Source organism: Mirounga angustirostris, unplaced genomic scaffold, assembly GCF_029215605.1.
Source record: "Mirounga angustirostris isolate CCGP_5_RB_7025 unplaced genomic scaffold, mMirAng1.0.hap1 SCAF_4, whole genome shotgun sequence".
In the NCBI taxonomy this organism is placed as follows: Eukaryota; Metazoa; Chordata; class Mammalia; order Carnivora; family Phocidae; genus Mirounga; species Mirounga angustirostris.
This window is the reverse complement of record NW_026991712.1, coordinates 42,223,338-42,345,233: the sequence shown is the minus strand read 5'-3', so window position 1 is coordinate 42,345,233 and position 121,896 is coordinate 42,223,338. Positions and strand designations below refer to the sequence as shown.

Here is a 121,896-nt window from a genome sequence, read left to right as displayed (position 1 = left end):
ATGTGGAATTTAAGAAACAAGGCAGAGGATTATAGGGGAAGACAGGAAAAAATGAAACCAGAAAAGGAGACAAACCATAAGAGACTCTGAATCATAGGGAACAAACTGAGGGTTGCTGGAGGGGAGGAGAGTGGAGGGATGGGGTAACTGGGTGATGCACGTTGGGGAGGGTATGTGTTGTAATGAGCACTGGGTATTATATAAGACTGATGAATCACAGACCTGTACCCCTGAAACAAATAATACATTATATGTTAATTAATTGAATTTAAACTAAAAAAAAAAAAAAAAAAGCTTGCCTTCCTCATCCATAATGGGGATAATGGTATCTTTCTTACAGGATCTTATGAAGATGGAATAAAGTAGTAAGTATCTGCAATATAGTATGCGCTCAGTTAACGGCAATTACTAATATGTTATTTGTAACAGAAAAAAACACATTTGTAAGTATCTTATTAAAGCTTAAGGGAAAGGAAAGAGATAAATAATAAATTAATTGTAGAGCATTAATTATTACTGATTTAAGCTCTGTAAACTAGCATTGATAATATGTGTTTTGTGGTTATATTTCAGTAAATGTAAAAAATAGGTATGAGATTCCTCCTAACCTTACTTGCAGCTTTTATTTCTCTATAAGGTCTTGTTTTCCTCAGATGGGAATTCTACAATGAGGGTGTAGTGAACACAGATCCACCCTGTGAAGACCCAACACTCGTTCCCCAGCTGCTAGGCTTGGTGGTAGCTGAAGGTTCCTGGCTGAGTCCCTCCCCAAGTGATAGCTGCCCTTAGTCACAGGGAGCTTCCTTACCCAAGACCATGTCCCTCCCCCGGGGCCAGCCAGCCTCTGGTGCCCTTTGAGGAAGGTTTACAAAGACCCAGCTGTTCCAGATGAAGGGCTTCACACTGGGTTCTCGGAGACCTTTGCCGTGGCTTCACCATCGTTAACTTCTCCCTCGGCCTCATCCTTCTTCTTTTACTCCCCCACAGGAGATGGCCCGGGGAGCACGTCCCAGGCTCCACCGCTGAGTTTGTTTCCCGGCACCCAACCTGAGACAGAGGGTTCAGGAAAATACATTTTGCCATTAGACGCAGACCATGAAGACTCCAGAGAGGAAAGAGAGAAGAATGTGGGGAGCAGTAGGTGCCCAGCAGGCTGCAGGGGTCACTGACTGTAACTGAAAGCTGAAGGAATTGAGGTGGGCCAAGGGGAGCGTGGCAGAGGTGCGGGGTGCAGAGGATGGATTGCAGGGTGGTGTGGCCTGAGTGTGGGAGGTCCCAGCATCAGAAAAGGCCCCCAGACATTTACAAGTCTACAGGGGAAACACATACCTTCAGAGAAAGGCTACAGATCACCACCTGGCATGGGCATATTGGGGTGACGACATGCCGGCCCCAAGCAGGTTACCGCTATTCTAACACCTTGTTCAACAAAAGTGTTCTTCGTTACAAGTTTGTCCTCAACGCGACAGTAGGAATCAAAGTAGGAAGATGGAATTTATCTGATTCAAGTCCTCTTTACAGGCTTTTTCCCCTGGGCCAAAGCAATCCCATAGAGACACTTAGTCTCCCTTCAGCTTTCTCTTCTTCAGACAAGAAATAGAAGCTGTTTGTTTTGACCTCTACAGCTTGTCAAAGTACTCTTTTTATTCTAAACTTTTACATTATAGAGACAGGTTATAAGGAGTTTATAAACTCTGCAAACTCTGGCTTACAGCTGAAAGGGCATAAATGGGCTTTGCCACCAATTCTGTGCAATTTAAAAGGGCATATTTTACACTTTACTGTAAAAATACTCACCAGGTGTGCCATAAACATGAGTGTTTGGAAGTTTCCTGGCTGGGCCTTCATCATTTGGGGTTTATTGAGCATTTTATTATTTCTAGCTAATAGGAGAGTTGTGTTTCTGGTTGCACTTAGAGGGAGTGGTGAGTGTGAGAAAACCAGGTCACTTTGCCCAGAAGCTGAGGATCAGGGCTCGCCTGGCAGTTCCAAGTGTCCTCCTGTGAAGGATTTGAATGAAGGCTTTTGTTCTCCCTTTGGAGGGGGTGGGACATGTTTTCTTCCTTCTCCTCACCCCATCATAAGGGCTTTTAAGTTATTAAGAAATCATCAATGTCTGCATTATTCAGGAGCCATGACAGATCATTCTCCCACCGGGGGTAGGAAAGAGAGAAAAAGGAGTCTGCTTGGAACCACATTGTGTGCGTCTAAGAGGTGGGAGATCAGAGCCACCACACGGGCCACCATTCTGCCCTCCCCCCATTGTCGGTGCGTGGCAGCCAGGGCTCAGTCCTGGAGCCTGGAGATGGGTTCTACTGGCTGGTGCTGCATCTCGGGCACTTTGGGCCTGCCCTGTCTCTCCCCGCTCCGCGCACTGGCCTCAATCGGGAAAAAGAGCCAACATCACGGGTCACTCAGGAGCAAGTCCCCACCAGCTGAAATATGGGGAAACGTGTATTTCTAGGGATGCTGTAGCGAAGTACCACAAACTGGGTGCCTTAGAACAACAGAGGGGCACCTGGGTGGCTCAGTCATTAAGCGTCTGCCTTCAGCTCAGGTCATGATCCCAGGGTCCTGGGATCGAGCCCCACACCGGGCTCCCTGCTTGGTGGGAAGCCTGCTTCTCCCTCTCCCACTCCCCCTGCTTGTGTTCGCTCTCTCACTGTCAATCTCTCTCTGTCAAATAAATAAATAAAATCTTAAAAAAAAAAAAAAAAAGAGGAACAACAGAAATTTATCGTCTCGCAGCTCTGGAGGCCAGAAGTCTGGTATCAAGAAGTCTGCTGGGACATGCTCTCACCAGGGGCACTAGGGAAGGGTCTGCTCCAGGCCTCTCTCCTTATAGACTGCTAGTAGCCTTGGCTTACAGATGGCTGTCTTCTTCCTGTTCCTCTTCACGTTGTCTTACCTCTGTCTGTGTCCAAATTCCCCTTTTTAATAAGGGCACCCAGTCGTATCAGACGAGGACCCACACTAACAACCTCACTTTAACTTGATTCTCTCTTAAAAGACCCTATTTCCAAATAAGGTCACGTTCTGAGGGATTGGGATTTAGGACTTCAATATATTTGGGGGGGGGGGGGGCACAATTCAACCCATAGCAGCATGCTAACGTTTTGGTTCGGATAAGTGGCTGGCTGGCTTTCAATGGAGAAAATCCTATCCATATTGAGATAAGTCCGAGAGAGTCCAGGCAACATGGCCTGGCAGAGTGAAGAGCCCAAGGGTACAGCCCTTAGAACCAGACAAAACTGCCTGTAAATCACAACTTTGCCAGTTCCGGGTGAAGCCACCTTTCTCAGCCTCTGCTTTCTCGCCTGCAAATGAAGGCAAATTACTGTTGACATTCTCATAGGACTTCTGTGAAGGGGAAGTGGGAAAATATTAGGAAAGCATTGAGTTCAAAGTCTGGGCCCATGCTCAAGCTTCGATAAGCATACTAGCTATTTTCAGCCGTCAAGGTTTCTTCCTCCCTGTAGGAAAACAGTCAGGAGCACAGCCTGTGGTGAGTCCTTAAAGCTCTGTCTAAAATACAAAAAAGTAATCAAGGCATCCCTCCCAGCTCCCTACAGAGGCACCACAAACAATGACAAGCAAACTGGGTACATTTGGATCTTCCCTTTTAGACAATCTAGAAATCTATTGTTTCCAAGTTCTTCAAAGTTTGTATTTTCCAAAGAGAGAGGTCTTTTTCTCTTCCTTAAAAAAAAAAAAAAGTCATCGTCTGAGTCAATAGATTCCATGGGTCATGGAAGCAAATTACAAAGCTAATACAATGGATTTGAGAAATTGCTAATGTAATCAGATTTTGAACAAGCTTTGGAAATGGTCCCTATTTCGCCGCACCAAGGGTATTTTTCTAAACCGTTCATTGCTTTCAACAGCCCCATTATAAAACCAACTGAAAGTGAGAAAAGCAAATTCAGCAGCAACCTATCTTGTCAGGACAAAGAAACCTTCCTCACCAGGAAGCTGTTCTCAGAGAAATATTCAACACTGATAATCCTATTTGAATTTTGCCACTCAAAGAAGTCTCAGAAAGAGGGACTTGTGGAAGAAATTTGGGCGGGGGTGGGGGGTTTGGGGGTGAAAGGATGTAGAGAGTGGGGACAGGGGCGGGGGAGGGGGTCACCCAGAAAGCCTTCATTGCTTTCTACCTAGAGAAACAGAAAAGATTTCTGCACCTTTCATTGCAGGAAATAAAAATTATGTGATCCCACACCTCTGACTTTTAATATAATATTTAAACCTCATAATAAAATGTCTCTGAAGACTTTACCTGCTCAACCAGTAAAAGAGATACTAAAGTCTAGAAGTCCCTGAGGCCTTGCCTAGCACATAGTAAATACTGAATTGATGTAAACTTTTTATCATTTCATAGGTAAGGTGATCCATATGTCCTAGTTGCCCTGGAAAGTCCCAGTTTGTACTTGTGGCCTCAACAGAAATATTTATAATGTCTCCTTTCACTCTCAAAAGTGACCCAGTTTGGACAAAAAATTATATGGTCCACTCTATTGATAACCAACCTTGGGAAAGTCTGTGAATATCCTACCACATAGGTTTCTTTTTATTTTGGGAAAGAACATCTGAAATTGCATTTAGGATTTTATTGGGGGAAGGACTTACTTCCTTTGATATTAGACATAAGCATTTTCCCTTATGTAATATTAAACATATGGGTTTAGGTTTTTGTGGGGTTTTTTTATATATATAAATAAACTTCTTTTGAGCAGTTCTATCAATCTACAAATACAAATTATATGGTATTATATCAGTACCAGTCAATATTCAGAAACATACTTGAAAGCGCTCACTCAACTAAAAAACATATTCTTCCTAGGTTCACTAAATTGCTTTTATAAATCTTTTTAATTTGGAAATATATAAAGACTTTAAATTGGTATGAAAATGAAGCAGTAATCCAGGCTGGAAAAAACACCAGGCTGGGCATGTGGTGACTTCGGTTCTCTGCCCAGCTGCTAATTAGCCGTGGAATGCTAGAAAGCCGTCTTCCCCTCACTGGGTCCCAGTTTCCTCATCCATAAAATGAGAGAGTCAGATGAGATAATCTCTGAGGCTCCTTTCAGCTCTAAAATTCTATGATCTGATGAACCATCTCTTTTCAATTGATTAAAATGAGTGTTAAGAGATTTCCTAAAGTAAACAAGCCAGGCATGATTCCAATTTGTTTTGTTTTCCCATTTTTCTTTTCATTCAGTTCTCCATCTCAGCATTTGGGGGAGATACAAAGTAAGTTCTTCTGAATTGTCATTTAGAGATGACACCTGAAAGCGTCCCCATTTAAAATGCCTAACATGTTGCCATTTTTAACATGCTATCAAGGCAGTTAGACAGCAAATTCAAAAGGAAATAGTCTGTACAAAGTTGACTTAGTTTTACCCATGTAGAGATTCAACCACCTTTTAGTCTATTTTACAGCTTGGAACTTGGAAGGACAAAAGGGGAATGATAAAAAAAAAAAAAAAATCCTGGTATTCCTACCACCAACTAAGGGATAGGTCAGCCCAAACCAGCTTAATGTTACCGGTGAGCTAACCCCTCCGTGGACATTCACAATCTCTCAGCATCAAATGACCTCATTTGTTGGCTCAGTGGTTTAAAAGAAGCATTCTATTTCCCATGGTTGTACTTCAATATGCTCTAATCCATAGGGATTACCGTGGTAGAATGTTTCAACCCAGTGTAGCTTTCGGGCACAAGTAATTTTCATCAGAGCAAAACTCACAGTCAATTTATGGTCAACAAAGATATTAAAATCTTAAAGTTATATGGTAGATGCCCCAAATCAAACTATCTCAGTGACTTAGTTTAAAAAAAAAAAATTAGATTTTCTAAAGTATTTTAACACTGCAAAAACAAAAACAAAAACAAAAACCCTGCAACTCGAACCTTGATGGAATCAAAAAGGAATTTGCATTTTTGATTTTAGGTACAGCTGGTGGCCAATGTGTTTATCTTGGTAGGGAGAGGGGGCACGTGGGGGGATAAAAATAGTAGTTAAGATAAAAGAATGATCTCAGTATGGATTTTTTAAATAAATGAGAAAAAGTGGATGGCAGAATTGAAAAATCTGTATACTCTTCAGGAAGCAGGTACGAGAATAGAAGGAGCAACAGCATGCCTTCGGTGGAAGAGCAAAGTGAAGATATCATCAAAGCCTAACGCTCATTAGAAGTGGCCCCTCAGGGGCGCCTGGGTGGCTCAGTTGGTTAAGCGACTGCCTTCGGCTCAGGTCATGATCCTGGAGTCCCAGGATCGAGTCCCGCATCGGGCTCCCTGCTCGGCAGGGAGTCTGCTTCTCCCTCTGACCCTCCTCCCTCTCATGCTCTCTGTCTCTCATTCTCTCTGTCTCAAATAAATAAATAAAATCTTTAAAAAAAAAAAAAAGAAGTGGCCCCTCAGCTTTCCTTCTAATCTCAGGTTAAGAATTTAGGGCTCTTTTGAGAGTACTATTATGTGCCTATTGTGTCATGCAGAACTGGCTACACAATTTAAGGGGCCCAGAGCAAAATGAAAACGTGAGGCCTCTTGTTCACTAATTATGGAGAATTTCCAAATGGTGACAGCAGAGCATTAAGTCAAGGATAAGACCCTATGCAACTGCATGGGTCACATATTCATAAACCCAGCCCTGGTGCCAAATTATCCTCACCCACATTAGCTCCCGTCCTCTCCCTGGATTGCACAACAACCCCGCAGGTGTGTGCCTTTATCAAGGCTTTACAGGTGAGGCCACTGAAAGTGACAGAGGTGTTTCACTCAATCAACTTGCCAGAGCTCAGACCCCCTTCCAGGAGACCTAGTGCTTTCCACCATCCCAGCCACACTTAGGCTCCACAATATGCAAAGGTCAGTAAAGCACTCAATATTATTCCTGAACTTCTAGTCCTCCAAAGATCTGGACCTCAATCAGGTAAGTCTCCTAAGCATGCCATATCTGTTCTATTTGTGCTTTGCTCACAGATTTTGCCAGATAAGTATTAGCTAAATGGGTTTGTAGATAAACATGGCATTCATTACAATAATAATATACTTTGGTAGATCATTTTTACATTTTTAAAATCATTGTCACATACTTAATTTTTTTCCAAAATATTTTATTGCTGGGTATTTTAAGTTATTCTTATGACTTATAAATCCCTAGCAATCTGAGCCTGATATAGGACAAGAGAAATACCTACCCATATTCATTCAAAACTCTTTGCTAAGCACTGAGCTAACCACTAAAAATAAATATACATTTATGTACACATAAATGCAGTTCTTTCCCTTCGAGGCTTTACCGTCTAGTAAGATTTCCAGGATATTTTTTGAAGGTCAGTAAAAGGTATTTGGATGGAAAACTGTGGGACAAAACTTCAGAAGTATGAAGGACATCTGCAAAATTCCATGATTATTAAATGGCAAGAATGGCAAGGCACAGAGAAAGAATTCACCTGTGGAGTGGTAGGAGAGGAGAATGAAGAAGACGGGGACAGACCATCACAGGATCTTGAGTGCAAAGTCCAGGATGCTGGCTTTTTCCTAAAAGCTCTGAGGAATCATTCTAGGAGCCAAATGACATTCCCATGACAAAAGATATGGCTCTCAATCAGGAAACACTGAGGAATGCAAATCCTAGGCTTCGTAAATGAAAACTAGTCCCAATCTTCCCAGAGAATGAAAAGGACCAGACTTCATGGAATTCTTATAAAAATTGATTTCATACCTGAATACCCAGCCATAACCCCTGGTACGTTAATATTAGCCTCTCCACAAAGTTATAGGCAGACGATCATGATGGAGGTTCTTCAGGTCTCGAATGAAGGATCTAGACTCCGAAGCCAGAGCAACTTCTGTGGCCATTCTGAAGAATTTTAATGAACCTCTGAGCCACCTTCTATGAACTTAGTCCAAGTCCTCCCAATTTAATCTATTAGCTATTTCTTGACTCTAACCCCTCACTATCTTGCTATCACCACCCTAGTTTAGGACTTTGTCCTGGACATACCAACCTCGTCTGACCTCCAGCCTCAGTCTTCCTGTGCTCAAATTCACTGTGTGCCTAGCTGCCTGAATGACGTACATAAGGCACAAATCTGACCGGTTTCACTCCCTGCTTTAGAGCCTCCCCATCCTCTACTTGATGAAGTCTAAGCCCATTGCCATGGCATGTACGACCACTCATACCTAGCTCCTGGCCTGATTAACTCCCCCAAGCCCCCATCTGCGTTCGGGCGTGACATGGAACTCATTCTGACTCATCTTTAAAGAGCTGATTAGTTGCCATGTCTTCCAGAAAACCACCCTTTACTCCTTCAGCCCCAGGGACACCCCCTCCTCTCTGCTCCCATAACCACTCTTCACATATATCTTTGTAAATTATATCTCTATCATTTATGTATCTGTCTCCTCCTTGGGCTGTGAATTCTTTGAGGACACTAACATATCTTATTTATCCCAAGAGTTAACAGAGCGCTTATACCCACTGGTGTATACATGTATACACATCACAGCTTTCCATGTTGGGGGTCCCAAGATGGAAAGGAAGAACCTAGGTAGGATAGGTAGAAATAAATGTTAAATGGCCATAAGGGGCCATAGAAAAAAAATAACTTCCTTCCCCCACCCCCCCCACCCCCGCTGCAAAGATCTAGTACACTTCCTAATTAATAAATACATCCCAGTGACATGAATGGGAAAGGAAAAGGACGTGATCCTTATATTGGATCCCCACAGAATAGAGCTTCAAAATAACCACCACCCCCTCATGAACATCTAAGAGCATTAGGAGCTCTTCAATCCCCCTGGACAAGATAAGCCACATGAGGCAATTTTATTAAGACAAAATTGACAAGGTATCGGCAGCCCTAATGCTCTTTCCTTTTTGTCCCTAACTAAGTCGTTACAAGGCAACCGTCCATTCTGAGATGGTAAGAAAGTCTCACCTGAGATGGCAAGACAGCCAGCAAGGTAAACCTTTTCTTTAAATCTTTCTCAAGGATAGCTCAGGACTAATTTGAGGACGAGAAACGATTCGAGTGCCTTGTAAATTGCGATCCACATTGCAACTCCTAGCAGCCACAGTTCAGCACAGTTAGAAGTCAATTAAGGGAGGCCCAGGATTAAGACATCATGGAGACTGAATTATCTCACGCCAGCAGGAAAGAGTCGTTTCTTCAGTTCAGGTTCATGGTCTTTGGAGCAGAAGTGGTTTTGAAGAGGAAAGAAAACACAGGCAACTGTGGTCTGTTACTTTCTGCCAGACAAGGAAATAAAGAAGATTCCAACCTAAATATGTAGCCAGCTTTTCAATATTCTTTAACTAATGAATTTATTTTTTTTAAACACTTCGAGTACAAATTTCAGGCCTTTAGGTTCATTGGGAACAGCTAAAAATACCAAAACATGGAAAAAAACACAACATCCCACAGTTCCCTCCATATGTTTTATTTTCTTTCCCTGTTTATGGGATAAAATAGGTGAAATAAAAGTAAAAGTTTAATTACAAGAAATAAAGTGTCAGCAGTGAAGTTCACAGCCAATTTCTGTACTTGGAGTCATGTGGCATGTTTCCATGATATGATTGTAGGTTTTTGGTTGTGCAATAAAATAATTCCAACAATAAAACCATTAGTATGCAGGTGTTCTACAGTTTTCTTAGGGAGTTTTGCAGGAGCTGGCATGCATTTGATAAATGCACTCCCAAACCCCAAACTCGTATGCAGAGACATGTGGCTTCACACGGAAAAGGCTTTTGCACACCTGCAGTAATCAAGCAAAGACATAATGGGAGGCCAGGGGATTGGGGGACACATACCCTTCTGTCTTCAGATGAATATTGAAGTATTAATGAGGCCTCATACCCAGAAAGGCAGTATTGTCACTTGCTGACTTTGCCCACCCACATTTCTAGTAACTATCACGCTGGAGATTCATGGGTGATCTTTAAATAAGCATAAAGGGAACAGATCATGTTTTGACCTTGTTGCGAAATTAAAAGTCACACCATGGCTTTTAAAGTAACTCTGTTGTCCTTATAGTGAAGAGAGACTCAGTTAGATGGCCAACAGATATTTACTGAGCAAGTTTCTCATGATGAGCTCTTGCATGAGGCTTAAGAAATGAAGATGGCGTGAACTCACATCCAAGCCTTGCAGTGACTTTCCAAGCCAGCAGAATCCTTTTACCGGATCCTTCTATGCATCACCCACATTGAAAGCAGAATGAAGCAGAGCTGCCTGGTGGGCACAGGGGCAGGCCCTCGGCACAGCTCTGCAGACACCTGCTATTCTAAGGTGTGCACAGCCTGGGAACGCCCTCTCTAAACTCCAGCAAGAGAAAATGCATTGTGTATGTTACATAATAATTCCATTGAGGAAATTTTTCCATCTCTAGTTTTTAAATGGTAGCGGTATATTTTACCTTTCTCTTTCTCCCATTAGCCAACTACCTCCAAGACCCGACAGCAGCCCATATGAAGTCAATGTCCGTGAGGTCCTCCCCTGCCTCTCGGCTCATTCTCATAGCATCTCTGGATGGTCACTCCATGAGGAGCTAAAATTAGGTCACAGCAGCCTATCTAAGGCAACTCTGAGTGGAAAGATCCCAAGGTGAACCTAGGCCAGCATCTGTACGAATTGCTAACAGCCCAAGCCAGGAATACTTAATAGCAATGCCGGTTCAAAGGGAAGAGTCAGTAGGTTGTAAATGGGAAATAAAGCCAGAGGTCAGGATCCAGGAGGAAACAGGAGCAGAGCAGAATTAGATCAGGAAGGAAGCAGGATGATTCCAGGCAATTGTTCTGACTCTCACTGGCCTGCTTTCAACTCATCTGCTTTGGTTATTAGGCCTGGTAATGTCCATGGACATTAGTTCAAAGATTCAGTTTGGGCCAACACTCCCCACTTCCAAAAAATTTAGTTGTTTTCTTTATCTATTTATATCGTCACCTCTTTAAGCAGTGGATACTTCTTTACTACCCATTGAAAGTCTAACAAAAATGATGAAAAAATCTGGTTCCCCCTGATCCTGAAGACCAGGGGTTAAAGACCAAACCCCTACCCCTTGTCAGGGAAAAAAGGAGACAGAAGGGGAGCAGTGAGCCCTATGACATGCATAAGCTAGCCGAAACTTTTTCTTCTGGTATTCTTATACTTTTAAACTCTGTATTTCCAGAGGAATAATAGCTTCAAGCACATAAAAAGCATTCACATAGTATCAGTCTCTACCCAGCCCTGTGCTAAGGGCTTTGAAGTCATGAAAATCGTGAAATGCAGTTACTACCCTCAAGGTTTCTACAGTCTCAGTAGAAAAACAGAAAACTTCTACAGAAAGCCACAAAACTGGGTTTGGTAGGTAATGAACCCCCTCAAAGCTCTATGGCTCAAAATAATCATTTATTTTCTTTCAGTTCTGTGGGTTGAAGATTTGGGCTGGACTCCGCTGAGACACCTCATCTTTGCCCTAGATAGTGTCTGATGAGCCCACTCCTCTATCTGGGGCCTCAGCTGGCATAGCTGGCAAGTTTGGGGTGGCCAGGCCTCTCTCTCCACAGGACAGAGAGGGAAGGCTTATTCAGAATAGACTTGTTCCAAGAAAGCAAGTATGGCGGCAGCAAGGTCTCTGGAGGCTTAGATTCGGTTTGCACATTATCACTTCCTCCACGTGTTTTGGCTGAATGAAGTCATGAGCCAGCCACAATTCAAGATGTAGAGAAACCCACTCCATCTCTTCATGGGACGAGCTGCAAAGAATTTGTGGCCATATTTCATCTACCACAATCACCCACTAGCTATGATTATTTGTATTTCTCCTACATGTCAAACGAATTCACTCACTTCCAAGATTGCTGAAAAATATCATATAATTTTATCACAGACTCAGAGTCCAATATCTTAGGAAGTGTATCCAGATGTGGATGGTCTAGATGTGGATGACGTCTCTTAGGTACAGCTTCTTGCATATGGCTCCTCTTAATCCAGAAATTTGTGGACTCAACAGACACATTTATTTGCTCCCTCTCCCCATATACCCAGCATACAATGGTGAGATAGCAATAAGCTAATCATAATAAATATTTCCATTCAAAAACAGGAGAAATGGGAAATAAATAGAAGTCATTGGTCCATAGCAATTCAGGAATCCAGTCATGTACATATTACCATAAGAAACAGCCATTATTTGCAGATAAATAGCTTTTCTCATACTGCTTCCTGCTCAAAGACATTTTTTTAAAGATTTTATTCATTTATTTGAGAGAGCGAGAGAGCACAAGTGGGGAAAGGGAGAGGCAGAGGGAGAAGGAAAAGCAGACTCCCTGCTGAGCAAAAGTTCCAGTGCGGGGCTCGATCCCAGGACCCTGAGATCATGACCTGAGCCGAAAGCAGATGCTTAACCGACTGAGCCACCCAGGCGCCCTGAAAAACTATTGTATTTTCGAATTTAGAAAGTCTAGAGACCCTCTATATTTCCTCTACTTTCTGCCTGCAAACTGAATAGTTTTCTTTAGTTCATCCCTTTCTTCTCACATATTTTCAACACTCTGCCTGAAAATGTTCTTAATCAGATCCGTAACCTTATTAGTTACATTTCCTAACTTCTGAGTTACCACACGCAGTAGTTTTGCCAATGATTTTGAAACAAAACCAGCGCCACATGCTTTAGGTTTTTTTGTGATGGCAGCACCACCCTTCTCAGCACCAATTTCTGTTTAAGTTAAGCCCTTGCTGTACAACAAACTACCTCGAAAATTAGTGGCTGAACGCATATATTGGCTCATAGTCCTGTAGGTCAACAATTTGTATTGGACCCAATGGCATGATGATCTGGCTGCCATCATTGCTGAATATATAACCCATCAACAGTGGAGATCAACACGAAGCTCCTGATGTGGCACCATTTTCCGGCAAAACTGCCAGCCACCTCATAGCAGGTTGATTACCCCGGCCCACTTCCATGTGCTCTTCCACGCCTTTCCATCAGAGGCAGCCCTTTGTTCTCATGAAGTTGACACTCTGAATATGGATTGGCCTTCATTTCCCACAATACAAATGACAAAACTACCATCCATGAACTTGCAGAATGCCTTGTTTGCTCTCATACTACTCTACACAATATCACTCTTGACAAGAGAATTAATTTTTCAGCAAATGAAGTGGGTCCTGGGCTTATGCTCATGGAATTCACTGGATTTACCATGGTCCTCATCTTTCTGAGACTTGACAGAATGGTAGCAAGGCCTTTGAAGACACAGTTAGGGTTTCAGTGGAGTACCAACCCTTTTGTGACACCCTCCAGGATGCAGTAAGTGCCAGGTTAGTGACTCATATATCATATTGTTTCTTCCATAGATAGGATTCAGGAGCCCAAGAATCAAAAGATAGAAATAGAAGGACTCCTCTCATATTACCCCAACCTCTCCTAGTAAAATTTTTGCTTTCTATCCTCACAATTTTGGGCTCTGCTGGTTTAAAATTTTTTGTTGCTAAGGAGGAATGTTTCCAGGGGTGTGTGTGTGTGTGTGTGTGTGTGTGTGTGTGTGTGCATGTGTGCGCACACACAGGTTTCATTGAACTGGAAGCTGAGATGACCACCTGGCCACTTGGGCTCTTCACATCAGTAAACCAATCATCAAAGAAGGAGGTTCCCTTATTGGTTGGGGTGACTGAGTCTATAAAAAAAAAATTGGTTTGTTACCTGAAAGGTTTCCTTCCTCCCACCAACTAGTTCTGACACCACTGGGTGTCCTACAATCCAACTCAATCATGACACGATCCGAGGTAGTGTCAGATTCCACAGGTTTAAGGGCTCGGTCCCACAAGGCTGCTCCCATTTCAGATGCCATTTGCAAGGATTGGGTCCTCAGGTTACCCATGATCCTGTCCAACTCAATTATAAAGTTGGGGGTTCCCATCACCCCCGTCCTCAGTTTCAATAATTTACCAGGATGACTTGTAGAACTCAGGAAAATTGAATACTTACTATTACAGTTTGTTATAAATTTTATGAAAAAACAGCTAGATGAAAAGGCACATAAGGCAATGTTCAGAGGGATCCTGAATGCAGGAGCCTCTGCCCCGATGGAGTCGGGATGTGCTACCCTCCCTGTGCATGTATGTGTACCCCAACTCAGAAGCTCCCCAAATCCCATCATTTAAGGGTTTCTAACAAAGGTGTCATTACATATGCGTAACTGATTAAATTGTTGGCCATTGGTGATTAACTCAATCGCCATCCCCTCACCCCTCCCTAGAGGTTGAGGGGTGAGTCTGAAAGTTTCAACCCTCTAGTCACATGGTTGTTTCCTCTGATGACCAGCCCCTATCCTGAAGCTATGTAGGGGGCTACCAAGAGTCCCCTCATCAGAACAAATGACATCCTATCACCCTGATCCCTCAGGAAATCCCAAGGGTTTTAGAAGCTCTGGGCCAGGAACCAGAGACAAAGACCCAATATTTTTCTTATTCTACCACAGCACCACACAATGGGACCAGAGGCCTCTTACTACTCCCAGTGCTCTGTGACAAAGGAAATAGAAAACTGCATTGGGCCATTATAGGTGGGACAGCTAATAGCAGAGACCGTTGAGGAGTGACAGGCTAGGTCCCCCACCCACCATCAGACAAGAACCATGATGAGTTGAGGGACTTGCCTGGGGCAAAGGGAATATGGCAGGTCACAGAAAGGAAGAAGTTTTGTGTACCAACAACAAGTGTATGGCCAATTGCAGAAAAAAGGACTGTAGTGCTTACTAGTATTTCTTCCTTAATTTGGTATGAATATATACATTTTTTTCTTTTTCTTCTCTCTGATTTTCCTACCATCTGATATACGTTCATAATAGTGTATGCTACATATAATGTTACATATAATGTACATAATCATATATTACATATAATACCAAGTTACCAAGGTATTGGCTGTGCGGGATTGTTCTATCATCAGCTTGTTTAAGCTAAGAATGCTTTTTCCTGGAATCCCTCCCCTCTCTCTGATCCCAGGCTAGAGTTGGCCAAACAGGAACTGGAAGAGAAGCAGCTTGGGATAAGGACGTGGGTCTAGACAGCTCTGTCCCTTCCTCCTTCTCTTGGGAGTGAAGCTGCCCACCCAGAGCATACATTCTGCCTCTCCCACAAGCATGCATCTCTGCTGTGGGCTGCCTCAGCCTGTGGCAGGGTGGGTATGTCCTTCCAATTCTTGATTATGAGATCCGCTTGCCACGTTCTCCAGTCTTCTCAGAGTAAAGATGGCATTTGGGGCTTCATCTGTCCTGTTTCTGTATACTTCTCAACTGGTTCAGAACTCAGGTGGGGAAGAGAAGTGTTCATTAGTACACTCCCCTGAACCCCAGAATTTCTCAAGGAGACCTAAGAAAGCTTCCCACCAGATCTTAAAGGATGTCATGGGACTAGAACAAAAGAGAACCAACGAGGCAGGTGCAGGAAACCATGTGAGCAGAGAAAGAATGTAGTGGGCAGGAAAAGGAAGATTCATGTGAGGAATAAAACTAAATTTTCTAAGCAAATGAAAAATAATGAGGGATGCAGTTTGACAAGACACAGGACAGTGGGGCAGCTGGTGAAGGCCTTGAAGACCAAATTTAAGTTTTTCATAACTGTGACTTTAATTTTGTGCCAATTACTCTGCTTCTCCTAATATTAAATTTTCTGATCAGCTTCATTCCCAATTTAATGAAATATGCAACCGGCTCTTTTATAGATCTCTTTTACGGCTAATATAGGCTTCTTAATATCCAAATCAGAGAAACGACTTGCCAATAGTAATAGTGTCCCAAGCTCTCCAATTGCCTGTCTCTCTCAGCACCCTCACTGTCTCGGATTTTACTTGGAAATATATTTTGCTGTCTGGCAACATTACTAATCCTTACAGGAGTAGAACCCCTTTTCTATGCATTATATGTTATTTCAGCATGCTTTACTAGAAAGACAAGGAGAAAGAGGGTGGGATGATAGAAACATTTTACCCTGGCTCACGTATCCGTCAGGAATTTAACCGATGAATTGTATCTCAGTGTCTGAGCTCATCCATGTGTTATGAATCACACTGTTGGAAAATGTACCCATATTTCCCTTTGGTCCCTTTTCTCTCCTCCCCCACCCCTCCCCACATTTCAAATTCATTTTTGTTTCTGTTCCAGGGCTAATGAGACTGTGATCAATGCAGCTCTAGCTGACCCTGCCTTCAAGTCTTCAATCATAGCTTCTCTGTCTAATCCACTACCCTCTCCTCTTTGTCAACTGATGGATTTATTTAGTTAAGAAAACAAACAAACAAACAAAAAAAACCAATCATGCCTCAACTCCACAAACAGGCCTCTGGTTTGATTTTCTTCATTTTATGAAATCCAACCAACCGCAGATGCTAAAACTATGTCTTTACAGTGTCTGTCTCTGGGCTGATATTTTCTGCTTTTGTGAAGATGTTTGAAGGTCCTCCTCTTGCTCCTCAAGTCAATTCACGAACGGTGTGCTCTGCTGGGTCTCTTTCCTGAGGCTAAGGTTCTGAGATTCTATCCAGAAAGTTATACATCCCTAAGCGGTTCTTTGCATGAGTTCAGTGCTCACAGGCCTCCCCTTACTAAAAGGGGCTCCGAGTGAAGTCAGCACCCACCAAGCGTTGCTGGCAAGATCCTGGCAGCCCAGATACCCACAGATGAGCCTGATGATCCAGGACAGGGCAGGGGTGTTATGCCTGCAAACTTCAGAGGACCCCTGCAGGCTGCCCCCCGGAGCTGTGCCCATGTTACATTCAACCCCAATAGGCCTTTGTGTTTTCACAGTATTTGATAATTTGGACAAAACGCTTTTTACATATACCACTTCACTTGTTTCTTCCAACATTCCTAAAGGTAACTCTTTTCCTTAACTCTTTTTAGATATTTAGAGCCTGAGCTTCTGACAGTTAAGTTACTCACCTTAATTAACATTTTAACCCCATTTTAACCCCTTAATTAAGAGGATACCCTGTCATTTCTCCCACCCTTTATGTCCTTGCCTGAGGTCTTTCTTCTTTACAATAACTGACACCCAGGTACCTACAGTAGCCATCACCAAGATGATCCCAGATCTTTGGGCTGTCAATCTTCCCAGGTGACCTTGCTTCAGGTCTACTTCCCAAGGCTGGCTCTGCAATTCACAGAGAGAAAATGGAAGTTCCATCTTACTAGTCCAGTAAAATGAAATATTCTCCAAAGCAGCAGATCTCAATGAAATCGATCTTCTTTCTTTTGTCATCTGTATGCTCACTGCTTTGATAAATAATCATTTGCATTTGGAAAGAGGAAAAATCAAGTAAAGCATAATTGAAGTCTGATACCACTTGGGAAATATGGTCATAAATGTGAGAATGTTAAGATGGTGCAGGGGACCCTAAAAAAAATCATTCTTGTGGCAAGCACACTGTGTATTTTATCTGCAGATTCCCAGACGAGCTTCATGAGAGAAAACACGCTGGGGTCACAAGTCATGTGTATTTTCTGCAAAATGAAATGCATCTTCCATCTGAGGGTACTTTTTAGGAACAAAGCATTTGGAGAAATAGCTGTCTTGTAGCTGCTTTAATACTCAACCAGGAAGATAATCAAAATTTAATGACAAAATGCTGGATAAAGAACAATGGGGAGAATGAGGTTCTTTACTCTTTAAATAATCCATCTTGCATTGTTTTAATGCAACTGCAATTAGCCAGAGAAGAAAGTTTGGGACTATCTCGTCCCATTTTCAAAACTTACCAATAGCACATATTATATGCAAATAATGCTTGGTATCATTCTAAATACTTCCGTGTATTCTTTAGTTTTATTCCCCTTGAGGTGATGGGAAAGGGCGTTATTTTTGCAAGTGAGGAAGCTGAGGGAGGGAAATGTCCTGCCAGGGCTGACACAGCCGCTTAGTGACAGCATTGGATTGGAAGGCAAGTTTGCTGAACACCCATGTAGAAGAGCCAAGGTCACATCGCCCGTTATGTTAGTTCCATACTGGTCGTCAGCTTCCAGGCATTCCCGGAATCCATGAAAAGTGTATTTTCGATTGAGATCCTACTGATTAATTGTGCTCCTCGTTAGAGCCCAAGAATGCCATATTTAATTTTAAAAAAGGGAGGTTTACATGTAAATGCAGACAACGCCTTGCATAAAAGCCTCCTGCCTTGAATTTCTTGTAACACCTCTCTTTCAAAGACCTAAGGAAACTTTGCAGTCGCTTGCTAATCCTCCCAACAGGCCTGTGAAAGGCCCAGTGGGCAGTTTTAATTATGCCTGGTTTACAAATAGAAAAACTGAGACGCAGATGGTGAAAAATGAAGCTGAGTAAGGGGTTTTCCCAGAACCACCCAGCCTGGCCTGTCGGGCCCAGGCCACTGCCTGCCAGGCCTGCACCTTCTCCACTTGACCGCAGTTTCTGAGTAAGAGGCTTCAGGCAGCAGATGATCGTTGAAGGCTCTGGTGTGTCTCGACTGCAATACACAGATACTTGGAGAGGTCGTAAAATAAAGGGCTCTACGCATGGGGTTGTTGTGAGGGGTAAAGGGTATGTACGGAAAATGTTTGGCACCAAGGAGCTGACAGGTGGTCTGGGTGCAAGAAAGGGTAACAGGGAAATTGGTCTCTGCCTGAAAAGAAATGAAGCTGCTCATGTAGATACTTAATATTTATGAAAGAAAGGAAGGAAAAAAGAAAGAAGCGAGAGAGGGAGAAAGCTTTGTAAATGGGAAATCTGGCTTCCTACTCTTTTCCTGGGACTTGTTAGAGCTTGTAAAATGGTTTTATCTTCTGTAACATGAGGGTTTGGTGGTCGAAATATCATTTGAACATGTAAATTTTGGACGTGGCATTTCTTAACACTGTCCTTAATATAAGTCAATGTCCACCTCACTGTGCAGACTTCTTTGCTTACATTACCCATAGTTACTTCAGTCTAACCAATGAACTTTGTGCAGACACAGTCTATCTATGATGGCTTGTTTCAACTTTAGTAAAAGAACGGAACAACAAGCCCTTTGAAAAGTAACTAAGTAGGTTTGACTATATTGCAACAGTCCCTCACTCGCCTGTCATAAACCAATCCTTTTCTACTTTCTACTCCTTTTCTTCATTATCTCCCCGAACCAAACACCTTTCTCTCCGACATACCAACTGCAGCCACAGACATTGTGATGTAGGTAGGGCCTACAATTAAGATTCTGAAAACTTCTCTTGGCCAATTGAAAGAAAGATATTTAAAAATTCATGGAATTCACTGGCTGTTTGGCTTTCTTTATGGCTAAATTCAATCTTCCACCCCTCCATTCTAACACAGAGCCCCTGACCACTGAGGAAGCCTCGAAATGGTTGTCTGTCTTCAGGTTTGTCAGACTCAGTCGCCCTGCTCAATAGGATACTATTAGCAATGTCGACATTAAAAAGCAATGAGCAAACATGCTTTATTGCTTAAAAGGAGGGATTGCTAAATATGGAAAAATTGAACTGCTTTTAACCTTGCCTAGGTAGTGTATACAACTATTCTTTCAATGTTTAATCCCATTATTTAATGTGTGAAAATAAATAAGAATGGGCTGACAGACGTGGCAATATAATATCCTTTAATCTGCAGTTCACAGGGCATTTAAAAATAATAATTTTGAAAGGAGCATTTGAAAACATTTGATCTTAAAAATGCATATTTTGCTTATTCTAGTGTTTGTTGATTTGAAGGCTTTGAGGTCAGCCCAGTAAATATTCAGTTTGCTTGGCACAAACTGTGCAGGAATCTAATAGAAAGCAATATTGTTGAAAATGGATATCAATTGAAAACAGAGAGCAGTGTCAACTGTCCCCCACTGGGAACAGACAACAATAAAACCAGTCAAGCATTACACAGCCGAGCCTGCCAAATGTCATTAGAGTGGAGAAAAAAGGAAAGGAACATGGTAGGGAAAGAAGCACTTTGCTTTATTTTTTTTCCCTCCAATTTAAAAAGACAAAAAAATAGGGAGAAAAACAAGCCGGGGAGGGGTAGAAGGAGAACATTTGAAGAATAAGGACAATAAAATTGTCCTAAAATTGTCCAAGCCAGTGTCACCATTATCTTAGGCCTGATATATCCCTTCCCTCCTTCAAATGATTACGGTATAAAGATTTTCAAATATTTTCTCTGTCTCTTCAACTGATCATTTTCTCCCAATGACTGTCTAATCAGGTGCATTTGCAATCATCAAGTTCCCAATTTGTAAGCCAGCATTTGTCATGTCGTTCATAAAAATCATGTTTCTATCATCATTTAATGAATTGATCTGAGTTCATATTGAAAAGAAAAGGTTTTATAAATGTAAACTTTTTCACTGTTACCACCAGGCTTCAGTGGAGAGCCTTTCAGAAGGAATGGGCTGCAAAGAATATCTGTGGGTGAAAAGAAATGTTTACAGTAGCTCTAAAATCTGTTACATGCTAGGAATGTAGAAAATTAATCATTGGGCAATGGGCAGGGGGGACAGACACATCACCACCACCATCCCCACCTGAAGGCAGAACTGGGAGCCAGTGACTTAGCCCCAGAGCTTCTGCTCTATCTATGGCATTTTCATTGATGATTTGTAAATTTTCAAACAAAGAAAAATTGTCTCCTACAGACAATGGTCAAGCCTCTGAACAGCCAGCCAAGAGCTCCCCCTAGTGAGGTTGCACACATATCAGAATGAGCTTCCCACTTCTGTGCGTACACACACACACACACACACACACACAAGCGCGCGCACACAGTCTTAAACCTGACTCTTTAGTACAAAATGTTGTCCAGGTCCACATTCTTTTAAAGCAACATGAAAAAATATCCCCCAAACTCTCCTGACTGTTCCTCCTACTCATTGTTAAACCCCACACTCAGCAGTAAAGAGCCCAGTGAGGACTCCCTTAAGGAGAAACTGTCATTCTGATCATATCATTTGGAAATAGTAATAATCACATATTGGCTCCAAATCTGCATCCTCAAGTAGATGCTATCAATGTAGAAAGTCCTCGGGGGCAGCATATTACCATGTAATTAGCATAATAACTTTGTTGTGTAAACAAAATAAAAGACAGGCTTGAATCTAAGAAATATATCTTACACTGTACTGGTATCTACAGCTTCTGGAGAAAAATCTATTGTCCTTGCTGGTCTTCCGTTTTGTTGCCGCATTACTGGGATAAGCACCTACTGACCCGTGCAAGCAGCTTCCTATGTACGTGTGCAGCTTTAGCACACGTGCGTACACGTGCCCATGTATTTTATTGCAGAACAATATACAGAACACTCATCCTACTCATATTTAACGGAACTAATTTGCTATAACACCAGCATTGCATCTCCCAGACCAACCCTAATTCCTTCAAGTACATTTTGGCTTCCTCCAAAAAGATATTTTATTGGTTTTATGAGCCTTGCTAGGGCTCTGAAGGGAGAATAGGCATTCTTTGGGGGAAAGAAGGTAGCAAATGTAGAAATCAGACACGGAGATGAAAGGGGTTTAATGTCTTCCTAAAAATTCTTTGAGAGCCATATCAACGTTTTTAGTAAAATACAAATGACTGCCAGTTTATAATTAACAGCTGCTTGCGTTAAGTATCCAGTGCTTCCCGGCGCCTGGGTGGCTCAGTTGGTTAAGCAACTGCCTTCGGCTCAGGTCATGATCCTGGAGTCCCTGGATCGAGTCCCGCATCGGGCTCCCTGCTCAGCAGGGGGTCTGCTTCTCCCTCTGACCCTCCCCCCTCTCATGCTCTCTCTATCTCATTCTCTCTGTCTCAAATAAATAAATAAATCTTAAAAAAAAAAAAAGTATCCAGTGCTTCCTAGTTCCTACTAATTTTTTTTTCCCTTCTTAAACCATAGATCCACAAGACAACTGATCAGAGCTCTAAGATGCTAAAGGTGACTCTATCTCCCCGGGAGTCTAACTCTGGAATGCAATTTGTGGGATGTTTTATATATTGATGCTCAAGCCTTGAAATCCTCTGACATCAAAACAACACAGGGTACAGTATTTTTTGGGGGGGAGTGTTACTTTCATCATCAAGATTCTTGGAGTAAAAATATATACATATGTAAAAGTAAATTTAAATAAACCCCTGGCTTTCAGATACTACTACTTACCTCCCAGAAAGATGGTGACAATTAATGCTAAAGTCTTCGCAAAGCTTTGGTGGAACACTCTACCATATGAATAAAAACAGTAAAATTTTTGTTTTTGTTACAATATATTCTAGGGAATATTTTAACAAGCTTACCTAGTATACTCAGATCTTTGTTCTTTCCAGGACTCTTACACCACCTTCAAACAAAAAGAGACCAGGTAAGAGATTGGGGTGGGGTGACGGGAAATATTGCATAACTAAGCCACTCATATGGGACAAATGTGTCTGTCACCGATTTTACCACCACTCGCTCAAATGATTAGGGCCAAAACTTCACTCCTATAAAGCCCATATCAATGATGAACTGTTCGCTGTTGGACTGTGGGTATATAACTCAGCCTGCAAAACTGATTTTCTTCCCTTATAAAAGGGGGAATTATAATGTTCAACACCTCCCTGAATCAAAGGGAAACCACTATACAGAGAACTGAAATTAGACCTATTATGTTAATTAAAATTCTGCCAGCATCTCTGAAAGTGTAATTTGGCCCAATGTGTTTTAAAAAAACCAAAACATCATGAAAATTAGCTAATGAATATTGTGCAGTCACTTCCCTAACATAAAATAACTCAACCATTTAAATTGCACAAATTCCAAAATGGTCTAATTTACAATACGTCGTTGTTTGCTTGTTTGTTTTAGAAGTGCTTAACCTAATAACATGGTGAGATTGTATTTTTTTTTAATTCCAATCTTTTATGAAACAACAAGAGACTCATGGTTGAATTTTCCTATGAGTTTTGTTCCTACAACCCTAAATATTTAACTCTGACAATACTTACTCCTGCTTAAATTTATTATTCAGAATTTGATTCTTTCGGTTTTCACTAGGTTGAAAGTCAGGAGTCTTAGGCTTTTGAGCCAATGCTGACAGTTACCCATCATTTGACCTTGAGCGAGCCACTGTGACCTTGGACTCTTGGCTTCTTCATCTGTAAATTATGGGTAACAATATTGACCCCGCTAGCCTCATGGGGTCGCTGTGAGAATTAAATGAGATGACACAGGTGGTAAGTGTTTTAAATATTAGAAAGTGCTAGACAAATCTATGCACTGTTATTTTGAAAAGTAATATCTTAATCAGTCAATGAATATGTAATCATCTTTAAAACTTTCTCCAATTTCAATGGTTCTTTTCTTTTTCTTTCTTTTCTTTTTTTTTTTTAGAAAACCATGTATGTTGAGTTATTTATCTGCAGAGATTTATTTTTTAAAAACAATTCCTGGTACCATTGGAACCTTCGTTTGGTATCTACCTTTGTTCCAGTCAGTCTTTCCTCCTCAGAATTGTCCCCCAAATTGTATGAAGCACGGACCATATATATAACCATTGTGCTCCTTTGGTTTGGGTTCTCCTAGGCTAAAAAGTGTTGTCCAAGGGGTTTTCACTGAAGAATTTGTAGAGAGGGTTCCATCGCCACCAGATAAAAGCTCTGCCTCCCCTTGACTCCATCATAACACAAATGGAAGAATTAGCCCCCAGATGCATCCCTATGTTAAAAGTGCAACCACGCAGAATACTATTCAGCACTAAAAAGAAATGAATTACTGACATACACAACAACATGGATGAATCTCAAATACATTTATACTAAATAAAAAAGCTAGACTCAAAAAGCTGTATGTTGTATGATTCCATTTACATGACATTCCACAAAAGGCAAAATTATGGAACAGGAGACAGATCATCAGTTGCCAGGGGCTGAGGGTGGAAGGGAAGGGACTGACTACAAAAGGGCAGCAGGAAATTTCTGCAAGTGAGGGAACTGTGCTGTATTTTGGTTATGGCAGTGGTTACATGATGGCATGTCTGTCAAAGCTCATACTAAAAAGGAGGAATTTTACTATATGCAAACTATAGCTCAATAAATCTGACATTTAAAAAAAATTATGGAAAAGTCAACATGAGTTTGTTACCCTGCTTGGATTGTGACTCTTCCTGTAAAAGCAAATTGTATTTCCATGGCAATTCAAACTGTTTTCTCATAAGATGAAGTCATATTAAGATAATCAAGGTACTTAACCGACTATGTTTAAACTTTGAAATAAAATTTTCATTCCGTATCTATCACAACAGTGATTAATTACAAGAGTCCAAATAGTGTATTTGTCTTACAGTGATCACCGTTTCATTTTTATTGTTTTCCAATTGGGAAGAAAGAATTTCAAGTCTTAAGCTAGTTATATAGATTTTACCTCCCCTCCATCCTCATCTAGCCCTTAGAGAATTGTTTATAACCGTTTATAGGTGTAGCTCATAGGAATGGGAGTATGAACCCTCATATGCAGTTGTCAGTCAAAAAATTTAGCTGGTTACAAGAGGACCTCACTTAAATTGAATTCTGAGCAAAATAAGGACCTGGATATAGCTCATGAAAGGGCTGTAAAAGGAGATTTTAAAACAGAACAAGCAAACCTAGCTCAGAGAGTCTCTTTTTAAAATAGGGTCGGGAGGCCATTCAGGAGGAGGAATTTATGCATGTCCTCATCGGAGAGAGATGTGAACTTTTTAAAGACCTTTCAGCCAGCTTCAAGCCCTTATCCTGGACTTAACCTCCTCCTCACCAGGACACCTGACTCCCTGGCACTCTGCACTTTAAAAGGAGCCAATTCGATCTAACAAGTTTCAATCCTTCATTTGTATATAAACTCAACCAATCCCAGTGAGTTCTCCCTGAAGGAGAACTACCCTCAAAATCTTTGCCTATACATACACCTCTGCCCCCTCTCTGTCTTCCTCTGAACACAATTCATATTTCTACCTGAATCTGTGGCTCCTGATTTGCAATTCTAATTGCCCAAATAAATGCCTCTTTGCTTAAAATTTTCAGTGAATTCTCTCGGTTGACAGCGCCCCAAAAGGGCAAATAAAGCGAATGAATCAAAAAGAGCCCCTAGAATTCAGTGAAGAAGTGCAACCCATGTACTATATAGATGTGCTGTTAAATATTCGTACTGGAAATCTTTCTTTTGAAAGATCAGGGTGCAGCTTTCAGCTGCAATGATGTTATTTGCATATCAACCAAATTAAAGCATTTATAAAACAGGCAGAGGGGTCAGTAGGCAGCTCCTTCCCGGGACACGGTTGCTGCAGTGGCTTGGGGGGGAGGGGGAGGTGCATCTCTGGAGTGGGGAGGAGTTGTGAGCAAAGAATCTCACCTCTCCGTATCCCCATTCCATTCCTTCTGTTGTAAAATGCCATATAAAACAATGCCCGAACAATCTATGGCTGGAAACACAATTATTTGCAGGTGTCTCAAAGCCATTTCGACTCATTCACTCTTCCTTTCACCTCATTGACATTAGTTTAATCTGTGAAAATCAGATCACAATTATGCCAGACTTTTTACCTCATTAGTTTTCTATTGTCTGTTCTGAGGCACTGCATACATTTTTACCTCCAGGCGAGATTGGTTCTTGTCTGAACTCGCTTCTATCCCTTCCCCCTCTTCATTCTTACGAGTAAGAAACACGTTTAATCCAATAATTTAACTACTTCTGGAGCTAATCTGGAGAGATTTCACCTGCATTTTTTTTTTAAACTGGCAACTTTGGGCTATAGACATGTTTCTGGTTGTTATCCCAATCATGCATGAGATACATACATGAAACACCCAAACCTCCAGGATTTGCTCTCTAGACAAACAGCAATTCTCTGTAGATAGCAAATTATATTAAATACATATAATTCCATTTTTCCATTGTGTTAAATCACAGCAACGTCATTTTCTTGGTAAATTTGTGTCTCCTGTGTGCCTTTATTACTGTGCCTGGAAAAGCATTACCTAGAATTATTTAACTACATTTAGATTGGGGTTAAGGCACTCCCTTTGTACAGCCAGATCCATGGTATCAGACCAGGGACATCAGTGAGAGTATGGAGCTGTTTTCTGCAAACCCTTGAATTTAACCATTTAAGGTTACAGTGATTTTTTACTTCTCAGGATGCTATTCTATACACGTAAGTAGGTAAGATGTGGAAATTTCTTGTCAACTAATTATACAACAAGACAATGTGTCTCTTTCATATTTTGGCTACCACTCTGCTTACAAATGATTTTGATACATATTTGAGGCTCTCAAATCTAATTTTTTGATTTGGGGCTGAGGGACAGTTGCTTTAGCCCTCAGAAATTGGGGTCAATAAAGAAAACTGCTAAGAGTTATTTGCACAGGGGCGCCTGGGTGGCTCAGTCGTTAAGCGTCTGCCTTCAGTGGAGGTCATGGTCCCAGGCACCTGGGATCAAGCCCCACATCAGGCTCCCTGCTCCGCGGGAAGCCTGCTTCTCCCTCTCCCACTCCCCCTGCTTGTGTTCCCTCTCTCGCTGTGTCTCTCTCTGTCAAATAAATAAATAAAATCTTTAAAAAAAAAAAAAGTTATTTGAGCAGCTACATATTTCAGCATTAGCTCTGCTATGAACTTTTCAAGAAATCTAAGTTATATTTACAGAATGTCATGAACTGTTACATCCATTGTTTATTTCCTTATTGAATATCAGCAGAAATTATCTGCTATACCGAGAAGCGTCAGATCTCCTGACTAAACAACTTTTCTTCCTTTGGGGAAAAAATAGTAATAATAACCTTTGATTGTGTAAGAACATCATAATCCACATTGTCATTCCTGATTCAGCCCATGCCAAGAATACAGGACAATTTACATATGCTTTAATCAAATATTTGGGGGCTGGGGAATCTCACTGCGTATCTCTGGATCAAGATTATGTGACATGCCTTGGATTCCAGCCAGGTTTGAGGCTCTTCATTTTTAAAACAATAACCACCTGCTAAAAGAAGAAAGAAAGCCATTTCCTTCTTGACATTCGTTAGCTTAGGATCAGCAGAATCTTCCCGCTGCTCAGACTGAAATGTAATAGCTGCAAGGTTGAAAACTGAAATCTTGCACTAAGCACTTCGATGCTGCTGGCTTGTAATTTTTTTCTCTTCAAAAATTACATACACAAAGCAGTTTTAGACTCTGTAATCAGATATTTTGCCTCGTACTACTGTGTGATTTGGGATGTTTCTTTTTTTCTTTTCTTTCTTTTTTTTGAGAGAGAGAACCAGATCCGCACAATCCATGCTTTCAGAGAATGTGCGTATGCTACACAGGACACTAGCCCCTCACTGCTGTGTGGCATTTGTGGATCGTGACCAAGCTAAATGAGCAAGTTAACTTCCATGGGGCCCCAAGCCCGCAACTCGGGTTGACTCAATTCATTTTTACTTGCTTGTTGTCCAGCACTACAGTGGTCAGTAGATGCGTGCATCTCAGGGAGGGCGGGTCTTAGCAGGGGGAAGCAAGGAGCACAGAGAGGCCAAAACAAAAAGGACTTGATCTTAGCCTCCAAGGATCGCCATGTAGTGGGTCCAGACTTTGCAGGGGCATGAAATGCATCCAGCTTGGCCGAGATGCGGTGATTCACCCAAGTGTCCTCTGGTTTTTCTCCATGCTGAGCTGACAAAGGCATTATCATTTTATACTCTCACCAGTCCAAGTACCTATTGTGAGGAAGCACTTGAAAACTATCAGATTTGTAAAATTCATAAACAAGCAACAGAAAACCTTGCGAGAAAAGTGGTATGTTTTATTTGCAAAATGTACAGTTAAAATGGCATGGTTTTTGCATTGTTTATGCACCACCACTTTGGAACTGACACTTTCCCCTCAGAATGGGTTATCTTTTATAAATGCATGTGTGGTTAATATCTGTATTTTTAAAAAGCATGGTATAGTACATTGCTTTAGCATACTGTGGCATAAACTTTCCCTTATACAAATTCGAGTTTACAAATCCATTTTTTTCCAAGATCTTCAAAATGGAACAAGAACATCTTTAAGCAACTATCTCTATGTGTACTATTTTGTGCGTGTGTGCATGTGTGTGTGTATATGTGTATGTGTTATTCGGTGTCTTCAGACCTCAGACTTGTCCAAAAAATATCATCCACCCCTTATTTCTCAGCTTTCCACATCACATCTCATCCACCCACCCAGGATGAAAACTTTGAAATCATCTTGAAATCTTTGTCTTCTTCCATCTGTTTATATAATATCAGAGAATAAAGGACATAAGCAACTGAATTAGATCAAGAGATGCTTATGCTTTAACTACTTACCTTACAATGTGTAGAAAGCAATTACATGGTAAAGCAAAGTTAAGCTAAGATATGACTCTAAGTCCATATTTTAATAACCTTCTTGAAAATTCAAAAAACTTTTTGGCAGTCTTTTTGGCACATCTGATTAGAATGTCCCAGATTTTCCACCTTTACCTGGAGATAGAGATGGAGAAGCACTTAGACGAGGGGCCTGACAAATATCTGCCATTCGGCTTCCTTGTCTGGGGTGCTTACGTTATCAGCAGTCACCTTAACCCATACATTTTTTGTGAAGATCATCTGAAACCATTTGTCCACTATACCAGGGTTGGTTTAGCTAAAATTAGGTAATATTATCCATAAATACATTTAACTTCAAATGTGTGTAGAGGTAATTGAAAAGCACCTGAATACACTAAAAGCCAGAGGATGTGGGAAGGCACTGACAGCAAGCCCTTTGCTTCGTCATCGCCCCTTCCTGCCCATGAGCCTTCAGGCCTTGTATGCGAAATGTGACCATCTGATACGTGGATCCAGGCAAAGTGCTGGTGCCAATCTGCATATTAAACAGTGTGGGGCGCCCAGGGCCTCCATCAGTGAAGCATCTCTCTTTGGCTCAGGTCATGATCCCAGGGGCCTGGGATGGAGCCCCATGTTGGGCTCCCTGCTCAGCGGGGAGTCTGCTTCTCCCTCTCCCTCTGCTGTTCCCCCTGGTTTGCACTCTCTCTCTCTCTCAAATAAATAAATAAATAAATACCTTTTTAAAACAATTTTTTTAAAATAAACATTAGTGGAGCAGAACTTTTTTTTCCTTTGGGTTAAAAAAAAATAAACTCTATAGGTAGAAGTTCTAATCTCTTGTAGTATCTCAAATGGAGCATCTTCAACCTCTCCTCATTTATAAAAACTCCCATTTATGTACTCCACTTGAGGGATCATTACTGTATTAGTTAGGATTCTCCAGAGAAACAGAACCAATAGGATCTTTCTCTCAGTGCCCAACCCCCTCTCTCCAGAAATACAATCTAAAATATTAGATCTTCTATCTCTCCAGAGAGAGAGAGAGAGAGGGGCAAAGATGGATTTTAAGGGATTGGCTCATTGATTGTTGGGACGGGCAAGGACAAAATCTGTAGGACAAGCCAGCAGCCTGGTGATTCAGAGAAGAATTGGTATTGCAGTCTTGAGCTGAAGGCTAGGAACTCAGGCAGAACTTCTGTGTTACAAGTTGAAAGTATAATTTCTTCTTTGGAAACCTCAGTCTTTTCTCGTAAGCCCTTCAGCTGATTGGATGAGGCCCACCCACATCATGGAGAACAATCAGCTTTACCTAAAGTTAACAAATTGTAAATGTTAGTCACACCTTAAAGATACCCTTACAGCAACATCTGAACTGGTGTTTGATCAAACAACTGGTCACCACAGTCCAGCCAATGTGACACATAAAATTAACTATCACAATCTATTACCACACACTGTGCTCTGGTGAGGACCAGATGTGGAAGAGGAACCTCACCCCAGATAGTCAGATGAAATGACAGACTTCTTTCCTCTTCTCCCATCATCTCCCAGACCCAAAGGCCTCAGTGCAGAGAAGAGGGAAAGAAGAGAAAAGAGAAAACAACCCTCCATCCTGCTCTGGGTTCATGCTGGGAATTCTTCCCTGTCCTGAGAGAAGAGAGCTTTGAATCAAATCAGACCGAAACTGAGAAATCAGCATGACTGAATCTTAATTACTAAACTGAAACCGTTCATCACCGGAAGGGGATGAGAAACTTGTGGAATTGGATCAAGATGTCATTGAGACAAGTGTGAAGCAGGGAAGGGGAGTTCCACCCAGCACAATGGTAACCACATTAGAAAATACAAAACCATAGGGAAACGTTATGTGGAGAGTTCACAGGCATCCAGTTCTGTACCCACGCAAGGAGCGGAGAATGAAGACACCAGGAAGAAAACTGGGTCAGGGACATGGTGTGACAATGGGTGTAACACAGACCTTCCAGGTGGATCATGTGAACACACTTGCCAAGAGTTGACCTGATGTAATGGTGAGGTCATCAATGATCAGAAGACAGACCTCGAAGTCGGGCACATATCAGCTTGGAACTGGACTCTGCCACTGTGAGCATGTTGCTTCATCCTTTAGGCCTCAGTTTCCCCCACCATAAAATGGGAATGAGAGCAGTGCTTGTATTATAGGGCTGCTATGAGGGCTGAATAGTCATGCAGAGTGAGTGTTCCAGTAAATGGTAGCTGGAGTCATCATCACCATCATCCTCTTCATCAGCAGATGCTAGAAGTTTCTTTGGCTGCTAAAAGCAGAGCATCTGGTTGGGGCGCCTGGGTGGCTCAGTCAGTTAAGCGGCTGCCTTCAGCTCAGGTCATGATCCCGGTGTCCTGGGATCGAGCCCCACATCGGGCTCCCTGCTCGGCAGGAAGCCTGCTTCTCCCTCTCCCACTCCCCCTGCTTGTGTTCCCTCTCTCGCTGTGTCTCTCTCTGTCAAATAAATAAATAAAATCTTTTTAAAAAAATAAAAATAAAAGCAGAGCATCTGGTAAACTTCTGATTTACTCTGCTGAAAGTTTTATGTCTTGAAAGAAGATATTGGCTGCCACTTATAGAAACTCTGTATCGTAACAGGCACTCCACTGAATGCATTTCTCGTACAATTGCTGTAGTAACCTCACAAGGTAGATGCTGTCTGCATTTTACGGATCAGAAACATTACTAAGGCTTAGAGAGGTTAACCAACTTGCCCAAGGTCACACAGCTCATTAGAGGCAGAGCCTTGCTGTTCCTACCAGACCACACTGCCTCCTACTGAGTATGGACCTCATTCTGGAGAAGTTGCCGGTAGTGGAGGTGTTGAACACTAAAAGAAAGCAGTGGGGCTGACAGTAAGTTTGAATTCTAATAAAAAGAACTAAAAGCATAATCATAATTTAACATATCCTTGATTTTAGGTGAGCAGACTTCAACGTATCTTTGCTTTTAAGTGAGCAGATTTCAAAATGTCTGGGGTTAGGAGGATGAAGGATGGACATGTTGCTATGGACCTTACACTCTACAGATGGGAGTCTATAATCAAGCAAATTTCTGACAGCCAAGTGAAATACCGTCAAAGGGGAAAATAGGAGAGGAAGGTAATCCAAAGAAGCAGGTGTGGCTACAAAGGGATTTCTCGGATGAAGTTGGATTCTAAAGGATCTTGATCCAAATGTGTAAGTCACTGAATTATGAAGGAGCAGCACAAATCAGAAGGATTAGTGTTCACTTGGCCAAGTCCAGAACAAACAAGGACAACATAAGTGTCGTTAAACTTTTATGGAGCAAGAAATACAAAAGAAGGGATTGACTGACCCATTGCTTCGAGGAGGTGACAGAATGTTGAGGAAAAGGCAGAAAAAAAGCAGAATTACTCATCTCCAATTTTGTTTATTTTTCCCAAGAAAACTAATCTTCCAACTGCAGGTATTGAGGTGTTTATAGCAAGTGAAGATAACCTATACCTGCTTTCACCTGAAGACTCCAATCCCAGTTATACTTCATCCCCAATAACCTGCCGATAGAATTGCAGAATCATCGCTAATAATCTAAGAGAAATCAAAATTAGAAGAAGAAGAAGAGAACCAGTCAAGTAACTGTTTTCCCAAAATTCCAAATAAGTGTGTCAATGTATGTCCGGGTTTACCAGAAGCATCAAATGCTGCAGGTTGAGCTACCATCAGGAAGAAGGGCAGGGACAACAGAAATTATTGAGGGAAAAAAAGCTAAGTTAACACATCAATATTTATCCTTTCAAGGAAAAATAAAATAGATCATTTCGGGAGATGTAGGATCAAGAATGAGTAGATCTTGGCATCTTCAGCAAGATTACATGTACATGTACCTCGTTTTCAACTTCTTAGAAACTGAGCATTAATGCTGAACCAAAGCCAACATTCCTACAATGCTCTCCTCTCCCTTCTGCACCTGTGTCTGCCCTTTGGAACAAAGTGCTGACTGCGTGTCCATGCGCTGAATTCAGCCTGCAGGCTGGTCCTGCTTTGTCTGGGATCATTTGTTTGTTTGCTTGATTGTTTTTAAATGGGTCATATACTCCTTACAATCTCTTCCTGTCTTCCATCCATCATCCAATCATGAACACTACCTGCCTACAACGGTGGGCATCGCTTGAAACTGCAACCTTTCTCTGGGCCACATAAGGTAAATCTCCTTTTCTTCCTTTTATATCCCTTCACACCCTGAAAGCCTGATGAGGTTTTGAACAAGATTACATCAGAGACTGAGCCCTTCCGGAGGCCACTAAAGAGGCCTTCTGTCAGTCACTCTCAAAAGGTTTTATTCTAAGGGCTGAAGATCCTGTGACCCATTTCACCGACCCTTCCCACTGTCCAGAACTTAGTAGTGAAAAACAATTACAGAGGATCAAAATGTAAAAGTTGTAATAAATTTATTGCTAGCAACATAATTTAATTGCTCATTGTTTATTCCATAGAACACAAAATAATCTTACACATAAAATTTTCATTCTATCTCTGTCTCTGGGGACATTTTTAGTAAATGGGAATACTTGTCTTTCTGAATCATCATAAGCACAAAATAAGGTTAAGTGTATTTTAAATGCCCTATAAATTAAAAAGAGTTTGGTCATCTTACTATGCTGACTTTTTAACTCATACTTCAAGCATTTTAAGTAGCACAAATTTATAGGGAGCATATTGCCAATAAAGTATGACTATCTAAGAAATTTTCAATGGATTATGTATACGTTTTCTTTAAGAAAAATATACAGATTATTTAAGTTTGAACTACAATACCATTATGTTTTAAAGTCAAGTTATTAGAAAATTATAGGCCAAAAGTACTGTTGAAATAAATATGCAACCTACACATTCAGGTTAAACAAGCTGTAGCCAATTAAACAGATATGAAGAAACCAAGTTAATAATAACTAGTCATTAAAAACTAGAATAAAAACTGAGAGGAATAACCAACCTGACTGCACTGATAATAAAGGATTCTTTCTGAACTTAGAACATCCCAACTAGCCAGATGTATGCTTGCATAGAGGGATCTGGGTACTGTGGCTAGTGCTCAAGCATTCAGTGGAGTACAAGGAATTGCTACCCCCAACCCTGGGGAGGCATTCCTATGACTCTTTTAAAAATAGATTGTATTTATTTATTTGAGAGCGAGCGAGAGAGAGAGAGAGAGAGAGGGAATGAGTGAGAGAGAGCACGAGCCAGAGGGGGGCGGGTAAGGGCGGTGGGGAGGAACAGAGGGAGCAGACTCCTGAGCAGGGAACCTGATGTGAGACTCGATCCCAGGACCCTGGAATCATGACCTGAGCTGAAGTCAGACACTTAACTGACTAAGCCACCCAGGCATCCCCTATGACTTTATGTATACTAAATCTAGTAATCTTTGATAATTCACCAAGTCATATAAAGAAAGGCATTGAACCTGCATGTCATTTGTCTAGAGAACCAAGGCTGGCTGATGGAGTAACCATTACCTGAAACATTTTGGCAGAGAGAAGAGATCGCTCTGGAAAGTCCTGCACCAACAGCTCAAAGCTTGGTCCAGAAAGACACTCATCACCTCTGCTCACAACTCATTGGCCACCTCTGGGCACAGAGCCCTACCAACCACAGGAGGCCAAGAAATACCATACTATCACGTGCCCAGAAGACAGAGGTCTGGACAGAGTAAAGAGAATTCATTTTCACATCACTAAGAGGACCCTTTTAGTGGACCTTTGCAGTATGCTTTTAAGCAGACAGCTAAATTGGAGTTTTAATTTGTCTGCAACTGGCCTTATGTACTGTGCCTTTCTTCGGTAGCCATCAAGGATGATGATGACTTTTCTCACCATTTTCCTTTTGTGAAGGATCAAACAGCTAACAATTGTGGAGGGCTCACAATATGCCAGTCACTGCACCAAGCCTTTTATAACCACGAACTCAGTTTAAACCCACAACAACCTGAAGTTGCAGTTAGTCTTATTATTGCTATTTACAACAATTTCCACCGCAGCTAGAGATACGACCTTAATATTAAGAGTTGGAAGGCTGGAGTTTTTTTGGGTTTTTTGTTTGGTTGGGGTTTTTTTTTTTGTTTTTTTAACATTTTATTTATTTGAGAAGAGAGAGAGGGCACAGAGGGAGAGAGAGAGGGAGAAGCAGACTCCCTGCTGAGTGGGGAACCCAATGTGGGGCCCAATCCCAGGACCCTGAGATCATGACCCAAGCTGCAGGCAGACGCTTAACTGACTGAGCCACCCAGGCGCCCCAAGGCCAGAGTTTTGAGATGGAAGCCAGGTTGCAGGGAAATGGGGCTTGTAGAGGCCGTGAGAAAATAGGCAATGCAGTTGGGCTTCCAAGAAAGAGAAGCCAAGAGAAAGAATAGCATTTAGGAGAACAGAAGAGAAATCTGCTGATTTGGGGATGGTCAAGACTTAAGGAGAAGGAGCCACTGGAGCGGGAGAGGTGGAAAATGCAGAGATGACAGGGGTTGGGAGCAAAGTCCCCAAAGAGACAGAAGGATGGGACTTGGGGCAAAGTGGGCACCTCAGCTTTGGTCATCTCATGTATGTGTGGGCCAAATGGGTTTCCTTGGTTAAGAAATGCTTGCTCATGCTTTTACCCACTTTTTGTCGTTTTTTCTTATTGATTATAGCCATGTTAACTCAAAAGGCCCAAGGCACATTTTCCTTGAGAAGGAAAGATGGGAAAAGAAATGGAAAAACCCTGGAGCAAAAGAGCAGGAATCAGAGGAAATTCTGCTCCGTATTATAATGAATACAAAGGCAAGGAGTAAGGGAATGGGTAGCTTAATGAAAATAATGAAATTTTTTAACTGCTCTCAGGGATGGAAACGTCAAGCCACTCAGAGATGAGTGAAAGATCTGCTGAGCATCAAGTCCCAGATTGGACAACTGCTGGAAGAATTGTGTCATTTTCTCCATGAACCTCAATGAAGTTAGAAGAGAGGTGACTGGTTCCAGGCAGAGAGTAGGTGTTCAATAAATGCATATCAAATGAATGAATATATGAATGATTCTGAAGACTCAAGACGTATATACCTGCTGTTACTCCATTGATTTTGTCTGCAGACCAACTGATTGTCTTCAGCTGTTCTTCAATGAAGTCTGCCAACTCCTTATCCTCTCTCCATTCTACTACAGCTCCAAAATATGGACTTAGCCGGTCCTTTCATTCCTTCAGGTGGTACTAACTTAAGACCCAGAGGGGGCCATAACAGCGAACCAACTTAACTGAAGACTTGACTGAGGATAACACACAGGAATTGCAATTTGGAAAAGAGAGTTAAACCGACTATCAGATTATGACTGGCGCGGCTTCAGCGTGCAAACGTTCCCTACCTTGAAGGCATTCCCTTTCATCTGCACGTATGATTCTCAGACTTCGTTTAGAAAGTTTCCCGTGGAGCTTGGTAAGAATACATTTTCCTAGGGCCCACCCTACAGACTCTCACTCAGTAAGGGGTGGGGAGAGAGTTTCGGGAATCAGCATTTTAAACAAGCATCCCCGGGGAGTGGCATTCCTGCAAGTGACAGTTTAAGGCAAATGGGTCCACATTACTTAGACCCTACCCTCTTACCTCTGTTGTTCTCGATACAGCCTTTCCTCACAATTCCAGTCTACACAGACCTCGCCCTGAGCTAGCTTTCCCTGGCGCTCACTGTTTTTTTTTTTCTGAGAATTTCTTAAACTTTAATGCATGCAGATCACATTTCTAGCAATCTTTCAGTTAATGCTGATGCTGCTGGCCCACATTTCACATGGAGAGAATTAGGGTCACTATATCATACGTATTGACACCGCATTATAGGGATGATCTCCTGGTTTTTAATGTGAGTGAGTCTTGCCTCCCAACTTCACTGTAATTCCCAAACAGAGACGAAGTTCTGAACACCTTTGGGAACTCCTCACATCACTAAGGACTGAATGTACAGCTGGTGCTTTATAAACATGAGCTGAATTGAATAATTCAAAGTAAAATAGCAATAAACTCCCAGATTCCAGGTTGGGAATAAAGAATAAATGAAGGGGGGGGAAATCGGAGGGGGAGACGAACCATGAGAGACGATGGACTCTGAAAAACAAACAGGGTTCTAGAGGGGAGGGGGGTGGGAGGATGGGTTAGCCTGGTGGTGGGCATTGAGGAGGGCACATTCTGCATGGAGCACTGGGTGTTGTGCACAAACAGTGAATCATGGAACACTTCATCTAGAACTAATGATGTAATGTATGGGGATTAACATAACATAATAAAAAAAAAGAATAAATGGAGAACTCTAGCCTAAATTTTCATTATTATTGCTCCTAACCAGTACTTTCATACAACCACACAGAACAGCCAGAAAAAAAGGCATGCTCGATAGAACATTCAAGACCAATAATCTTAAATGTCTACATGAGAAATGCCATATGAAAAAAATACAGCTTTAATAACTTAGAAAGAAGATGTACTTTTCTGAAAGTTTCTGGAGCATCTTCTCAAAGGATTTATCAGCTGTATTAATTATAGTCTCCAGTTCATAGGCCCGCGACACTGTAGACAGATTGCTGCATTTGGTGACATGTGAATCAGGTCTCAGTCTCAGAATAAGCTGGATTTTTTTTTTTTCCTTTTAGAATCAGGGAATTATAGAGACTCAAAAGGGAATCCCAGATTTTCATGTGTAGCTGTGTACTGATTAAATGATACACTTGGCCTGAATCTGCTTTATGCTGCTGACTTTTAAATATTTTTATTCAGACATAAGTATAGAATTGGATAGTGACATTAATGCTAGGTCAACTGGGTAGGGCCTGCTAAAACCAAAGCAACGAAGACCCACAGGACTTTGTAAACAAGAAAGAACGGGAGACAACTTCTTGACCAGAAAGAAAATGTTTTCAGAAGAGGAGACACATTTTCACCACCCAGGAGTGTTCTGGCGTCCAATCAAAACACCAGAACATGATTTATTATTCCAAATTATATCCTAAAATCAGAGCATCAGCCAAAGCCATACTTCATACCAAACTATTTCCTTCCTTGGGCCTCCTTCTAAGAAGATACCTTAGAAATCAGAGGAGAAAATTGGAATATAATAACATGCCCCACACTTTGAAGACCATTTATGTCAAAATTCTAAGTATAGGAAGAAAAGCTAGATTTTGCTGCCAAAAAAAAAGTTCATTGCTACTTTATATATGAAATAAAATAGTTCAAATCTCTAGGAAACTATATTAGACATTACATGCCCTAATACAACAAAATGCATTGAGGCAAGATATTTTAAATCATTGTCACTAGTGAATGGATGATTTAATTTTAGCAATTGTTTATGGGGCATTGTGAGGAAATTAATCCATTATTTTGTCATAAAATACCTTGTTTCATAATATCAATTTTGCTATTAGGATTTAAAGCAAGAGTTTTCCTAAGGATATACATTTTTACATGACATTAAGGTCATTTGTATATATTATAATATAACCGTAACTGTGATAATTATTCTTTTGTGCAAAAATTTCAAGTAATCCTTCCAGCAGAACATTAAAAGATTATAATGTATGTGTGTGATTATGTGTGTGCGCGAGTGAGAGAGACTAATTCACTAATGATGCTAAGCCCATTAGGGTAGCTTGAGAATCTTGGGGTTTAGCAATTTGTTATGAACAGGCCATGTCTAGCACCCTGAGTGGAGGGTGGGGTACTATGGGACAAAGCAGAACTTGAGTGAGTTAGAATCTGCCTGCTTTTTATGTTAGAACTCTGAATGGATGGCATCAAAATCAATATGCATCTATTACTCCCAGAAAGAGACTTAGTTTGGAAAACCCAGTTATCCGTATGCCATTGGTAGTTTTCCAGTTATCTGGCTGCATTTCCAGCAGCGTTGCAGGCAGAAAGATAGCATGATAGGGGAATGGACAAATGATTAACACCCAAGTCTCCTGTAACAACCCCATGCTCATGCCCTGCTGATCAAACAGGAAGCTCATGGCAATGTCTTCTCACCAATATTGTTAGCAAATTCTAATGCAATCATAGCAGCAAGGTGCATGGTCTGCACAGGCCAAGTCACAATCTAAAGTTAATGTTGTTTTCCATTTAATCCAGAAAGCTTGATGTTTTAATGTAACCAACATATTATTTTAATTGATAAATGGCAACTATAGGGAGACATCTGGGATGGAGCGTGGTTAGAAAAAGAGGACTTTCTTGGAAGATCTATTTATATGCCTCTGATCAGTTGAATAAATTTAGTCACAAACATTGCAAAACAGAAGCCAATCTTGTGTATGGCACTTTGGATGAGTATGGTTTGCCCTGAACTGAATGTTTTTAGGGCATTAGAAGGCTCCCATCCATCCTAATCAACTTTGTGTAGACATGATTCAACAACCAGTGTTGGCTCCGATCAGCACAAGTGTCAGTCACAGAGCAGACTCTGGCCCACAGCCCTCTGTCCTCATTTCCTCAGGGCCGAATGTATGTGGTTCTCACAGGGCAATTCCCTCTCGCCCGCACGGCCAGCGCGCCTGCCCCTGACAGCCTTGCCCGGCTGTGGCACTGACCATATGGCTAGGCTCAACTTCACCTCTCTCTTAACAATGCCATCTCCCTGTCTCTCCAGCTCATACTGTCTTCATGGAGGGCATGTATTTATAGACTCTCCCTCGAACTACCCATTCTCACAAATGTATTTGTGATTCCAGTCACAGGAGGGGTTCCTTTGCATTCACACCCTCCCTGGGATGTATTACTGACCATCGCTGACAGTTTATTTCTGAAGGGAATTAATTCCAAACTCATATAAATATGGTTGCCTTTAATGTCTTGGATTAAATTCTATTCCATTAATTCCTTATATCATAACCTCCACTCTCAATATCTAAACACCTCCCAAAGGCCCCACGTCCTAATACAATCACATCGGGCATTAAGAATTCACATATGAATGTAAGGGTACATAAACATTCAGATCATAGCACCTATTAAGAAATGCACAGTTTTAGGAGAACTAAGCCATCAATGAAAAGCTAAAAAAAACTATTTTCAAATACCCAGCAAGTGGGGAAGAAACTTCTCAAACTCTGCTGGGCTCTTAATTCACTATTTCCAAGATGATCTGATCCAAGAGCCAGAGCCAATGACTCTGTGTGCAGCTGGGATGATATAAGTACCAGCAGCAGAAACCCAGCCCAGTGCCCCTACCTCTAGAGGGGCAAAGTTGGCTTGAACTGTAGCACAGAAGACACATGTAGAGTGTGTTAACGTGCAGCACCATGAGAAGAGTAAGATGACAAATTCCCCCCATGTGTTCCTTGCATATCCCATTTCCTGCACGTTCCTGGAAGTGCAAGTATTTGCTCAGATTACAATTATTCTTTTGGATTCCCATCAACATAGTACCGAAATAATAAGCATATCCGTTGTTTGAGAACACACTGTCCCTTGGGTTCCTGTGCCCCTTCCCAGTGGCCTTTTTTCAGGTCTAAGGCATGCCCCACCCACCTCAGAGGCTTTGCATATGCTGTTCCTTCAGCTTAAAATAATCTTCTCTTGGTCTTCCAGCTCAGACACCAGCCCCTCTGAGAGGCTTTCCTGGATCATCCCCATTCTGCTATTATTCTCTGTGTCTGGCTCTTTTCCTTCATGGCACGTATCCCAATTTATATAATCTATGTTCGTTTGTTTTCTTGTTCATTGCCTGTCTCCCACTCCCCCCTTTAACGTCCAAGCTCCACGGGGCAAGGGTCACGTCTCTGTTATCCACCAGTGTATACACAGCCCAGCACAGTACCGCACCCAAAGAAGGCACTTGACAAATTAACAGTTGAACAAATCAATGGAAAGTCTGCCTCTTTAGGAAAAGCCATTTACACTTTAAGAGAGCCATTTCACTTTAAGAGAGGAAGAAGATCTCTCAGAGCCTCGATGAAATCATCAGTTCATCAGAGAAGCCCCTTTTCTGCCTATCCCAGTTAGACCCTTCCAGAGACATATTCTCTAGGCTACCTCTGAGCTGGGAGCATACTTCATTTGGGGGCTTCACAGCCAGCTTACCATGTTTGTGTTCGTTACACAGTAAGTGCTGCTAAGTACACAGGCTGAGAATTCTCAGTGGTCTAAATGTTTTAAAATCCAGAGATGTTCCGTGTCATCCCCTGCCATTTCCTTCAGGTACAAGTCCTGTAGCTCTGATTCATGGAGCTCCCAGTCTTTGTGTGAAAGCAAGCAGCAGCAAGTAAGAACAGATGCAGGTCCTTTTCTGGGTGAGGAATTCGGCCAGGTGACTTGTCGATGTTTTCTGACGTAATTCTCACAACAACACTATGAAATGGGAAGTATCCCATTTTATGTACAGGGGCAACTGAGGCTTATCTAGAGAAAGTACCCACAAACAGGAGGAGCTGGAGTTCTTTCTGCTACACCACAGAGTGTGAAACAAGTGTGGACTAGCACACAGCAAAGACTTTCCGAGAGAAACGACAAGGACAAAACCTTCACTTAGGCTCAATTCCTTTGGCTATTATTCTGGTAGAATAATAAAGCAAAGTCCTTTTGATCAGGTACATTTCAGACTTGATAAATCCCATTTACATGATTCTGAGAATTTTTCATAGTTTCACACCTGAAATCAAGATGTGCTTTGTAAGTGGTTCAGTGTGTTAGTGTTTCCTCTTTCTCTCCAAAAGTTACGAATTTGATGATGTTACAATCCAGGGAGACTTGAAATCAAAGAAGCATGGTTTAACAGCTTTTCTGATAGAGCCAGGTAAAGGAGACCCACCAATTTTTCCATCAGTTCTTAATATTTAAAATAAAATTATCACCAATAGAGGACAGATGGCTCCTGACTTACAATGATTTGACTTAGAGTTTTTTAGCTTTACAATGGTGTGAAAGCAATATGCGTTCAGTAGAAACCATGCCTCCAGTTTTGAAATTTGACCTTTTCCTGGGCTAGTGCTGTGCGCGGTGTGGTCCACTCTCAGGAGGCTGGGTGGTGGCGGCCACAGCTCCCAGTCAGCCACACGGCCAGGATGGTAAACATCGGGCACACTTATAATCCTTCTGTACCCATACAACATTCTGTTTTTCACCTTAAGTACAGTATTCAATAAATTACAGTAGATAATCCACGCTTTAGCATAAAATAGGCTGTGTGAGATGATTTTGCCCAATTGTAGGCTAATGTAAGCATTCTGAGCACATTTGAGGTAGCCTAGGCTAGGCTATGATATTCGGTAGGTTGGGTGTATTAAATGCATTTTGACTTAACGATATTTTCAACTTAACAATGGGTCTATTGGGATGTAACACCATCCTAAGTTGAGGAAGATCTTGTATGGTGTAATTTTGTTTAATCATCATTAGGATGATATTATAGAGTGGGTAATTATGTTAGTCCTTATTTTATAAATGGTACAACTAACACTCAGAAAGGTTAATTAAGAAGCCCAAATTCGCACAGCTATTAAATGTCAAAACCGAGTTTCAAATACGAGTCTACGCTACTGCTGAGATCCACGTTCTTAATCACAGTGATACGCTGGTTCCTGGTCTAGCAGCACGGTGCTGGGGGCCTTCCACCTTCACAGCAGGACACAGGGCGATGGTGGTTAAGTTTCTAACAAGCTATCCATGAGCAGGACGGCCCCGTGGCCCTAAGCGGAAGATCATGGAGAGATAACACACCCTCCACCACAGCCCAAATGCTCCCTTACCCCCCACCCCCTGGTCATGCTCTCTATCTCAAATAAATAAATAAAATCTTAGAAAGAAAGAAAGAAAGGAAAGAAAGAAAGAAAGGAAGGAAGGAAGGAAGGAAGGAAGGAAGGAAGGAAGGAAGGAAGGAAGGAAAAGAAAAGAAAAGAAGAAAAGGAGAAAAGAAAAGAAAAGAAAAGAAAAGAAAAGAAAAAAGAGAAGAGAATGTAGGTTCTGAGTCTGACTGCTGGTCTGGAATCCCCGGCTCGGACTTGCCCATTGAGCCATGCGGGCAACTGCTAATGCTATCAGTCCCCTCAGTCTCCTCATCTATAAAAGGTTGGCTAATATTGAGTTCTACCCAATATTAATATTATCAGTTATTACAGTATTATCATAGGGATATTATGAGGAATTAATGATGTGCTTAGTATAATATAAGGCACAGAGCAATGGTAGGTATTATAGATAAATATTCAAATGGTACATTCAGTGTACCATGTTCAGTATTCTCCACTCACATATACAGTTGTCCTCATAAATTCCTAAATTAAAAGAACCCCTTTTTTTTAGGGTTTTTTTTAAAGATTTTTTTTATTTACTTGACAGAAAGAGAGCGAGCAGAAGCAAGGGGAGGGGCAGAGGCAGAGGGAGAAGCAGACTCCCTGCCAAGCAGGGAGCCCAATGTGGGGCTCAATCCCAGGACCCTGGGATCATGACCTGAGCTGAAAGCAGACGCTTAACCAACTGAGCCACCCAGGTGCCTCTAAAAGAACCCTTTCAAGTGTTCAGGAGAGATACCTGAACTGGATAGACCCAAATGGCCTTCACAGTCACTTTTCTGGAACCCACATTGGGTAGAACAAGTAAGTAACCCTCATAGATCGGATCTCCTTCTAGGCTAGATATGCGGACTCTAAACTTCCGAAAGATAGGTATTTGGTATTTCTCTAGCACAGAGGTCACAAATTAAGCCTACAGTAATGCAAGTGGGTCAAGTACAAGAAAAATAATATAGTATAAGGAAAACAATAAAGTTAATGCCAAGATCAGTAGCAAATGCACTAATCCTGAGAAGAGGGAGACAGTAGGACAAGATGGAACTGGGAGCCTGCCTCTAAGGGGTAGCCACTACTCAGCCCAACTAATTATTGTCCATGGAAATAGAGGCCCACCCACACCAAAATCTCCTATTTTTCAAGTGAAAGCAGAAATCTAAGTTTTCATATAAATCTCCTGATTTATAAATATCAGCAATGAAATTCAAATTATTGGGCACTTGGGTGGCTCAGTTGGTTGAGCACCTGCCTTTGGCCCAGGTCATGATCCCAGGGTCCTGGGATCAAGTCCCGCATCGGGTTCCCTGCTCAGTGGGGAGTCTGCTTCTCCCTCTGCCTCTGCCCCTTCCCCCTTCTTGTTCTCTCTCTCTTAAATAAATAAATAAAATCTTAAAAAAAGAAATTCAAATTATTTTTAAATATTTATTTTTTTGAGAGAGAGAGCACATGCACCCTGTGACTGTGGGGAGGGGCACAGGAGAGAATCTTCAAGCAGACTCCCCGCTTAGCAGGGAGCACAACACGGGGCTTGATCTCAAGACCCTGAGATCATGACCTGAGCTGAAACCAAAAGTCGGACACCTAACCAACTGAGCCACCCAGGCACCCCTCAAATTATTTTTAAAACTATCTGCAGGCCAAACAAATAAGACCAAGTTATATATATATATTTGCCAGACAGTAGGATATATATATATATATATATATATATATGCCTCTGGCTTGCATGTCCCACATGTGATCTAAGCAACTTCTGATCCAGCAGTAACTTTTCATTAACTGGGAATGGTTAATTCATTAACTGGGATGGTTCAGAAAGACTCTATGCACAATTTACTTCTATTAGTCCTTCATTCTCTATTAGTTTGCACATTCCTTCTGTAGCCCAGCACAATCTAGAAAGAAAAGAGATTTTGCATTTGGGAGTTCCCCATGCTTTCTATGACAAAACTGAGCTCAAGGGCAGCTTGCCCCAAGGAGCCTCCTGATGCCCATCCCACTAGACTGCACAGGAGGACAAGCCAGGGATGTCATCATACCCCTCAAGCAATCACTTCGGATGGGTTCTAAGAAAAAAATGTGCTGAGTTTTCCTTCTTTACCTCAAATTACCAAGAAGGTATGTGGAAGACATGAAACTTAGTGGGCACCCCCCTCAGGTGAAAGTGTAGCATCACCTCTGGCATGAAGGTGGGAAGAAGGGCTCGGAGGGGCGGGGATAAGTTTTCCTAATAGATGTGATCTTTATGGTATGGTTGCTCCAACTGGTTGAAGTGTTAAACATTTCCACTCAAACCAATATGGGTATCAGATAGACTCTAAATCTAAACCTAAATTACTATTTATCCATGTGTTGAATTAATTACACTGTAACTCCTTTCCTTGAACAGTGATTCATGATCTTCCAAGGCATGGCTTGCTTTCAAGTTTACTACCAGCACCCACTCTATTTCAGAGCCTATTTTGTTGATATCTGGGAGAGTCGCTACCAACAGCAGATAATCTGCCTAATTACACCTGTGTTGACTTCTCAACTCTGTTTATCCCTTTGTTTGGGTAAACCATTTGAAGTATAACTACTTCATCAGCTCTCGGCCAAAATGAATAGTAAGAGAAAATCATCCACCATTTTAAGAGAACCTAGAGGCAGGTTCTGGATTCAGATCTATAGTCAAACCTCTCTCAATAGATGTCTGAGCTTGGGCAAGTTACTTAACCCCTCCTGTGCAAGGAAGATAATAATGGTACTTACCTAGTAACCAGGTACTTAACTTAGTGAAAAGGATAAAATAATCTAATATTAAAAGAAACATCAGTGGTAATGGAGTAGTATTGCCTATGTCCGTATCAATTACTAAGGGTTTCCTAGGTGGCCAGTCAGCATGTGAAATATTTTATATATATCATTTAATCCTTACAACAGCCCTGTGAGTTAGGGATTACTGATGCCCATCTCAAGGGAAAAAATTGTGACTTGGAGAAATTTCCATTTTAACCATGGGAAGCTGAGGCTTAGCAGATTTGCCAGAGGAAGGTTGGCGTCTGAACCCAAGTAGCCGGCCTCCGGAGCCCATGTATCTCCATATGACAGGTGCATTCACTGAAGGACAATGATAGACAGAAATATGTCATTTCAGTTGGGAGGGGGTGCAGAGGGAGCAGTTTAAAATACCGAACCAATCAGTACACTAGAAATGAAGAGACCTGGCACCCAGACAGAGGGTAGGCAGTGAGAAATCAGAGCATGACGGGGCTGATGTACAGGGGCGTGGCTAGTGTTAAACATGGGATCCAAGGGAGGGATCAGACCACAGACTTGGAGCGTGATGAATCCAGGATGGCTTGCCAGAGCAGGGCAATTCTGGAGCTGAGGTTGGCAAGCTGGAGGACAGCGAGCAGTCCAATGTGATGGGAGTGATGGGGCCCCAGCTGTGGCTGATTATAAGAATGGAAAGTTCTACCATAGGTGCCCCCATTGCTGCCCCTTTGTTGTCTTCCCGGACATCAGGGAGCCAAAGGTTGGGATGTCCCCGGGAATGGGCAGACATTTTGGAAGGTGTCGCAGGAGACGCTGTATTTATCTTGCTCCCGAGGCAAGTGTGTGTGTGTGTGTGTGTGTGTCCCTGCCCCCCACCCCCCGCCCCCGCCCTCAGTCAGAGCATGGGCTCCACACTGTCACTTCCACACCCAAACTGAAAACCGATCCCTGCCATGGGGGATGTGAAATCCCTCAAATACTTGCAAACACTTTAAATATTGGCACACTTCTTACGTGAGGGGAGATTCCCTAGCTGAAGGATAAATAAAGGATAATTGTTAACAATTATTTTTTTTAAAGTCTCCCCTCTCACAGGGGGGGAGATCCTGCTAACATAGGAAGTGGTCCCAGATCCTGTTCTTTAAAAAAAAAAAAAGAAAAAGAAGACTAAGTATAAAATGGTACTTCAAAACCCCTGATTTACCTCTTTTAACTTAACACGTGAGTTAAGCAGGAGGCTGCAGGAGACCATGTTATTACTAAATTATGCTTTTATTTTCCTTTGATGTGCCTGATGCGGCTTGCTTGCACATATTGGGGTATTTAGTAAATGAACCCTGGGCCCTAGTTATTTATTTATTTACCAATTTCCGTGGCATTATCAAAAGCGAGGAGCAGCTGTGACTTCCCCAGTTCAAGCACGCAGCTGAATGTTTAAAAGGCCTGCCTTCGCCCAAGCTCCTACATACTGCAGAATTACATTCACTAATGTACGGCAAGCAGAGAAAGGGTGTCAGAGCAAAAGCTGGGCTTCCAGCTGTGGGAGGTATGTCCTCGAAAGCCTCTGGGCTTATTGTAGACTGCTTACTGATAAGCAAATGGAAAAAGCAGCTGATTGTGGCCATTAGGAGCCGTGGACCCATGGCTATCTCCTGAATAAGTCAGAGGAAAGAACAAAAAAGGGTTGCCACCTCCCCACTCCTGCCCAGAGTCTGTACCTTCTGAGTCCAGTGAGAACCCCTCAAATGAGCTCCTCTGAACTGGCCAAGGGCTGACATCCAGGAGGGAGGCACCAACAGGGGCGTGCTGATTGTTAGAATATGGACGCACTCTTTCCGGTTGACCCTTAACCTCTTCCCTGAGCCTCATGAGCACCTGTATGCTGGCCCACCCCTTCTCCCAGAACCGCCTGGAGCCCTTCACGACTAACGGGCACCTGGCACCATGGCCTTGGTACCACAGCATGCCTCTCTGATTGGCGTTGGGGCCATCCAGGTTTGTTAAACATTTTTATCACTAACCTCCTCATTGGTCTCGGTTAGGACTTCTTACAGGGATTGCAAGACAAATGTACCTTTTCCCAAATTCCTTTCAATAGCCGGCAGAATTGGTGAAAGGTTCCCGTGTGTTTAAGTTTTCCACACTGTATTAGTTGTCTATGGCTCTGTAATAAAAGACTCCAAAATCTAACGGCTGAAGACAACAACACGCATTATGTTGCAGTTTCTGTGAGTCGGGGCTCTGGGTGAGGCTTGCTGGATGCCCGGGATCCACCTTCCACAACACCACGCTCACTCATGGCACCAGCTGTGGTCGCCGTCTCCAAGCTCCCCTGGAGAAGAACTACTTCCAAGTTCACGTCGTCATCGGTGGGATTCTGTTGCTCACGGGCTTTTGGACAGAGGGCCTCAGCTCCTTCCTGGCTGTTGGCCAGAGGCCACCCTCCATTCCTTGCCACACAGGCCCCTTTATAGAGCAGCTCACAACACGGCAGCTGGCTTCATCAGAGGTGGGGCAGGGGAGAGATCATTTACTCCACCCCTCCCCACTCCAGTAGGAGACACATGATTTACTGTCCATAATAGGGACACCAAATAGTCTCCTACAAATTATATCCAACTTGCCAATGAATCAGATCCCAGATACAGTAGCAAAAATGCTTTGTAATTCCATTAATCCATCCAGAAAATTGTCACTTTCTCACTGGGCCAGGGACGTGAGAGTATTGGGGCTTTTTAACTTAGAACAGACAAGAAGCTGCCATCAGAGCTGATAATGGGAAAACAATGGGGTCACTCTTAGGAACACGCTTTTTTCTGCTATAAAGAGCTTATCATGGAACTTTCTTCTCCCTATTTATTCCACCCCACTCCTTCTTTCCCCCTTCCTAGCAAAACCCAAGCACACATTATCCATTTCATGCACTGCCCCATGCCTTCCCAGGGAGCGAGAAATTGGAAATGAAACACACTACATGCAGATTGGTTTTAATCACCTGGAACAGATGGTGCAGAAAGTGGCAGGTAAATGCAATTTCGAATTTCCTTCGGATGTTTCTTAAAATGCAGAAACAACAAAGAAATTAAATGGACTGTCTAATGTCAGTGTCAGTTCTGGCTTTGAACAGCCAGGCTTCACCATGTCTACACATAACCCTAATACTATCTAAATCTATTTTTCCACTTCTCTGTTAATTAACTAACATTCGATGGGCTAAACGGAAGAAGATATACATAGAAACAAAGCAAACACGTTTTACTCCTTGGCTCTGGGAGTATGGAAGGGAGCCCAGTAAATGCATGTGAGCCCAGCTCACCTGAGCTCTGCACTAGAACAGGTAATTGCAATAAATCATCCTTTGCCCCGTGATCCCAGCCTAGTGAAGATTAATGGCAGTAGACACTAAAGCTGCCAACTTGGAAGGTTTCCGTGGTGGTGGAGAGGAGGCTATGCGTAAGGAATGTGTGATAAAATGCTACGCTGGGACCATAATAAACGGGCTGGAAGGGAGCCGAGGTCCTCCTCTGTAATGCAGAGACATTAAGACCTGTCTGATTGTGATGACAGACAGGTATTTGACTGAGCACACTGGCAGCTATAAAAAAAATAGCTAAAAGCTAATGTCAAGATGTGATGTCGGCCTGCCACCTGCCATCAGGAGTAATTATGGCTCTGACCACACGCTCGTAGGGAGGGCAGAGGAAACAATATTGTATCTGCCTGCAACGAATCGGCTACGTTTGATTTGTGGCCCTGATGGCATGACTGGCCCCATTGTCACCCTCCTTGACGAAGCAACACAGCCAGACACTGGCAACTGTCCTCACTGAAGGGGACTTGCTTTCATTCACTCCAGTTAGGAGGAAGCCAGTGAAGAGAGGGAAAGATGGCCTGGAGAGATTGATTGATACTGTATCCTCAAAGAGAAGACCAAGTTGGACAGATAACTAGAGACACGAACATCAGTCCGGGAGCCCTTTCAGAAACGTGCGTTTCAAGAGACCTGCAAGGCACAGGCCAGACACGTTTCAGAAAGCTGCCTGCTGTGGACACAGAAACAAACCTTACCACGTGGATGTCAACATGCTCCCAGGCATGGAGAGAGTGACTGCCATCACAGAGGCTTTCAACCTTGGCGTGCTGGAGGAGAGCCAAGAAGAGGAGCTGAGAGCTGTGTAGGACGGGGTCCTCTGTGAATCCGCTAGGGCTGCCGTAACAAAGTACCACGCACTGGGTGGCCTAAGTCACGAAACTGTCTTATCCCACAGTTTTGGAGGCTAGAGGTCTGAAATCAAGGCGTTAGTGGGGTTGGCCCTTCTACAAGCTGTGAGGGAAGGCTCTGCTCCGGGCCCCTCTGCTCAGCCTATACATGACCACCTCCATGTATACATGGCATTCTCCCTGTATACTAGTCTCTCTTCAAATGTCCCCCTTTTTTAAGGGACATCGGTCATACTGGATTACAGCCCACTCTAATGACCTCATTCTAACTTGATTATCTCCACAAAGACCCTATCTTCAAATAAGGCCACATTTGAAGGCACTGGGGATTAGGACTTGAGTATATGAACGTGAGGGGGACACAGTCCAACCTGTAATAGACCCCTAGAGGAAGAATCCACCTAGCTAAGCAAATATGGGAATAAAAAATTCTCACCGGTCTGCAGGGAAATGACCAGGTGTTGCGGCTGAGGTCAGGTCAGTGAGATCTGGCGTGAGACAAAGACTACAGACACGTGGGCAGATGTGGGCATGACGTCTGTAAGTATGAGGATACAGGCAAGGCCAGGCATGAGGGGACACAAACCACTAGCAGAGCTCCAGGGAAAGCAGGCCACAGAATGAGGGGCCACCAACTGAGAAGACAGACTTTGGGTCCCTGATAGCATCAGTGGATAACCTAGAGCTGAGCTCTGAAGTAAAACAGAAAGACACAGGGATCTTTTTTGATGAAGATGAGAGCATTTTAATGCCTTTTGGTTTGGCCTGGCTCAGATCTTCTGCAGTCAATCTCTTAAAGGATAGGGTTGGTCATACAGACCCCAACCCTGCATGGGGGAGCACATCCTTAACTACCCAGAGTCTATAGGGTTCGTGCCTCTGGGGGTTGGGCATTTTACTAGGAGGACCTAATCCTCCATGAACTAGGTAGGAAGTTCCTTCAAAATCCTCACAATTCACTTCATGGAGGTATATGTCCTCTGGACCTTCAAGCAGAAGGCAGAAGACTGATACGTGGATTCTTGGCCAGATTTTGAGAGTACCATTATGAATTAGGGGTGATATCACCAAAGAAACATCTGACACTGTTACTCTAGGGATAATATAGATAAATTACAAGACGGGGGTAGGGAGAAGAGGAGAACAAAGAGGCCAACTTTCCAATGAAAGGACAGAAAATACAATCACCTCATAGGTCTATCTCCTCCCATCCCTAGTAACTAAATTTGAATAAAATATTAGATTTTCAGTTACTTTATCTGAAACATTGTGTTGATAACTCACTAGTAAAAAGGAGATATACATACAGATATCTCACCTTCAAGCTCTGACTTCTCAACAGTTTTCCAGGTAAGGAAATTATGTCAAAGCATTTGTTTTCAGAAAATGAATGGTCCAGTTTTCATTAACTTGTGATTTTTAACATGTCCTTTAGGACTTAAAAGTTTTAATGCTGTCTCTTCCCAAAGGTGTTTTTGGGGTTTGAAGATGACATTTGAGCTTAAATCATTTCAGCTGTTAAATATTAAAGAGAAATATACAATTTCTGCTTTTGATATAAAACATTCTTTTCAATAGTTCAAGTAACTAAAATGTCTAAATTTGAAACCTGGAAGCTTGCTTGTCTATGGTACTCCATGGAAAAGAAATTCTACTCAAGTTGGAAAGTATCAGAGTGGGCAATTTTATGACTGCAAGTATTACAAGGGGAACAACTGAGGATGTATCAAGAATTTCTCTAAATTTCATATATTTTCTACTCACAGATAGATTCAGGGTATGCATGTGACCTGCAACCAAGCTTTTATTTCTTTGAACAGGAAATTAAAAAAAGAAAACCTCTTGATATAAGTCCCCCAAATAAATTCTCATCTATGTTTTAATTCAACTACTGCTACTTTTTAATTTTTTTTAATTTTTATATAATTTTTTATTTAAATTCAATTAATTAACATATAATGTATTATTTGTTTCAGGGGTACAGGTCTGTGATTCATCAGTCTTATATAATACCCAATGCTCATTTCAATACGTACCCTCCCCAGTGTCCATCACCCAGTCACCCCATCCCTCCCCTCTCCCCCTCCAGCAACCCTCAGTTTGTTTCCTATGATTAAGAGTCTCTTATGATTTGTCTCCCTCTCTGGTTTCGTCTTGTTTCATTTTTTCCTCTTTTTCCCTATGATCCTCTGCCTTGTTTCTTAAATTCCATGTATCAGTGGGATCATATGATAATTGTCTTTCTCTGATTGACTTATTTTGCTTAGCGTAACACCCTCTAATTCCATCCATGTTGTTGCTAATGGCAAGATTTCACTTTTTATGGTTGTGTAGTATTCCATGGTGTGTGTGTGTGTGTGTTTCTTCTTTTCCATTCATCTATCGATGGACATCTGGGCTCTTTCCATAGTTTGTTTATTGTGGACATTGCTGTTATAAACATTGGGGTGCAGGTGCCCCTTCGGATCACTACCTTTGTATCTTTGGGGTAAATACCCAGTAGTGCAATTACTGAGTCATAGGGTAGCTCTATTTTCAACTTTTTGAGGAACCTCCATACTGTTTCCTGGAGTGGCTGCACCAGCTTGCATTCCCACCAACAGTGTAGGAGAGTTCCCCTTTCTCCACATCCTCGCCAACATCTGTCGTTTCCTGACTTATTAATTTTAGCCATTCTGACTGGTGTGAGGTAGTATCTCATTGAGGTTTTGATTTGGACTTCCCTGGTGCTGAGCGATGTTGAGCATTTTTTCATGTGTCTATTGGCCATTTGTATGTCTTCTTTGGAGAAATGTCTGTTCATGTCTTCTGCCCATTTCTTGATTGGATTATTTGTTCTTTGGGTGTATGGCTACTAACTTTTTTTTTTTTTTTACTGCTACTAACTTTTAATTGTTGTGTATTAAGCACCTTCTATGAACTTAATAAGCTTAGAAAGCATATTGATAAGCTTAATAAATACTGTTACATAACATCATTTCAAGTTTTCTTTACAATCACCCTACAAGATAGATAGTATTATTCCCAATTAGAAGATATGGAGTGAGGCTCAGAGAAGTCATATAGCCTGAGGGGGGCCTCACAGGGAAGCCACCTGTGCAGTCACAAAGGGCCCAACACTGAAAAGGACCCCATGCTCGGTTTAATGATCTGATGCCATTATATTAAAATATTTACCAAGTTTTGAAAAACCACTCATTTTGCACTGGGCCCCATAAATGATATAGCTGTACTTGACCAATGTCCCACAGGTCTTAGGGGATGAAATCAGGATTCAAAACCAAGTCAGCATGATGCCAGAACATGCCACCATTCTGTTTTTATCTTGCTGGATTACATTTTCTTATCATTATCCTTTTTCCAAGAAGGTCTTAACAGAGCGTGATTTTTTTTAGAAATAAAGACTTCATTCATATGCATAAAACAACTTCAGTATTGAGTTAAAAGTGTTACAACAAATTGTATTTTCTATAGATGCCCACAACAGTATCTCCTATTCCTCATGTTCTTCTGCAGCATGACCTTGCTATTTCCCCATCATGGAGTGGAATCTAATTCCCTTCCCCTTCCCCTAATTCCCTTCCCCTTAAACTTAGGTTGTCCTTTCTGACTTGCCTTTGACCAATATAAAGCAGCAAAGGTAGCAAAGGGCAAGATCAGAAAGAGACTTGCAGCTGCTCTCTCTTGGAATGCTTCTTTTGGGAGCCCAACACTCATGACTGCGAGAAGCTCAAGCCACATGTAGGTACTCCAGTGGACAATCCCAGCTAAACTCCCAGTCAATGGCCATCATCAACTGCCAAGTGAGTGAGTCAAGCTGGTCAAGCCTTTAGAGGGGAGAAACTCAAGAGCAAACCATCCAGTCGATGCTGTGTAGGATAGGGTCCTCTGTTAGTCACAGCCAACCTACAGAACTATGACAGAAAATACTAAGTTATCCTAAGCCACTACATTTAGGAATAGTTGGTACATACATTAGATAACCAGAACAAGTATTAAGACACTCAAATGATTTGATTCCTGATTTGCTGTTTTTAAACTTACTGAACTCTTTTGTCCTGACTCAAGAGTAACCAATCTGTGTACAACTGGTCAGGTGATGGAACAACAGAAGTTATTTTAACTCCTTCAAGCCAGTAAAGTTCCATTCAGATGTTACTAACCTAATACTACATTAATGTGTTTATAGCCAGCCTGCATTATGAAGGAGCAAATGCACTTCTAAAGGCTCCCAGTACAGTCTTCGCACAACACAATCTGGGAAGAAATGTTCTACCAGTAAAACAAGTTAAGTTCTAGTTCTCCAAAATTAACTTACCAACATCACCCATCTAAGAGCTGACCCTCACAATTTCTTTTTTTTTTTTTAAGATTTTATTTATTTATTTGAGAGAGAGAATGAGATAGAGCATGAGAGGGTGGAGGGTCAGAGGGAGAAGCAGACTCCCTGCTCAGCAGGGAGCCCGATGCGGGACTTGATCCCGGGACTCCAGGATCATGACCTGAGCCGAAGGCAGTCGCTTAACCAACTGAGCCACCCAGGCGCCCCACAATTTCATTTCTCTAGACTCATACTAAGAATTAAGATGTCTCGGTATCATAAGACCTCACTGATATGAGGAATTCTTAACCTCAGGAAACAAACTGAGGGTTGCTGGAGTGGGGGGCGGTGGGAGGGATGGGGTGGCTGGGTGATAGACATTGGGGAGGCTATGTGCTATGGTGAGCACTGTGAATTGTGCAAGACTGTTGAATCACAGATCTGTACCTCTGAAACAAATAATGCAATATATGTTAAAAAAAAAAAAAAAGAAGATAGCAGGAGTGGAAGAATGAAGGGGGGAAATCGGAGGGGGAGACAAACCATGAGAGACGATGAACTCTGAAATACAAACTGAGGGTTCTGGAGGGGAGGGGGATGGGAGGATGGGTTGGCCTGGTGATGGGTATTGAGGAAGGTACGTTCTGCATGGAGCACTGGGTGTCATGCACAAACAATGAATAATGGAACACTACATCAAAAACTAATGATGTAATGTACGGTGATTAACATAACAATAAAAATTTTTAAAAAAAGAATTAAGATGTCTCTTCAAACTCTAGTTAGTCTTCAAAAAAGCAACAATGTATGTGTCTACACAACTATATTCATGCATCTGTCCACCCTAAAGAGTGTTTCCATAGAGAAGCTAATAGCAGAAAACTGACCAATGGGTGATAAGGCACACAATCAATTATTAGGTATTAATATTATTTTTCCTCTGATGTTCTAGAATTGTCACTCAGCAAACAAGTAGCAAATCTGCAAAAGATATTAAAATAACCACTTCCTATCTTTCCTAACTCCACAAATTACCCTTTGAACCACACACACATGCACACATTTGTACACAAAAGAGTACTGTGTGCATGGTATCTGAGATAGGGTCAGGCTCAATGAAATATGTAGTGAAAAGTGAAAAACACAAAAATCATTAGTGCTTCAAAATGGGGGGGAAAAATCCTTAGAAAATAATCTGATCATTTACCAAAAAGTTTTCCTGATGTTCTATAACACAAAATAAATGAAACCAATCTGTAAACTCTGGTAAATTTTATCACCTCTCCTATGTCTTATGTCTGCCTACCCTGTTTCTCTCAATTATCAAAAGTTACACACTGGCCTTCTGGTAGAGCAAGCTATGTTTTGGTTATGTCTTGTGAGGTTATATTATGTTCTGTGTTGAAAAGTCATTAGAGCTCATCATTCTAGTCTATTCCTTCCCTCTGTAGCCACCTTTATAAAATATTCCCCTTAGAAGGTATCTAGCCTCTACCAAGCTAAATTATTTTCATATTTCACACATTCTCATTCCCTCTCTCACCCTCTCTCCCTCCCTCCTTCTCTCCCTTTCTCTCTCACACACAAACACAGACACACACACACACATGCACACTTCACAAAGAAGCTTTCAATGCACTTTCTGTACATTTCTAGTCTCTTACCGTCAATGGGAATTTATGTCTGGAATTAGGACCATTCACCATGAATTCACAAACAGCTTACACGTTCTCTAAGTCAGCAACTATCAGATCTGTTGCAGAAATCCTACCAGACATGATTTCTGGAGGACAGCCAAGAGGACTGAGAATCTGTTGCAAGTTAGCCAGACTGTTTCCATTGAGCACATCTGACTCTGCTAACATTTAAGATCATGTATCTCCCTAACCCAAAGCCTGTGACTTGCCAGCAGGAATAAATAGTACAGCACAGGCCCTGAGCCTGGGCCCAAGGGTGATGGTTTCTGAACAGAATCAAATCATGGACTTGGACTTTCCTTCCTCCTAAGGGATAAAGATGATTCAGGCTGAAGCAGCTGAGAAATATGGAAGTCATTAGCAGGCGAAACAGTACACAACAACCAAAGTATTAAGACCTCTCAGTAGACAAAATGACCAGCATTTCTGATCCCCTCCCAAGCTCCCCAAACTAAGAAACGCGGCTAAGAAGACTCTGAGCCATCCCCTGATCCAATTCTCCTATTCTGTAGGTCAGAAGGAGAGTACTCAAGATTACACAGTGACTTGCAACCCAGCAAAAACCAGACCCACACACTTCTTCCTCTTCTCCAGTGATTTTTCCACCACTAAATGCTGGTCCCCTCCCCCTTCTTGCTGCTTCCCAAAGCACCACTTCCTGGCCTTGCTCCCTGCCGTCTTGGATTCCACCCACAACCTAATTCCAGGGGAGAGAATGACCTTGTAATCTGGGTCTTCCATAGGTTCTCTGTGTTAAAATCGGGGCAAAAGGGGGCTATATTCTGTTTTTCCTCCTGTCTTCTGTTCTTCCCTGACCATTTTGCCTCATAATGCCATTTTAACATTAGTAAAGGCTGCTACAGTCCTATCAGCCTTCCAATTAATTGATGAGTACAGAAAGGAGGATTTATCAGCCCACCGATCTCTAGGGATCATCTGTTCTTCTTCCTGGAGTAGGATCTACCCCTCCCCAAAAAGTGACCCCCCAGACACGCATAGGGACAGTTCATTGGTTGCCACTATGACTGGAGTACACTGACAGCATTTTGTGGGTGGAACCAGGGATGCTGGGCTCCCAGCAATGCCCCAGATGGGTCCCTACAGCAAGTCCTCCAGCCCAAACTGTCAACAGCACTCCCCTCAGGCAACAGCGATCCATGGAGCCAGCTGGCTAAGGAAAAATCCCTTCTTCCTCTATGCTGCATACCTGGGTCACCCTGGGGAGGCAGGGGGGGAGTGAGGAAAGCATCAGACTCTGGGTAAAGAGCAAAGGTTCCCAACACAGCTGCCCCAGGGATAACCTGGACAAGTCATGTTTCTGAGTCTGTGTTTTCATCATAAAATAAGGAAAAAACATCTAATTCCTAGAGTGATCGTAAGGACTAAATGACAATGTACATAAAATTGTTAAACACCTCTTAGTGCAGAAATGGAGAGAACTTTATTCACCAGATTGCCAAAGACAGAAAAACAGTGAAGGAGAATGCCTGCTGCTTCATGGGGAAGCTGCAAGAAGGGTATCCCAGCGGAGGCTCAAATTTGGACTTTCAGAAGATCCAGGGAGTGTGTATGTATGATTTGGGTGTCTGGGGCTAGGTAGCAGTGGAAGGGGAAAGTGAGTTTGAGGGCCAACCCCCAGCAGGATACTAGCAAAATACTGTTATCTGTGCAATGGGCCCTGAAAACCTTTGGAAAAAGTACTAGAGAAACACGGCATTATGAGGTTAGATGTTTTGTGGAAACTTGCAGCGGGTAGATTTTGCCTCAAAACAGCTCAGAAACAGAACTGGTGTGGAGTCAGAAGGAGAAAGGTTGAGGTCAAGAAAGATATTAACCAGGATGTAGAGCTGGTGATCCCAACCCAGTTTATCTGAATTTCAAAGGTATAGAGAAATGGCAGGTTACAGTGGGATCAAGCAGATACTGAAAACAATTTTTTAAAATTTGAATTAAAGCTCAACTCTCCCATCCCCCACCCCTCTCTGCCACAGAGCCTCGAACTTATAATTGCAGTATTTATCAAGAACTTAACCATGGGAAAAAAAAGCAGGGACTAGAAAGAAGTTGACAATGCATTCATACCTTCAGGTATTGTGGGTTTAAAGCATGGGCTTTGGGGTCAAATATACCACACCTGCCTGCAATCCAGATCTCTCATTGTCTTGCAGCCTCATCTTGGGCCTGTCACTTTAACTCTAGATTCCCACTATGTTCATCTGTAAAATGGCAGCAAACCGTAGTGCCTACTTCAGAGGTACATGTTGAGAAGGACCTAAGAAAATCCATGTAAATGTGCACTATTGTTAATGGTATTACATGGGGCATGTGACTCAATAAATGTTCACTAAAGTAAATGGAACTCAAGTGAATTGAAACTTCTCTGTGTTTGTCCCTTTCCAGTTACTGCAGCTGCATACTGCAGTTACCTCGGATGGAATTAAATCAGAATAGATCAGGAGACCCAGAAGCCTGCTTTTGCAAGCCCATTGATTCCTCCAGTTTTTACTGCAATCCCAACACAGCGTTTCTGGGGACTAAGGAACAGGATCCCATTAACAGAATTTTTTGCAATCGTGTAAATTTACAGAACCATACTCTTCTCAAGCTACTGAAAACAGCCTCTTCCCTGAGAATTGAGACTCGCTGCTTCCAGAATCCTGCCAGTGTCTGCCATAACATGAGTTCTGCATTAATGTGTGTAAAAAGGAGACTGTAAATGGAGACTCTAGCTATTAAGATATTGATGCTGATGAACCTGCTCCCCAAAGTTTATGTGTAGAAATACTTCCGTCCTATTTTGAAGCAAGTATGACAGACAAGTCTGAGTGACATGATCCAACAGTTTATGGGATTCAGTATGTGATAATATGACCTTACAAGGCTCCTCCTTCCTCTAATGCACAGAATTGGGCCACTGTGCATGAATCCAGCCGTTCGATTATTTTATATGAACACAGACATGTTCTCTATGCATGATGAGAATAAAACACTGAAGGAAAGGCTTGGCATCTAATCAAATAATGTTCTTTCAGCCCATTTCTACTTACCTGGAGGCTCATCAATGGTGCTGTCCTAATGAGAACATCATTTGAGGGAGATGACTACTATCCTATAAACAAGGCACTAAAACGTCGCCCAGGCTTAGCCATGAGGCAACATCTTTAGACGATAGGCTCCATGAGAGTAGCTATAGACTATCCATTTTATTCCTTCCTGTATGCTCAGCAGCCAACACAGTGTCTGGAAAGTAGGAGGTACGCAATACATATTTTTTTAATAAATGCTTCCTGAGCTCCAGTCTAATCACTTTGAACCACACCCAGACAGGCAGCTTGGGCAGGAACATGGTCTCCTCACCAGGATTGTAGGGGAGCTGCTGTCTGATATCCTTGTTAAGGTGTTTAGTGTTTCAGCCTTTGGGAAAGGAAGAGCATGGACTATTTTTAAACCCCACTGGCAAGAACTCTTGACATCTTTGAAAGATGAAAAGAAAGTCGCCAAGCAGTGAAAAGCAGTCATTATGCCAGGCAGACACTCATTTTTCTGACCAGGGATCTTCATTTAATTTACCTCAGTGAAGACTGAGTAATTTGTGGAGAGGAACTTCATTCAGGCTTTCAGCTAAATTTCAGATAGAAAGGATGCTGCAGGCTAGGGAGGAGGCATGATGTGGAAAGTTGTGAAGAATCATCAACATGGTTTGTGCCCTTCGTTACTGAGAAAACTACCCCATAGATATCAGTAATAATAGGACATGGTAATGACAGGGGACATTTACATCTTTCATGTGTACCATCTTGCTTAATATTCACTAAGACACCATGAGCTAGATGCGATTGCCCTATTAGTTTGCAGTTGCAAAAACTCATCATTCAAAGAACATAAATGGCTCCATGGAGGTCTCACATGTGTTCAGTGATGGAATCAGAATTCAAATCCAGTCTGCCCGATTCCAAAAACTCTTGACAACTAGATGAATTTCGAGCTGAGTAATAGCTTAAGATTTGTCTCCACCTTCTTTCTGCAAATTTAGATGAAGATTTAGAAGACAAATAAGAGCAATCTGAATATTGCTGGGTCTATCTTTCTTTATTCATTTCTACCACATTGTTAGACTGTAAGGAGTTGCAACGACAATGACCTCCCAGGGCCTGGCTCGCAGTGGTGTCAGGGTAGATGGACCAGAGTGGGGTAGCCATGTTCAAAAAGTAAGAGTTTTCTTTCATCTGCCATTGTACAAACAGAGCTGTTAAGGCATTTGCCATTAGAAGACTTAGTCAAGTCACCCCCCTCTCTGAGCCTCTTCCAGGAGAAAGAGCATGAGCTTTGGATTCACACAGACCAAAGGACTCCCAGGAGCCCTTCCAAAACAGAGAGTAAGCTATAATTCTTTGGCCATTCCACCTACTACAGTGGAGTCATCCAGTGTTTCTATATTTACTCATATAGTGCAGAGGTGGTCTAGAACCTTGCTGCCCAATACAACAGCCACTAGCCACATGTGCTTATTTAAGTTTAAAACAAGTAAAATTAAAATTTCAGTTCCTTAGTTGCACTAGCCACTTTTCAAATGCTCAGTAGTGCACGTGGCTAATGGCTACTGTATTGGACAATGCAGATCTTGACCATTCCTGAAATATTCCAGTCATCACAGAAAATACTACTGGACAGTACTAGTCTAGATAAAAAGGAGAGCAAGCGCTTGCTGGTCAAATGACTGCTCTTTAAAGGAAAAGGGGCCACATGCTCCAATTTTAGTGTTAGTTTTAATGAGAGGTTTTTTCCTAATGGCTAGTCTGGGCTCATTCAATTCTAAGAGGAAAAATCCAATTCAAAAATAGCTTAAACAAAAGTAGAGAATTTACTTGTTCTTATATCTGAAAAATCTAGAATAGAGCTCAGCTGGATCCAGGGGTTCAAATCTCTCATTAAAACTATGTCTCTCATCTCTAAGCTCTACCCTCTTCTGTGCTGGCTTTCTTCATAGACTGCCTTTACTATATAGGGGCAAAGGTGACCCCCAGTGGACACAGGCTCATATCATTCTTAGTACCCACCATCTCAAATTTGTCCTTCTGTATCAGTCTCCGATTAGCTGGACTCTGATCCGTCCCCACGTTCAGTACTATGGAATATTCTATTGGTAAGGATTGGATGCCAGTTTCAGAGGAAGCGGGTAAAGGAGAAGGTCACACTTACCCCAATCACATGGACTAAGAATAAAAAGTGGGTGGTTCCTCCAAAGATGTCTGAAACAAGCAAGCACACACACACACACACACACACACACACACAACATAGCTACTACAGCTATCTACTCATACGGAGTCACAGATATTAGCAGTATTAGCACTAGTAGTAATAATCATGGGTAGCGATATGAAGGTGGAAGTTCCTCCAGGGGAGTTTTTGCTGAAAGACAGGGATATTTATTAAAGTGCTGCTATTCGTCACAGTTTATTGACTACTGTCTCAGCATCACAGGAGAAGAGGCATTATCTTCATGTATTTAAAAGATAATACGGGTCCAAACACACCTGGTACCAGTCCAGATTCTCTGATTCATGAGTTGTACGACCTTGGGCAAACTCTCATTTCTCAGTGCCTTACTTTTCTTATCTTAAAATGGGGGTAATAATGCCAATTTGATGAGGTTCTCTTTGAGGATAAATGGGATGGTCCATGAGCAGTGCTTAGCACAATGTGAAATGAATAGGAACCCCGCTATACCTGCGAGCGCTTATTGGCACCATTAGCGGTACAAGCCTCCAAGCCAGCACAGGGGAAGGCTCAGGAACAGTGAAAACACTCTGGGTTCCAGGAACTCGGAAAGCGAGCAGTCCCTGCAAACCCGTGGGTCCCAGCCGGACTTCACAGAGCGCACGGGACAGGTGCAGAGTGTCAAAGCAGGGGCACGCAGGCCGAGGGAAGGGGGCGCCGCGCTGCTCCCGGCAGCACCCCAGAAACTCACGTCTGTGTCTCTGAAGCCCCGGCTCCCACTAGGGAGTAGGAAGAGGGTGGAGGTGGGAGTTGCTCTTTAACCAGCATCTGCAGAAAAAGTTGAGAGGCAGCATGATTTTTGTTTTCTTAACATTAATAAAAAAGAGCCCCAGACCACAGAATGGGAGCAGCCAGGCAGGCAGGCGTGTCCCGATGCGGTCGCTGCACTGAGCTCTCCGCGCCCCCGCGGGGGGCTGGTGGCTGGTGCGGGTGAGCGCTTCCCACAGGGAGCCAGCCTGAGCGGACTGTCTGGCAGGGCTCGGTGCCTCTTCCAAATGCCTGTCTGTCCAGGGTGGGGAGGTGGAGGCCTCCGAACAGCTGCTGCGATGCTTTGTAAACAAGTGGGGGACACACTTCTTTAACCTGGAATCCTGCGGCTGAAAAATATGTTTACCTCTCCAAGGATTTGGTTGGAAATGCTTCAAAGAGTTCTGCTTGTCCCAGAAAAGCCGGAGCTCAGGAGGAAGTGATGGGCTTCATTTCTGAGAACAGTGCTGTCCTTGGGTGAGAAGAACAGTATTTCCCAGTGTGATAGTAAATAACTTTCTGACTCGGGCAAGAGCACAGGGCCAGATTGTCTCAGAGGTAGATGAAACGCAGTTTAGCTCGTGTGCAAAGTGCATGTGAAGAAAACGTTCCCATCCGAGGCGGGGGCCAGCAGCCCGCGGGAGGAAGGCACATGGGAAGACGTTTCCAGGGCGTGTTGTGATGACTGGATCGTTTCCAGAGACCACTGCCAAGGCGGGCCTCGGGGCAGCTGCAGCTTTAGAGAAGCTTTATCATCCCCCTGCGCCCTCCCCAACTGTGTGTGTGTGTGTGTGTGTGCGCGCGCGCGAAAGAGAGAGAGCGAGAGCAAGAGTGTGTGTGTGTGTGTGCGCGCGTGCACGCGCTCACGCACGCACCAGCCAAAAGCATTAATTAGCATGCTTTTATGTATTGGATCTTAAAAGCCATCAGAGCAGCTGTTGTCTAGAAGCCAGGGAAATAAATTCAAGTCACGGCTCTGTCGTTTGGCCATCCAACCTCTGCCAGGTCATCTCACCCCTGTGATCTCTGATTTCTTCATTTGTAAATGAAGACGATACTATCTGAACCAATTAACTCAGGGTTTTGACGAAGAGCCAAATTAAAATGAGATGATGTATAGGAAAATCTTCTGCAAACTCAAAAGCCCTGTTTTTCAAGGTACGGACCACAGACCGGCAGCACTGACTTCACCGGGAAGCTTGTTAGATAGAAATGCGGCCTCATGGGCTCCACCTCAGACCCACTGAATCAGAACCTGCATTTTAACATGATCCCCCAGGTAATTAATATGCACATTCAAGTTTGAGAAACACTACTCTAAAGTACTATAAAAATGGATTTACAGATCAGTCGCAAAGTTGAATAAAACCCATCCCACTCTTGGTTACCAAAAGTCCAGCCACTCAGCTGACTTCCTGAGCCAGTCCTCCTCCCTCAGTGGCTCAGACATTCTCAGAGAGCAGCAAACACTGTCATTTACCACTTCCTGGAGACATCCAGCACACCTTGTAATAGCGTGACGAACAGCATGCTTATACAAGATTTATTATTTTTTTTAAGTACCCTGGCTTGAAAAACCCTACAGGACAATCTGGCCTTCCATCACTGACTGGATTTACTACCCTCCCCAACCCCACTTTGGCCTCTCGATACCCCTCCCCACTTACTCCAATGCTGCCACAGTGGCCTCCCTGCCAGGCCCCTCCTGAAGGAGAGCCTTTGCATTGCCATTCCCTCTGCTTAGAATGCTGTTCCCTCCATTAGCCACAGAGCTCAGTCTTTGCTCAAATGTTACCTTCTTGAGGATGCCCTCCCCAACCCTTCTATTTGAAAGTACAACACCTCCTTTTACCCACATATATTTTTCTCCATGCCAGTTTCACTTTCTAGCACACTATATACTTTACTTATTTGTTATGCTTTGTTTTTATCCCCTTACCCCAAAATAGAATATAAGTTCATGAAAGCAGGGCTTTTCGTCTGTTTTAGTCACTGCTATATCCCAGCTCCTAGAACAGTCCTGGCACATGACTGCTTGCCATTTATTGAATGGATGAAAGAATATATAGAAAAATGGCTTTGACCATGGGCTCTGTAATCAGACAGACTGGGCTTGACCTTCAGCTCTGCCACCTTCAAGGCAAATAGTGCATGTTACCAGTTCTGGTACAGTGCCTGGCATACAGGGATTGGCTCTGTACATACTTTCATTATTAAAACATAATTATTATCATTAAATATAAACCTCATTCTCCTAAGAGACTGATTAACAAGCATCACTTATTTTAACAAATAATCAAACTTCCAAAGAATATGCCACATTGCCCAAACAGGGCTAAAGGACTGGGATTCATTTCTCAGCAGTCAATTCTTTCTGCATCAGTGAAAAGAAACAAAAAAATAAATAAAAATTTGCATGCATGAATATACTTCACCTAAAGAATAAAGCTTCCTATCTTCTTTTTAGGGGCAGATCAGGAAATATTGGTTTCTTTTATATTTTCAACTAAAATATAATGTCTGTCATTGGACAAGAGAAAACTTGGACTGAATCTCAAGGAATGATTTTCCAGTGTTATTAGCTTTTGGAACTGACCAGATGAGGAGGTGGCTCTCCCAACTGATGAGTCACTTAAACACACAGGAAAAGGAACTAGAAACTTTTTCCTACATGCTTAGACTCATTGCAAATATTTATAAAGTAAATGGCAAGTTTCTCATAATAGTTATCCCAGGTATTTTTCTTAGAGGTAAGAATTAAATATAAATAGACTATTTTAATTCTGTTGGCTCATTCTTTTGACCTTGAAGAACATTCATTTCTTTACCTGCAGTAAAATAACTATTTGTGTGTGTAAATCACCTCACCTCTTGGAACCTCAATTATGTTTGCTCTCAAATGGGGAGCCGAATTCGGTGACACCTGAGGTTCCTTCTGGCTCTAACAGCCAGAGACTCCGAGACTTAGAGCATCTCAATCTCCTTCATCCCCCAGCCAGCTGCATCCACACTAAGTCCTACTGGTCTGACTCTAAAATAGGTTTTAAATCTGCCCACCTTTACAGTGAGCTCCCTGATACTTGAGAGCTTCCTAATTGGTCCTCCTCTCTTGTATCTCTCCAACCTATACTCTCACAAAGTGGCCAGCATGGGCCTTTTGAAATAAAAATTTGATTCTGCTTAAACCCTTCAATAGTTTCCCTTTGCACTTTAAATCACATCTCAAATCCTGAGCATGGACAACAAGACGATGCACCATCTGGGAGCTCGTCCACCCACACCCCATTCCCCTGCCTCATTTTGTAACCCTCTCCCCTCTCCCTGCCATCAGCGCCACACAGGGTCTGCTCAGGTTCTCAGCTACATGCTGGGCGCTCACAGGAGCTGCTCATCTGCATGCCACTCAGCCTAACTCTTAGCCTTCCATCCCACAACAAACGTCTCTTCCTCAAAGAGGCCTTCTTGGATTCTTCGTTGTACTTTGTTTCCCTCTCGATTCTTTTATTTCATAACACTTATCATACCCTGCAGGTATGCATCCTTTTATGTGTCTCTTTGCTTCATGTCTGTATCTTGTTTTAAGCTCTAAGCTCCTCAAGGAGTAGGACCGTTTGATTTGTTCATATATTCAGCACCCAGGAGAGTTCTTGGCATACAGCTGGCAATAAACATTTGTGGAATAAATGAATGGAAGAATGAAGAGTATTATCAACTCCATCTATGAAGGGAGAGACAAGAATAGGACTGCTCTTTTCATTACCATCCTATAAAATCATTTAAAATGATACACACAAAGCAATTTGAATTCATAAAGAAATAATTTTTAAAATCAAGGCATTATTCTTAAAGTAATTGTTCATAGATTAACTCATCAGTAAGGTTTTACTAGAGAAAATACTGTAAAGTTCTGCTTAAATTTTTACAAAATAATACATTTATGGACCACATAATAAACTGAGTATCAAAAGATATGGATTCATATTTTAATGATTCAAACACTATGATCACAGCATTACTGAATCTGTGACTTTAACCAAATCACCTAGTAAATAACTATGTGCTTAATATCCATCTTGTGTAACTTGGTAAACAGTGATTGAGGATATATTACAAACATGCATATTTCCCGTTCATTGGCATTAACAGTGCTATCTGAAATGAATATACCAAAAAGGGAACTTGCAATTGCAGTAACTTTAAATATTTATTATGAGAAAGGAGTTAACTAATATTATAATTATTATCAAAAAACTGACCTAAAGTTCATTTTGCATAGTTTTGTTTTGTTTTTGTTTTTACCTTTTTTTATTCCCCTATGGCTAGGTTCTCTGAGTTTCTGGGGCAGTGAGTTAAATAATGCGTACATTGCAACATCTTATTACAGAAGGTTGGAAATGTGATATGACCAGTAGAAGGAAAGAAAACTAAGCAAAGGCTTGGAGACTGACGAAGGTGAGGAGGGAGTCATAATCCACTTGAAGTAACCTTGTCTAGACAGGAAGATGCAGCCATAGGAAGTGGCATGCCATCAGGATGAACGGGTAGGCCCATCTCCATGCCCCGGTCACCGAAAAATAGAGATAATCATCCCTGGTCATCACAACCAATGAGATATTGTGAGAATAAATTAGATACAGTTTTCCTTTGGAGGAAAAGCACTATATAATTTATGATATTGTTATTATAATCATTAGTCATCTTTGTCTAGATTTATGGAGTGACTCATCTTAAATTAAGCCTTTGGAACAATGAGAAGAGGGAAATTTATGAGACCTACAATGATTTTCTAGTCTCATAAAAGATTGTAGTACTTGATTCTTGAGATGTTGAAATATTTCTGCCTCTTAACAGGAGGCTAGAGGGACCATCCTTTGATTCATTATTTGATAAGTCTTTCAGGTCTCCCTCCTTTTTGCTCCTCTGGGACTAATAATTCAGCAAGCATTTTAACAGTTACCTTGGCTGTCAATAAATTATTTTAACTTACCTTTATAGTGTCTGCTATTTCTTTCCTTTTCCTATGAGAATTTAAAAATTGCTACTTTTTTATTCCCCATAATTTCTCTACATATTCACTTAACATTCTTGGAGCATATATAACAGCAAAGCAATGAGCTAGGTGTAGAGACATAAGGAAACAAGATTCTGTCCACCCCTCAAAGAGCTTGTAATCTAGTTGGGGAATATAACTAAGAGGACCAGATCTGGTGGATATTTTAAAGAAGAGTTATCAGGTCACAGGGACTGAATGGATAGAGAATGTGAAAGAGAGGGGAGAGTACAGGTTTTCTCTCCTGGCAGAAGGGATGGAGAATTGGGCAGATCTGAGGAGGGACACATCAGATCCATTTTAGGCACATTAGCTGAGATTGATAAGATGTCCAGCAAGAAGCTTGACCCATGCATCTGGAGCTTGAGAAAGAGGTCAAGACTGGAAACTCAGATTTGGATTTCATCCAAGGAAAAGTCCTGGGACTGGGTGACATTCTCAGTGAGAAAATGTGAAATGAGAAGGCAAGACAAGGGAGTCTGATGATTAAATAGAAAAGAGACAAGAGACAAGTAATTTTTGGAAGAGATATAAGGGATCAGAAGGGCTAATGAAGAGAAAATAAAGGACAGGAAAAGGTAGAAAATGGCAGACAGATGAGGGAGGAAGAGGAATCTTGATGACGAGCAGAATGGAAGAGTCACCCTTGAAAACAAACCTCCTTCTCTCTCTCCGAGCAGCACAATGAGGAACAGACACATGCAGATACACTCTGAGGTGGAATACAGGAGACTTAAAAGAGGAAGCACCTGTTGGCTAAATAATGGAAAGTTAAATGACAAAAGGTTATGAAGGGGCGCCTGGGTGGCTCAATTGGTTGAGCTTTTGGCTCAGGTCATGATCTCGTGGTCATGAGATCGAGTCCCGTGTCAGGCTCCGTGCTCAGTGCAGAGTCTGCTTGAATTTTTTTTTCTCTCTCTCTCTCCCTCTCCCTCTGCCCCTCCCCTGCTCTCTAAATAAATAAATAAAATCTAAGAAAAGAAAAGAAAAGGTTGTGGTGCTCAGAGAAAACAACAAGGTGTAGAGAAAGGAGCACAGACTTTGGCATTGGCCAGCCCTCGATCCAAACCCCAGCTCTTACACTGAAGCTCACTGAGACGTTGGACAGGTGCCTTTCTTGAATGGAGCCTCAGTTCTGTCTCCTGTAGAATTGGCAAGTAACAAAGAAACACTCCATGAGGTTGTTTCGAGCACTAAGAAAGAGCACGTGTGTGAAGCGCCCAGCTCTGCTCCGGGCTTCAGCGGGGAAGAATGGTCAGCACAAAATGGCCGAGAAATAGAACCAGGGTTCTCACACTTGAATGTGCAACCAAATCAGAAATCTCAGATGTCTAGGCCTCATCTGAAATTAGTAGGTCTGGGACGGGACTTTCAAAATCTGCATTTTCCAATGAGTTTCCAGGTAATGCTGATGCCCCTGGTGCAGGACCACTGAGGTAGAGAAATCCTCTGTGAGAGATCAAAGGGGTAAGAGACTTTGTTGGCACTGGAACACAGGTTCCAGAAGAAGAGGATCACATCTCTTGTTAGAGTTACTTTTCCATGAATGCACTCCATCATTTTGTCTCCAGAACCTCGACCACCCTGTCTTCAGAGCAAGCATTCATCCAACTGCGTGGCTGCAGCAGTAGGTGCAGGAGGTGAGTTGCCTGAAGAGGGAGATAAAGGAGAGTTCCCCCCCCACCCCCCATTCTCAGTGTTTCCCACAAGGGCTTTGAGCAAGGCCCCCGAGAAGGTGTCAGTAGTTGGGGGCCAGGCTGAGGCAACATGACTTTAAAAAAAAAGTAGAAACTGTCAAAGTTTATATATTATTTTAATTTTGTTCTGTCTTTTCAATATTGCATGGCCCGAGTGTTTAATATTTCACATTTCTCTCTTTTTTTTCATCTTAAATTACTTTTTATTTTTCTTATTCTTTTCCCTGGCCCAAAAGTACCTTTATTGCTAAAAATGGTAGTTTATAACCCTTTGCCATGGATCAGATTATCTCTGAGCAATTTCTTTTCCCTTTTTTGTTCCTAATTCCTTCCCATTGTATTATTCAGTTATTCCATTCTATTGCATCCATTATTCACTACTTTTTTTTTCAAAAATTGATTCTGCAGAAATCGAACACCCTCATTTTTCATTTCTTGGTTGGAGTTACTTTAGCAACTCAACTAGATTAAGGCTCCTAATGCACTAATGCTCTGCTGAGTGCACGTTGCCCAGCGTTTTTATAAGTTCTGAATATAAAGTCAAGTCAAACCCTATTCCTTTTCAAGATTCTCCTTTCATATATCGTTTAAGAAAATTGCTCAACCATCTAGCTTGCTTCCACTTAGTCCCTGACTCATTTCCTCACTGCTGAATGCCCCATCATCCTTCCGACATTTATATTTTCAGGCAAGGAAAGGAAAGTTAACCTGACATTTAGCTGCAGACTATCACTGAGACCGTGTTCTGCAGCGGGGGCCTGAGGACGCCAGGGGCATGAGGAGGACACTGGTTGGTACATTAGGCAGGCGTCAGCCCCTTTCTCTTCTTGGCATCCAGCACCAACTACAGCTCACCTGCAATCTTTCTCATCAACAAATTCTTATAATCATTCTCAGCTTCCTTTAACATATGGTGCTTAGTCTCTTGCTTTGTGCATAGTAAACACTCAAAACCGTGGATGGGTGAATAACTGAATGACAAATGAATGGAACGCAGACCCAACACAGCCCAGTCCTATCTACTTGTCTAGCGACTGTCTTACCATTATGCCCCTTTCCTAAGGGTATTGTATTCAGAATTCCTCCAGTTACCTAAACGTGCCATGCTCACTCATGCCTCCAAACTGTTGCACGGTTCACTCCCTTCCCACCCTGTTTTCTCCAACTAACACGGCATTCCTTCTTTCTCCAGAAAATCACTCCTGAGCCCCTGCCTGGATTGGGGGGGCCTCATATGTGTGCTGAAAACATCTCAGCTTCTTTGGTCTACAACAGTACTTACATTGTCTGCTTGTTTGTCCCACTCCTTTACTAGACTAAGGGCAATTTAAAAGCAGGGGCTTTGGGGCGCCTAGGTGGCACAGTCGGTTAAGCATCTGACTCTTTGCTTTGACTCAGGGTCCTAAAATCAAGCCCCGCATTGGGCTCCACGCTCAGCATGGAGTCCACTTGAGACTCTCTCTCCCTCTGCCCCTCAGCCCCCACACGCTCTCTCTTTCTCACACTCTCTCAAATAAATAAATAAATCTTTAAAAAAATAAATAAATAAAAGCAGGGGCCGTGTCTCATGCATAGTTACAATCCCAGCTCCCACCTTAATGCTCAAATGGTGGTGTTTGGAATGCATGAGGACATGCTGATATCCAGGTGAAAGGCAGGGATGGTTGAGACAGGGAAGTTGCCATGAGCATGAAGAGGAGGAGAAAGGTGTGAAATAGGACAAAATTTTTCAAATGGGACAGCTCATTAGATTCAGGGCAATGGGAGGGGAAAAGTAAAACATGGTGGCTGGGGGCTGGGAGGATGCCTCCTCAACTGCCACAAATGATTTCAGGTGCCTGTTACTTTAACAGAGGCCTAGGAATTTAATTTCCTACATAGAACACCAGTAGCTCTATACCATACAGCCTATTCATTAGGTGTTTTTAATACAGAAAAGTATTCTTTACTGGAACAAGACAATGAAGTAGTTAAGTTCACTTTGAGCAATTCCAAGTAATACAAAGTAATACGTAGGTAGTTTAAAGATAAAGTCATAGACCCCAAGAGGGACGACACATGGCGCCATTCACAACAGAACTTGTTTTCTCATTTCTTTACCCTCTTTCTTCCCAGCTGCAGTCCAGTCCAGTACTCCATTTTTAAGCTTCTTCCTTGCTGTTAAGCAGGTGAAATTACACCTGCCAACACTCCTGTCACGTTTTAAGCCTTCTAAAAACAACATCTCAACTCTTAAAATGTCAGGACTTAATTTCACCTTTTTGGAGTGATTAGGCCCTGCCCCCTGCCCCCATCTCTCGCTCTCTCCTTCTCCCTCTCTCTCTCCGGTTTCAGATTTGTTCCCACCCTCCGAGTTGTCTTTGCATGGACAGGAATGTACTCTATAGTGACACTGACCCGGATCCTGGTCCCTTCCCATTCTATTTTGGTGAGACTCCTGTGACTTAACACTGGTTCTTAACTGCAACGACATCTGATACAAGCTGGGGAAGAATTTAAAATCTATGGCTGTCCCATGATCCTTCTTTCTCCATCCCTATGTAAATCCCACCTTTCCTTCCAGATCTGGCATCCAATGTGCATCCCTCAGCTAACAAATGTCCTCTTAATTCTTAGAGCACACATTTTCTGTAACAACAGAAAAGAAATGCTTGTCTCATACATTTCCTGTGGATAGTTCCTCGGGAGACACTAGTCTTCCGCCCAGCAGTGCTTGGGCTCAGTAACTCCTGGTTACATTTTTTTTTTCTCTATTTCTTTGATGTAGTGTTCCATGATTCATTGTTTGCGTATAACACCCAGTGCTCCATGCAGTACGTGCCCTCTTTAATACCCATCACCAGGCTAACCCATCCCCCACCCCCCTCCCCTCTAGAACCCTCAGTTTCTTTCTCAGAGTCTATAGTCTCTTGTGGTTCGTCTCCCCCTCCGATTTCCCCCTCTTCATTTTTCCCTTCCTGCTATCTTCTTCTTCTTTTTTTTTAAACATATAACGTATTATTTGTTCCAGAGGTACAGGTCTGTGTTTTTAACAGTCTTACACAATTCACAGCGCTCACCATAGCACATACCCTCCCCAATGCCTATCACCCAGCCATGCCATCCCTCCCACCCCCCACCACCCCAGCAACCCTCAGTTTGTTTCCTGAGATTAAGAATTCCTCATATCACATTTAATGCACTTGCTCCGTGTTTCACGCGACACTCTCACGCTCTCTTTGGGGTAAATGTTCGGTGATGTTTCTGAGAACATTCCACAAGAAATAGAAGTTAGTCCCGCACATGACAGTGGCTTCCTACCATGTAGCCTCTGATTCTGGTCTGACCTCGCTGGAGAGCTAAATGGCCGGTGTTTTCTGAGAGATAGCACCATTACTCTTCACAGAAGCAGCCTGCACGCCCTCCCGGGAGCCCAGTCTGATCAGCAGGCACCAGCGCATGGGTGAGGAAAGCCTCAGGGTCGCCCCTTCTTCCCGCGGCCCTCGCCGCACACTCCCAGGCGGGAAGGAAGCAGGCCAGCCCGCCGCGGAGCCCGCAAGAGGGAAGGAGGCCCGGCCGGGCGGAGGGCGAGGACCCCGCGGCCTCCGCCCGCCCGCGCGCTGCCGGCCGAGCCAAGTGCAGGTGCGCGAGGGCTGGCGTCTGCGAGCATGATTACCCTCATCATGGAAGCTGCCAGACAACTTCAGCATATTCTGTGGCATGTAAACTGCCGAGAAAGAACGCTGTCAGCAGTGTCATTTCTAACGAGGGAGAAACAATATAGGAAGCAGGAAAAAAAAAAAAGATAAAACCCCACCCAGGGTACCCTAAATACCCTGGCAGGAGTCTGCATCTTTTCTCCCCCTGGACTCCCTATGGCCGCAAGGGGCCCCCAGAGGGGCCCTGCTGTACTCACTGACATTGGAGGCTGAGGGTTCGAAAAAGTGGAAACCATGAAATTGTCAAGGCCCGGAAATCTAGATAGGAGCTTCACAAGTCCGGCTATTTCCTGACCGCCTTCTTTCATTTTGCTCACAATGCTCACATACGTGTTTATCTGGACAGTGTCTGGGACCATACACAGTAATTGTTTTTCTTTTTCGGTTTGTTAGTTTTAATTCAGCTATTTTACGGTAAAAAAAAAAAAAGTTATCTTGGTTAAAGGAAATTTCTAGCCTTTGCAAATGTTTTGAGGTTGTGGAAACTGTTTTCTTAAATAAAACTGATAAAGTGGTAAGGATATATTATACACACACACACACACACACATATTGGCGACATACATATTGCCACGCGTATATTGCCACATAGATTGGCATGTGGCAAAGCATCAATAGCACAATGCATTCCGTGGTGCAGATGCTCCCTCTGGAAGCCCATCTATCCTGAAATCCTCACCAAACACCCCTCTCCCTCCCTGCCCGTCTTCATTGAAATCTGGCTTTTCCGTGAGGCTACCACAACCCCTGCTGCCTTTTTAAATGAGTGTGTTCCAGGGCGCCTGGGTGACTCAGGCAGACTTCAGCATCTGCCTTCAGCTCAGGTCATGATCCCAGGACCCTACGAGCCCCGCATCGGGCTCCCTGCTCCACGGGAAGCCTGCTTCTCCCTCTCCCACTCCCCCTGCTTGTGTTCCCTCTCTCGCTGTGTCTCTGTCAAATAAATAAATAAAATCTTAAAAAAATAAAATAAATGAATGTGTTCGTTCTCCTGCATTCCACATGCCTTAGAGCATGTCAGGATGTGGGCTTCATATCCTCCTTGTTCCCCAACTGTCTTTCACTCTCTGTCAGCGCAAGCATCCCATTTTAACAGCACTTCTGGAACAAGACACGTTTTCTGCTTATGTTCCTGCTTACATTGGGGCAGAACGGGAAACCTCCTCCTCTCCATAATTCTCATCCTTTGACAACTCTCAGTTATTCCAATTCTTGGATTTATGAATTTTGTTTCTCTTCCCTAAATATATTATTCTGTTCCTGATCTTATATTACTATTATGTTTATTCTGGTAACGAAAGCATGCCCCCCTTTAAAGAAATGCCACATTGTCTATGCAAAGCAGTTGTTTGTTTCTTGTACACAGCTTTCTGATTACTATTTGAATACAGTCAAAAAGAAATTGGATTTTTTGTGCATGCCTGATTCCCTTGCATGCATGCTTTTGTCAAAATTCTGACCCAGTAAATACAGACCTCCTCCACGTGGACCCCCAATTGATTAATTAAAGGAGAAATTCATTGCAAAATTGCCAGCAGCTGTTGGCTAGAACAGAGGCTGGGGAGGCATACACCAAACAGGCTAGCCGTGGAACAGGACCATTTCTAGAGGATGTGTCTGAATTTTTGTGGCAAGTGAGTCAATCTGAGCATTTTTTCATTCCATGGACTATTTAGAATATTTAATTTATTTTCAATTTAAAAACAACTCACACTAAACATCTTCCTTTCCTTCTTTCCTTCCCTCCTTCCTTCCTTCCCTCCTTCCTTCCTTCCTTCCTTCCTTCCTTCCTTCCTTCCTTCCTTCCTTCCTTCCTCTCTTTCTCTCCTTTTCTTTCTTTCTTTTGTTCTTTCTTTCTTTCTTTCTTTCTTCTTTCTTTCTTCTCTGGACCAAGGTAAAGAAATGCATACATAGCAAGACACATCGTTCACTACCAGAGCACTCTTGTTTGCATGGGAAAGCACACCCAGGAAGTGCAATTCACTTGGTACAAGACCGTGGTCAAGACCACTGAGGGGGAGAAAGCTAAAGCAGCTTCCCCTTGCAAGCCCTCTGAGTCATACAATCCCATATTCTGAATCCTGCCAACAGGGATGCAGGGCCATGAGGAATTTCAGATCCATCCCGAAGGACAGATAAAGTTGCCAACAAATATCAAGAGCAAGCAACGACAAAAATAAGGGTTTGGGCCATAGGTGTAATTAGAGATTGTGGGGAGGCAGAAGGGGAAGAAGTCAGCAGAGGAGAGGAACTACATGGGAGAAAGGGTTCAAAGTAAAACTCTCTAATAAGTCATGGCAGTGACAATTCCTAAAGGTACTTCCTGATTCCCTCACAAAAGCTAAAGTTGAAATTTTCTCCATCTGCACTCTACCTTGCCAGGAGCTCATAAATCTGGGCTCTGACCTCACCATGATGGAGAATTCGCCTGGGAGAACAGCCGCTGCGCACGGCACCAGGGGCCACCTGTGAGTCACAGCTTGTGGGAGGTTGGGGAACATCTGGCCAAGCTCATCTCCCGCCACCACCAACGGGTCTGACTCTATGTTACTTGAGTCTGTTTTAAATGTGCCTCTCTCTTCAACACAGCATCTTTGGAACATCAGGATGTTGCATAATGCCTGAGTGGAATCCAAGAACCAAGCCACACATGTAGAACTATGAGAAACCACATGTGGGAGAGAAAAATAACCTCAGCTTGAATATTATTTTTCTCCTCAAAGCAGTAAATGTGTTGGAGGCCACGTTGAATGTTTGATCCAGACTGAGAAAGGGTGTCGATGTCCGTGCTTATAACCGTGTGCACTAAAGGGACTTGAGGTATGTTTTCAAAGTAATCTTAATAGTTACCATTCATTGAGTGCCTACTAAGTATCAGACACCTTATAAACATTATCTCTTGATTATCCAATATGGCCACGAGAAGTTATTATTATGCTCATTTTTCTAATTAGAAAGCTAACTGCTGAAATAAGAAATGACTCATCAAGGTTCCACAACTGGTAAAGGGAAAAGGTAGGTCTGCACATAGTTTCTTTTGCCAAAGCCTACAGTCCTCCTCATTATGCTTTTTTCCCTATCCATCTAGAAATGCTTAAAGTAATTAGTGATGATTCCCTACAACTCCAATAAGTAGGCAGCTCATTGATCCTCTACCACAGTGGGTAGTAATTCACCAGACCTGCCCCAAATTTACCTCGATTTACTCTTAGGGAGTCCACTAAATCCTATAGAGAAGCCAGCTCACAACAGCACCTTCCAATGGGATCTTTCCTGCCTCCCTTCCTCTTCTTTTTCACTTTGTTCCAACCACAAGGGCTCAGGAATCATAGCTGCCAAGATGAGAGAGAATAAGCTAGTATGCAGAGGGGAAAAAAAAGAAGCCAGTCAAAACCCCTGCCTGGTGATAAGCGCTGGGCCTCCAGTCTCAAAGACAACCAGGCCCCAGTTACACATTTTGAGGGAAAGAGGTTAAATCAAGGTCAGAGGTGGGTTTTGTTTAATTGTTATAACACCAGAGTTGATATATTATGAATTTACTTGATACTGTGTTTGGGACTGAATGGGACTACAGGAACTTTTATTACCTACCTAAAAGTGACTAGAAATTACAAATACCAAAGTGAATAGAATGGAACATGAACACTCCACAAAAGATTTGAGACCCCTTTGGTCAATACTAAACATGATTCAATGTGAAAATATTCTAGTCCAAATAAGAGTGATTGGGATCTATTTTATCTCTTGGCCAAAGGTTCTTGATCCAAGGTCCATAGTGTCCTAAAAAGACCAAGCAACATTTTATGTATATATGTACACGTGCCTTTCTCTGGAGAAGGAATCCACAGCTTTTACCAGAGTCACAAAAAGATTAAAATTATTCCCAAATCAAGAACTTCTGGAAGCCCAGGACAATCTTAGACTCCAGCTTTAGATCTGGTTTATATCTCCTTCAGATGCAGCATTGGTCGGTACCCAGCCATTCCTATCATACATAGAGTGGACCCAAGAGGTGGGATACAGACAGAACCATGCTCCAGAAAGTCCTTTGGATGTGATTCCAGAAATATCTATGGTTTAGATGGGGAGAAGATAAACATTAGCTTTGAAATTTAGGATATAGTTTTCTAGGTTATAGAGACACCTTCTAAGAACTTGGTGGCTCATTGAAGTCACCGCTATTCTGACTATATTTTGACTCTTTTCAGTGAATGGTGATATGCATGTTTTCTGAACCTTTATGCATGTTTTGGCATAAAATGCAAATAACTCAACTGATTTGATTTCCTGATGCTCAATTCCTGGCTACTAACCTTCCAAGGCCTTAGCCCCTCTGTAGTGTCCACAGTTGGATTAGGTGATGCCTGTTCTGCCTGTTCTAGCTGCTTCTTAGAAGGCAAAGCTAGTCCAAAGTGTCAGGTTTTAATTGAGCTCATAGCCCTGCAATCCCCATCACCCAAATCATGGGTACCTTTCCCCCATTTGACAAGCTATCCCAATTGTGTCCCTAGCCATTACAGCATCAGCCAGCTAACAGTCACGGATAGTGAGTCATTAGCATCTCAAGCTAGAATTTAAGAAATGCTTTCACAGAAGAACATCACAGGATATCGTTAATTTGATACACAGCAAAGTAATTAGGAAAACATTAACTCTCTTTTAAGAATCAAGCACAAATAATAAAATTTAAATTGATCTATGGAAGAGATCAATTAGCTGCTAGAAATAGTACCTTACAGTCAGTTCTCAACTATCCATATTCATAAAAAAGTGGCAGAGATAATCGAACACGGCAGGTAATTTTTAAATAATTAGTATTTGGCTTTAGAACTCTTTATTTATTTATTTGCATCAAAGTTACCTCGCTAATAATGTTTTGCTTATATTAACATTTAAATGAGGCTGCAGCTCCCTAGCAAGCAGCGACTGATTGCACAGGAAGACAACACATATCTCTACACGGTGAGAGTAGGGGAACTCAAATGAGAGATTAAAATTTTATTCTGCATTAAACTTTCCAAACTCAAATAACTGAGAATGAGCTCTAATCCTCTTGAACATGACCCCTTCGGAAATTGCTCCCTGACCTTCCAGTTAAATACCCCTGTGTGTGCCCCTCCATACTCTGTAGTTCTTCACCACACCTACCATGCCAGTTGTAATTATTTGTTCAATCTCTGTTTTCCACACTGGTGCATGAACTCCAAGGAGGCAGAAGAGAGTCTGTCTTGTTCTACATTTTATCCCCAACACCTGGAAAGCTCATTGGTACATGGTAGGTGCCCAACAAATGTTCGCTTATTGAGTGAATAAAATCTGCATCATTCTTTCAAATTATCTATGAAAAATTAGAAAGATTTATTTAACATTTATACAGAATATGTAATCAGGTCCCCAAGAGAAAGCCTGATCTAGGGATGGGAGCTCCATGAGCTCAGGAACCCCACTGGTCTTATTCACTGCTGTGCACCAGCTGGGGGTGCAGTGCCTGATAGATTGTACATGCGCAGCAAGTACGATCAAGCCGGTGGTCCTACCACTGCCGCTCACCCAAACCACAGGTGCTTTTCCCCCACTTGAGAGGTTATCTCAATTGTGTCCTTAGCTGTTGCAGCATTGACCAGCTAACAGACACAGAAACTGTGTGGGATGATGAATTAGAATAACCAAGGAAAAGTTGCAAGGCTCTAACTGCATATTTTTTTCCCACCAAGTTGCAGAGAGACAAAAGGGAAACGTGACAGAATTTTAAAGAGGGCCGGTAAGTCAGAGAGTTAGCATAGCTTTGCCTACCTGGGAAAAACAAAACCTGGCGTTGCTCATGTTTGTTTCGGTGGTAAAATCATTAGTTCCTGTCTGTCTGTCTCTGTCTCTGTCTCTTTCCCTCCCTCCCTTCCTCCCCTCCTTTCCTTCCGCCTCCCCCTCCCCCTTCCTCTCCCCTTCCCTCTCCTCTTGTCTCTGTCTCTGTCTAAAGTTGGTCTCATCTCTATTCATCTACACTTTAGCTATCTTCCTGGGGCATATCAGGACTTCTGAATCTGTGCAGTCAATCTATCAAAGTATTCTTTTTTTAAACTCTTTTGTTATTCTTCCACCCTAATGTTTCCCTCATGTGGCGTTCTCAGAATGGTAACCTTGACATCAGAATAAAAGTCATCAGTAGTATGCATAGTTCTGCTCTGGAATCCAGCGGGGGACCTGAGAACAAGTCAATACAGGCCTTCCATAGTAAAATGAATGGGCAGGAAACTTCCATTCATCAAAACAACCTTGGAGACCACCTAGTGTAGTGTCCTCACTTTACAAAGGAAATCGAGGCCCAGAGGGCCAAAGTGACCATAACATTGCAGAACCCACAGGAGAGCCCAAGAGTCATCTGGCTGACAAGGGAGATATTTTCTATTTGTGGCCACACTCAAACTCAACAGACAGCTCCTTCCCCTCAGCATGTAGGTAGACAAAAGTCTACCCAATATTGAAAGGGTACAAAAAGGTAAAAGCTTTGACCTAGCTTCCTCCACTAGCAACCATCCTATGTATCCTTCCATAACCAAACTCCTAGAAACAGAATTTGGCACTTACTGATTTTATTTTTCCCCTCAATCTATGGCCCTCTACAAGGACAGCTATTCAGAATCTTCCCCTCCTTTCCCAGCTCTTGTCCAGCTGCTAGGAGATTTGCTCCAGATTCCAGAATTTAAGTTACTCCCTTCCTCCAGAATATATAGATTCACTTTTCCCCTTGGGGGATTTTCCAAAAGCCTAGGTAACAATCCTAACAACCTCTCAATTAAGTAAGATAGATAATATTTATTACTTTTAACCTAAAGGACACTTGTTTCAACAGGAATATAATCTCACATCTGTGCGGATGGGAGCCAGCTGACAGGGGACTCAACAGATTGATGGAGTCTTGACAAAATCACCTTCTTCTTCCTGACGTTTGAACAGCACCCTTTCCTGACATATAGAGCCAAGAAAAGTAAGTCAAAGCCTGGTGCCCTAGTGATGAGCTGACATGTGGATCCTGGGTTCATCCCGCAAGTAAGCAATTTCTTTATTCAGGTCAGTTTTCTGACTTTTGCATTAGAGGCAGGATATCAGTCAAAATGAATCCTGGCCAATTAGTCATGCTGTCCAAATCACGTGACATCCTCGCTCTATCAATTGCCATGGAGTTAGGACAGAGAGGACAGGTCAGCTATTGACTAGAAAAGTCTAGGCTTTGCTGGTGGTATTGTCACAATCTCCAGCATCCTAAGCGGGCATGGGAGACAAAGAACTATCTCAGCATGGGCTCCACCGGAAACAGAGCCTGGACAGGGGTGCCTAATTTGAAAGGCAGAGTCATGAGGCAGGGAGAGTTAATGAAAGGAGAAGTGTGACAAGGAAGGTTACAGAGCCATAGCGTGTCACTGCACTGGCCACTGCTGTACCATAAGCCTCAAAGACACACAGCTGGTCACTCAGCAGGTGCAGCTACTCAGTCACCTGGGATGTCTCCAGGCAGGCTGTGCATCGAAGCTGCTCAAAACAGTCCCTTCAAGGAGGAAGGAGGGAAAATGTCTCTGCGTGGCTACTTCCCCTCTCTTATCTCCCAGATTCATCACACAGGGACCTCTTTCAGCCGGATTCCGAGTCATATCACCCAGCTTCCTCAGAAGCTGCTGAAGAAGCCCATCCCACCCAGTACTGTAGTGTCCTACTGCATGTAAGCCTGAAGTGGCCAAGGGAGCCAGAGACCCCAGGAGTTCAGCTGCCCAGCCTCAGGCGGCAAAAACTGCACAGACCCATGAACGACCAACCAATATGTCTCGGTGGCAGCTGAGGGCCTGGCAAGCAGATGAGCTTTGAGAATCTGATGAGGTGTTTAAGATTATAGCATACAACAGAAGCTAGGATCACAACCACATCCAAAAGCACAGACGTGGATCCTCCTTCTTCAACTTTTGCCAAATATCTCCTTGTGCTGAGAGCCTGGACGAGGTCCCTAATGGCAAAAGTATAGTAGCTTTGCCAACCTAGGCATTACAAAATCTTACGTCAAATGATACGTTCCACTAGATGTAATAATGTTCACGTGCATGCTAAGCCCTAGAAACAGACCTTGTGATGGACGACAAAGGCCATCAATGAGCTCCGAAGCACCAAATCCAATGGGTACCCTTTAATGTTTACTTAACTTGACCTCTTTACAATATTTCACACAGCTGAACTTTGTTTCAATATGAAACGTTTTCCTTCCTTCGATGCCAAATGCAGATCTCTTCTAATTCTCCTCTTCCTTTTTAGTCTCCTTTGGTGGGTGTTTTCCTCTGCTAACTCTATAAAAACTGGTCTTCCTTGGGCATCCTTTCTCAGCCTGATGCTCTTTTTAGTCTACATGTTCTTCCTGGGGAACCTCATCTAAAACTGCTCCTCTGTTCTAAGGATTTCCACAGCTCCAGACTTGTGAGTAAGACCCGATCCTGGCCCTCGATGGGGAAAAAGACAAAAGACATCAATTATGATGACACTGTGTAGGAAAGGCTCTGCTAAAACGAGTTATGATAGCAGTGCACACGGAGAACCCTCAGCCTGAAGAATTTGCTTAAACCGATTCTGAAAGGATAAGAAAGGACTTATTCTGAAAGATGAAAAGAGGGAGAAAATTCCAGGAAAAAAAAATCTCACGGAACACAGGCCTAAGACAGCATGGGATCAGAGAATAAGCAATGAATCTGAAAGGCGAGCCGAAAAATCTATAGAGACATGACTAGAAAGGGAAGCAGGGGAAGGTCATCAAAGGCCTACACGACAGGCCATGGTGTCTGGACGTCATCCTGAGAGCAGGATCAAGGCAGGGTCAGCTTTCTGTTTTATAAATATTCCTTTGTGAAGACTGTGGTTTGGAGGAGATGCCAGGGGAGGAGAGAGGCCACCTGGGAGGTCGTTGCCGCACCCAAGCAAGACACCTGAAGCCATGAAGAGTTTGGCAGTAATGCTCTTTGTTTTCCCATCTAAAGGAACTTGCATGAGGTAAATCCCGAGCTAATTCCAATATTTTTGTCTATATACTTATGGAATAATGAATTGCTTTCTTGATGCTCAAACATTGACTTGATTTCTGGCAGGCAACTCTTCATTCAGGGTTCTCCAGCAACTCTGGGAAATAAAAACTATTTTGTAATCGTCTTTTTCTCTAGCATTTTTTTGTTCATTTAAAAAAAAAAAATGTTTGGGCGCCTGGGTGGCTCAGTTGGTTAAGCGACTGCCTTCAGCTCAGGTCATGATCCTGGAGTCCCGGGATCGAGTCCCGCATTGGGCTCCCTGCTCGGCGGGGAGTCTGCTTCTCCCTCTGACCCTCCCCCCTCTCATGTACTCTCTCTCTCATTCTCTCTCTCAAATAAATAAATAAAATCTTTAAAAAAAAAAATGTTTATCAACCAGTTACAGGAGAAAAGGTCCCCTATCAGTTACTGTGAGTCATAGAAAGAAGACACAAGTCCCCGGGAAGTGATAGTCCAGTGGGGCACAGTCAGAAAAAGGATCAGCTGTGAAGTGGGACAAGTGAAAGAGGGACCGAGAGAGAAGCTCGGGCAGTGTGACATGCATGACTGCAGGAGAAGGAGTAAGTGTTTGAGAGGTTTGAGTTAGCTTGAAATGACTAGGATCTCAGTTAGGCAGGGATGAGGGGACAGGTATCCCTGACAAAGTCCCAAGGCCCGACATCACTGTGGAACGGCTAAGTTTGGTCAAATTGGCAGGTGGACAATTCAGGAAGACCTTAAGACCCAGGTCGAGGCAACAGCAGAGTTGAGCTGTTGGAGCAAACATCTTCTGGGGCATCTGTGTGTCTCCATGAGGGCATTCCACAAAGCCATTTGTGGTGTACTGACTCAGCAGATTATCCCTACGACTGTTTGAACTAAAGCAAATTGAATCCATTTTCACATTGACAGCACTGTCTTATTATTAACCCAAAGAAGACGAGCGCTTCCTCACAAGTAGCCACTGTCAGAACAATTACCTTGGTGCAGCCTCAAACTTTTCCAGTCCCCTCATGGCTCCTTGTGGAAACAAAGCAGTTCAAGTGAGCCCACAGAGTTGTCTACATGTGTAGTTCTTTTCACTTAGAGGAAACTTTAGACTTTAGAAGCCAGAGCCACCATTTTCTGAAGGCTGTGTGAAGTCAAATTCCCTAATAGCACATCAAGATGTAATCTTAAAGCCATGAGGCCGAAAGCTAAAATGCACTAGTTAAGAGAACAAGTTAATAGGTTAAACTAACATCCTAAATTAAACTCAGTGAGGAGACCTAGAAATAAGTTCAAGAGGCTCATTCCCTTTAAGGGAACCCTGAGGAACCCTACCTGAAAGGTATAGCTACAGAGAAAAAAAGAGAGAGAAAGATAACAGAGAACTAGGGACCAAGAACAAAGTCTCTGACTTCAATAAGGGTCAAAACAATATACTCCAAACTGTTCCAGATAGAAAAAAATATTCTGTCCAAAATTAAATGATGTTATGTATAGTCATAGTTGTGCATCTTTATACAGTAACTTGGCAAGACAGAAAAATATTTTATCTCTTAACTTGGTGGTATAATCTATCTACTTCATCAAATGTTAAGGTGCAAAAGTCAGATTAATTCTTTCATTGTTAATTAATATCTATCCTGGGTTTGTGTCTGGTTTTCTTTTCATTTGTGTTTATTTTCAAGATTTCTTCATCTGTATACCATAATTATATGTTCTTATCAGAGATGAGTCCTTACTAATTTCAGCTTAGTCCTTACTCCCTTCTAATTCTTTCCTCTTCCTGTTTCTCACCTACCCTCCCCTTCCCAAGGCCAAAATGGTGGACAGAAGGCAAGTACAAAGGAAGCAGAAAGATACTGTGGTAAGCGTGTTGATAGAAATGGTTCCTATCTTTCCTCACCTCAAAACCCTGGCGCCTGTGTGGCTCAGTTCGTTAAGTATCCAATTCTTGATCTCAGCTCAGGTCTTGATCTCAGGGTCGTGAGTTCGAGCCCCGAGTTGGGCTCCATGCTAGATGTGGAGCCTACTTAAAAAAAAAGAAAAAAAACTAACAATACCTTCACAGTCTGGGATTTGGAATTTAGAACTACTTTCCCCACCTTTGTTGTCTCCTCCCAGTGGGTTATTATCATCTCATGTGAGTGCAGAAGGATAGAGAATGAGTAAGCTAGACCATGTCTCACATGGCACCCTGTTTTTACTTTGGTGTCTAAGAACCAAAGAAGTTCAAGGTTGCTATATAAGTTTTCCATCGTTGCTGTAACAAGTCACCACAAACTGGGTGGCTTAAAAAAATAAAAATCATTTTCTCACAGTTCTGCCAGCCAAAAGTTCAAAAATCAAAGCCACACTCCCTTGGAAGGCTCTAAGGAAGAATCCTTCCTTGTCTTTTCTGGCTTCTGATGGCTACTGGTATTTCTGGACTTCCTGGGCTTGTGGCTGCATTGTTCCAATCTCTTCTATGTCTAATCACTGTGCCAGCCTCTATGTCTTTTCTTCTATTGTCTCAAGTCTCCCTCTGCCTTTCTTTCATAAGGATATTTGTCACTGGATTTAGGTCCTACCCAGATAATCCAAGATGATCTCTTCATCTCAAGATCCATAACTTACTTACATCTGCAATTACCCTTTTTCCAAATAAGGTAATAACCACAGATCTCATGAATTAGGACATACACATATCTTTCTGGAAGCCACTACTCAAAGCATTACAATGTCCACATATAGAGGGGTAACTTTCTTGCTGGCTAAGAAGGCCCTGCCTCAGAGAGTCAAACACTCTCGCAAGCCAACCAGTGCCACAAATATTATCCCAAGACTGAGTCAGAACACTAGACTGGTTAAATGAGTGTCCAAGAAAAGCAAATGGCAGTCTGCTCCTATTGGAGAATTTAGACAAAGGCTGAGAATCATCAAAGCAGTGACTCTTTCAGCAGGAGATAGAAACAGTTGGAACACTAGGATTTAGGTACTTTGTTTACATGCCACTTGTCAACTATTTTAATACATACAGGCTATTGGTAGTGTGAAGTCTTTTGGAGAGAAATATGCTCAAAATGGTAATATTTTACCTCGAAAAATGATATAGAACCCTTTGCCTTCATGTTACATTGCATTTCAAAAGAAGGTAGACATTATGCTGTCTTGTACCAAATGCCCTCAAGATTTGTGGTTTTTTTTGAAACTGTAATATAAAACATCTTTTTCTCTGGCTCTAATGCAATTTCTTTGAGTGATGTGTAAACCTTACAACTGTTTGTAGCTCTGTGTCAGTATCCATTACTTTTGAAATGACCCCTACATTTCACATTCTATATAACATTTTCCTGTCTTCTCTGGGAATTGCAGAAGATCCTTCGTAGACACACTAATTGCTTGTGACACCCACAGTCCTTTTGAACACTGGCGTTTTCTTGGTGAACCAGTAAATACTCTGTTATTTGGAGAGGACATTGTTGCAAAACACTTTCCCTGAATCTTGCTTTCCACTTAAACATCATAATCACACAAGGCTGAGTTATAGCTTCGCTGCTGCCCATGCATATTGTACTCTTAGCGTTGCAGGACCTTCAGAAACAACTCTGTCCATCAAAGTACCAGTAGTGATTTCTTTTGTGGGTATATTAATCTCACAGAAAATAAGCATTACGATTTAGACAATAAAGCTTGCAAAGACCTGTCAAATCTGTATTTTTTAAATGCTTTACATTACATTCTTCCAAAACACACCCCACTGCATTGACCTTTAAGCACATTAACCTCTGCAGGGAAATTCCTTTAATCCATATTATATGCATAAAACCTCTAATTCAGCATTTAGTGAGGAAAATAGATTGTAGTTGGTGCTAAAATGTCAGTGAGTCACCCACATCTGACAGTAGATTTGCTGAATGACAAACAACAGCATTAAGCTTGTCTTAAAAGAAAATGGAGCATGGCTAAAAACACTGGTAGGTCCAAGGCAAATGTTCAAAAAATAGGCACATTCTAGTACACCAATATCTGACTTACAAAGATTCCTACATATAAATTGTAGGTTGCAGTTTTCTGGTTTTTCCTTATTCCTGGCCACAAGATAAATACCCTAATTTGCCCAACCTCTTCTCCTCGCTTTCCCATTTCTTGCCTTTCACTCCTCACAACTTGGTGGATTTTAGACATGTCTTCTTTTTTTTTTTAACCGAAATATATTTGACATGTAACATTGTGTAAGTTTAAGGTATTCAACATGTTGCTTTGATATATTTTGATATTGTAATATGATTGTCTTTGGAGCGTAGGCTAACACCCCTATCATCACATAATTATCATTTCTTTTTTGTGCTGGGAATAATTAACACCTAGTCTCCTAGCAAGTTTGATGTTTATGATACAATATTGTTGTCTATAATCACTGTGCTTGTGCATTAGATCTCTAGGACTTCTTTATCTACTAGTTCTTTCTGAAGCATCCACATGTCCTTATCGCCCTCAATCCTCTCCTTCTTCCAAGCTCTCCTTTAACTCTTCCACTGTGACTTCAGAAAATTTCCATGCCTTTTTTCTTTTCCTTACTTTGTTCCATTTATGAGTCAAATAAAATCACTGTAGTCACGACTGAGAAGCATTAAGTGTACTGTTCACAACATCGTAAAATCTAGAGAAAGGAAAGCCACACAGTTAGAAGTGAACTATGGCATAATAAGGGATCAGCATCTCGACCACTGAGCCCTTCAAAACACCCACAAAATCTTCTCTCTCTAATTTAGCATCATATGTCCCTCTGGTTTGACTGATCGGCTTCAAGGGCAGACATTCAAAGTAAATTCAAAACAGTTTCTTACCTATTTTTAATTTTTCTGTTTTATTCACTAGCATTGTACATACTGTTTTCTCTTTATTTTTTTTTTAATTTTAAATATATAGTCATTTGTTTCACTGTGCTAATAAGACGTTGTAAGCTTTCAAATTAGTTCCATCACATTTGGAACCTTTTTCCAAGCGATATACTGAGTCAAGATGCAAATGAATGCTTAAAGAGTGACCCACTGTACATCGATGACCATATTATTCAGTGTTTTCCCCATAGACAAACCTTATCTATTCAATGCTGCATCTAAAACTAAGAGTTGCTCATTTTTGTGTGTAGGTTTTTTGCCACCCAAAATTGAAAGAGTTAATCATTTCAAAGATTCAGAATTCTCTAAGCACCTTTCAATTTATTTTCCAAAGGCAAACCAAATGCTCCAAATCTGTTTAAAAGGGATAAAGAAGATGTAGTCCGTATATACAATGGAAATATTACTTAGCCATCAGAAAGGATAAATACCCAATATTTGCATCAACATGGATGGAACTGGAGGAGATTATGAGTGAGCTAAGTGAAATAAGTCAAGCAGAGAAAGACAATTATCATATGGTTTCACTTATTTGTGGAACATAAGGAATAGCATGGAGGACATTAGGAGAAGGAAGGGGAAAATGAAGGGGGGGATATCAGAGGGGGAGACAAACCATGAGAGACTATGGAATCATACTGAGAGTTTTAGAGGGGAGGGGGGTGGCGTATGGGTGAGCCCGGTGATGGGTATTAAGGAGGGCACGTACTGCATGCAGAGCACTGGGTGTTATACGAAAACAATGAATCATGGATCACTACATCACAAACTAATGATGTACTGTATGGTGACTAACATAACATAATAAAAAAAAATTATAAAAAGAAAAAAAAGGGTGATCCTTGGTCAGAAATCTGGGGATTTGGGAGGGGGCAATGTATGGTTCATTCGGTGAATCTAACATTCCCCATTTTACAGCACATGTGTATATTCAACATTTCTTCATTCACTTACTTGCCTCTTTGTTGTCTTTCCCACTAAGGAGTAAGCTCTGTAAGAGCGGGGATCTTGTCTGTCTCTTCTTCCCCAGTGTCCCGGTACCTAGACTGGCATAAAGTTGATACTCAAGAAACAACTTTTGAGCAAATAAAATATTTAATTAATCAGTTAATTATTTTGATAATTTAGGTTCTGGTTGGCTTTGCCTTTACTTATTTCATCATTTTAAAAAGAAAAAGAAGACTTGAGCATGTGTATGCTAGATTTAGAATCCTAGAAACTAGAGCTGGAAGGGAGCCTAGAAATTGTGTCATTTAAAATATTGATTTTATAGCTGAGGGAATAGGGTAATAGGGAAACAGGCTAAGTCATATGATGCCCAAGGCCCATCAGAGCTGGGTAATGGCCAAGTTCCTATCCCAGTCATTAAACCACTGGGCCTCTTTGGGGGACACAGAGCCTATCCTTCCCATAGTAGGAGCTGGTGTGATCTTATTGGCTCACCAGAATATATGTAGATCTCTATTTGCAAAATAAAACAAAAGGTGTGATAAAGGATTGTGTGACAGAAGCAGGATATTTCCCTGCATTGTTTTCATTTAGCCGACAAACATTTATGCACCGGGGACATGAGTGGCTTGTGGGAAAACCAGAACGAAGAGCACAAGCACCACCACGTGTACCAGCCTTGACCAGGTCCAGAGCTTAGACACAGCTGAGCTTGGGAGGGAACGTGGGGCAGGTTCCAGTAGACAAAGTTCAGAGTCATTGTTTCACTTCATCTTCACAACCACCCCATAAGGCAGCAAGGAAGACACTGTTCCAGTTGTACAAATGAGGAACCTAAAGGTGAAAGTAGTTGGCAAACTGCTCCAGGTCACACGGGTAGTTGGTGACAAGAGACAAAATGAAGTCCTCTTATCCCATGACAGTTCAATGTATTGTTTTCACTATGCAAATGTGTGTACTTTCTTGGTCTCAAATTCTTTTTTTTTTTTTTTTTCCTGAATTAGTTGGATTTAAACCTACCTCCTACCTCCTGTCCCCAGATCAGGATCTGAGCTCTTGGCTAAGATGTTTACACACTCTTTACTTTTGTCTGAAAAAATAATTATTATTTGCTCTCCTTAGTGCTCTACACAGGGAATGCATTTCTCTTCTTACAAGTCTTCAAATGGTTAACTGACAAATATAGTAAACCCTAGAAGAATGTGTAGCCTCAAGATTCTGTGGTTTCACGGTTTCCACTGCAGAATATATACTAAACTTTCCCCTTCTCTCTCCTCTCTGCTACCCATAAAAACATATATACACGGTGTGATTATATGGCACCCCCTTTCCACCTGAAATTGTTATCATCACAAGCACTCGTGGATTAGACTAAGGCAAATATAACAGAGGCCACTGGTGGGGCTGAAGTGGAAGATCATTGGGGGTACACCATAAGAAAAAATCTGAATAGGTGCTGTGGTGGGAAGAGAGGTAATGTACGATGGCTGGATCACAGAAGGGGGTCATTGGCAGAAAAGGAATATCCAAAAAGAAACCTTAGGAGATGCTAAAATAGGAGACAAGTTGCTGAGACTAGAACAAAGATAGAATAAATAGTGCAATTACCCCCAGTTGCCTCTGACCATCTCTGCAGCAAAATGCCAACCGGGTACTTCAGTTTTTGAAGAAACCAACTGGAGAATATTGGTGAAAAGGCGAATTGTGTCTTCAGTGCCTTTTTTAAGGGACCCAAGGCACAGACAGCTCTTCTCATGTGGCCATGACCATGGCCGGCTGCAGCAGCTTAGCAGGGCCACTACCAATAGAGGGTCCCTGTGTGGCAAGCCTCAGTCATCCCATCCTCCATCATTTGGCCCCCCTAGAGGCCTGGGTGCATCCTGCATGTCTAAGCTCCATTCACCCCTCTCCTTGTGCACAATCTCCCCCCACTGTCTACCCCTTAGATCTATGGTACACATATCCACTGCACCACAGTCCACTCTTGTAAGGACAAACTGTTTCCTTGAAAGCCAGCTCACAGGTTTAAGCAGAATTTTGAGTTCCCCAGATATGGTCCACCCAGAGCTAGGCACTGGGTGGGCACATCCCTTTGGCATCTCCCCACTGTCTCCTGTCCTCAGCAAGAACAACCAGATGTCCGTGAGTACTTGGGACCAAGGCAGGACCCTGACTACTTGGGTCTAGGGGTAACATTGAAACTTGGAGCCATATGGGTAAAAGAAGCCAGTAAGTTTTCAGGTTCAGAAATCCCGAAGTAGTTCTTCACAAAACCAGTAATTGTGGTTTGCAGGATTTCTGACACCAAAGCCCAGCTTCCTACTGATAAGATGAGGGGGTGGAAAAAACACAGAAATTGTGTAGGATACAGTTAACCTGTGAACAAGTACACATCTTTTAGACTTAGACATGAAATAGGGCATGAATGTATTCCCCAAATTAAAATGGATGTCTTAGACACTCATAGCCTAAACTAAATAATCCCCCCAGCTTTATTACCTTTTATATTAATTTGAAGAGAAACTTTCAACTTTGGATTGTAGAACAATTGTAAGGACAATGGATGCTTCCCTTGGCTCTTCCCTGGAGGTAAAAGCATAAAAGCATAGCTTTAAAAAGCCTATCTAGTTGTTTGTTAAGTGTGGGGAAATGGAGGTTAATTAATCTAGTTTTGGGAATGCTAGATAATATCTGTGTTCAGTCGCTTATACATTATGCTGTCCAATTAATTCTTCCCAAGGACGTTAACACAAGATTATTCAGCTCAAAACTTCTGGCTTGAAACTTTTCAAGGTCCTTGGGGTGACCATGAGAAAGAACACATTTAAGAAACTATCACCTTCTTTTAGTCTTTCATCCTAGTTGGATGCTGTGCTCTTCTCAAAGGTTAACGAGGTTGCAGAACCTTCAGGGAGTGTGGCCAGGACACCCATTTCAATTGCTCTCACGTGCTTCTCTTGTTTAATTCTCGGAAGCAAAGTCTGGAGCCTGTGTTCCAAGATGCCTGCCATTCAGCCCACCAGGGCTTCCTTCAGAAGCTGCCTGGGCCCAGAAACAGTCAGACGCCCTTGGAATCTTTAAACGCTTTTCTGACAGAAGGTTTGGCTATTTCTTCTCCCGGTGCTCATTTTAAAGTTAAGCACATGAACACACATTTTTTGAATCCCAAAGAAGACTTTTAATTGATTCCCTGAATATTTTAAGGTCTACTAATTCCATTGATGTTGCAAAACTGCAATTCATTCCAGATACTGTTCTAATCACATTCATTCACAGGCTTATTTTTCCCTGCCAGCTAATATTTTACCTTACATCAATAAATCTTCAGCTTTCTAGCAAAATTGTGTACAAAATAAAATGAATTGCCCCACCTCCTGATTGTTCCACAGGGGTTGGGTTACCCAACACCCCTCCCTCGGAGATGATAAACTAAAGAATGCATATGCTACTCATTTGTGACATGTAAAACTGGATTATTTCAAGTTTTCTTGCATAGTCGACCCATTTAATTTTTTCTTTTATCTTACATAAAGTGAGAAAGGAACATAACTGTCACTCAGATGTAGATGAAAGACCTGACAGTAGGTTAAAATAACTCATACACCAATGTCCTCTATGGGACATGACTTCTTTTCAGTAATGATGTTTAATTAGGATGTATCCATCCATGGTGTCTTTGTCCATTCTTGTGTACTGGCAATAGCTTATGAAAAAAAAAAAAATGGCCCATAATCAAATGTGCAGCATATGTCATTAAAACAGAAAACAGGTAAATGACCCACATGGCAAACTAACCGAGTCTCCTGGGATCATTTGCTAATGCTGTGTGTACTGGAAGAAGAGGAAGTGGGAAAGCCCATCCACAGAGCTCAGAGCTAGATCTCTCCAGATGAACTGGTAAATCTTCTGTCATTAAACAATAAGAGTCCAAGAGATATAGAATTATGGTTAAGAAACCGCATGGCCCTGGGGCACCTGGGTGGCTCAGATGGTTAAGCATCTGCCTTCGGCTCAGGGCATGATCTCCAGGTCCTGGGATCAAGCCCCATGTTGGGCTCCCAGATGAGCAGGGATTCTGCTTCTCCCCCACCCTCTGCCTCTCCCCCTGCTTGTACTCTCTCTGTCTCTCTCTCAAATGAATAAATAAAATCTTAAAAAATAAGAGAAGCCACATGGCCTTGACTTCTAGCAATGCTGCATATAAGCTGTGAGCTTGGGTAAGATAATTAACCTGTGTGAAAAGTACATTCTTCTTATATTGAATATAAAATAAAATTTTGCAGGTAAGGTGTTTAATACAGTACCTGGCATATAATAAGCCCTTTAAAAATGTAAGCTAAAAGAAAAAAAATAGTTGTGTTTTGCATTCAACTACCATCACTTCTCTTAAACTGGGTTTTATGTCATAATCATAAGCCAAAAATTTTTCTACAAGGCCCTAGAGACATTACTTGACTCCCACGTCACTACCTCATTATAAAAACATCACTACCCCTCTCATCATCCACTTCTACCCTCCCACACTCACTTAACTCCAGCCATACCAGCCTCCTGGTTGATCTTAGAACATGGTAGGTACAATACTGCCCAAGAGCCTTTCTAGGTACAATTTCCTATGCCTGGAAATACTCTACTACCAGATTTCTTCATGGCTTATCCTCACAATTCCTGTAGGTCTTTGCTCAAACCTCAGTTGTTTAAGGAGGTCTCCCCTAATTATCCTCATTTAAAATTCCACCCCTGCTTCCCAACATTCCATATCCCTGCCTTTTCTCTGAAATATTTATCACCACCTGACATACTATACATTTTAGTTGTTTATGTGTATGTTGACAGTCTCCTCAACAGGAACATAGGTTTTGTAAAGAGAAGGCCTATTTTTCTGTTTTTGAAAGTAAAAAAAGAAGAAAATAACAAACATGAAACACAGAAAGGCAAAATAGTAGTGCACAGAATTGAGATACAAGACAAAAAATTAGCATAAAACTTGAGAGAGGAGTAAATGGAGTTAAAGTATTTTAAGACCTTTTAACATCAAGAAAATGGATAAAAAGAATCAAACAATATTAGTCTCTGATAATTTAAAGATACATATTTTATACTTCAGGATAAGCCCTGAAAGAGTCGCAACTGTACAGCTACCAAGCTGATGTGATGGAGGAAGGGAGACAAGAATACATTATTAATAGGGGCGCCTGGGTGGCTCAGTCGTTAAGCGTCTGCCTTCGGCTCAGGTCATGATCCCAGGGTGCTGGGATCGAGCCCCGCATCGGGCTCCCTGCTCTGCGGGGAGCCTGCTTCTCCCTCTCCCCCTGCTTGTGTTCCCTCTCTCGCTGGTCTCTCTCTGTCAAATAAATAAATAAAATCTTTAAAAAAAAAAAAATACATTATTAATAAATTATCTATCAAAACACAAGGCAAGAAAGAACAAAAATAGGAGAATAAAGAAGGTTAGGTAAATTGAAAACATATAAAATGGGAGATTTAAACTCAAATGTGTCAGTGATTATAGCATATGCTCCTATTAAAAGACAAAAATGGTCATATTGAACTTTTAAAATTCACTATATGATGATTATAAATAATACATCTCAAAATAAGAAACAAAATTTGAAAATAAAAGGATAAGCCATCAAGCCATGAAGAGAACCATTAATGAATATTACTAAGTCAAAGAGGCCAATTCGAAAAGTTTACATATTGTATGATTCCAACTATATGACATTCCAAAAAAGGGACACCTATGGAGACAATAAAAAGTCAATGGTTGCTAGGAATGAGGGGGAGGGGAAGGAATGAATAGAACAGAGAGGATCTTTAGAGCAGTGAAAATAGTCTCTAGGATATTATAATGATAGATATATGCCCTTATACATTTATCCAATCCCATAGAGAGCATACCAAAAGTGAATCCTAAGGTAAACTACGGATTTGGGTAATGATGATTGTGTCAATGTAGGTTCATACTTGGTAATAAATGTACCATTCTGGTGAATGATATTGGTGATGGGGGAGGCTGTGCATGTGTGGAGACCGGGGGTACATGGGAAATCTCTGACCGTCCTCTTGATTTTGTTAAAACGGCTGCTCTAAAAATAAATTCTTTAAAAACATATACAATTAAATGTCCAAATCTTAAAAATAAATCTAAGAATTAGAAAAATCAGAATAGTCCTATAATTCTTAAATTTATTAAGTCAGTAAGTAAAAATTCCCACCAAAAGAACTCCAGATCCAGGTTTTATTGGTGAAGAAATAACTACAATTCTACATCAACTTTTCAGAGAAAATAAAAATAGTTCATTTTTATGAGACTAGCAAATGACAGCCTTTTTATGAGACTTGATGCCAAAACCTGACAAAACAATTATAAGAAAGGAACTGTGGACCAAGCTCACTCATTTACATATGATTCCAGTACTATACACAGATAGCAAGACTCAGTATTACAAAAATATTGGTTCTCCCTCAAGTTTTTTATATATTCAAAGAAATCATGTTTAAAACCCCAACATTTAGACTGAAACAGGAAGAAACTGACAACTTGAATAGGCCAATAACCAGTAACGAGATTGAAGCAGTGATCAAAAACCTCCCAAAAAACAAGAGTGCAGGGCCTGATGGATTCCCTGGGGAATTCTACCAAACATTCAAAGAAGAAATAATACCTATTCTCCTGAAGCTGTTTCAAAAAAAATAGAAACAGAAGGAAAGCTTCCAAACTCATTCTATGAGGCCAGCATTACCTTGATCCCCAAACCAGGCAAAGACCCCATCAAAAAGGAGAATTTCAGACTGATATCCCTGATGAATATGGATTCCAAAATCCTCAACAAAATCCTAGCTAATAGGATCCAACAATACATTAAAAGGATCATCCACCACGACCAAGTGGGATTTATCCCTGAGATGCAAGAGTGGTTCAACATTTGCAAATCAGTCAATGTGATAGAACACATTAATAAGAGGAGAGAGAAGAACCATATGGTCCTTTCAATTGATGCAGAAAAAGCATTTGACAAAATACAGCAGCCTTTCCTGATTAAAACTCTTTAGAGTATAGGGATAGAGGGAACATTCCTCAAGTTCATAAAATCCATCTATGAAAAACCCACAGTGAATATCATCCTCAATGGGGAAAAGCTGAGAGCCTTTCCCTTAAGATCAGGAACACATCAAGGATGCCCACTCTCGCCACTATTGCTCAACAGAGTACTAGAAGTCCTAGCAACAGCAATCAGACAACAAAAAAAAATAAAAGGTATTCAAATTGGTAAAGAAGTCAAACTCTCTCTTTTCACAGATGACATGATACTTCATGTGGAAAACCCAAAAGACTCCACCCCCAAATTACTAGAACTCATACAGCAATTCAGTAATGTGGCAGGATACAAAATCAATGCACAGAAATCGGTTGCTTTCTTATACACTAACAATGCAACTGTAGAAAGAGAAATTAGAGAAACAATTCCATTTACAATAGCACCAAAAACCATAAGATACCTCAGAATAAACCTAACCAAAGAGGTAAAGGATCTATACTCTAGGAACTACAGAACACTCATGAAAGAAACTGAAGAAGACACAAAAAGATGGAAAAACATTCCATGCTCATGGATCGGAAGAATAAACATTGGCAAAATGTCTATGCTACCCAGAGCAATCTATACCTTCAATGCCATCCTGATCAAAATTCCAATGACATTTTTCAAAGTGCTAGAACAAACAATCCTAAAATTTGTATGGAATCAGAAAAGACCCCGAATCACCAAGGAAATGTTGAAAAAGAAAAACAAGCTGGGGGCATCATGTTGCCCGATTTCAAGCTATATTTCAAAGCTGTGATCACCAAGACAGCATGGTACTGGCACAAAAACAGACATATAGAGCAATGGAACAGAATAGAGAGCCCAGATGTGGACCCTCAACTCTATGGTCAAATAATCTTTGACAAAGCAGGAAAAAACATGCAATGGAAAAAAGACAGTCTCTTCAATAAACGGTGCTGGGAAAATTGGACAGCCACATGCAGAAGAATGAAACTCGACCATTCTCTAACACCATTCACAAAGATAAACTCAAAGTGGATGAAAGACCTCAATGTGAGACAGGAATCCATCAAAATCCTAGAGGAGAACATAGGCAGGAACCTCTTTGACATTGGCCACAGCAACTTCTTTCAAGATACATCTCCAAACGCTAGTGAAACAAAAGCAAAAATGAACTTTTGGGACTTCATCAAGATAAAACCTTTCTGCACAGCAAAGGAAACAGTCAACAAAACCAAGAGGCAACCCACAGAATGGGAGAAGATATTTGCAAATGACACTCCAAGATCTATAAAAAACTTCTTAAACTCAACACCCAAAAGACAAATAATCAAGTCAAAAAATGGTCAGAAGACATGAACAGACACTTCTCCAAAGAAGACATACAAATGGCTAACAGACACATGAAAAAATGTTCATCATCATTAGCCATCAGGGAAATTCAAATCAAAACCACACTGAGATGCCACCTTACACCAGTTAGAAAGGCAAAAATTGACAAGGCAAGAAACAACAAATGTTGGGGAGGTTGTGGAGAAAGGGGAACCCTCTTACACTGTTGGTGGGAATGCAAGTTGGTACAGCCACTTTGGAAAACAGTGTGGAGGTGCCTCAGAAAATTGAAAATAGAGCTACCCTATGACCCAGCAATTGCACTACTGGGTATTTACCCCAAAGACACAGATGTAGTGAAAAGAAGGGCCATATGCACCCCAATGCTCATAGCAGCAATGTCCGCAATAGCCAAACTGTGGAAAGAGCAGAGATGCCCTTCAATGGATGAATGGATAAAGAAGATGTGCTCCATATATAAAATGGAATATTACTCAGCCATCAGAAAGGATGAATACCCAACTTTTACATCAACATGGATGGGACTGGAGGAGATTATGCTAAGTGAAATAAGTCAAGCAGAGAAAGTCAATTATCATATGGTTTCACTTATTTGTGGAACATAAGGAATAGCATGGAGGACATTAGGAGAAGGAAGGGAAAAATGAAGGGGGGGAATCAGAGGGAGAGATGAACCATGAGAGACTACGGACTCTGAGAAACAAACTGAGGGTTTTAGAGGGGAGGCGGGTGAGGGGATGGGTTAGCCTGGTGATGGGTATTAAGGCGGGCACGTATTGCATGGAGCACTGGGTGTTATATGCAAACAGTGAATCATGGATCACTACACCAAAAACTAATGATGTATTGTATGGTGACTAACATAACATAATAAAATAAAATTTAAAAAATTAAAAAAAAAATACCCACTATTTATTTCTAAAGAAACTGAAAAGCGTTTTCTCAAATTATATAAAAATGCAAGTGGCTGGGGCCCCTGGGTGGCTCAGTCAGTTAAGCATCTGCTGGCTCAGGTCATGATCCCAGGGTCGTGGGATTGAGCCTTGCATCAGGCTCCCTGCTCAGTGGGGAGCCTGTCATTTGCTCCCCCCTGCTTTCGCTCTCTCTCTCCCTCTAAAAAAAAAGAAAGAAAGAAAGAAAGAAAGAAAGAAAGAAAGAAAGAAAGAAAGAAAGAAAGAAAGAAAGAAAGGAAGGAAGGAAGGAAGGAAGGAAGAAAGAAAATGCAAGTGTTTAAGGATATGCAAGCTCTCTTGAAGAACAACATGAGAGAATTTGTTCCATTAGATAGCAAGACTTATTATAAAGTTATTATAATTTAGAAATGTGATGTTGGTAAAAGTATAACAAATAGGCCAATAGAATAAAATAGAAAGTCTAGAATTAGATCCACAAGTATATGGACACTTACTTTATGACAACACAACAATGCAATTTAGAGGTAAAAGGATAATCTTTTCAATAAATGAATCAGTTGGGTATTCTTATGGGAAAAAAAGAAACTTCACTCCTCCTTCCTGCCATGCATGAAAATCAATTTCCAATAAATAAAGACAAACAATGACTTTTTGGTATATGATATAGGAGAATACCTTCATTAGATTGAACTAAGGAAATATATTTTAAGCAACACATATACCACAAGGAAAGACAAATCACCACCAAGGGAAAATCTTTGAATTGGATTACATTAATACTAGGAATTTTTTCATCAAAAGATAACATTAAGAAAGTGAAAAGGCAAACTATAGATTAGGATAAAATGTTTGCTAAAATATATATAGCAATAGGCTTATGTCAAGAATATATAAAATGCTCTAAGAGCTCTTTACAGCCTGAAAGAAAAATGGGCAAGAGCCTTTGACAGACACTTCACAAAGAGAGTATCTAAATAAGGAAACATACTTAAGAGTCCTTTAGTAATCAGGAAAATACAAATTAAAGCCCCAATGATATACTACTATATAATTACTAGAATGCCTAAAAAAAAGTGCCATTACCATTATTTGCAATATATGGAGCAATGAGAATTCTTATACATGCTGATATGAATATGATTTGACAAAACATTCTGGCATTACATACTAGAGTTAAACATACATCAAACCCATGATGCTACAATCCCACTCCTAGGGTACGTACCCAATAGTAATGTATGCATAGCCACATTATTCAAAATAGCCAAAGAACCCAAAGGTCCACCAACAGAAGAATGGATAAATGAACTGTGATGTATTCATTCAATGAAATAATATATACCAATAAAAATGACCAATCTACAGTTACAATGAAACAATATGGACAGCCTTCACAAACACAATGAGTAAAAAAGTCAGACACAAAAATTGCATACTGTGTGTCTTAATCCACTCAGGCTGCTGTAACAGAGTATCATAGACTGGACAGCTTGTACAACAAACATTTATTTCCCACAGTTCTGGAGTCTGGGAAGGTGCTAGAACATTCAGTGTCCGGTGAGGGCCCTCTTCCTGGTTCACACAAATCAACCTTCTTGTCTATTCACATGGGGCAGGGGGGGCTGCAGGCAGCTCCCCAAGGTCTCTTTTATAAAGGCACTAATCCCATCATGAGGACTCCACCCTCATGACCTCATAACCTCCCATAGGCCCCACCTTCTAACACCATCACATTGGAGGTGTTAGGTGTCAACATATGAATCTGGGGGGAACACAAACATTCAGTCTATAGCACTGTGTAAATCAATTATACAAAGTTCAAAAGCGGGCGCCTGGGTGGCTCAGTTGGTTAAGCGACTGCCTTCGGCTCAGGTCATGGTCCTGGAGTCCCTGGATCAAGTCCCGCATCCGGCTCCCTGCTCAGCAGGGGGTTTGCTTCTGCCTCTGACCCTCCCCCCTCTCATGTGCTCTCTCTCTCTCATTCTCTCTGTCTCAAATAAATAAATAAAATCTTAAAGAAAAAAAAAGTTCAAAAGGAAGAAAAACTATAGTATGAAAAGGAAATGGAAGAAGGAAACAGGTAAGAAATGGAAGCGTCCAGGAAGAGGCTCTCTTGGGGGTTGGCAACAGTCTCTTTCTTGACCCAAGCAGTGATTACACAAACATTCCACTGGCAATTCCAGGGTATGAGCTGCACATATACGTCTGTGCCCCTTTCTTAAGTGTGCTTACTTCACATAAAAAGAAATTGAAATTTTGAAATAATATCCATAAAATTTTATTTCTAGGAATTTTATTTTCTAGCTATAATGCATAAAAAAAAGTTAGGTTCAAGCACCATTTATGAAAACAGAAGACTGAAAAACAGCTTAAGTGCTCATCAGTAGATGACTGGCTCAATAAATTATAACACACCCAGGAACACTATGGAAACTTTAAAAAAAATAAGGTGTCTCTATGTGTACTAATATGGGACAATCTCCAACATATATTTAAGCAAATCTTAAGCAGGAAATATAGAAGAGTGCAGAGATGCTATCATTTCATTGTGTGTAAAAATAAGGTAGAGCATACATGGATATGTGTTTATATATGCATATAATATTTCTAGAAGAATGAGTAAAATATAAAACCCAGTAACAGGGGTTGTCTCTGAAATGGGGAATTGGAACACCAGTGGTCGTGGATGGGAAAGAAACTTTCTTTTCAGTGTAACTATTGGGATCATGTTTTAATCACATATATGTTACCTTTTCAAAAGAATAAATTAAAAGGTGATGCATACTTACATACATATATATATGTAATAAGTTGAAATAATTTGATGAGCCCAGTTCCTAATTGTTGCATTTGGACATTGTATATATCGTAATGCCCTTTCTTTTGGGAACTGACATGGCCTGGAGTAGAGGCAGGGAAACAAGTACCCATGAGGCCAAAAGACAAGGGGCAAAGCAGAGACAGGTTCAAGAAGCCAGGGCAGGGGTACCTGGGTGGCTCAGTCGTTAAATGGTCTGCCTTCTGCTCAGGTCATGATCCCAAGGTCCTGGGATCGAGCCCCGCATCAGACTCCCTGCTCAGCAGGAAACCTGCTTCTCCCTCTCCCACTCCCCCTGGTTGTGTTCCCTCTCTCTCTGTCAAATAAATAAATAAAATCTTTAAAAAGAGAAGAAGAAGAAGAAGAAGCCAGGGCAAGTGTAGAAGGCACAGTCTGAACAGGGCCAGTGGCAGGGGTGATAAAGCCAAAGAAGAAGCCAAGATGTCCAAGTCACAGACACTAGACAGAAGCAAAGGCATAAGATGCAATAGACCTGCAGAAGGAAGACTGCCCAGGAGGGGAAAATCCTTTTGATAGTCACTGCTTGCTCTCAAGGGCCTGGTATTGCTGGCAAGGATGAGAAGATACCATGCTCTTTACTTATGTACCCATTTATTTGTATCGATCCAAAAATATGATCAGCCCCAGAATGAAATCTTTCCTCCACAATACCTGTTTATAGTGCTGTACACACAGTGGTCTTAAAAAGGAGCTGTTGATTCACCCCATTTCCTAAAACATAAAAACACTTTCTTCCAAGTGGTTTAGCAGGTTTTCATATTGTCAACCTGGCAGTGAACCTAGGCCACTGGCTGATGGGCAAATGAGGACATAAAAAGATACTAGCCTTTGATTTTCTTTGCTTTGTGTCCCTCATCTGGACATTCCATATTTCAATTGCATATTCCACACTATTTCTGTTAAACAGATTCATCCTGTTAACAACCATCATGTCAACATTTTACCTTTAAAATCTGTTGAAGGGATGTGGCTTTTGAAGAAAATATTCTGGGGTATCAGATGTCATACTAAGTGCTCGGTTGTATCAATCCCCAGGACCCTACAGACTCCCATGAGGACAGAAAAGCGTGTAAGGGAAGCAAACTGAACAGAGGGACAGTACCAAGGCCACAATACAAAGGAGATCCACTTTCCAAGTCATCTTCTGGCCAACAGGGTCCTTTTGCCATTTAACACATCTAGCTTCTGTATTGTGATGCCAAGTTTAGTCTTGGTGCAGTTTTCATAAATCATGTCCAAAATATGATTTCGGGAAAAAAATGCACCTTCTTATGAGCCCACTGTGTACTTGAAAGACCCAGTGCACAAATCATTTGCACCTGTACCATTTCCATCCAGTTCTAAGCTAATTTTTAAAAGGCTCTGAAAGCCTGCCAACAGCACATGTGCACAGAAGATAAAATGTAATAGCAATTAATCCAATCATCTCTGATTTAACGTTAATTTAACCCAGTGGATTATGCCTTGTTTTGTGTGCAACTGTGTTGATCCTGCTACATTTCAGAGAGCCCCCAAATCAATCAAGTCACAATCCCTAATTGCAGTCAAAATGGGGAATTCCACTCAGCAGGGCCCTTCTCTGGAGTATCTATTCCTCCCAAGGAAGAAAGGGAAGGCAAAGAAAGAGGCATCTCTAATAGCAGGCTGCTAACATCACAGCTGATGGTGTCAGGACTAGCTCTGAAGAGTGGCCTCGTGTTTGCTGGCATATTCAATTGCACTGGGGCTTCTTGCCAGAATGAACAGGAAAGGGCCGTCAGAGAAAAGCCAATAGAAAAGTATAGTTGCTGTTTAAACTAGAAACAAACAACAACATAAAAAAATCTGGGGGTACAATGCCTTCCTTTCTCCTTATTTGCAATATTGATTGAATGACTAGAGCAGTTAAAGACCTTTATTAGGATAGCTGTGATGGAAATCTAATACCATGCTACCCCCCTGAGTCTGATTTAACGGGTTACAGTGTAGATCTACATTCTTGGAACCAAGGCTAATGGGGGGAACATTTGAATTACCATGTACAAGGAACAGAGAAATTTTCAGGTTGCTAATTCCTTCTGTTTGGGTTTTATTGAGAATTGAAATAATGCAAAGTGTTGCCTGGGCTCAGGGGCGGCCCCAGAAGTTCAATTGTAGTTCAGCTTTAGTTAAGGATTAGTTAATAGATACTTCACATAAAGTGCTACCATGTTCTTTTTCATAATTTTTCTCTCCCCTCCTCCCTTCCTTTGCAGCTGAGAATAATTAACTGTTCTTTTGTGAGTGTCATTTGTTCTCAAGGAATTAAATGCCACCTTATTTCCCAGAACAAGAATTCAACTGTCATAATTATAGCTTCATTTCAGAAGCAAAAAAAAAAAAAAATCATAATTTATTACAGATTGTTCAGCATGTGAGATAGGTTTAAATGTCATTGGAAGTAAATTGTGGCATGTCATGAAGGGGTTTTAGCCACCACTGTAATTGATTTATAATTTCACATTTAAAATGAACAACATTCACCCATTGTTCTTGTATTATATAACTCTGACAGCAATCCCTTGAGAATGAAGCATTCAACTTGGTCAATACACAATAATAATAATAACAATAACAATGATATGCCAATTTTAAAGATAAGTAGTGAAATTAGCATAAGCACTAAGAACATATGTGTTAAAAATGGAAGCTCAATCTCTATAATATAAGGTAAAAATCTATTCTAGAAGGAATGCATTTTGATATTAGCATTGAACTCCATAAAATTAAATTACTCTCAGGGGTTTTAATGAAACTCATAAAATTAAGGACCATCAGAATTAAGGTTTAAACTGTTCTTTACCCAGAGTTATAAAGAAAGATACAATAATTGGAGAAGGTGGAGATGAATTTTTCCATTTCTAATTTCAAGCAGATTTAGAATCAATTCCACTTCGAATGGTAACTTATTAGGTTAGCAGTGTGACCCTAAGCTCCCAGGATTACATAGTGACCATAGGCGGTATGGTGGAAGGATTACGTAAATACTCGACAGACCGCTAAGTGCCTACACATCTATTTTATGCAAGATGAAGTGAGTCCTATGATGGTTCTCATTCTTCAAAATCACATCCATGGGTTTTCATCACTTGGATTTGGGTATAGAAACAAACACAAACTCACACGATGACAGGGACAAACTGTGCTGTTGAGAACCAAACTGCATGAGTCATGCTTTAGGCAAAATCAGAATCTTCCCAACCTACCCCCCATTCTGCAACCTATAGCCTTTTCCTTTCTGGGAAAGCCAGGACTTTATTCATTGTTTTTAAAAAGTCAATATGATAGTCTAGATACAGAAAAGCTTTTGAAAGGCAAATAATGGCATCCCAAGTTCCCCGCGTCCCAATCCCCAGAACCTGTGAATGTTGCATTATATGGCAAAGGGACTTTGCAGATGGGGTTAATTTAAGAATTTTTGAGATAGGGAGATGATCCTGGATTATCTGGGCAGGCCCTAAATGTAATCTCAAATGTCTTTACAATAGGCAGGTAGAGGAAGTCTTGACTACAGTAGAGGAGAAGACCATGTGATCACAGAAGCAGTCGGGAGCCAAGGAATGTCGGCAGCTTCTAGAACTGGAAGAAGAAAGACATAGAGTCTCCCGTGGAGCCTCCAGAAAGGACCTCTAGAAAGGCTGACACCTTGACGTTAGCCCCATAAGACTCATTTTCAGAAGTACAAGAGAACATATTTGTGCTGTATTAAGCCACAAAGTTTCTGATAATCTGTTACAGTGGCAACAGGAAACACACACAAGTTTGATCCACTACAAAGTCCACCCCAAGATTAAGTTATCTTTGTACTGAGGACAAACCAAGGGTCTGACCCCCACTCTGGCTTGGCATCGAGGCTGCCAGCTTCATCAGGACCTGGACTCCTCCTTTGCTGGCACTTAGGCAGTTCCTACAGCTGTCCTCTTTAGGGAACAGTAATCCAACAACTCGACAATGTTGCCGATTTTTTTTAACATTGAGCTTGATTTAAAAGTCACGTTTTGAGGAGTTGAATAAATGTAGTGCTTTAAAATGAACTGTGATATTATTTATGGCTTATAGAAGAGAGATTGCATTTATTTGAAAACATTAATTTATTAAGAGGTTTCTGAAATATATAGCTTGTGACTTTTCCAAACAGCATTCTCTTGATCAGGTAAAATGATTGCTTTGTAGTTGCCACTTACCATTCAATAAATGTTTGCAGGATGTCAAGGATTTACAGTGCAAATTTTAGACCCAGTTTTTGAAATAGTTATTTATTTGGTCTGCCATAATGAGAGGAAGAAGAAATAAGATACTTTAGATAAACTATGGGAATGATACATAAAACGGTTTTATCTGGGGTCTCCGGACAGTAATTTTTTATTACAAATGTGTTAAGAGAATTTTTTGTTCCTCTCTCTTTGATCCTCCACCAGGAAACACCTTCCAAGTTTTTCTCTAACAGTTTCCATCTTTCCCTGCCCTATCACTGGACTCGGGATGGCCACCACTGGACCTAAGTCATTAAAAATCTAGAAAAACTCAGTATCAGGGGTAAAAAGCAGACTCAGTCTAGCCACATTAACCGCACTGAAAGGTGAGCCTCAGGATCATCTTTCTAGCATCAGCCTATTATCCATTAATTCACTCAACAAACACCTTCATTTTATGCTGTGCAATGTCACTGAGACAGACAGAGGGTAGAACCAAGAAATCCTACCCAATACTACATAACTCTATTAGGTAATGACTGTCATTTACTGTGCACTTCCTATATGCCAGGGATGCTGGTAAATCACATTACATAACTTAACAAATATGTCCTGTGAGATAGTTATTATTACCGCCTACTTACAAATGAGGTAGTTGAGACTCAGGAGATGAGAAATTCACCCAAGTTTTGAAAAGTAGTAGTTCAGTGGCAATACTTTAGTTCAAATTCTAACTATACAAAACTCGGGGTCCTAACTTCCTTGATAGAATAAAACAATTTAGTTGCCAGAGGAAGAAGAGGAAAGGGCGTGGCACGAGAGCATGGACAACATCCTCTCAGTGATAGGGAAGACTGTGTGAGAGTAGAAGGACTTAATCGAGCCTGTGAGGACTGAGACGGAACTGAATTTATGCCGATGGTCCAGGGGGTCATCGCAGGCAGAAGGAACGACCACAGCAAAGACACTAAGGTGGGAATGCATGGAACACATGGAGGGGAAGGCTCAGGGTGGCCAGATGTGCAGGTCAGCCCCAGGAGCATCACTTGGTGCCAGATCGCAGCGATTGCTATGGCAGAAGAAGTGGAGAGCTAGCTTCAAGCAACTGGTCAAGATTAGCTGGGGAAACGGGACATACCTCTGTTGACCAGAGTTCTGCTGCAAGCAACCGATTAACATATTCAAGCTAATATCAGGCATTAACTATTGGACGGGGAAAATCCTAGGGGCTTTTAAATAATTAGTATCACACAAACTGCAACATAATTGATGTCAATAAAGAGTGATACTCCAAATAAGTCTTCTGTTATTTCTGGAGCAAACCACCTCTGCTCTTGATTCCAAAGAAAACAAGTGATGTGCTTTGGCCAGGAGCCAGGGTTGTGAGTCAGAAAACACCAATATCCCTGCCCTCCAGGAGTTACAGGACTACAGGGGAATGTGATAGGCTACATTGTTGCTCACAATATTTGCTGCCCCTCCTTCCCATCGGAATATAATATATCTCCACTTAGGACTACTTTGGCTACAGGTAGAAACAGTGTTTCTAGGCAGAAGCATTAAAGCCAAATGTGATCACACTTACATGTGGAATCTTAAACAAACAAACAAACAAAAATGAACTGAGACACAGGAAACAGAATACTGGTGGTTGCCCCAGGGGCAAGGGTTAGGGGAGAGGCAGCAAAATGGGTAAAGGTGGCCGAAAGACACAGACTTCCTAGTTATAAAATAAATAAGCCCTGGAGATGTAATATACAGCATGATGACTATAGATAATAATTCTGTATTGTATATTTGAAAGTTCTCATCACAAGAAAAAAATGTTTAACTGTGTGTGGTTTTGTTTTGTTTCACTTGACTTTGCTTTACATTTAGTGCTGAGTAAAACTGAGGCGTGACAACTGACTAATCAGCTGGGCTGAGCACACCAACTATCCTTCCCTCGTTCTCTCCTTTGCACCTGACCCTCAGTCCCCACACACTTTAAAGGTCTGTCGTCAAGGACCAGCGGAAGTGCTGCAAGGCAGTGAGTAAGCCACTCATTCACTCCGCGCACCGTCACTGAACACCTGCCCCGTGCAGGCTGCATGAGCACCAGAGACTCAGAGATGGAAAAAGAGTCCCCGAAGCTTCTCCACATCTAGTGAAAGCTCAGCCCGGAGCCACTCAATCCCAGTGGACTTACCTGGGTACTCTGGGCTAGCAAAGGGCACATGGCACATGAAAGAGAGAGATCTAGGGGACCCGGCCATGGGAGGATGGAGGAGTGGTTATCAGGAACTACTTCCTGGATGAAGTGAAATCTGAACTCGGAAGAAAAAGAGTTAACCAGACAAAGGGAGGTAGGAACCACCACTTGCAAAAGTGCAGAGCAGTGGGGCTTGGCTTCCAGAGAGCTGCCCTGTCTGGACAGACAGTGAGACAGGAGGGTGGGGCAAAGAGAAGGGAAGATTGAGAAAGGCCTTATAAGCCACATGAAGAAGTCTGGATTTTATCCCATAGCCAGTCAGAAAGCTGGGCTGCGGCATGGTCAGACTTGCATTTTGAAAAGATTTCCCTGGCAGCTCCAGGAAGGATGTGAGAGGGGCTGGCGGCTCTTGGATCAGGGAAGTTAGGTAGAAAGCTCTTTCTATAATCCAGGTGAGAAACTGAGAGGCTCTGAACTGAGACAGGACCTGTTTGCTGCCCTGAAATATGAAGGAAATAGAGATTCTCAAAGACATTTAAGGAGGAAATTAGCTCATAACTGGTGAACCGCAAGGCCAGCAAGGAAGCACCCAAGCTTTTCTGTTCCACTCTGCCTCAGTGAAGAGCTCTGAATTTTTTACATTCATATTGTAGCTTTTGCAATTAAGTTCCAAACTCACAACTTGATTAGTTATAAAATTATTCTCCTACTCTTTTCCTCTTTAGAGGCCCCTTTCTCCATTCACACTTGTAAATATGTTCCTAACAAATGTGTTCATTCATTCATTCATGCATCCCACAAATGTTTACTGACTACCCATTATGTAGAAGGCACTGTTCTAGGTGACGGGCAGATAAGAAAAACAAAACAAAGTCCTTGCCTCATGGAACTGGCAGCCTACATCATAAATATATAAATACATAAATAATTACAAAACGCAGAAATCTTTGAACGAACAGTAACAGAATGCCAAATCAAGAATAGCAGCTGTACATGTATACTCATAGAAATGTCCTGGAAGGCTCACCCAAAAAGTCAATCAGTTGAGATGTAGGCATTAATATATTTACATTTATTTTATATCAGTATCATTCTAGGAAAAAAGTTATTGGTACTTTTAGGCTGGTGCTATTACCCCAAAACACTAGCATTTAAAATACAAGGTCACATTCTCCAAAGAGCAAGCAAGGCCTCCAATTGAAGGGGCAGGAGTGGGAGGTTGGGAATAGGGAACTCTAGCCCTTTCCATCTCTGGGCTCACTGAGGCCATAAAGCCTCAGGGGATCTCTGCAAGGGGCTCACTGGAGCACTTACTTCGGTATTGACTGAGCATCTCAAACAGGTCTCGCAAGAGGTCATGGTGAGACTGGGTAAAGGTGATACACTTAGGGCTGAGTTCTGAAGTTAGACTGACTTGCACAACTGCGGCTCATTTTCCTGAAACAGAACCAAAATCCTTATTAAAGCTTTCTTTTTAAAATGTTACCAGTTAAAGAGAAATTCAGTGAGTTCTGCCTTAGTCCTGAGTTCTCTTTGTTGATAGCTAGAAGATCGAAGTTCCAGATCACTCACCCAACGGCGTCAGTGCCAGGCCTTTCTGCAGCAGCTTGTAGCTCCTGTCACCTAAAGGTAAAGAGTGTCGCTAGAGAGCTGAGCCCAGGTCCCACCGGGGGTCCCACTGGACTCACAGCTTTTCTGCAGATTGTGGAGTCTGCTGACAACTGGGCTCTGGCCACCAACCCACAACCAGTAGGACAGTGACCACCCTCAGCCACCGGCCAACAAGGTTGGATTTAAACCATTGACCCATAGGTAAAAGGCCCTCTACTTGATCTTGGCTCTTCCACACCACCGTTTCATCTGTCATCATTTCCCCAGGCCCAATAATTTGATAAAAAAGGATTTGATTAAGTACAAGATTTATGAGATTCCACACTGAGACAAATGGTAATTCAATAGAAGCCCGTTCTAGAAAGAGGGCTAGAGTATGAACAAAATTCTCTATTCCTTTATCTACATCTCTACATTCACACACACATACACACACACACACACGCATGTACACACATACCCACACATACCGTTTGGCAACTTGTCACTCAGAAAGACTAATGATAATTATTCACTTTGCACAGTTGGCAGATATAACAGGACACTACTTTGGCAGTGATCAAAAATCATCTTCTTTTATGGTTCCTAATCAAAAATTTATTTCCCATTGACTAACCCCAGGAAAAGGTTATCATCTACTTCAGTCTGTACTTATTTCACTACTAACAAGAGATCCTTTTCTCTCCCATCCTCGGCAATGCAGAATTACCATCATTCCCAAGACCTCTTTGGGTTCCTTGACCAGAAGAGGCATTTAGCTATGTCATCCATGATGTATTGCACATTTAATTGCACTATGCAGCTATTCAAAAAGCATTCAGAAGTAATCATTTAGCATTAATATCCCAGGGCAATCCAAGGTCACAGTACATTAAAAACTAATTCACAGTGGTTCAAGAATGCATTTTTCATATATGGAGTAACATAATTCTTTTATGATAAAAATGATAGTGGTGTTACAGAATGATGAGATACAAGATATTCTGAATATCCATCATTGGACCTACTGTACAAAGGGCAAAGTCAGACCTTTGTTCTTCTCATAACTCAACACACCACTAACCTGTATTAAACACTATTGACCATGTTAACCTTTTATATAACTGACCATGTTTTAAGGAGCAACAGCTCCTTATTTATTATCATAGACAATACAACCATTTAATACTTATTGTGATCATTTCACTCTCAAACTGTATTATCTTTTATTTTCTATGTCATTCTATAAGAAATTATAATATCCCCATGGGTAACTAAAGGTTTTTAAAATTACACACACACACAATTGTGTGTGTGTGTAACCTATCAATTGTCTTCCAGGAATGCTGTGGGAGACGAAATCATTATAACTTGCATCAAACATCTATCATGCTGAAACAATAGTGTCCTGAGGCAAGAGGCCCTCCATACAACATGGAATGGGCAGGCTCCATCCTCCAGAGCCTATCATCTCTCACACCCCATATACCATTCAGCAGGCAACATATCAGGAATTATTTCAGCGCTTCACAGGCAATATTGTCGTTTGTGAATATGCTAAGCTCTGCAGCCAAAGATACCAGATTACATTACCAACCCAGCGTGGGTTGTTTTTTTTTTCCCCTATTTCTTTATATTTCACCTCCCAAAATCCATCTTTCCAATCATTCCCTCTAGACTGGACCAAAAGTCATAAGTTTTGTCCTATTCAGAGGGTCATTCAAAAGGACCAACAAGTATTATCCTAACCTTGCAGTTAGGACACCATTCTAGAGCTGAGATTGGGCATACCTATAATGGAGATAAGATATCAAATCACAAAGCTCAAATAAAGTGTAAGCTTTGGCCAGTGATAACAGAAAACTGGAACAGGTACTACAGGACTAATGGTCAAAGAACAATACAGATGTTCAAGTGCTGAGTTCAGAAGCAATAACATCACTGGTCTCCACCTGTCCTTTCCGTCGGCCTCCAGGACACCCGCGCTATAGTTCCTAGAACGTGTGTTCATGATTCACCCCCTCAGCTGCCTTTCTCCAGACCCCTGAGACATTCCTTTTCCAGCACTGAAAGGGAAAGGAAGAGCCCTAAGGATATGATGAAATAAGAGACATGAATGAGATCTGGGAAACCATCCCAAAGGTGAGCAATGGGATAGATCATTTAAACTATTAGAAACCTCTATATTCAAACAATTTTTTAACACAAAAAGCCAACTTTGAGTAAATTAGGGAAACTACATGCAGTAGTTCTGACTGCATGTACTTTAAATAGGAAGGTCTCTACATCTGTATAACTATCAGCTTTCCTAGCTGCAGTCCATAAATCCACAGGCCAATGAAACCTGGGGGATTCCTCAAACACATAAACAAGGTGCTTGGGCCTCTTCCCCTCTTGGTGATGAAGACTGAAGCATTTCTCCCTCCCGTTCTTCCTTTTTTTCTTTCTCCCTTTTCTCTTCCTCTTACCTGATTCCTTACGAATGTACTTTGAGGACTAGAAGGATCATATCAAACTCAGAAAGGGAGAAGTCAGAAGAAATGTAATAAAATACAGTTAGTAACCCAAAAATTTCACAAAGGAGGCACTGCTACATTAGATCAGTCTCCACTGTTTCCAAGTAGCCGGCTTCTCCAACACAGGTCCTTGGGGTCAACTAGTAAGATTGACTGAAACACATAAATCCAACATTAGCACTGATTGGAGTCTGCATTTTAACATTTCTCATTTGAAGACTATCTTAAATGTGCATACCCTGACCCTTCCCACCCTCCTATCAACCCGCAGTCTTAGACAAATCTTATACAGAGTGTTAGCCATATACTGGCCTCCCTCAGAAGCAGAGCAAGGGAAGCAGGACTTCCTAATAAAATAAGTTCCTTATAAAATGAAATAACTTCAATAATTCCTTCAGGCACGTTTACTGTTATCCTCACCCCCTTCAATAGCATTATCAACATCAAAATCTCCATGTGTCTATATCCCTAGCAAATGATACAGAGAGAAGAAAGCTGGACAAAAGTTGTTAATGTCTGTCACTATCAAGCTTCCTGATAGTAGACAAGTCACTTCTTTTCACCATCTCTAAGATGAAAGTGTTGGATAAGCTAATTTCCCTTCTAGATTTAATTTTCTATAATTTTTTATTCTAATTTAAAACATTATCACTGGACAAAACCTACCCACTTGGACACAACTGATCATGGAAAAGTTGATTCAGACACTAGCATGTAAAAGCTAAGAGGGTAGTCTTACCTTAAATATGAAGGTACCTTAAATATGAAGAAACTGGCCTTCTAAACAGTTTAATTACTTGCCTGACCAAGGTCAGTAAGTTTATGAGCAGTGGGGTCAGTAATCAAATCCTGATAGGGTTGAACAGAGACTATGGGGTCAGATCTGGATTTTAATTTTGGTTTTACTACTTGCTGTGTGACCTCTGGCAAGTTGCTTAAGCTCTCTGAGCATTGATTATTACAAACGATAATAGTATGTTACATACATCTCAAGATTGTTATGACTTAACACGAGTGAATAATACCTAGTTAGTGCCTGACACATAGTAGGGGTGCAGAAGGGTTAGTTTCTTTTCTTAGCTACATCATGCTGCTCATGGTATGCCAAAGGGAAGGTAAGTATTATATCTAACTCTGAGTACTTGTTAGCAGCCATTGCTGTAGTGTCTGGCGGACTGGGGTTTAATCTCTGTGTCCTACTGCCCTCTTCTGGATCTCAAACATCAGATCGGCTTTTGAATTCAGTTTATTGGCTCCTAATTGAGCAAACCCTGGACATGACTCTATAATGCCTACTCCAGAGATGCAATGCAAGCAATTACTGGATGCAACAGGTGTACGTTTCCAGCAGAAAAGATAACATGATTACTAACTGCCGTAGTTGGTATGTCGAAGTTCTGATGAAGTGGCTTAAAGCACACTTCCTTTCATGTGCGTGCTAGGTAGTCTAACTCTGACAGTTCCAAGTTAGTCACAAACACTGGCCGAATGTGTGGAGAAACAGATACAAGTAATCCACACAACACTTTGAGATGGACTTGGAAGGGAATCCTGACCTAATTAAGGTTAGTCATAGCTCCTAGACGAACTGTTCTAGGAACTATTGGTTTTAGTGCCTATTTCTGCAAGCTTTTAAACCTTTATTTATTCACACAAATACAATCCATCTGTTTCTAATTCACTTACATCTTTTGTAACAAACTGTTGTTTTATACCAAGTTGATGTCCAAAAAGCCAAAGACATCCTTATAAGTGGTTCAAATGTTTAGAAGTTTTTCTCAGGTAAACATGGTGAAATGTATCAAATGCATTATAAAATATTTGAGGTCCAAGTAGTAGGCATATCAAAGAATAATTTACAGAGATTTGAAATATTGGAGAGTAACACTCATTTCAGGCCAACACTAAGATTCAAATTTCTACCTAAAAATGAACCAAAAAGAAATAATCTGTTGTGCTACTTGATGGTTTACCACAGCTATAAGTATATGAGTAACCCAAATTTTATTTTTGAGAAAAATGCAGGAACAACTACGGTACCTTATACTTTTCACACTCAAGATTAATTTTTAAGTTGGCTGTACTCTATATCATTACAACTTTAGAAAAAAATAATAACTCTTGACTTGGAATATGAATGGGTTAATGGGTTTGATGGATGGATGAATGGTTCAACAGAAGGGATATCCTTAGAATTTTTAAAATTCAGCATATTTGGGGGGTACCTGGGTGGCTCAGTCGGTTAAGCATCTGCCTTCGCCTCAGGTCATAATCTCAGGGTTCTGGAATCGAGCCCCACATCGGGCTCTCTGCTAAGCAGGGAACTTGCTTCTCCCCTCTCTCTGCCTGCCTCTCTGCCTACTTGTGATCTCTCTCTGTCAAATAAATAAATAAAATCTTTAAAAAAATTTTTTTCAGTATATTTTTTCCAATTGCTTCCATGATCTATGCATTCCAAACACAAATTATTTTTCTCTATTATTTCAAATATGTATTTTATGATCAATACCATCTAAATGGAGATATACATTGCTTTAAAAAGTAAGATATAGCAAAATATTAAGTCAAATTACATTTGAAATATGCTAAAGAGAAATTATAAACATTCTGAAAACAAATCCTTCTATAAAATGAAGAATGATTTTATGTGTCTAATCACAACCTTATTTATGTTTTATAAATCTCTGTTATCACACATTATATGTGTTTAAAGAGAATTTTGAATTCTGATGCCTCCAACTTTGCTTTTCTTTTTCAAAATCGCTTCGGCTATTTTGGGGCCTTCTGTGGTCCCCTACAAATTTTAGAATTATTTGTTCTAGCTCTGTGAAAAATGTTGGTGGTATTTTGAAAGGGAAAGCAAAACTGGAGGCATCACAATTCTGGACTTCGAGCTATATTTCGAAGTCGTAGTCATCAAGACAGTATGGTACTGACACAAAATCAGACACACAGGTAAATGGAACAGAATAGAAAACCCAGAAATGGGCCCACAACTCTATGGTCAACTAATCTTCAACAAAGCAGGAAAGATTATCCAATGGAAAAAAAAAATAGTCTCTTCAACAAACAGTATTGGGGAAACTAGACAGCAACATATGGAAGAATGAAACTGGACCAATTTCAGGGCACCTGGGTAGCTCAGTAGGTTAAGCATCTGCCTTCCACTCAGATCATGATCAGTCAGGCTCCTTGCTCAGTGGGGAGTCTGCTTCTCCCTCTCCCTCTGCCCCTCCCCCTGCTTATGCTCTCTCTCTCTCTCAAATAAATAAAATCTTTAAAAAAAGAAAAAGAAAAGAAACTGGACCACTTTCTTACACCATACACAAAAATAAATTCAAAATGGATGAAAGACCTGAATGTGAGACAGGAAACCACAAATCCTAGAGGAGAACTCAGCCAGCAACCTCTTTGACCTCGGCCATAACAACTTCTTCCTAGACATGTCATTTGAGACAAAGGAAACAGAAGCAAAGATGAACTACTGGGACCTCATCAAAATAAAAAGCTTCTGCACAGTGAAGGAAACAACCAACAAAACTAAAAGGCAGCCTACAAAATGGAAGAAGATATTTGGAAATGACATTTCTGATAAAGGGTTAGTATCCAAAATTTATTAAAAACTTACTCAAAACCCAAAAAACCCCAAATAATCCAGTTAAGAAATGGGCAGAAGACATGAATAGGCATTCTTCCAAAGAAGACATACAAATGGCTATGAGACACATGAAAAGATGCTCAACATCACACTTCATTAGGGAAATACAAATCAAAACTACAATGAGATACCACCTCACACCAGTCAGAATGGCTAAAATTAGCAAGTCAGGAAACAACAGATGTTGGCGAGGACATGGAAAAAGGGAAACCCTCTTACACTGTTGGTGGGAATGCAAACTGGTGCAGCCACTCTAGAAAACAGTATGGAGGTTCCTCAAAAAGTTAAAAATAGGGGCACCTGGGGGCACAGTCAGTTGAGTGGCCAACTCTTGGTTTTGGCTCAGGTGATCATCTCAGGGTTGTGAGATCAAGCCCCATGTGGGGCTCTGTGCTCAGCGGGGAGTCTGCTTAAGACTCTCTCTCCCTCTTCCCCTGCCTCTCTCCCTCCCTCCTGATTTCTCTCTCTCCCTCAAATAAATAATTTTTTTTAAAAAGTTAAAAATAGAACTACCCTACGACCCAGCAATTGCACCACCAGGTATCTACCCAAAGGATACAAAAATACTGATTTGAAGGGGCACATATATCCCAATGTTTATAGCAGCATCATCAACAATAGCCAAATTATGGAAAGAGCCCAAATGTCCATCAACTGATGAATGGATAAAGAAGATGTGGTATATATATACAATGGGATATTATTCAGACATAAAAAAAAAAAATGACATCTTGCCATTTGCAATGAAGTGAATGGAGCTAGAGTACTATGCTAAGCAACGTGAGTCAGTCAGAGAAAGACAAATACCATATGATTTCACTTATTTGCAGAATTTAAGAAACAAAACAGATGAACATAGGGAAAGGAAGAAAAAAAAGAGAGGGAGGCAAACCACAAGAGGCTATTAATGATAGAGAACAAACTGAGGGTTGCTGGAGGGGACATGGGTAAGGAATGGACTAAATGGATGATGGGTATTAAGGAGGGCCCTTGTTGGGGCGCCTGGGTGGCTCAGTCGTTAAGCGTCTGCCTTCGGTTCAGGTCATGATCCCAGGGTCCTGGGATCAAGCCCCACATCGGGTTCTCTGCTCAGAGGGAAGCCTGCTTCTCCCTCTCCCACTCCCCCTGCTTGTGTTCCCTCTCTCGCTGTGTTGCTCTCTGTCAAATAAATAAATAAAATCTTTAAAAAAAAAAAAAAGGAGGGCCCTTGTTGTGATGAGCACTGGGTGTTGTAAATAAGTGATGAATCACTAAATTCTACTCCTAAAACCAATACACTATATATCAACTAACTACAATTTAAATAAAAACTTGAAACATAAATAAATATATAAATATAAAAAAATAAAGAGGACTTTGCAGAGCAGTATTATTAGAAAACACTAAGACCTGCCCTTGTTTAGACTTGACATTCATAGATGAGAATTAACATTTCCAACACCACGTAGCAAAGAAGGGATGGAGTAGAAGCCAATCTCAGGACTGCAAGACACTACACATCCACTATGTACCCTTCGAAGTACATGCGTGCACACGCATGCACACACAGACACATGCATACAATTCATATACCCATCCAGCAAAAGCTAGTGGCCTATAATCAAGACCCATATCAAAAACCATCTTCTTAACAAATCCCAAATATGCTCCAACAGAATGAATGGCCCTTTTCTCTGTTACCAACCCACTTGTTCATTCTTCTCTCATTGCCTTTATTGCATTATAATTATTGTTTATATGGCAGTCACTTATCCAGACTACGAACTCAGCAAACGTATGGGCTCTGTGTCTTATTCAGATTCTTATCCCAAGCACCTAACCCGATGCCTAGAACATAGTAGATGCTCCAGTAAGTGTGGTTGCAAACAGGGTAACGTGTTTGAAATTCTCCAGTTGTTCTGTCTGTGTGCTGGATGCTAAATATCTGAGGCAGCTGACTTCTAAAACACGTCTCCACCAGCAAACAACAGCCATGTCACAGTGAAGTCAGTGGAAATGGTGAGCTTTCAGTCACAGACGGCATTCTGCCACAGACTGGGTGACAACTTGGTGGGACCTGACACATGAAACAGATAATCTGGCTAGATAACCTTGCGGGTTCCTTCCAAACATGACCTCCTGTGATTCTAATGCAGGATGCTCCTTTCTCATCTGCTCACTTACCTTCTGACTACTTTGTGAGAACTGCCGAGGCAATGACACTGAATTTTTTAATCCCTGAGATGTTCTGAAATACTAGGGAAGCTAAAATGTACTTGTAAGGTAGCTCCTGGCCCTATCGCTCACCCAGAAAACTGGGTTAGACTGTCTCCTCTCTCCCTTGACATCTCCTAAATTCTAAGGTTGCTCATCATTTTTTCACTGACTTCGACTTAGACTCTCTTTCACACTTCCCAGCTGGGGCTCTTTCTCTCTCACTTAAGCTGGCATTCTTTGGTCACACTGACTCTCCAACAAGTTTCACTCACAGCCGACACAGCACTACTACATATGAGGCACTGTGCTGGGCACTTCATATCTGTTATGTCATTCTACCTCTAAGAGGTGAATACACTGTGATTCCCACATTAAAGGATCCAGGAACTAAAACTGAGAAACATGCCCCATGCCTACCACTAAAAAGTAGGAGAGCTGCAATTCAAGCCCATGGCTCTCCTGTCCCACAGTGCATGCCCTTAACCACTAAGCCAGTGCTTCTCAAACTTTGTTGTGCACACAGATCATCTGTGGATCATGATTAAAAACAGATCCTGACTCAGTTGATCTGAACTGGGACCTAAAGTCCTACATTTCTAACAAGTTCCCAGGTGGATCTGCTGGCCCTCTGATGACTCTTTAGTAGCAAGGGATGATGCCATTTGCCCTTCCTAAATTCTTCCTTGCCTTCAGGCTTTGAAATACTAGTTCTTTTCGGTTCCCCAGCCTCCAGATTTGGCACACACCAAGGATATAACTTGAGGGCATGGTGGGTGGGTTAACCATTTCTGGTACATGCACTCCAGCCCATGCAACAGTTACTGACCACAGGGCTGACAAGCCCCATGACTGACCGCACGGAGCTGACAGGCAAGCAGCTTCAATCCACTTAAGGAATGGAGAGAAAGTGTTAGGACTCTTTCTTCTCTGACCTGAACCCACCAGAATTTAACTGTAACATATCAAAAGCAAACAAATAAATAATGCATTGATCTATCTTACAATATAGCATCCATAAATAGCTATTTTTAATGCACTTGATGCTAAAATGTAAGGTTTGGGTTTTTTTTTAAGCTAAACAAGCATACCAACACTGAAGGAAGATCAGCACAAGTAAATTTAATGACTTAATGTTGCACGATATAAAATCATTCCACTTGAATAACTTTTAATTAATTATAGTGCATATATGCCAATTATGTCTAATTTATTAAGAGAAGTTCAGGAGCACTGGATCCTGATATATAATACTGGTTGCCATGACACCCAGGCTTTACAAGGACATCTTAAGGATCATGATGCTAGTGTCAGGTGATAAGTTTGACCTTCCGGGGGTTTAATGATAGATGACTACCCCATTGGAAACACCTCAGGCACAAGGTTGAAGCATAAAGGTTTTACATATATTCAGCTCCTTATTTTATTGGAGTTTGTGCATAAGCAACCATAAAGAAATTACATCACTTAAATATAAGATTGTGCGTGTACGTGAGGTTATACACACACGTATACTTAGACACTTACATATTCATATATTATATGCACATATGTACATTTAATTAACTATTTCATTCATCATTCTATTCAATTAAAGAATGAATCCCGGGGGAGGGCAGAACAGGTGAAGCACAGGGATTTTTGAGGCAGTAAAACTATTCTCTATGATACACTAATAGTGAATACATGACATTATGCGTTTGCCAAAATCCACAGAACTGTGCAAAACAAAGAGTGAAACTTAATATAAACCATAGACTTTAGCTAATAATGTACTGGTATCAGTGCAGTAATTGTAACAGATAGACCTCACTGATACAAAATGTTAATAATAAGGAAACTCTATTTGGGGGCGGAAGGTTGTGTGTGTGTGAATCTCTATACCACCTGATACCTGATCAATTTTTCTGTAAATTAAAAACTGTCCTAAAAAATAAAGTTTATTAGTTGAACACACACACATACACACAAAGAACCACTAGAAATAAAGTTCATAAATTAAGGTGGCATAATTAAGAAATAAGTGTACTTCCAGGTAAGAAATTTAGACATGGTGAAGTAGAAAACATCTGTCTCATCTCTGCATCTATCACTCTGTGTCCCGTCTGTACTCCCCATACGCACATGCATGCACACACAGCACGCTCATGCAGCCCTGTGCTTGACCAGCACCTTCCGTCCTCCTCACCAGGTCCTAACAGGAGTCCATCCGTATTCCAGACCTCAGCTTACCCATCAAAACCTACCCAGCCGTGCCCCACCTCCCCAGAACTGCTCTTCTCACAGAGATGACTGAACAGAAAGAAGTATTCGAACAGCATCGTAGAAAACTCCCACCAGAGAAGGCCATGGCCCTGTGGCTTGGCTTCGTCAAAGATGCATGCCTTCAGCAGGCTCCCAAGAATTAATTTTAATGGCATGAAAAGTGTCTTTCAAATTCCAAGAACAAACCTAGAGAGGGGATATTTGGGGGCATGTGAGCCATTTGATAGCTTCAAACCCACCACAACCACCTGAGGAGCTGTTCTCTCTGCCTTTCAGTTAAAAAAAAAAAAAAAGGACGAAACATTTGCTTTCTGTGCCAAGTCTCAAACATGTCGATGAAGATTATCACATGAAGAGAAGACAGCCACTGCACATATGTGTTCTTTCATTATGGCTGTCCTGCCTTCATCGTTGTCATTCCCCTGCTCATTTTCCAAACCTATCAGTGCTCCTAGAAACAGTTCTTTTTTTTTTTAAGATTTTATTTATTTATTCATGAGAGAGAGAGAGGCAGAGGGAGAAGCAGGCTCCCAAGGAGCAGGGAGCCCGATGCGGGACTCGATCCCAGGACCCTGAGATCATGACCTGAGCCGAAGGCAGACGCTTAACCGTCTGAGCCACCCAGGCGCCCTGGAAACAGTTCTGGTTTTAGTCTCTGCCAGGATTGCTACTGGGGTTACTGGGATTGGAGAGACAGATGCAGGAGAAGGTTTGTAGCTGAAGAAGGAGAGAAAGAAGAAAAAGTAAAGAAGTAAGTTGTAGCTCTTCATGAGTTAATGAATAGCTCAACATGCTTCCTGTAAGGTCATCTTATCCTTTAAAAAAAAAATCATTCTCTCAGATGTTTTCTTTCCATTCACATTCCCTTTCCCTTGAGTCCCAGTTGACGGTCTCTGAGCTTTATAGGAAGCCTCGGTCCCAGGGTTGCACAGGACTACTCAAGGAGGCCTGCGAACTGCAATCCCTGAAAGAATGATCCTCTGTCTGCAATTATTGTTATAAATGTTCCTCTGGAACTCACTAGTGGCCGTATGGTCTTTAGTTTTATTTGAGAACATTCTTGGCTTGTTTTCTATTAAGGGCAAGGCAGGCAGAGAGCATAGTAAATGAAAAGATATTTCCAGCCGGGTTCTCAGTGAGATTTACTTTTCAGCAAATCAAGTACCCCTGGGAGTAAACTGCTCATCCTCTGAGATGTATTGCTATAGTTCCTATCATATCTGTCAATTCAGGAAAAGAGACAATTTGCTAAGTATCCTGTTTCCCTGGAAATTAATTCTTATGCGAACTGCTTCAACCACTTTGTTCTTTTGCCTCCTAGATCAAATATAGATTCTTGGCCTCCTCTTCAGAGCCACCCACCACTCCAGCTCCTCTTTCAGAGACTCTCTCACCCTCTTGACAGGCTGCGCTGTGGCCAGCCCTTCAGCTGCTTTCTGGCTTTCCTGCCTGTGCGTATGACAGCCTCAGACTCAACCACCTCACCATTAACTGAGTCCATCCTAGAAGATGACCCAAACTGATTAAACTAAAATGTTTATTCTTTCCTGGAACACCTCACCAACTCCTTCCTGTCTGCCTTAAGAGCAGGTAGACTGTTGTCCATTTTCTGTCCTTAGAATAGTCTTTGGTACTAAAAATGGACTACCAATGATATCTCCTCGAACTATCAATTTCTACCTGCTCCAGTCCTGCCCCACCCCACCCCCAGCAGCAAGTACTGAAGTCAGCAGGTTTAGCCTTTGCTGGCACCCAATGTTGGGGTTGTCTGAGCAACCATTTTTCCCTTTCTGGGTTCTAACCCTTTCAGAGCAGACAATAGTGGCCAGAGGAGAATCAAAATCCCTGATTGGATTTATTATTTCAAAAGCTGAATTGGAAAATGTTGCTAGGCTTCTCTCCTCCCTCCCTGAAAAGTGGGTCCTATCTTACCCTAAGCAGCCTGTGACTAACTGGAGAAACTGGAACAAAGTGAGTAGAAATCTAGTTCGGCCTGATGGAAATCTGTGCTTCTTGGTTGGTTTACCACTGGAGACTGGAAGCACAGGTTTCCATGATGCCTGGGCTCAGGCAGGTCCAGCAGATCAAAGTACAAAAAAAAAAAAAAAAAAAAAGCAGGAGGCAGATGCCATCTGCTTCATCTGTAAGATAATTTCACCCTAGAAGTCATGCTGTGGTCACAAACAATTCCCAAATCTTAGGACACCTAAGATTTAACCTAAGATTTGTTAATACTGAACGTGTTAATTTGAGGATCATCCAAGAAGAGATGCTTGGTTCGATTACACTGATCTAGAACTCAACAGAGAAATGACAGTTAGAGATAGATTTAGAATTCATCTCCCCACAGGACATAGTTGAGTGCACGAGATCAGTACAAGTATCTAGAATATAAAACAGGGAGGGCTGAGGAGGGACCCCCAGGGCAATACTTCCCTTGCGCTTTTTCACGTCAGTACACGTAGGTATTTGTGCAACCCACTGGGGCAAACAAACAAGACGGCACCAAGATCGATATCTTGCTCATGTTACATGGCCATGTTGGGTTAGCTGCAACTCAGCTCCTCACCATCTTCACTCCAGATTTGTTTATCTGGGACACTGTTAGTCAGATGGCAGAGGGAAAGGAACATAGCAAATCCCACCCTGGTGTTTAAAGCTGCCGCTCAGAGGTGATCCAATTCACCTCTGTGTAGTAAATAACTTGGTTTGCCCAAAGATGTAGGTATTTGGGGGCAATGACATGTGCAATCAATTAAACATGCTGATATAATGGAGCCCCAATGAAAACTCTGAACTCAAAGCTCAGATGACCTTCCCTGGTTGGCAATGCTCCATGCATATTGTCTCACATTAATGCTGGGAGGGTGAAATGTCCTAAGTATAGTGGACACTTTGCATTTGGAACCCTCCCAGACCTTGCTCTAGCATGTCTTCCTTTGGCTAATTTTTCATCTGTATATTTTTCCTATAATAAACTGTAACCATGCGTACAATAGCTTTCAGTGAGTTCTTTGAGTCTTTCTAGCAAATATCAAACCTGAGAGTGGTTTGGGGAACCCCTAAGCTTGCATTTGGTGTCAGAAGTGAAGGTGGTCTTGAATGGACTTTTCCCTCGATTGTAGTTGGACCCTACCTCCTTGTAGTTGGTGACAGAAGTCTTGAGCAGAATTGGCAGTCTGGAGGACTGTGCCCTCAAACTTTGCAGCTTGGCTAACTTTGAGTAACTTCCCACTCATGTTTCCTCAGCCAAAGCAAACCCTAGACCACACTGTCTGAATTCACTGAGGGAGGAATACAGAACTCTCCCCCAAGAAGGGTCATCCACAGGCAAGGGAGCAGTACGGAAGAGCTATAAATGCTTTGAACAGTAAGATCTACCACAATAGGTTGGGTAAAGAATTAAAAAGACATGAACTAAAGCAACATCAGAGTGATGACAGGAAAGACTAGATATGATAGAATAAAACCAAAGTCAAGAAGATGAGATGCTTGATTCGATATGAGAGTAGTGCAGTTGAAGTAAGAATCACCCACATTTGCAGATAGTTGCTGATATCACTCACTGAGTGGAACAGCATTGGAGAGAAAAAGTTTAATACTGAACATGTTAATTTGAGGATCATCCAAGAAGAGATGCTTGGTTCGATCACACTGATCTAGAACTCAACAGAGAAATGACAGCTAGAGATAGATTTAGAATTCATCTCCCCACAGGACATAGTTGAGTGCACTGAGATCAGTACAAGTATCTAGAATATAAAATAGGGAGGGCTGAGAAGGGACCCCCAGGGCAATAATTCCCTTGCGCTTTTTCACGTCAGTACATGTAGGTATTTGTGCAACCCACTGGGGCAAACAAACAAGACGGCTCAAGTCTGCAGGCAACTAGCCTGGGGGCTCCGGCCACAGCAAGGACAAAGGGGGTCACTGTTTCATGCTAGTTGGGAAGCTCAGTCCTATGGAATAAATACATTTAGGCAGCTGGAAAATAACAAAGGAAACCAAGAAGTAGCCACAGAAGGGGAAAGAATTGTTAAAAGGAACTTGAGAGAGTTTGCATAGAATGAAAACTGAAAAGGTATGAGCCAGGTTGGGCAAAGAGTAGGTTGCTGATGAACTACAAGAAAGGGATTTTGTGGAGAGGTGGTATGAAGTCATGACTTCAGGGGGGTAAGGAATGGAAGTGACGGGAGAAGGACAGAGCATGAGTAGAGACATGAGGGAGATCTGGCTTATGAAGGAGAAGAAAGACATTGGCAAGAACTAAAGTTTGTCGTCAGGTTTAGGGGGAGTTGTTTTGAGATGGGCAAGACCTAAGCCTTTCTCAAAGCTGAAGACAAAGAACCAAGGGAAGTGGGGAAGTTGACAATAAAGAGAGGAAGTGGGTGATTTAAAAACAAGAACAGTCAGAGGATGGGACCCAGAGGCCAGACAGGCAGGAAGAAGGACAAATGTTTCCTTGAGGAATAAAAAAAGGAGGATTCATTAGAGCTGATACAATACAATCATGGGCAGTGGGTGTCAGTCCTGTTGGACTCTTTTCTCTCTGCAGTAAAAGTTTTTGTCCCCTGTAGAGCATGAAAGGTAGGTATGAGGCAGGGAGGCCAAGCTGCACGTGGTGCTTCAGGGCGATGCTCCATTAAACTGGGAGTAGACAAACTCTTGAATAATAGACTATTTTCTCATACTTTCTATGTAGTTTTGCTCAAGTGAAGTAAATAGGGATTACTCTC

At 41.7% G+C, this 121,896-nt stretch overlaps 1 long non-coding RNA gene across 1 annotated transcript; it reads right to left on the bottom strand.

Moving 5' to 3' along the window:
* Window positions 1–599: 599 nt before the first annotated feature.
* On the bottom strand, window positions 600–107,276 carry LOC135364092 (uncharacterized). The gene is made up of 3 exons (XR_010410591.1): window positions 106,253–107,276; window positions 22,262–22,305; window positions 600–1,047 (listed from the first exon to the last, which is right to left on the bottom strand). It is a non-coding gene; the product is annotated as an uncharacterized LOC135364092 (long non-coding RNA).
* Between the last annotated feature and the right edge of the window lie 14,620 nt (window positions 107,277–121,896).